This window comes from Gossypium hirsutum, chromosome A10 (assembly GCF_007990345.1).
Source record: "Gossypium hirsutum isolate 1008001.06 chromosome A10, Gossypium_hirsutum_v2.1, whole genome shotgun sequence".
Taxonomy (NCBI): domain Eukaryota; kingdom Viridiplantae; phylum Streptophyta; class Magnoliopsida; order Malvales; family Malvaceae; genus Gossypium; species Gossypium hirsutum.
The window spans coordinates 113779758-113923213 of NC_053433.1; the positions used below are offsets into that span (position 1 = coordinate 113779758).

At 30.5% G+C, this 143456-nt stretch overlaps 14 protein-coding genes, 4 long non-coding RNA genes, 5 other non-coding genes and 1 pseudogene across 36 annotated transcripts in view; 16 read left to right on the forward strand and 8 right to left on the reverse strand.

The window, feature by feature from the left end:
• Positions 1–18206: 18206 nt before the first annotated feature.
• Positions 18207–20833, forward strand: LOC121207767 (uncharacterized). Of its 2 annotated transcripts, XR_005902877.1 has the most exons (3): positions 18207–18633; positions 18807–18941; positions 20540–20833. It is a non-coding gene; the product is annotated as an uncharacterized lncRNA (long non-coding RNA). The 2 variants fall into 2 exon arrangements; XR_005902878.1 differs by lacking the exon at positions 20540–20833 and having other exon boundaries at positions 18807–19552.
• A 662-nt stretch (positions 20834–21495) lies between these two features.
• LOC107896182 (transcription factor bHLH123) lies at positions 21496–26620 on the forward strand. The gene is made up of 7 exons (XM_016821294.2): positions 21496–21643; positions 22013–22101; positions 24291–24479; positions 24603–24683; positions 25584–25649; positions 25773–25832; positions 26374–26620. The coding sequence occupies exons 2-7, from the start codon at positions 22060–22062 to the stop codon at positions 26503–26505; spliced, it is 570 nt and encodes a 189-aa protein (XP_016676783.2). The 5' UTR covers positions 21496–21643; positions 22013–22059; the 3' UTR covers positions 26506–26620.
• Positions 26621–27882: 1262 nt separating this feature from the next.
• Positions 27883–30368, forward strand: LOC107897820 (zinc finger protein GIS2). Of its 6 annotated transcripts, XM_016823398.2 has the most exons (5): positions 28001–28017; positions 28205–28297; positions 28674–28808; positions 29513–29669; positions 29754–30368. In XM_016823398.2, the coding sequence occupies exons 4-5, from the start codon at positions 29611–29613 to the stop codon at positions 30271–30273; spliced, it is 579 nt and encodes a 192-aa protein (XP_016678887.1). In that variant the 5' UTR covers positions 28001–28017; positions 28205–28297; positions 28674–28808; positions 29513–29610; the 3' UTR covers positions 30274–30368. The 6 variants fall into 6 exon arrangements, with proteins under 6 accessions (XP_016678883.1, XP_040934071.1, XP_016678887.1 ...); XM_016823394.2 differs by lacking the exon at positions 28674–28808 and having other exon boundaries at positions 27883–28017; positions 28158–28297; positions 29513–29605; XM_041078137.1 differs by lacking the exon at positions 28674–28808 and having other exon boundaries at positions 27919–28017; positions 28190–28297; positions 29513–29605.
• An 8249-nt stretch (positions 30369–38617) lies between these two features.
• On the forward strand, positions 38618–52689 carry LOC107897821 (uncharacterized). Of its 4 annotated transcripts, XM_041078141.1 has the most exons (20): positions 38654–39090; positions 40404–40483; positions 41056–41106; positions 41596–42120; positions 42307–42355; positions 42464–42564; positions 43358–43423; positions 43832–44011; positions 44601–44652; positions 44736–45020; positions 45137–45247; positions 46574–46765; positions 47194–47469; positions 47796–48419; positions 49255–49760; positions 49857–49917; positions 50073–50141; positions 50668–51110; positions 51193–51293; positions 52165–52689. In XM_041078141.1, the coding sequence occupies exons 1-18, from the start codon at positions 38842–38844 to the stop codon at positions 50740–50742; spliced, it is 3552 nt and encodes a 1183-aa protein (XP_040934075.1). In that variant the 5' UTR covers positions 38654–38841; the 3' UTR covers positions 50743–51110; positions 51193–51293; positions 52165–52689. The 4 variants fall into 4 exon arrangements, with proteins under 4 accessions (XP_040934073.1, XP_016678889.2, XP_040934075.1 ...); XM_041078139.1 differs by having other exon boundaries at positions 38618–39090; positions 42307–42564; XM_041078140.1 differs by lacking the exon at positions 43358–43423 and having other exon boundaries at positions 42307–42564.
• Positions 52690–54241: 1552 nt separating this feature from the next.
• LOC107897823 (elongator complex protein 1) lies at positions 54242–59920 on the forward strand. 4 transcript variants are annotated; one of them, XM_016823403.2, is made up of 6 exons: positions 54244–54554; positions 55093–55426; positions 55611–58680; positions 58814–58912; positions 58997–59315; positions 59644–59920. In XM_016823403.2, the coding sequence occupies exons 1-5, from the start codon at positions 54396–54398 to the stop codon at positions 59310–59312; spliced, it is 3978 nt and encodes a 1325-aa protein (XP_016678892.2). In that variant the 5' UTR covers positions 54244–54395; the 3' UTR covers positions 59313–59315; positions 59644–59920. The 4 variants fall into 4 exon arrangements, with proteins under 4 accessions (XP_040934076.1, XP_016678892.2, XP_040934077.1 ...); XM_041078143.1 differs by having other exon boundaries at positions 54418–54554; positions 55054–55426; XM_041078142.1 differs by lacking the exon at positions 59644–59920 and having other exon boundaries at positions 54242–54554; positions 58997–59316.
• Positions 59921–60408: 488 nt separating this feature from the next.
• TRNAC-GCA (transfer RNA cysteine (anticodon GCA)) lies at positions 60409–60480 on the reverse strand. The gene has a single exon. It is a non-coding gene; the product is annotated as a tRNA-Cys (tRNA).
• A 918-nt stretch (positions 60481–61398) lies between these two features.
• On the forward strand, positions 61399–66334 carry LOC107897824 (methionine--tRNA ligase, chloroplastic/mitochondrial). The gene is made up of 12 exons (XM_016823406.2): positions 61399–61889; positions 62617–62760; positions 62857–63006; positions 63081–63248; positions 63335–63459; positions 63614–63707; positions 63824–63922; positions 64549–64729; positions 64806–64921; positions 65375–65530; positions 65722–65850; positions 65934–66334. The coding sequence occupies exons 1-12, from the start codon at positions 61593–61595 to the stop codon at positions 66105–66107; spliced, it is 1833 nt and encodes a 610-aa protein (XP_016678895.1). The 5' UTR covers positions 61399–61592; the 3' UTR covers positions 66108–66334.
• Positions 66335–67615: 1281 nt separating this feature from the next.
• On the reverse strand, positions 67616–70271 carry LOC107897825 (UDP-glucuronic acid decarboxylase 6). 2 transcript variants are annotated; one of them, XM_016823407.2, is made up of 12 exons: positions 70073–70271; positions 69660–69755; positions 69443–69529; positions 69269–69356; positions 69087–69178; positions 68933–68997; positions 68769–68857; positions 68596–68673; positions 68412–68505; positions 68273–68339; positions 68080–68184; positions 67616–67994 (listed from the first exon to the last, which is right to left on the reverse strand). In XM_016823407.2, the coding sequence occupies exons 2-12, from the start codon at positions 69738–69740 to the stop codon at positions 67809–67811; spliced, it is 1032 nt and encodes a 343-aa protein (XP_016678896.1). In that variant the 5' UTR covers positions 69741–69755; positions 70073–70271; the 3' UTR covers positions 67616–67808. The 2 variants fall into 2 exon arrangements, with proteins under 2 accessions (XP_016678896.1, XP_040934078.1); XM_041078144.1 differs by lacking the exon at positions 70073–70271 and adding an exon at positions 69911–69973.
• Positions 70272–80873: 10602 nt separating this feature from the next.
• TRNAH-GUG (transfer RNA histidin (anticodon GUG)) lies at positions 80874–80945 on the forward strand. Its single transcript has one exon. It is a non-coding gene; the product is annotated as a tRNA-His (tRNA).
• A 249-nt stretch (positions 80946–81194) lies between these two features.
• TRNAH-GUG (transfer RNA histidin (anticodon GUG)) lies at positions 81195–81266 on the forward strand. Its single transcript has one exon. It is a non-coding gene; the product is annotated as a tRNA-His (tRNA).
• On the forward strand, positions 81230–83867 carry LOC107897826 (dolichyl-diphosphooligosaccharide--protein glycosyltransferase subunit 4A). Its single transcript, XM_016823408.2, has 2 exons — positions 81230–81524; positions 83574–83867. The coding sequence occupies exon 2, from the start codon at positions 83574–83576 to the stop codon at positions 83685–83687; it is 114 nt and encodes a 37-aa protein (XP_016678897.1). The 5' UTR covers positions 81230–81524; the 3' UTR covers positions 83688–83867.
• On the forward strand, positions 81928–82000 carry TRNAR-CCG (transfer RNA arginine (anticodon CCG)). Its single transcript has one exon. It is a non-coding gene; the product is annotated as a tRNA-Arg (tRNA).
• Positions 83868–86007: 2140 nt separating the features above from the next.
• Positions 86008–87054, reverse strand: LOC107897827 (CASP-like protein 4C1). The gene is made up of 3 exons (XM_016823409.2): positions 86795–87054; positions 86485–86620; positions 86008–86397 (listed from the first exon to the last, which is right to left on the reverse strand). The coding sequence occupies exons 1-3, from the start codon at positions 87022–87024 to the stop codon at positions 86176–86178; spliced, it is 588 nt and encodes a 195-aa protein (XP_016678898.1). The 5' UTR covers positions 87025–87054; the 3' UTR covers positions 86008–86175.
• On the forward strand, positions 86167–87776 carry LOC121207770 (uncharacterized). The gene is made up of 2 exons (XR_005902882.1): positions 86167–86385; positions 86481–87776. It is a non-coding gene; the product is annotated as an uncharacterized lncRNA (long non-coding RNA).
• Positions 87777–92613: 4837 nt separating this feature from the next.
• TRNAP-AGG (transfer RNA proline (anticodon AGG)) lies at positions 92614–92685 on the reverse strand. Its single transcript has one exon. It is a non-coding gene; the product is annotated as a tRNA-Pro (tRNA).
• Positions 92686–96175: 3490 nt separating this feature from the next.
• LOC107896183 (uncharacterized) lies at positions 96176–97095 on the forward strand. The gene is made up of 3 exons (XM_016821295.2): positions 96176–96409; positions 96493–96551; positions 96860–97095. Exons 1-3 carry the CDS (start codon positions 96232–96234, stop codon positions 96947–96949), a joined length of 327 nt encoding a protein of 108 aa, XP_016676784.1. The 5' UTR covers positions 96176–96231; the 3' UTR covers positions 96950–97095.
• A 1444-nt stretch (positions 97096–98539) lies between these two features.
• On the reverse strand, positions 98540–101969 carry LOC107895864 (8-hydroxygeraniol oxidoreductase-like). The gene is given in 8 exon segments (XM_016821078.2): positions 98540–98819; positions 98925–99083; positions 99166–99402; positions 99831–100233; positions 100929–100966; positions 101056–101121; positions 101123–101199; positions 101899–101969. Coding segments are annotated over 8 exon segments (1128 nt in total). The 5' UTR covers positions 101936–101969; the 3' UTR covers positions 98540–98708.
• A 12121-nt stretch (positions 101970–114090) lies between these two features.
• LOC107896184 (uncharacterized) lies at positions 114091–114900 on the forward strand. Its single transcript, XR_001683635.2, has 2 exons — positions 114091–114347; positions 114597–114900. It is a non-coding gene; the product is annotated as an uncharacterized lncRNA (long non-coding RNA).
• Positions 114901–115959: 1059 nt separating this feature from the next.
• On the reverse strand, positions 115960–116812 carry LOC107896185 (uncharacterized). The gene is made up of 2 exons (XR_001683636.2): positions 116645–116812; positions 115960–116288 (listed from the first exon to the last, which is right to left on the reverse strand). It is a non-coding gene; the product is annotated as an uncharacterized lncRNA (long non-coding RNA).
• A 6722-nt stretch (positions 116813–123534) lies between these two features.
• Positions 123535–126263, forward strand: LOC107897828 (heat shock cognate 70 kDa protein 2). Its single transcript, XM_016823410.2, has 2 exons — positions 123535–123830; positions 124337–126263. Exons 1-2 carry the CDS (start codon positions 123617–123619, stop codon positions 126079–126081), a joined length of 1959 nt encoding a protein of 652 aa, XP_016678899.1. The 5' UTR covers positions 123535–123616; the 3' UTR covers positions 126082–126263.
• A 1179-nt stretch (positions 126264–127442) lies between these two features.
• On the forward strand, positions 127443–128059 carry LOC107896186 (RING-H2 finger protein ATL52). The gene has a single exon (XM_016821296.2). It carries the CDS (start codon positions 127506–127508, stop codon positions 128037–128039), a length of 534 nt encoding a protein of 177 aa, XP_016676785.1. The 5' UTR covers positions 127443–127505; the 3' UTR covers positions 128040–128059.
• A 6079-nt stretch (positions 128060–134138) lies between these two features.
• On the forward strand, positions 134139–135478 carry LOC107897829 (uncharacterized). The gene has a single exon (XM_016823411.2). The coding sequence runs from the start codon at positions 134403–134405 to the stop codon at positions 135192–135194; it is 792 nt and encodes a 263-aa protein (XP_016678900.1). The 5' UTR covers positions 134139–134402; the 3' UTR covers positions 135195–135478.
• Positions 135479–137692: 2214 nt separating this feature from the next.
• LOC107897830 (geranylgeranyl transferase type-1 subunit beta-like) lies at positions 137693–141074 on the reverse strand (annotated as a pseudogene).
• A 725-nt stretch (positions 141075–141799) lies between these two features.
• The window catches only part of LOC107895865 (NAC domain-containing protein 83), a 10092-nt gene continuing 8435 nt past the window's right edge, over positions 141800–143456 (reverse strand). Inside the window, exon 2 of the mRNA XM_016821079.1 lies at positions 141800–141907. Coding sequence (XP_016676568.1) covers positions 141800–141907 — 108 coding nt within the window. The remainder of the gene's footprint in view (positions 141908–143456) is intronic.

Sequence of the window (143456 nt, forward strand, 5' to 3'; positions counted from 1 at the left end):
CTTCATAAAAGTACTGGAGCAAAGACTGTTCCGTTATACCGTGTTGTGGGCAACTTGCACACAACTTCTTAAATCGCTCCCAATAGTCGTATAGAGTCTCTGCGCCTTTTTGTCCTATGCCCACGATTTCTCTTCTTAACTCAACCGCTCGTGATGCAGGGAAAAACCTGTTAAGGAATAAACGAGATAGACCAGCCCAAGTTGTAATGGATCCAGGAGGTAAATAAAATAACCATTCCCTGGCTGAATCTGCTAGGGAAAAAGGGAAAGCGCGCAATTTAATTTGATCCTCAGTTATGTAACGCCCTAATTTTTGAGAATCCTGTGAATGTTGGCATAGGTTTAATTATGTTAGTGGGCCTCTAGAAAGCCCAAACTTAAGATAGAACCCAACAATTTTAGTTAATTTTTGTTCCATAACAAAAATGGGGTGAAATTATGAAATAGGACCTATGTGAAAATGTTTGAAAATGCTATAGGCTAAATTGAAGTGACCAAATAAATAAGAGTGCAAAATAGGAGGATTTGCATGACAAACCTCCCATTTTACATGAAGTGGCCAGCCATCATGTTGTTGTAGACAAATGTACACTTGATATCCATAATTTATGGTACAAATTGATACAAATTGATAATAGGTTAGGTAAATGTTCCATGATAATGGGTTAGGTAAATGTTTCATGATAAGAATTTCATGTCTTTTGTATTAAAGAATTAAATGGATGAAATATGAAGTTTTATTAAAAGAAAAAGGGGTGAAAAGAACAAAGTTTTGTCCATCTTTGTTCATCATAGCTGAAAGTTAGAGAAGAGAAAGGAGAGGAGAAAGCTCTTGAGTGTTCGGTCACTTGGGGAAGAAAATTGAAGGTAAGTTCATGGTAGTTGGCTTCTATCTTGATGTTCATGAGTTCTTCTTGATTCTACCTTAACTCTTGAAGTATATTTTGATTTTTAGTTGTGTTGTGAGCATTTAGTCATGAATTAAAATGAAGGAAATGGTTGTTGTTTCATGTTCTTTTGATGAAAAATGGAAGATAGGTGAAGTTGAGCCAAGCAAATGAGCATGCATGTGCCTTAGATGTTAAAGGGAAAAATCAGCTAACATGTTGTGCTTTAAAATGATGAAATTGAGATTATACTTAAGTAAAATCATAGATATGTGATGATTGATTGGTGATATACATGTTTAAATAACATGCATGCAAGGTATGTGTATGAAATAGTGATTTGGTAATAAATCTGCTTGGGACAGCAGCAGTAACGTGACTTTGGAAAATCACCATAAATTGTGAGAGATGAATTATAAGCTGAATAAATTATGTAATTAAAGCTTAATGAGTCTAGTTTCAAATGGAATAAGCGAGAACATATTTTGAATTCTGTACAATGAGAAATTTGATTCGTAATAAAGAGTGGTCAGATTAGTCAAACAGTGAAACATGGGAAACTTTGAGAAAAATCTGGTATTGATTGGCTAAACCAAAATTCTGAAAATTTTATGGATAGAAGATATATGAGTATATTTTCAGGGAAAATTAACAGAACTTGATTTGGAGTTTCGTAGCTCCAGTTATAAATAATTTAGTGACTGTTGCTCAGGAAGACAGCTTGCAGTGAAATTATGATTATGTGGTAAACATTGACAAAAATTTGTTAATGAGTTGCTTATTGTTTTCTTATAAGCTTACTATGATCTGTAGGTGTGGTTGGCCGAATATTGTAAGGGGTTAATACGTAGTTCGTATTTGAATAGTTAGATTAACGTGTTAGTAATCCAATTGTAGGTGGTTCGTGTGTGGATCTCGTCAGCATATCGTCGCAAACAGGTGTGTAACTAACACCCTCTTTCTTAGTCTGGATCAGCAAAAGTCAAAAAGTCGAAATGCCGAAAATCGGTATTTTGTAGATTTGCGAGTGTGCGAATGCTCGTGAGGTAAATCGATTAATGTTTTTGGTAAGCTGCAAAATTTGGACTGCAAAGTGCATGGTTTCTGTGCCCTCGATATTTTTGGGCTTAATGGGCCAAAATTGGAATGATGGGCCAACGGGCCCAATTCGGTAAGAACCCTCGGTACGTGATTCTGTTAATACGTGAAAAGTAGGAATATACATGAAAAACCCTAAAATAGATAAATTACTGAAATACCTTTAAAAGTGGAAAATTTACAGTTTTACCCCTAGTAGATAAATTACCGAAATACCGCTAAGATTAAATTGACCTAAATGCATGTTTGACTGTTGTTATTTACTGCATGCCATGTTGTTATTATCTGATGCATGGGACTGGGATATTGACGGAGGAAGTACTGAAAGTGGCTTGTCCACGTACTGGAGGCTTTGCCTCAATTTACTGTTAACTGAGCAGCAAGGCTGCAACTGTGGAGTGTTGGGCTGGGTGGGTTGAGCTATTCCCCACATGGAGTGTAGGGCTGGTACGGGTGGAGTGTAGTGGTTGGTGGGTTGAGTAGTCTCCCCAAATGGGCTTGCATATGTTATTGATGTTGCATGTATTTTGAAATGGGCCTATGGGCCATACTGTTATCTGAATAAGGGGCTAAGGCCGAGTTTATTGTAATCTGAAAAGGGCTCTGGCCCAGTACCACTGTTACCTGAATGGGCTTAGGCCCAATAGGCTGGAGCTGACTTGGGCTTTGAATGGGTTTTCCTTACACACTGAGTTTCCCCAAACTCACCCCTTTTATTTTCATCCACGCAGGAAATCCCCAACCATAGTGGGCTTGGAACTGTGAGGGAATTCGGAGTGGCCACCCGTTCTGAAAGTTTGATTTTCTTCTGGTGAACTGGACATCCTTTTATTTACGTTTGAAGTTTTGGGTTTTTAAATGTAATAAGGCCGCTTAATTATTTTTGATGGTTTTAATATGTATTACTAAGATAGGTAATACTTATTTTAACTGTTGAAATTGGATAGCTTTAGGGCGCGTTTTCAAAGACAACAGTTGATTTCAAAATAACACGACAACAAGCAAAGCTTCCGCAATGAAAGTATTTTCCAAAATTAATCACTTTTCCTAAAAATGACTTAATCAAATCGGTTTCCTAGAAATATCCCTGACGTTAAGGTGTGGCAATGGCGGTATGCATGTCTAGGATTGGATCCGAATGGGGCTTGGTACTTAAGTAGTCCGATGGACTCACCACCTCTTTTCCGGTTTCCTATCTGGTGCACAGCTTCCATTCACTTTAACCCTTAATGAATTAATCTTTTGAACATCAAGTACGATTTTCTGGACTTAGAATGGAAATTTTTTTTAACGTTTTTGATGTGGCATGCCGGATCCGTCCATAACTTCTGGGCCGGGTTTGGGGTGCTACAAGTTACCCCTTGAGGTTTCATACTCAAACAAACCATATGGAATTCTTTTAAATGCTTGTGGGGGTTTTCATTTTGTAACCCACGGAAAGTTGGCAGTAGCTGAATCAAGCCTGACTTTAATTCAAAATCAGTATCCATAGTAGGATATGCGATGCATAGTGGCGGTTGTTCTATCGGCGCTTCGGCCAGTTGCCAAATTGTCTGAGCCATAAGTTGAGGTGTTAAATTATGGTTTTCGTCAACCCTAGTGTTCAGCACTTCTTTAGGGGAATCGACTTCTTCTTCTTTACTTTCTAACGTTTGAGTAGGGTTTTCGTTAACCCTAGACTCTACTTCGTCGTCGATTCTAATTTCTGGCGGTGGATTGCTTTGAGTTCCAACCACCACTGACTGCTTTTTCCTTAGGTTTGTTTCCTTTCGATTAGCTTTCGCAGTCTTTTCGATTTCTGAGTCGAATGCAAGAGTACCTGGAGCAGATCTGGTCATAGAAAATAAAGAAAAATAAGATTAGTATGTTGCCGATCCCCGGCAACGGCGCCAAAATTTGATGCGGTCGTTGAGAGCACCAAAAATATCTTATTCCCTGTAAAATAATGAAAAAGAAATAGTAAAGTGGAAGTAGGGTCGAATCCTCAGGGACCAGATTATACGAATGCTTGTCTCTCGAAATCTTGGGCAGAATCGTGCCCAAGAAAACCTGCGTTCCTGGAAAAAAATAAAAAAACAAAATTTAAGAATTGATTTTGGAAGCGAAAATAAAATAAAAATAGAATTTAAAGTTTACTGAAATTATGATTACGAAAATAATAAAAATAATAAAGAGAGTTTTAAGAGAAAAGAAATTCTTATGGGAAAGTTCCAGCCTCTGGTTGTCTCATTCCGCCGTGGGCTCAATCATTGGCTTTTGGATGATCCTTCTCGACTCAAGTAAGCCAGTTATAGTGGAAGAGGACGCCTACGACCACCAGCTCCAAAGATTAGATTTACGATTTTTAGGGAACCTGACTCTAGCTAGTAATCTATGCTAGATCAACGCTTCTCAATGGTGAATCCCACGCCATTTTGTCTCTTTGGCTCGCCAACCTCTGACGCAGTAAGTTAACGAACCGATTATGCAGTCCTTCCAAAACATACAAAGCGACCGCCTTTGCATATGCTGAAAAGCTTACTTCTTAAGGGCCATGGACGGAAGCGTCAGCCCGTAGTGCGGTGAAACGATGAATACTTGGCGAGAAGGCTAAGTACGGATTCTAGGCCTCAAGAACCCTTTTTGGGGAAATATTGACAACTTTTGGCTAGAAGGGTTTTTTAGTGGCTCATGATAATGGAGGGAAAGCAAATAAATAAAAATATGGAAAAAGAAATTTTATTGAAAAGAAACATGAAAGAACAAAAGACTTTTGGGGGAGAGTGTTTACAGAAAAAGATGCCGTTGAATAGAGTCACTTCACCCCCTATTTATAGTGCTAGGGAGTAGTCTAATTGAACTTAAATTCTAAAAAGATAAATACATTTAATTAAAGATAAACAAAGATAATTAAAATAAAATCCTAAATTTGAATAATCCTAATAATTATCTTAATATTAATTATCCTAATAGAATAAAATAAAATAGAGTCTTCCAAAATAAAATCTCTTCTATTTGCTTTTAAGTCCTTGTGCCTTCCATGTTCGCACTTTTGGCACCATATTTGTCCCACGTTGCATATTGCCCATTTAATCTCTAAATTGACGCTTTTTCCCTTGAATTTACTTTTCGCTTCCAATTTAGTCCCTAAAAGATAAAAAGACATAAATAGCTCAAATTAGTAGGCTCAAGCTCAAAATAAACACATGATTAATATATAAAAACACGTCATTTTAGAGTATTATCAGCAGTTAGGGCACGATTCCATGGATTGCCAAATATCAAACATCTCTTTCGTTTTAATGAGTTTTTTTTAAAAAAAAAGAGCCTAAATGAAAATTTATATATAAATATAATACACAGTAAAACTTTAAGATAAAATTTAAAATAAGTGATATGTATATAACGTTCAAAGCAAATAACAATAAAAGAATTTAAAATCGTTAACATATAAAAGATATATACAAAAGTTTAAAAGAAATAACATATGTAAAATGTTTAAAGTTGATAATAATATAAGATATATGTTATGTCTAAAAATAAAAATAATAATAATAATAGTAATAGCAATAATAATGTAAATATATACAAAGAGAAAATATATAATGTGACAAAATCAATACGAAATTAATTAGTTTTGTAATGTGATGATAGCAATAGTAATAATATAATAATAAAGTAAAAAATAATAGTAATACATTAATAAGAATAATAATAGTATATTAATAACAATAATAGAAAATAATGACGAGATAGTAATAATAATAATAAACTAAAGAGTACTAATAGTACTAACAATAATATAAATAATAATGAAAACAACAAGAGAAATAATAACAATAACAGAATAAAAATAATGATAATAATAATAGCAATAATAATAAAATTAATAAATAAATATAATTAATCAATTTTAATAATAAAATGGCAAATTAACTAAAAAGGATTAAACTGGATTGAAAACAAAAATTCGGGGCAAATCCGAAATAAAGATAAAGAGAATAGGACTAAATCGAACACGCGAATAATAAGGAGGGACCAAAAGCACAAAAAGATCCAAACTCCTAAATGTAGCACCTGGGCGCGGGCCAAATTGGGACAGTATTCAAATTCCAGGGTAAATTTACAAGAACATAAAATACGAACTGGGCCAATTTAGAAGCTGGCGCGAAGGAGAGGGACTAAAAGTGAAAATCCCCCATCTAAAGGGACAATGCGCATGGCCCAAGTCGCATGCTGACTTTCCCCTTTCCAATGTTGTTTTATTGTGCTATTTAAAATAAAAAAACTGTTTTAAAATCATTTTTACTTTTGTCACTTTTTTTTAAAGAAAAAAAAAATCCTTAATGCTAACACGATGCAACTCCGGTAAGCCTCTCGTCCTCTCTTATATTTTGTATTTGTGTCGAATGAAAGAAGAAAAATAGAATAAAAAAAATTGTAACAAGTAATCACCTTAAAAATATTTTTTTTTATTTTATCTTCAAAAATCCATACCCGTTTCTCTTGAAAACAAAGGAAAAAAGAAAGCCCCCTATTTACAAACGGTTCTCCCTTAAAATACGATCGATTCTTCCCCAAAATACCATCGATCCCCCCTTACAAATGATAGATTTTGGCTTTTTAAAGCCGATCTATGAAACATTCATCTCCTAGTTTTTGTTTTCGTTCTTTTGTTTATTCTTTCCCCCATCCCTCGCATGCTTTCTCTGGCTGTTGTTTTTGTCCCTGTTGCAGGTGTGTCAGCTGTGGGTGGTGCACGTGATGGCCAAGGGCAGAGGGGGCATGCAGCTGAACTTTGGTGGCTGCATATTGGGGAAGGGTTTACTGCTGAAAAAAAACCTTAAGCAAGTGGGTTATTATTTGGGCTATAGGGTTGATGTAAATTGGGCTGTTTAATATTATAAATGGGCTATTTATTTGGTTATGTTTGAGTTTGGTTTTATTGGGCCCCGAGTAAAATTTGGGTCTTACAATAATATATGATAATAATTATCTTTTAGTAAGCGTAATGTTTAAATCCTCAAAGTGTCTTCCTTTCTAAGTAATCTTTTCTTTTTCTTTTTCTTTTATCCCTTTCTTGCTGTTTTATTTTTGAAAGGTATAAATTCTTCTTTTTTTTCCTTTTTTCTAAGTGAAAATATAAGAATATGGTATTGAATAAATTAAAGAAGAGATTTTCATTAAGTAGTGATTGGAAATTAAGATTTTAAATTTTAAAAATAATGTAAATTGAGTAGTAAATTATTTAGAAATATAATATTTATGATAATTTTTTGAATCCATGGATTTATTAGAGACCTGTTTAATAATGAATTTAAAATCCTTAAAATATGTTTGAATTTCATAAATCCATATGCTTATACGTTATTGATATATATTAAACTGAATCTCAATTATTTTGTCTATAATATATAAATTTTTTTACCGTTTATATAATAAAATAAAATCCAAATCCAAATTTTCCACTAGAGCATGTCTTTTTTATCTAAAGATTTTCTCTCAAATTACATTCTATGAAAATAGAAATTTAGAACTTAAAAAATAAGTATTAGGTGTATAAAATAGGGCCTGTAATTATGATATATTAGAAAGAAAAAAAATTGGATAAAAGACTAGATTAAAATGCACTAAAATATAAACTCTTTCAATTATAATAGATATATTAAAAATTTATGACAAGAGGACGGGTAGATACTAAAAGGGGCAAAGGTCCTAATCCTTTTTCCATCGAGGGAAGGGGTATTTATAGGAGCTCGATTGTCTTATAGTATGATGTGGCAGGCTGTTATAGTGGATGTACTGATACAGTGTAGTCAAGTGCAGACATAGTGAGCCCATGTAGTACAAGTCATCGTTATTCTTTAGTGGAGCCTAATCGTTGTTAAAACATGTTCACACTTAAAGATGCATTTGTACTTAAAAGGCGGGTGCCTAATAAAATAACCTGTTGAGCGAATGGCATTGTTGTGAAAGTGGGTGGACAAGGCCCACTCAAGGAGTAGGAGGCCTGAGTTCTTTGCTGAGAGCAAGGGGAGGGTAAGTGGGTGGACAAGGCCCACTCAAGGAGTAGGAGGCCTGAGTTCTTTGCTGAGAGCAAGGGGAGGGTTAAGTGGAGAGAGAGCGGAAGACTTGGCTTGAGAAGATGTAAACTTAAAAATTTAAAGGAAAAAAAGTAAGGATACCAAGTTAAGAAAAAATCATAAAAAATTGGAAGTATCAAATCGGGAGAAAGTTTCAAATGTCGAATGAATATTTAAGCTTAAATAATTAACATTTTTTAAAAAAATAAGAATTTACATTTATAAATATACATTTAAGAAATTATAAAGTATATAATTAAATAAAACAAATTTAAAGTAACTGTGAATTTTGATATTTGAATTATAATACCTAAAGATGAAAATTTTATTTTTGGCAAAAAAAGAATGATTGTAACATTTTAATTTTGTGAAGTAGGGGTTTATAAACCTATTCATGGGTCAGGTTATCTGCTCAGGTCTAAAGGCTCGTTTGACATTTGAAAGGTTTTAGGTAAAAATATTAAGCTTGAAAAATGAGTTTAGGTAAAAAATTAAGTCCGTTTAAAATATGGTTCAGATTCAGGCTTGAACATTCAAGGCCCGAGCCCTGCCTGACCCATTTTTAGTTTTATAATATATTATGTTATTTTTATATATTTATAACACATTTAAAAAACAAATCTATACTAAATATATAATACTACTTTAATATAAACATTAAAATAATGTTAAGATAACTATATAAAAAATTTCAATCAATAAAAATATATAAAATTATTAAATATTAAATTAAAATAATATAAATAATTTTTAAAAAATTAAAAACAATATAGATGAGTTTAAAATAGATTTGGGTTAATCTTTTGCAAATATGGATAGATTTGGGCAAAACTTTATATTCTTGTTCCGAGCTAGATAGAACTTGAACAAATATAAAAATATTAATATTATACTTAGACCCGACTCATGAGCAACTAAGTGTATATATTATGAGATGAGAATGGTTTATATGATATTTTCTTTGCTATTCTTTCATGCCTTTCGGATGCCTATAACTATAATTATAAATTTTCTTTTTAAAATTTGTCAATAAAAAATATAAAAAGCAATTGTTTTTCAGTATTTAATTTTTCCCTTTTCATGAAATACACATGCAGTAAAAACCACTAAATTATTATGACTGGAAATTATAAATAGTTGTATGATTTTTTTTTATACTTAAATTATTTTGCAATTCTTTTTTTTCTTTTTCTTTTTTTTGCTTAGAAATGAGGTATTGGTGGAAATTAATTTTCAAAATGTTTTTAATCCTTCTTTATTAACCTCTACTTCAAATCCTGCTATAAGTTCATACCTATACTATTAATCTATAAATTAGTTTTTATCTTCACTCTCTCAATATAATAATATATATAATAGATATTATAATGATAAAGTATATAATATAAACAAAATTAATTTATAAGTGCCTAAACTTTTTTTTTTCAATAGTGATTCTTATTGTTATACAATTATAGTAAAAAGAATCCAACTTGGGGTCGACCAACCTAGAATTTGTCCCGAACTCTTTCAGGGAACTCCATTTTGAGGGGTTTGTCCTTATTCTTCTTTGTAATGGTGTAGTGAGCATGGAATGAACCCGTGAAGAAGATTAAGGAACTCATGAACGTTAAAAAGACTAGAAATCACTTTCAGAAAAGAGGGAAAGCAACGATGGAATCATCAAACAGCAACAACAGAATCTACGGAATCTTTTTTGAAATTCTTCCAAGGCTCGTGATTTGCACCATAAATATCGCACACCATCATCACACCAGAAGCTATGGAATCATGGTCAGTGATTGGTTTAAGGTAACTTCTTTGGTGGGAAGAAATCAAAACCCCAAATATTATATACCCACTTGGGGTATTTCTGATATCATTGCATGCAACGATTAGGTGTGTTCTCTTCTTCTTGTTTTTTGCTTCTTTTTCAAATAAACTTCCACCGTTAACAAACTTGGAAGCTGAAATCATTCTCTGTAACTATTGAAACCAAAATTAATATGCAAAAGGAACTGCTTAAAGAATCTGATAATAGATGGATAACTTCACTTGTTTCATTTCTTTTTTAAATATCTGAATTTTATTCTTCAAAAAGATTGCTTCAAGAATCTGGATATCATAGAAGAAAAATGAAATTGAAAATGAAAAATGAAAGAAAACGCCAGTTGACAACACAAAACTGTTGGTAATGCAAAATTGTTGAAGATTTAGTGGGGGTTGTTGAAGATTTTGTGGAGATGTGGTTATGGGTTTTTTACAAAATTGCCAATGCCTTTTTACTATATTGCCTTTTTACTAGTTTCCTCATTTTTACACAATGAACAAAGAAAAGAACAACTCTCTCTGAAAGCATTCCTCTCCTCCACTTTATGTGTGTTTTCTTTATAAACTAGTCGTTTTTTTGTTCCTTAATCACTTTAGAGAAAATTTTTTCTAGGAGTTTGGGTTTTAAACAAGATCGACTGTGACCCTTCCAAATTTTCCTGGGAATTGTTCCTACTGTGACTTCCCAAGAAGAGCAGTAACAATCGAGCTCCATCTTCCATATTCGAGTGAACGAATACCAAAGGTTTGTGTTAACCTTGAGGGACGTTGTCCACTGAACAATTACACTGATCAGAGCGAATTCGTTTCTAAGGCCGTGGATTTACCATGGCACAGTAATTTCTGATTTTATATTTAATTATTTATTTTTTCTAGTCAATGCTAACATATTTGTATTACGATAGATTATATTTCCAGCAAAAATAACAACTTACCTAATCTCGGGAAAAAAAAGAGACATGGTGATCATCCTAGGAGCGGTGTAATTCGGTCAAAGGTACGTCTGCTCTTCCATTTCTTCTAATCATATGCGTACCATTTTTTCATTTATTTCTTTTTGTTTAATTTTTTTCTCAGCTATGATACTTGAGTCTTATTATGTTGAATTAGTTTGTAATGATTAAATTTTTTGAATTAGTTCGTAATGGATGAAGAAATTGCAGCTATAGAAAGGAATGATACATGAGAGTTGACTGAGCTTCCAGAATGGCACAAGACAATTGGTGTCAAATGAGTGTACAAGACAAAATTGAAGGAGAATGGAGAATTTGACAAGTATAAGGCACACTTGGTGGCCAAAGGTTATAAGTACGTAGGAGTCTGGGGTGGATTACAAGTATGATACAATCAGATTAGTGATTTTGCTTGCAGCCCAACACTCTTGGCCTATCTTCCAGTTAGATGTGAAGTCGGCATTTTTACATGGTGAGATCCAAGAACAAGTATTTATTGAACAACTTGCTGATTATGTTAAACATGGGAGTGAAAATAAGGTTTATAAACTAAGAAAAACTTTATATGGGTTGAAACAAGCCCCGCGTGCTTGGTATAGTCGAATTGAATCTTATTTCTTAAAATTTGGTTTTACAAGGTGTCCTTATGAGTCTACTCTTTTTATTAAAACTGATGATGAATGGAAAATGCTTATTGTGAGTTTATATGTTGATGATCTTATATTCACTGGAAACTCCAGTTCCATGTTTAATGAATTCAAAAAGTCTATGAAGGTTGAAATTGAAATGTCAAATCTGATGCATCTAGGTATAGAAGTAGTGCAATTAGCTGATGGAATATTTATTTCTCAAAGGAAATATGTTCAAGATATTTTGAGCAGGTTTGATATGAAGGATTGCAATCAAGCAAGCACCCTCATTGAGTTTGGTTTGAAGTTGAGAAAAGAAGGAAAAAAAAAGTGCACAACACTCTTTATAAGTAGATTGTTGGCAACTTAATGTACTTGATTGGTACAAGACCTGACATAATGTATTCTATGAGTTTGATAAGCAAGTTTATGGAGAATCCTACAGAGATGCTTTTATTGGCTGTCAAGAGAATCCTTGTTACTTGCAAGGAACCAAGGATTTTAAGTTGTTTTACAGAAAATGAGAAATTTCAGATTTATTTGGATTCACTAACAGTGACTTTGCATGAGATCTAGATGATAGAAAAAGCACTCCAAGTTATGTTTTCATGATGGGAATCGGAGTTGTTTCATGGTTATCTAAGAAGCAATCCATTGTTTCTTTGTCAACAATTGAGGCTAGACTTGTTGTTGCAATAGCTTGTACTTGTCAAACTATTTGGCTAAGGAAAGTCTTGGAGGAGAAGTTCAAAAGAATAGGAGCTACAACAATTTTTGTGACAACAACTCAGCTATTAGACTTGAAAAAAATTCAGTATTACATTGTAGAAGCAAGCATATTGATGTGAAGTACTATTTGTTGAGAGATCTAAAAAATGATGGGGTAATTGATCTCAAGTACTGCAAGAGTAAAGATCAACTGGCTGACATATTCACCAAACCTCTCAAATTGTTTTCCTTCCAAAATTTGAGGAGATTAATGGGAGTTTGCACTTTGGAGGATCCTATTTGAAGAATGGCACCAGTAAATTGAAGTTTAAGGAGTTTTCAGTTTAAAGGAGGGATTGTTACTAAAATTTGATTGCTATCCTTGTTTCTAGGCAAGTAGTTGTTGCACATCAAGGATTTAGTGGTTGAAAATCATGGGTTTATTTGGTTTAGATTTTTCTCTAGTTGTTAAGAATCCTATTATGAGTCTTATTTTATTAGTGCCTAATTTCTTGATTTTTCTGTTATTTAATTGCTTATATAAATAGGCTCTTGAGATTATGAATAATTGAACTGAACATCTTATTTTCCCTTTCATTTATTATTTTCATCTATTATTTACATCTTGCTATTATCTCTCTCGGTAAGCTAACAATATTGTGGACTTTCAAATAGAGTTGTGGCTGTTTTTAAAACCTTGAAATTGGCCGAAGCATTTTCAGTAGACACATGGGCCTTATCATTGTTCTTAACCAAGTGTTGGACTCGAATTTTTTTTGAACATTAACCTTCCCTAGATTTGGCAGACGGGCCTCAATAGCTTTATTAATCATGAGTTGGGCGTGGGGCTTTTTACCAATAGCTTTAGACCTATTCCTATCCTTGCTCCCTTCACCTCTGAAGGTCGATGTATTACTTTCCAAGTCAACTGCCTCGACAGGATCAGCAATTGGCGGCAAATCAATAATACTAGTGTGATTCTCTTAAACCCTGATCTGATCAGATTGTCTCCTTGATCAGATTGTCATTACATGTCCCTCTTTTAAATCAAAATCTTCATCACCAAAGAAATCATCCATTTGGTAACGTTCAAAGGCACCTCGACTCTCCCCCAGCGTCCGGTAGATCCTCTCCCCTCCTTCGAACCTTCTTAGTGGTCCTACCAACGTGACTATCAGTCATAGGCCGAGCTTGCTCTGACATGAGTCAAAAAGAATAGGGTCATTGCTTTTATCATGAATGTTCTCATAAGTTTTGGCATAGTTAGAACAACAAATCATTGAGAGAGTTCAAAGAAAACACTAATTATTTCCTTTTTTCCCCCTTAACTTTTATCTTAAATATGTGCTGATGTTCGAATTATTATTTAAAAAAAAGTTCAGATCGACAAACCCACTAAAGCCATGAAAAAACCTGAGGTAGATTCCACAAAGATCAAATCTCCAGTTGAAATTATTTAAAAGAATAAAACCCCAACAAACAAATAAAGTGAAATGAACATCAGCAAAAGTTCTTTACATGTTTATTTTATTTTATTTTTTTAAAAAAGAAGAAGGGTATATTTGCTTTTAAAGTATATGCTGGGAAGATCCCTTCACCACCATCTTTTTCTCTATTAAAAAGCAAGCAACTGATCTCCTATCAAAGCCCTCTCTATGGGAAACCTTCTCTTCCCTTCTTTAACCTTTCTTTCTGCTATTTCAATGGAGTTTGCTGCCGGTTTTCCTCTAGCAATGGTGATGCTACCAAGGAAGCTGATGCAGACTGCAGTGAAGTAATATATTAATCTTCTTCCCGAGTTTATAGAGATGATAGCGGGTCGGATTTCTTCAATTTCTTTTTGTAATGTTCGATTCTGTAGCGATGAAAACGAATCGAATAGCTACAAATATCCAAATCGACACTATTTGTTATCATCTCTATCCAAGCATGTTAAGTGTTCTATATATACCATTAGGGCAACCTTGAACCTTTGGCAACTTTAGTTTTATATGTAGTTTGTACTTTTATTTTTATATGTTGTTGTTTTCCACTTTATGTTTTATTTATGATTTAAGTCTTTATCTTTTATTCTGTTTCCTTTCTTATGTAGTTTCTTTGGTGAGTACATTGGTTTGTTTTCTATTTGGCTTTTGGACTAAATTGCATAGAAATGGAATTAAGATACAAGATAATGCTATCATGTTTAACGTTATTTCAACTTTTCAATCTTTTACGAAACTATTGTTTGAAACAAGAACGTCACGTCATTTGTATCCATTTTTCAATAATTTAATGTCACATCGATATTTTTATCTTAAAAAAATTAAATCCAAATGAAAATCTTGAAATTCAAGATGAATTTACTGTTATGACTTTAAACTATTGGAAAGGGATAATATCTTTGTTTCATACAATCATTTCTCTTCATATAAGTACTAGTCTCTCACGTCCATGTTCAACGTATTTAGACATATTTATAAAATAATATTATTTTTAAAATATATAAAGGGGTTAATATAGCTAAAAGTATGGACTTCTCTATACTAGGAATTAAATTGCATTTTATTGATCTCTGAAATGGACAAATTAGCCCATGTACATCAAGAAATGAGCAAATTGGTCCTACCGTTAAAAATTTCTTCTATTTCCACCGTTAAGTGATTAAGGGGCTGGCGGAACAAGTAGGCAACGACACGTGACATGCCACGTGTACCTCATGCTGATTTGGTATTTTGTCATGCCAACAAATATTTTACTAAATAAATAGTTTTTTGAATAATTATTTGAAAAGTCATGCTAATATCCAAGTTGATTTTACAGTCGGCATTGGAGAAGAAAAAAATCATTCGGGTTTTAGTTCGTAGATTCAATACGTTTAAAGTTATTTCATGAAAAAAAAAACTAAATCATAAAAGAGGAAGGGAAAAGAGCTTTTAGTTGATGTCGGTGGTGTGAATGAAGAAAGCTATATGGCAATGATTTTAATAGCCCAAAAACTTTAAAAAAATTTAATGACCACTTTATAGCTTTTTGACATTAAGTGATCAAAATATAAACTTACTAATAGTTTAATGATCTTGACTATAATTTTTCTTAAAAACTTTAATGAAATAATTAGAGAAGAAAATTAATTGATATTTTATAAATTTAATAAAAAAATTAATGATAAAATCCACTTGGAGGCAAAGAACAACAATATTTAAGTTTAATAAAAATAAAAAGATTTAATATATTTCCTTAAAAATATATTTAATATTTTAATTTAATATAAATATTTTTTTAGAAGTAGTTTTATATAAGAGTATTAAATTATACTGATATTCATTTAATTATAAAAAATTTTTATTTTAAACACTCAAAATAAAAATTTTACAATTTAAACACCTACATTATATAATTTAATCATTTTATTGTTACAATTTGATATTTATAAGTTTAGTAAAAATAAAAATAACTAATGATGAACATAAAATCCACTTAATTGGGAGGCAAAGAAGTTAACATTTAAGCTCAAGAAATTAATAATTAACTTTTTTTTTTTGGTAATAATGAAGAAAATAAAGTAAACATAGATTACAAGAGCTAGCCCGATCCTCCAAGCGGGGATACTTCAATTATTCGCAATTCATGGCTTCCCTTATGTGCCAGCTTGACCATACTATTAATCTCCTGATTGTTTCCTTTAGAAATATGTGAAATACTTCAATGGTCAAATTGTGCCAGTAGCTAAGGAATCTTCTTGATCAAAGCTGAATTAGATCCTTTTGTAGGTCTCTTTTGAATAATCTTAGCGGCCTCAAGGCTATTGATCTGGATTAACACATGATCATAGTCCCGATCAATTAGAATGCCTAATCCATGGGTAAATTACATTCTTAATCACTAAATTACGGGTAAGTTTTTATTTTGATCACTTAATTAAAAAAGTTACAATTTGGTCACACTATTCAAAAGTTTTCATTTAAGTCACTGATTTTAAATGGGTGAAGTTTTCAACGAAAGGATCAATTTACTATTTAATCTAACGTACAAGGGTTAATTTGTTCATATTTTAGTAGAGGGGCCAAAATGCAATCAGACTTCTAGTACAAGGGCCTCCATGTACTTTTACCAATTAATATGCTATTTGGTATATTAATTAACTTCAATGCTCAATTTGGTACTTAAGTTTGACTTCAATTTTCAATTTAGTGTCTAAACCAAATAATATCATGTGACTCAATAAATAATTGACATGTCTACTCTAATAAATAAAAATAATTTTATTACTAAAATAGTAATAATTAAAATTGAACCGAGTCAAATTGAAAATCTTCTTTCATAAATTTGATTCGATTCCCGTTAACTTACTCGACTATTGAACAATTATATTACAAAATATGGACTTTACTTTTTTTTTACATGCAGTCCATAAAATTAGAATAATTTAGATTTAAGTTAATTAACTATTTTAACCCAAAGTTAGGTTTTCATAAATTAATAAAGCCATGTATCTAGGCCTGCAGATCAAATATATGTTTACAATCTAAAATTTTCTAATTTATGAAGGACTGCATGTAAAAAAAAATGCTAGAGAGGTTAGTTAAGGGGATATTAAGAAAATTTAGGTAGTGCTTTGAACTTAAATCAAATATTAACTGATAAATAAAAAATAGTGACATTTAAATTATACCATGCACAACTTTTATTTTATAATATTTTACTATGATTTCTTTTTTATATATATACTAGATTTTATAGGTAGGTGAACGAAATATTTTTCTTTAAAAAATATATCAACAAATGATTATTAATAAAATGTTAAAAGTTTTTTTATATGAATTTATTTGTTTTGGGTTTGATTTTTAAATTGTTTTATTTGAAAATTATATAAAATTATGAAAAGATAAAAATATTTTATAATAATATTAATTACCTTTTAATGTAAAGATATTTTAATAAGACTTAATTGGCATGCACATTGTTGTCAATACAGGAGGACGTAAGTTCAAGTGCACTAAAGCGTGTTATCCTCCTATCTATGAATTGAGAGCAGATATAATCAGAATGTATAACAAGATTCTAACACCTTAATCAGTGATTAATATATGGTAAAAAAGGTGCTCCAAAATGTAGGTAAAAAACAAAGAGAAGCTTGGTAGTTGAATTTAGAGTCTTATTTGGTCAAAATGTTTTATATTGTTTCAATAAGAGAAAATGGAGACATTTTGACTTCTACCATAGGGAAGATAATCAAGAGGAAATATATTTATATTATAAAATGTAGAATATTTAAGTCAATTGTAAATTTTAAATTTATTTGCATCAATGTACTGCACAGTGTAAATGAAAAGACAAAGAGAAACTTACTAATTGCTTAGTTGACTTTCAAGTCTTACTTGGTCTAATGTTTTATGCTCTATTTTATTTATATAAAATTATTAAAATACTTATGCAATTTTAAGGTAATCTCTTTCACCAAACCCCTTTGCATTTTGGTTTATTAATTACTTTTAGCATTTTTTTAAACCATAAGTTTTGGACTCGCAGTTTTTGTTTTAGTCATTTAACTAAAAAAAAGTTATAACTTGGTCGTTGAATTATTCAAATATTTCCATTTCAAGTCATCGGGTTGTTAAAATCGATGTTATATGACTTTCTTTATTAACATTGCATGTACCAATCGAAAGTTTTCTTTTTCATTTTTATTCTAAAATTCAATTTTTTTTATGAAATAACTTTGGACGTTATGAATCTGCAAATCAAAATTCAAACAGTTCTGTTCCTCGATTTCCGGCATTGACTGTTAGATCGTTTTGGACCTAAGATATGTTCTACTACTCCGTCAATGGGTATTGATCCACCATACCAAACGTCGAAATGTCACTTTGAGCTTGATAGCGGAACTTCTAAAAAATAAACTTAACAACCTAGTGACTTAAATAAAAAAATTTAAATAATTTAATGACCAAATTATAATTTTTTTCAATTTAGTGTCTAAAAAAACTTATAGATTAGTGATTACTGGCATGGTTTACTTATAAAATAGTGAAAGTTCAAGAGTTAGGAGAGACAAAAAATTAACAAGGGTTAAAATGATTTTTTGTAAAATTGTATCATCAAATAAGTCATTAGAGAATTTTGAGCAAAATGAACTCAGAGGTTTTGTATTGCCATATCTCTACAACTGAGTTTATACTGAGTTGATTCATCACCAAGTTTAAGTTTTGACAATTTCTTTTTTCAATAATTAATCCATTCCCATTAATAAAACGAAGTCAAATTTTTATTTGAAAGTGACATTAAACTGATCATCAATCTTGCCAGCAATGAAGAGCCACCCTTTATGCTTATATATTCCCATCCTTTGATGACACACCTTAAAGACGTTTCATATTTATTTTCATGCAAAAAATAAACTATGATATCGATCTCACTGTTTACAAATCTTACTCTATAACTTGAATTTACATCCCCTCTTCATCTGCTTCATTTCGTCGTTTGCCGGTGCCGGCTCCGATCTGAGGTGAGGTTATGATTTTTCGTCAGCATTTTTTTTTAAGTTTATTATTATGATTTTCTTACGTTTTTCGAAATCTTTGAATTCGGGGCGTGACAGTTTACGGCTCAGATTGTATGTTAATGTATAATGTTTTGCGAATTTATCAAAAATTTCCCAAATTGTTGTCTCATTTTCAGATTGCAGCTTCTGATCTTCGAGCATGGAAGGTGTTTGATATAATTTCTATATGAAGAAAAACCCGAACCAGTTATTGATCATGAGGAACGCTCTACTTTCGAGTTTGCCACTGCCCTCACAGTTCAACAACATTGGTATGTATGTGTATATATACTTATATATATATCTAAATCTACGAGATTAGTCTAAAAAATAGAGAAAGAAGCTCTGGATTCGAATCGTGGATATCATCCCGTAGTTAATCATTTTTAGGATGTTTTTCTTGCGTTTAGACTCGGAGGTATTCTGTTAGATCAGTGGCGAATCCAAGGTGGTGGCAGCCTCCTCCTAAAATGAAAAATTTTCTATTTAAGTCATTTTATGGTTTATAAAATTCTAAATTAATAATGGTAAAATTGTACTTTAATCTTGAAATGATAAAAATTTAATTTAATCTTTTAAAAATTATAAAGATATAGATCATTAAAATAGAAAAATTATATTTTTACTATTATAAAAATATACAATTTAATTTCAATCTCACAAAAAGAATTTTATGACTTTACCCATGTTAGAAGTTATAATTAGTAAGTGAAAGCATGTGTTTGTGGTGGCTATTTTAGTTTCTTAGTTTCTGATTTATTAGTGTGTGTTAGTAATATGTTAATAGCAGTTATTGGATTGTAAAAAGAGCTATAAATATTGATTCAATGTAATCTTTAAATTGTGAGCCAAAGTTAATAAAGATTTAATAATCATTCTTTCATTTATTTCCGTTCTCGTTAATTTGTTGAGTTAGAGATTTCAACATTGTCTTCTTAGGTTCCTACCAAACTACTGAGTTGTTCTATTGATATTTGTGGTGTACATCCAAAGAGGACAATGCCTTTGAAATATAGGGTAAATTACACTTGAGTTCATTAAATTATTAGTATTTTTACTTTTTGGTTACTCAATTTTAAAAATTTACAAAATGGTCATTGAACTAATCATGGGAGTTAAGTGAGATGGCAAGGGTCTCTCTTACCTTAACTAATGGTTGAGGGTTCGATCTTTACCTTGGGTATAGAGTAACTTTAAAACTCATGCCAATATTTATCCCCATGATGGGTACACAAAATGCGGAGGATTAGTTATTGAGCTCACTCCACTAGATACCTTGAGAAATAAAAAAAATATCATTAAATTATTTAAAAGTTTTTATATAAATCACTGGACTATTAAATTTTTTAACAAAAAAAGTTCAACTGGCGAGCTCCAAGCAATTATTTGATGATCAGTACGGTGGATAAGTATTCATCGGTGAGTAAAAACGCATACCTTATATCCAAGTCAATGAAACAATCAGTGTTGGAGATTAGAGAAGAAATTTGCTTGGATTTCGGTTCATAGATTCATGACACTCGAAACTGATTCATGAAAAAAAAATTGAACTATATAAGAGAAGAAGAGTGAAAGCTTTCGATTTGTTAAATAAAAACTTTTGAACAGTTCAATAACTATTTTATAACTTTTGATATTGAGTGATCAAAATATAAATTTATTAATAATTTAATGACTTTAGATGTAATTTACTCTTATATACCTAAGAAAGACATTATATAGGGTGATGGCGGAAAATGTCTTAGAATCCTATGAAAAAATGATTGCATAAAGTAACAAGGTTAAACCTCGGAATCACAATAGGTTTTCTTTTGACTTTATAAAATATATGATATAGTTCTGTACTTATTTTTGTTGTCTCTCTTTATAGGAAACAATGAAGCTCAGATGTCATATTCGGATGTCCTTATGCGGATGGAAACTATAGGGTATATATTCTACCTTCACTAAAATATAGTTTTATGCAACAATTAATTAAGAACACAAAGTTTTTATATCACATAAATTTATATTAACTAATTGATGTGGGTAAATGCGAAGAAAATGTCATTTTTAAATAATATTAGGGATTTAGGTTAATTTTTTTTGTTATTTAGAGAAATAGGTCGATTTTAGAGAAAGAAATATAAAACGCGTCCTGCAAGAAGTGTTTTCTTCTTACGTGTCTAAAAACACGTTTTGTGTAGAACGTGTTTTCTTTAATAACTTGATATATCAGCTCTTTTGTACTTTTTATTTCATTTTGTTTTAACTTTTTTTTAAATAAAAATGTGAGTAGAAGATGAATCGATCTCAAGACTCAATGACAAAATTACTAATATTTAACCATCTAATCAAAGAAGTTGATGTATTAACAAATGTGAGTAGAGGAGGAATCAAACTTACGACTTAAGGGCAAAACCATTAATATTTAACTATCTAATTAAAGAAGTTGATGTATCAAGTTATTAAAGAAAACGCATTTTGTAAAATGCGTTTTCAAACATGTCAGAAGAAAACTCTTCTTGCAAGACGCGTTTTCTGTTTTTCCTTCCAAAATCGACATATTTCTCTCACTATCTTCCAAAATTAGCATATATTGCTAATTTACCCAAATGATGCGTCAAAATAAAATATAAAAAAAATTGCAAGTATAATAATAAAATGGAATCGTTTGCATAAGTAAGGCTAATCCCTTCAATGGATGGGAAAAATAAGAAAATTAAATCAGAAACTCATAAATTAACTTAAATTCAAAAAAAATATATATGTGTTGGATATAAATATTTAATTTTTCTCGGATTGCTACATTGTTTGTAAAAGAAAATCCAAATTAATTGGCCGCAATATGTTCCTTTTTACACCTTTTTTAGCAGAAATGTTCAGGTGGATGATGCCTTTTCTGCGGAATCTAAAACATTCAACAATGGCGACCAGCTAGGATATGGGGCCTTTGCTGCTCCTTATCAGTCCCACTTTATCTCTGATTTACGAGGTTTGGATAATACCTCCATCACATTTTTGCATTAGAGGGTTGGGTTGGTTTTCAGGGCCTGGCTTGTGCTTAAACCTTTCAATCATTTGGCCAATTTTACTTTTAGAAAATATATAAATGAATTTATTATCATTAAATTTAAATAAAAATATTTTTTTTATTTTTTTAAACCGTAAAATAAGTGAGTCTAAGCTAAAATTAACCCAAAAGTTTTTTAAAATTAAAATTAAAATCGACTCATAAACACCTCTTAAATATGTAAAATATTCTTTCATACCATTTCTATTTAGTTCATGATATTCATACATGAATTTTTACCTGCAAAAGTAATATCATAAAATAGTAAAAATACCCTTTGTTTGGTGTTAGATCATCAATTTGGTAGCTTCAACTTTGGCACCTATTTTCAACCTTCTATGTCACTCAGCAACAAGCTAGCAATTCCACACTTTGAATCGGTATGTAAACTCTAATCCTACTTCTTCTTCTTTTTTATATATATTTGATAAGTCATACGGCAATACTATAACTTTATATATATATATATATATTACAAGATGTTAAGATTCCGGTTGTCTAATTTTATAACACATGGTATACTCATTTTGTTGATATGTGACAATTCTTCATACAGCGGATATTTAATTCCAAATCGATTAGAAAGTACTTTTATAATTCACACTTACCTTTTAAATAAATGTCTTCACAATTTTCATAAGCTCTCTAGAGTTTCTTCCTCTGAAAAAATTTATGAAAAAGACAAAGAAAAGTAATAATTTTTCTATTTAGAGGTAAATCTGATTCCTCTTCAAAAATGAAAAAGTTTCAATTTAGTCATCTTATAAATAGAGAAATTATAAATTAATATATAGTGAAATAGAACTTTGGCTCTTCAAAATGAAAAATTTTCAATTCAAACATCTTATAAATAAAGAAATTATAAATTAATATATAGTAAAATTACACTTTAACCCCTTAAAAAAGAAAAAAATTATGTTTAATATAACTTAAAAAAATATTTTTAATAACTTAGAAGTACCATTTATTTTTTCTAGTCTAAGAGTTTTTTTTTAATTTACAAATAAATTGATAAAATAAAAATGTACATACTTTAGCTTTGATAACATATGCAATAGATTTTTTTTTAATTTACAAATAAATTAATTAGATAAAGAAATATATACTTTAGATATAATCAAGAAATTAAAAAGTTAATTTTAATCTCACTAAAGAATATTCTCATAGCTTACTTCACTATTTTTATTAAAAAGTTAATTTTAGTTCCACGTTGGTTAGAGAATACTCTCATACTCACATTTACTCTATAAATAATTGCCAATTTTTTCACTTTCATTAAAGAGTACTTAATGTTTATCTCACATCAACTAGAGAATCCTCTCATTTCTTACTTTGACAATTTTTTCACTATTTTTATTAAAAAATTAATTTTAAATCTCACATTGACTAAAGAATACTCTCATAGCTCACTTTTTCATTATTTTCATAAAAATTAATTTTAATCTCTTTAAAAGTTAATTTTTAATCCCACATTGGCTAGAATACACTTTTATACTCACACTTACCCTATAAATAAGTGTCAATTTCTTCCGTATTTTTATTAAAAAGTTAATTTTAATCTCATGTTAGTCATTTTAATCTCATGTTGACTAGAGAATACTCTCATAATTTACTTTATCATTATTTTCATGAAAAAGTTAATTTTAATTCCACATCTACCAGATAATACTCTAATAACTCACGTCTTATTTTAATCCCACATTCACTAAAGAATACTTCAATAGCTTACTTCTTTACTATTAATCTCACATCTACTAGATCATACTTTAATAGCTTACATTTTATTTTAATCCCACATTCACTAAAGAATACTTTAATAGCTTACTTCTTTACTATTTTTATTAAAAAATAATTTTAAACCCTTAAAAAGTTAATTTTTGTCCCACAATGGCTAGAAGGCACTCTCATGCTTATATTTATCCTATAAATAAATGCTAATTTCTTCCCTATTTTCATTAAAAAGGTTAGTTTAAATCTAAGATTGACTACTTACCCTATAAATAAGTGTCAATTACTTACCCTAAATGTCAATTTTTTCATTATTTTCATAAGTTTTTTCTAAGTTTCTTCTTTTGTGTAAATTCGAGAGAGAGCTTATAGTTTAAATTTATTTAAATATTATTAACATAAATGGTGGCGATTCTAATACAATACTAACACTAAGGTTTTACAAATGAATGATGATGATTTCAATATAGTGCACTTACTCGCCAAAAGTCAGCAAATAGTTATATGCAAATATTTTATATATAAAAAATACGAATTAATTAAATGTATCTTTTATTTTAAATACAATAAATATGTAGATCTATATAAAAGTATTAATTTACACTATTATTAATTAAAGATTGCGTTGATTATTTTATAATTGTAATCAATATTATCATAAGTATATATTAAATTATTTTAATTTATTTATTAAATGATTTATTATTAAATTCAAAATATGGTAGATTTTTTTTTAAAAAAAAAACTAGGTTTGAATATATTAAATGTAAGATAAAGTTATGTTTTTAATCTTTGAAAACGGGTTGATTTCTTCTTCTTCTTCTTCTTCTTTTCCTCTCAGGACATTCAAAACTTGCAAAATGGACGAAAACGTCCTTCAATTGAGTTTCACCAAGAGCAAACGCCATTAAATCCAACTATTGCTTTGAATGAGTGGAATAAGAACAAGAGACAAAAGGTGTCTTCCTTTCAACAACAACAATCTGCTCAACAAAACATTGAAACAGAACCAGGAATCAGTGATTTCAGGGTATGGAATTTGCAATATATGATGAAAATTAATGAGAAATTGAGAATGTATGTATCTTTTAACATAATTTCAATGAATAAAAAAAATCAAGTTTCAAGTTTTTCCTTTTATGTTCCATTGTAGTTGAATACGCCAGTGAGGAGAAGCCAAAAGCTAAGTGACAAAATCACAGCTCTTCAAAAGTTAGTTTCCCCCTATGGAAAGGTTAGTGTTTTGTTTACATTACTTTTATTTTTTTATATTTTTAGTTATTTGTGTCCTGTCTAAAATATTCGTGTATGACATTCATGTTTTTACGCATATTCGAACATGAGTATAAAAATATAATCTTTAGAATCGTTTAAAAACACATTTAGAGCAATTCGGGATTTATTTAAGAGATTAAAATTAAATTATAAATTTTTGAAGAGTGAAAATATAAATTTATTATTTATTAATTCATAATTTCATTACTTTTAAAGGATTAAAATGATATTTTTCTAATTTTAGGACAAAAGTACAAATTTACAATATATTAATTTATAATTAGATTATTTATGGAGGAGTGAAATGCTATTTTATCGTCTATTTATATATTTATATCTAACACTTACACTCGAGTCTAAATAATATAAACCTTGACATAATCATATTCAATGTAAATGAAGGGTGAATGGGTCCTTGTATTATAAATACTTGATCAAATTAGTTCATCTACTATTAAATAGATCAATTTAGTCTTTATATTATTAAAAATAATCAAATAAGGTCAAACTGAAATAAATTTAATATTTATTATTTAACGAAGTTAATAGTTTTAAAGTTTTGTTTGAAATTGAACTGCAATTAAAAAAATTAATTTTCAATATATTATTTTACAATAAATATTAACTCTGTTACAATTTGGAATTATTTAATTTTTTAACTTTTTAATAATATAAGGACTCAATTGAACTATTTAATAATATAAAGATTAATTTGATTCATAAAGACCAAGTCACCAATATTAAATTAAGCAAACATCTTTATTTCCTTAATTAGATTGTCTATTTTTACATTAAAAATTAATTGTCTTTTGTCTTTTGGCAAATAAAGAAGCAAATTTGGTTGAATTTATTATTGCAGGCTGATATAGCTCCAGTCCTTGAAGAGGCTTCTCTTTATATCAAACTTCTACATCAACATATTCAGGTTTATATTAAATTCCTCAATAAATCATATTTCAAAAACCAAATTAAATGCTTGGCTTTTTACTAGTTTCCTTAGCTTTAAATAATTTATCTAAATTTATTTTTTTCTCCATTTTCACCCCAGAATTTGTTTCAAATGCCGAGGAGATCATACAACAGTCTTGGAGCTATTCACCCCCCACAGGTAAATCATTCTTGAATTCACTCAATCAGAAAATGTTTATGGGTTGAATTGAATCATGATTTGAGTTTTTTCCTCTCTTTTTTTCTTATCAAAATATATCAATTAAAATTGATGATTAGACCTGATTTTATTATTTTATAAACCTTGATTCAAGTCAGGTCAGGTCAGGTCAGGTTAGGCTAAATAAAAAACATACCGTTTATTCTTAACCCGAATATCCTATATGGGTTAATCCAATTCATGCAAAGTTAGGTTGAGCCGATAGTTCAATCTTAAGACAAGTTTAGATTTAGAGGCAGTAACAGAGGACAAAAAAAGGACCTCACCTTTTAGGCCCTTGAAACTTATAAAATTACAGGTAACAGTGATAAAATTTGTGTCTTTTTATCTTTCAAAATTTATAATTCAATTTCGATCCTAATATAAATTTTCTGATTTTGTTGAAGTTTAGATTAATATTTATTTCAGTGGTAATTTTATTTATTTATTGTTTTAGAATTCCTTATAATTTAAAAAATAGGACACTTATTATTGTGAACAGGAAACTGAAAAGAAGGAAGATTTAAGAAGTAGAGGACTTTGCTTGGTTCCAATTTCCTTTGCCCAAAAAGTTACAAAGGAAGAGAAGACTATTGATAGTAATTCTATATCAAGAACAAATAGTCATCCATAGAAAAGTTTTAATACCAATATTATGTATTTAATGTATCCATTTTTAAGAGTTTATATGAGAAATTATTATTGAAGTTTTAAATTTTCATTCAGATATATATACATATATTAGTTTCATTTTTTTCAGAGTTTGAATGGGAGAACTACTAAAAAAATTAATTAACCAAAATGTAAGGCTTTTTTTAAATTGACCCAAATAAAATAAGTAATTACAGAAATGACTCAAAAGCAAAATTATGTACGAGAATAACTTGAAATTTATAGTGTCTACCGGTGTCATAAGACACACCATGAATACATGTATATTTTGAAATATACATACGGATGTCGTCGGACATAGTGGCGGCACTCGAAAAAATTATTTTTTAAAAAAATTAGATGATGATGAGGGGGCGATGTTGTTGATATATCTGGCGACACCAATGGGTATTGTAAATTTTAGGCCTTTCTCGTACATGATTTTGCTCTTGAGTTATTTTCGTAATTATTTATTTTGTCTGGGTTAGGTTAAAAAAAGAAACCAAAATTTAAAGATGAATGATAAATATGAATACTTACAGCTAGTTTAATTAATATTGTATCATTAAATATATTAATTTATTATTATTATTGATATATTTTGATATGTGAATTTGTTAAAAAACATTTAATATATTTTTCAAAACAATATATAATATATGGATATGTAAAATATTTAAAAATATCAAATAAATAAAATTAAAAATTAAACATAAAATACTGATTAAAAAACTTACAAATCCAACATGGGATTCAATAAATTCAATATACACTAAAACAAAAAAATTACCCCATCCATTAAACAATAAAATCATTCATAAATTAATTTGATATTAATTTAATTAATGTATTTTTCTAAAAATATTTATGAAATCAAGATATCTCAAATCCTATTAAATAATACATTTTTTAGCCTTATTCAAATTTGTTAGATTATATATAAGAGGAGGCAGGTGAAGGCCACTATCCCCTAATTTTTAAAAAAAAATTATATAGCACCCCTTTAAAATAAATTTTATTACATTAAACCTCCTAAAAATTTAAATTCTGCCCCCTCAACCTAAAAGAAATATGTAGTCAATAATTCTAATAAAAATTTGCTCCTTAGATCGTGTTTTTAGATCTGCCATTGACTATAGGGGATACTAAACAAAACGAGCCGGTACGAATTATACAAATTGATTACTATGCAACTCTAATAAGTAATATTTTAATTTATTTTTAATATTTTAAACATAAAATATTTAATTTTATATCATAAATTAAATAAAAATAAAACCATCCAAGTCCCATTTTGGATTTCCCAACACCTGAACATAATAACAGTGAGAGGAAGCAATGCTAGAAACGATGCCGTATTGCTGATTCCATCTAACTAAAAAAACACGTGCTCATTCCACCTTGAGCAAACAAAAATCCCAGTTTTGAGATTTTTCTCGGTTGAAACCACAGCACATCAACAAAATCCCAAATCTGAATCACTTCAATTTCGCAGGTGAGTTAAAACTCCTCGTGTATATATATACATGTATATATACGCGTACTAAATACGTTGTAAACTGTAAAGTCTTTCAATACTGTATGTTCTTCTTTTATGATCTGAAATTCGTTAAATTTTGTTTGTTTTTCTTGTAGAATTGATGTTTACTTTTAGATTTTTATTAAAGAATGAGTTTCAACAGAAGCAGGAGTCTGTTACGTGGGAAGATTTTTCGAAGCATTGATCGTGTTCTTTACCGTGATTCACCGTACTGCAGGGACCGTCGGAATAATCGGTATAAACTTTTTTTATATTATTTTGATATTTAACGTTATTAAGAATCTTTGTGTATGATGATGTTTCATTCTTATTTACTTTTTGTTCTCGAAGTTCGATGTTTAAAGAATTAAGATTTAAATAATCTTTTTTTTTTCGTTTTGATCATAAAATAGATGGTTGATGTTATTTTGGCATGGAATAATTATATGAATTTTGAAGTATCCTGTTATAATATTCATTATTGTGAAATTGATAGAAATTTAAGTTAAATTTGTTTCTGACTGTACTGAAGTTTTTTTTTTTTTTGAATTCTTGGAAATGAAATGAAAAACGTTTCATGTTTGAACTTCTTTTGCTGGAAAAATTTTGCTTGAGATCAATGCATTTATTAGGTTTAGACAATGTGAAAAGAAGGTTAAGGAATAGAGACATGGAATGCAAGGATCAAGGGTATTGCACTAGTCGAACTACCGTTTTGATATGCTCTCTGCAACCATTTTGATAGGCTCTCCATTTTGCTGCTGAAGGTAACAACGGCTCGGTCCCCAAGTTCAATACTTCTATGCTGCTAGAATACTGTGGTCGTTAGAAAGCAAACACATCTCGGGCTGATATACGAGAATAATGTTTTATGATGTAGTTCATAGTTGAACACTTGAACTGCGAATTTGCTTGCTTCATTTAGTTATTCACGAGCTCTTGATTTCTAGGCCATGTTCAGTTATCAGTTTCACTTGCCACGCCTTACTTTGGTTATAATCGTGTAGGAGTTGAGGTGGTTTTGCTTGAATTTTTTAGGTACGCCAGTGTTCCCTATTTCTAGTTTAATTTGTTCATGTTCTCTACCATGTAAGATTTAGAATTCCTTGGAATCCGTCTGTGGTGTTAAAGGGTGCCATTAAGGCCTTACGGGTGGGTACGAATATTAAGAATATGTCATTTCGGAAAAAGGACCGGTTCATGGAACCTGCTGGAGGAGACTAGTCTGGTTATACATCATAAAGCTTGAGATCATAAACTATCTTCAACCCCGGCATCCCTTATTTTTGCTGCGGTAGAATTTGTGGTTCCAACTTTTGAGGCTTCGGTTTAGTGCTACAGTAGATTTGAGGCTTGGGCTTATACTAGCTGCTTTTCACATTGTTCATCTTTTCTCCTTTTTGAGAAATATGCTTTTCTTTGTTTTTGTCATTTCGATTTAATTTTAGGAAACCATGTTTTTGTTTCTCAGGCAAGATTATTTGTGTAACAAATGTAAGCGACCCGGACATTTTGCAAGGGAATGTCCGAATGTGACCGTCTGCAACAACTGTGGGCTTCCTGGGTGAGATGAATTCTTCCTCGTTTAAATTTTGTAGAACCTTTCACTTAAGCCAAAAGAAAAAAAGGTATAACCTTCCATTTCATATTTGTTCGTTCTCGGACCGTGAAATTCGTTAACGATCTGTTTTCTTCTCTTCATTTCTTTGTAGTCACATTGCTGCCGAGTGCAACTCAATCACTATGTGTTGGAACTGTAAGGAGCCAGGGCATCTTCCTGGCCAATGCCCCAGTGAGCCGGTTTGCAATATGTGTGGTAAGATGGGTCACTTAGCTCGAGATTGCCTAAATCCCAGACTTCCGGCTCCTGATGCAAGACTCTGCAACAAGTGCTACAAGGCAGGTCACTTTGCCACCGACTGTACGAATGAGAAGGCTTGCAATAACTGTCGTAAAACCGGTCACCTTGCTCGTGACTGCCCTAACGAGCCAGTTTGCAATATCTGCAATATATCAGGTCATGTAGCCAGACAATGTGCCAAGTCGAAACTGTCATCAGACATGGGAGGCCGCTTCTGGGACATTTTTTGCCGCAACTGTGGCCAGCCAGGCCATATTAGTCAGGACGGCGTTTCCATCGTCATATGCAATAACTGTGGTGGAAGGGGTCACCTTCATTACGAGTGCCCTTCAGCAAGGATGTATGACCGCAGTGGCGTACGTAGGTATTAACTACTTAACTAACCAACTTTTATAGGATTCTTTCATTAGAATCCCTTTGTTTGACTCATCTTTATAATTTGATTTTGAATTGATTTATTCTTTAAGTGATACGCCATTGTTCTTTAAGTGATACGCCATTGTTGTTCTGTAATCAAGGCTGCAGTTTCCTCTGCCTTGAAAATTGTCTTATTTTTCTTCAGTGGTGAAAATTGGCATTAAATTTTGGAGGGAATACCTAAAATTTTAGGAAATTTGAGGGGATTTAATGAGAATTTTCAAAAGTTTTGGTAGGCCTAATTAGAACTTTAGCAAATTTTGTAGGCTTAATGAGAGTTTTAAAAATTTTTGAAAACCTTCATGCGATTTTTCAAAGACTTTGAGAGCTTAATTAAAATTTTCAAAACAATTTACAAGTTTAATAAAAATTTTCCAATATTTTGTGGGCTAAGTTCATATTTGTTGGAGAAAAGTTGGTTAACATTAGGGTATGAATCTTGGATATGGTTTATGTGTAATATAAATGCATACAAACTCACTCTAAATATATGAAATTTTTATTTAAAAAATGATCATTTCAAATCATACATGTCATATACATGAAAATACTTCAAAACGATTAGACTATCATATACATACAGAAGATTTTTTTGAGGGTTAGAATCAAATTATATATTTTTTATGATAGTAAAAAGGTTGTAAAGCCCAAAATCTGCCCGGGCCCATACCAGCAAACCTACCCCCACTACAACAGCCCCATACCTCCACTACAACAGTCCCATACCGTCTGACACCCCCACCACCAACACCGGCCATACCCTGCAAACACAAACAACAAAAAAGGCAGCCACAACAGAGGAATAAGAGCATTTTTTATTGTTATTGTAATCGATATAAAACCGAAGGGAGAAATTTTGAAGAGGAGGACGGATTGTATTTTGGAAAAAGGGGGTTTTTTCGTTGTAAAAGACATACATCAAAAATCAAATACAGAACTAAGATTGGAAAAAGGTTGTTCTTTTAAAAAATTTTGTTCTCTTCGTTCTCTTTTTCATAGTTTTTGTTTTTCTGTTCTTTTCTTTTATTTCAAATATATTTAAAAGTAATTAAAAAACAAAAAAAAGGAAAAAAGAAGGTTACCTGAATCGGCCCTTAGGCCCGCCGTCGATGGTGATTCGCCGTCGCCGAATGTGGGTTCAAGGAGGGGCCAAAGTTCTTCTCTTTCCCCTCGTCTCTTCGTTCCATGGCCTCGTCCTATGAGCGCGTTTCAAGGCGCCGATAGGAGCCTTCTTCGCACAGCTCCGATCACCGGACAGCGAAGGCATGGCGGCGGCGGGGTTTCAATCTTGGAACCCTAGCAGAGGAGGGAGTTTCCCTTTATTTTTTCTTTTTTTTCTTCTTGCGTTCTGTAAAGAATGAAGCAGCAGAAAAAATAAAGCAATTTTTTTAGTTTTTATTTTGATTTGTGATACGGCGCCGTTTAAAGGGGAGACCTGCGCACTTTGCCCTAATGGTTTATTTGCGCTTTTGGTCCCTCTAGCTCTGCGACACGTTCCATGTAGCCTTTCAATTCTTTTAATCTTGGCCGCATATTTTTTCGTCTCTCCAATTTAGTCCGCGCATAAATGTGGCGCTTCAGGACTTGGGCATATTTCCCGATCAGTCCTCCGTACTTTGCGCGCGCCTCATTTCAGTCTCCCAGCCTTTAAATATCTCATATTTCAGCCCCAAATCATTTTATTTGTTTGCAATTCGCCCCCAAATTTTAGTTTAGTTTTCAATTTAATCCCTTATTTGTTATTTTAGTTATTTTATCATTAAATTAGTTATTTTAATATTATTATTACTATTATATTACATTACTATTATTATTGTTATCTATTTATTTATATTTATATTTATTTAAATTTTCGGTACATATATATACTTATATTTTTATATATTTTACAACTTATGTACATACCTATATATTTATATACATATTTTCATTTTCATAAATATATACACGTACACATTTTTCTCTAATATATATATGTATATATATATACTCATATACATTTCTTACTATATCTTATAATTTATATATATACACGTATATTTTCTCTATTTATTTTAAATATATTTTTTATATTTCATATTTTCTACATGCATATATATATACTTATCTATTTACATATTTTAACTCATATACCTATACATGTATACATATTTACATATATTTAATAATCTCACAATACGTATACGTACATAGATTTTTCATATTTTTATAGTTTTGTGTACATTCATGTATATACGTTCTTTACATTTATCCGTTATTTATTTATTTATCTTCATTTTCATTATTATTTATATTTAATAATCTTATTTTCGTTGCTATTACTCGTGTTGTTTTTATGCCATCATATTCGTTATTGTTTTGTCATGCATTAACACCAAACATCGAAAGGAAAGTTTTTTCTAAATAAGGCAATATTTTGCGTTTGGAAAATCGAGAAAACGTGCCCTAACGTGCTGGGTTTCGATTTCTCGTTCGACTAAATAGCCAAATATCCTCTTAAATCTTCAAAGTATGGTTTCATTAAACTATAAGATGATCTTGGTTTCGATGGTTTAGAGTATCGTGTCCTAACGTGCTGGATGTGATATTCCTTCGGAACAAGAGAATCTTATATTTCAATTCACGTTATCAGAGTTTCTTTTAAGGATCGTATTTTTTTAAAACTCTTCAAATTTTCAATTTTCGACACTAAGACACTAATCAATCAACTAGGTACCAATTTTGGGCGCATCGAGGGTGCTAATCCTTCCTCGTGCGTAACCGACTCCCGAACCCATTTTTCTGAATTTCGTAGACAAAAATCGTTGTTTTAATAAAATCTAAATCGTTTATTAAAAACAACCGTTTTACGAGGTGACCCGATCACACCTCATCAAAAAAGATTGGTGGCGACTCCCATTTTACGTTTTATTTTCAAAATCTAAGTCGACCCCGTTTTCATCCAAAAAAAATGGTGTCAACAAAGGTAATTTTACTATTTTAATAAATTATATTTATAATTTTTAAAAGATTAAATTAAAATTTTATCATTTTAAAGGGGGATAAAATGTAATTTTACTATTATTAATTTAAAATTTTATTAATTAGAAAAGACCTAAATGGAAAATTTTTCATTTTAGTTGAGTCAGGGCCCTTGCCAGCCCCTCTTGACTTCGGCCTTACTTATGCATATGTTTAAATATTTATTGAATACATTCGTCGAATTTGGATAATTCAAAGAAATTAAAGAATTTGGAATTTTATACTACTACTAAATTTTTATCATAGGTATATACCTATAGAAATCACATATTCAAAACATAAATGTTTGTTTAAAAATAAAATACAATTAATATATACAACTGATAGGAATATAAAGTGCGCATAATAAAATTAAAATATATAAAAGTATTAAAATGAAGCTTTAAAAATATTTAAATGAAGCTTTAGTTGAGTGACAATTTGAATATTTTATTAATGCAATTCGCGTGAGTTCGAATTCCATTATATATATTTTTATTAGTTTTTTTATCATGAAAAGTTTAAAACATCCTCAAATAACATTACTTATTTTAATAAGGAAATATATTCCCATAATTTTTTAACTAATTTAATGTGCGATTAATTCGTAACACCGACTTAATCAAGAATTTTATTGATAGTATAAATATATAAAAGGGACTTCCTTCATTGACATTTGCCTTGCTATTTTTTTTTTTACATTCTTAACAACAATGGTTAATTTTTAATTTTGATCCTCTACTTTTATATAAATCACTATATCCTTTTATATATAGTAGTATAGATTCTCAACAAAATGGTTAATTTTTAATTTCGGTCTCTCAAATTTCTCATTATATAAAATAGCCCAATTTCAATTATGGTTCCTACACTATGTTAAAATTTGAGATTTTATATTTATAATTGAATTTTTTTATATAATTTGGTACTTCAATATTTATAATGTCATTACTTAATCTAAATGCTGATGTAAATTTAAAGAACTGTTAACATTGTTAAATTTGTTGTTAAATTCAAGTATATTATAATGTCATTTTTTTACATTATCATCAAGTGAGTACTTTTTCAAAAAAAAACAAAATATTATGCCTACAAATTTAATAGAAGAATTTTAACGGTGTTAACAATTGGATTTGAATTTTTATATTTGAAAATAGAGAGATTAAATTCTTAAAAAAAATGTGGAGACTAAATTCCAAAGATATAAAGAGTATATAAACTTAAAGCATATTATAACCTTTAAATTTTAATTATTTATTCTAAAAAATAATTAACCCAACATGGGTCGAAAACCATACTATTATAAATAAAAGATGTACAAAAATAGTGGAGTTTAATTTTAGGGTAAGTTACACCTAAGTTCACTAAACTATTAATAAGTTTATATTTTTGTCACTTAACTTAAAAAAGTTACAAAATGGTCATTGCATTATTTGAAAGTGTTTATTTAAGTCGTTGAACTATTCAAAAGTTCTTAATTTAGTCATTGGACTATTAATGTTTTTTTTTATAATTTAGAACATAGATATACATTTAAAAAATGATATTTAATAAACAAAAACATATGGTTTGAAACTAATAATACTAACACAAACACAATAAAATTAGAATTGATATTATATGTTTTTTTATTCCACAAGTAACCCAAAAAAATGTGTTATGTTTCTTTTTTTTAAAATATTTATTTATTTTTAAATATTTCACTATACCTCTACAGGATACTTGTCAATCTCTTAACCTTGTTTGTGGAGTCTAAAAACTTCACTACCAGTGTACCAAATAATTTTTTCCAATGCCATATGTATGAAATTGAAATGAAAATAAAACAATTTAAATTGTAAGTAAAAAAAATATATATAAATACATCATATTAAGAATATTACACACAATTCAGTTGTTTATCATGATATTATCGTTTTCTATACCACATCAAAATGTTGTTATGTTGGTGAAAAGAAACTTCAATATCAACAAAATAATTATAAAAATTTTGGTATTGAGTTGACTTGTGATACAAATTTAATCAATGATATTATCGATACTAGAAAGTTTAGCACATGTGTATGTATATGCGTGTGAAAATCACATATTTAAAATACAGATATGCATTAAAAATAACACACAATAAACTAAAAAAAAAAGAGTATGATTTGAAATTAATAGTAACAACACATATACAATATGTATAGGTGAAAACTTTTGTGTAGTAATATTAAAATGTACAAAAAAAAAAGGAAGAAGAAGAAATCGATTGAATCAGTTGGTTCGATTGGTTTTTTTATTTTAACCAACTTTAACATGATAAAACCAACTCGACCGAATTTAGTTGAGAAAATCAATCAAATTGAACCGATTTTGATTCGGTCAATTTTTTCGGTTAACCGACCTTGGGCTATTCGGTTGGATTTATAGGTTATATATTATAAAAATAAAAATACATTTTAAATATTCTAAAAATAATTAAAATAAGTTAATAATAATAGTATAAATAAATTTAAAATATTTAATAAAAATAAATATATAATGTTAATATATTTTTAAAATAACTTTTCAATCTTTTAATGGTTACTAAAATTATTGGAAAAAAGATTTTTTAGTGAAAAATTAATGGAAGAAGTTAAAAGAAAAGACAATAAGAGATGCCGTATTTTGGGTTTTATTAAAAAAAGGAGAAAACTACTTACTGTTTAGGCGTCAGACAATAAAGATATGTATAAATATTATTATTTTATGTATTTTTTATTAAATAAATCTCCACTTAATTGTCATTATTTGGAAAAAAATAAGTTTTTTCTAGAAAAAGTAAAAACAAAACAAAAAATTTTAAATGCCATAAACAAAAGTCTAGGCTGAATTTTGGATAATGTCTTTTTTCCTAATTGGATTTGAAATTCAATACCATTATTTTTAATTTTAGAAATTTTATTTTTTACTCTTTTTATTTTAATTATTTGTTTAATCAAATTATGTGATATTTCTAAAATTAGAAAATTTATTCTTATTGTCAATATTACATATATTTCCACCTAAGCAAATAAAATAAAAGTGTAAAGTTTGGTATTGATAAGTTTTCAATTTTAAATACGATATTGTAAATTTTTTTAGTATCATTTTTAAATAACAGAGTGAAAGTCGATATTTTTTAAAATTTTACCAATATAAAATAAAATAAAATAATATTTTTTAATTTTTATTATTTTTTTTAATGATGCTATTAATTGTTTTCTAAGTATAATTACGTTAGAGTAAATATTAATATAAATTTTATTAACAATAACCAATTAAAATATGCATATGCTGATATTTGAATTTACGTAAATTGGATTAGTCAATCAAGGCTTCATTTTAATGTATATTTTATACATTATTTATTATATGCTATTTTAAACACACATCTGTGTTTTAAATTCGCAGTTTCTACACGCATACACGTGTGATAGAATTTTTAGTATTAATAATATTGTCAATTGTTCCGGCAAAAAAAAACAATAACAATGTTGTTAATTGAGTTGTTGTCACAAGTTAACTCGGCACTAATTCGAAATCGATGACAGACCCGTGATAAATAATTGTAGTGCATTTAATATTTTTATCTGATGTATTTATGTATTTAAATTTTTTTGCTCATAATTTATTTAATTTTTATTTTAATATCATACATATTTCATGCGTTTCAAATCATACATTTTATTGTTTAATATATGTTATTTTTATATCGTTATTTAAAATCCGTAGGTTATACATGCATACAAATATAATAACATTTCTAATATATTTCAAATTAAAATTACATATAAAAATTATATATTTTGTTAAATATTCTTAGATCGGGTGGGTTTTTCCGAAATCCAATAAGTCTAACTGGATTAATTAAAAAATTAAACGTAATTTAAAATTTAATTTTTTTTGGAAAAAGGGATTTAAAAAGGAAGAAAAAAGACAATACGAGATGATACAGTAATTATTTTGGTTTTTATTATAAAAAGGGAAATTATTTACGGTATAGACGTCAGACAATAAATATATATGTATAAGAATTATCTTTTATGTATTTTCTTTTTTTTTGGGATTAAATTAAATATAAATTTATTTTTATTAGTTGGAATAAAAAAAATTCCTACTAAAAAAAGTAAAAACAAAACAAAAATTCTTTTTTAACTTTAATGTCATAAAAGAGGAAAAGAAATCTTGCTTTTAATTGGACCCAGTCTAGGTTGAATTTTGGATAAAGGTTTTTCCATTTAGAATTGACTTAGCTTTATTGGAGGGTATATTTCTGAAATCAGTTCCTATGTTTTTGAATATTTGAAATTCAGTCCTTTTACTTTTAATTCTAGAAACTTTTAGTCTCTTTACAATTTTGATTTAATAATTGAAGTTTAGTTGATAAAAATTTCATCTTCAATTGAATTACAGTCACATTTTTTGAAGTTGAAATTTTTGATTTTTAATCTAGGGTTATAAAGTTCTTCGATTTTATTCTAAAGATTTTGATTTGGCATTGTAATTATTTCTTTCGTTGAGCGTTTTTCTCTATCTTCTTTAGATGGTAATATTGTATTTTTATATGATATGATTACTATTTGTTGATGTGGTGTTCTAGATAAGTTTCATGTATGCCAACATGTACCCTACTCTAGACTTAACACATGTTTATACGATGTGAGTTCACTTATGTCGTGGTGTGCAAACCCACATCGCATGGTCCCATGTGTAACAACACTTAGCATCATGTGAGCTCGATACGAGAGCTCAATGGTCGATAATAGTAAGTATCATAATATCTTTATTTTAAAAATAACTTAAAATCTAATGTAATGGAAGTTATTCAATAATGATATTAAATAGACTTCAATTATTACTTAAAAAATATAGTGATTAATATTTAAAAAATAATATAATGACTAAATTACTAAAATTAAAAGAAAAAGTATTAAATTGTAAATATAGAAGACTAAAATCGTAATTAAACTTTATTAAAATTATTAACTTAATTGATAATAAAATATGTCATAATTTACAACTAACTTAATTTTTACCAATAATTTTTTTATTCGAGTAAGATCTCGATTTCAAATATTATCAAAGGAGAAAATAAACATTAAATAAATTTATACCTAATTTAAAATTTGACATAACTCGATATCGAAATAAATAATTAGTCTAATATAATTATTAAATACCAAAAGTAATATAAAAAAATTAATAATTAAATAAATTCCTAAAATTAGACCAAACAATAATGTAATAAGAAAAAAGGTAATAATAAAAGAAATCAAAAATAGCGGTTGCCAGCTCATAATAACACACCTCGCAATCGCATAGAACTACGCTTATACTTACAGCTAAGACTCACTTCCTCCGCGAACTTTAACAATTTTTCCTCATTTTTCTCTGTTCAAATGTAGAAATTTAATCCATTCTATAATCAAAATTTTAATTTCTCTAAAATTTTTAATATTTTAAAAAAATAAAGTTTGGAGTCGAATTGACAAACAGTTGTAGGTAGTTTCGGAAATCCGATGACAACGATTTTCAGTCCCGGTCGGAGCCCCGGAAGTTCGAGGCTTCAGTTAGGAACAGCTAGTGGAGTGTCCAGGCTTAGATCTCCGTCGCTTAAGAAGCCGCCGGAGCCGTTGCGCAGGGCGGTGGCGGATTGTCTTTCTTCTTCGTCGTCTTCTTCTTTTTCGCCAGCGGCGGGGGCTGGAGGTCTTAGTTCGTATCACCATGGAAGTCAGTTGGTTTTAAATGAAGCTTCGAGGACACTTCGGGTTCGTTATTCTTTGTTTGGATTTAAATTTTTTTTTGTTTATGTTATTAGATCTTGAAAAGAATATTATTTTGTATTTTTATTTTGTGATTTAATGAATGTTTTTCTGATGTGTATAAATATCGACAAAGAAAGGAAAAAAAATAATAGATTTTCTCTTTAGAATTCATTTAGGTGGCAAGGATTTAGAAGTTGATTTATTGGCAGAAGATAGTGAATTATGGTAAAATAAAAAAAGGATGTAAATTACTGAACTATTGTAAGATTTACTTTGTAGTTCCACATCATTGTTGCGTTATGAAAGTTTATAAATTGGTGAAAGCCAAGAGTGAAAATGGACATCCAATTTGAATAAAAATGAGTATGATTAAATGAAATTAAGTTTTCATTTTGTTATCTGCAAAAGTTAGATTTTAATTTCTTTAGTTCTTTAAAACTTATCTTTTGCTTCGGGCAAGCAAAAACTTAGTAAAAGCTCGACGAAATACAGCTTAAGTGAATTGCTTGCTAATGTTGCGTTGTTGGGTTTTATTTATTTGTTTATAAGGAAGTGTCTAAGCATTTTTCCTCGTTTTAACCGTGGTTTTATTGTTTCTGTGTACCCTAGTAAGATTTCTAGATTTTGCTGTCTTGTATTTAGTTAAAATGTTTTATGGTTTCAAGGTAGGTTTAAATATTAACAACCCTAGCATGCTGACATTAACTACTTATTCAGCTTGAATTTATTATATTGACAGAGAAACCTTTCTTGACATTGTTTGGCTGAGCAGTATTTTTACTTACTGATTACTTAATTAATGAATAATCTCTTATATTTATGTATTCTCAAATCTAATTGCAAGCAGTTTTTCTTAGTCACTTACTACCCATGGATATATAGGAAAGGGAATTCAAAATCTCATAATTCAAACATTGGTGAACTTTTCCTTTCTGATGTCTTTTTTCCCCTGGGGTCCAAGTGTAATGGTGAAAGTGCTTTGTTTTTTCCAACTTGAATCAGCATTGATATTGATAAAGCCTAGACTTTTGGTGTAGCAAATCTTAGTTCCGCATATAACTTTACTTCTTGCACGCATTGTAAATGATGAGAATTTAAAGTTCATTTGATTTTCTATATTAGTATGATATCATCCTTTTGCTTCACCTGTGGAATTTGTTTTTGAATTTTATAATATTATGATTCACATACTCTATATTTTTTTTTTCCTAGAGATTGTGTATGTACATATATATATTAGTATCAGATCTTTTTGTCTCACCTGTGGAATTGTATTTGAACGTTACAATACCAGAACTTACATTTAACAATGACAGGACTATCTGGCAGCACCCTCAACAACTGACCAGTCTTACATTGTTATTTTAGAGCATACAATTGCAGAGAGAGAACGCAGGTAATTTATTTGCATAGTGTACTTATATAACCGACCATAATGTATTTTAGAGAGAGATGGGTTTATGAACTTGTTTGGGTGCTAAATAGATTGGAGTTACAGATTTTAAGTGATTGTGAGGTAATGCCTATTTCTGATAAATGATTGTGTGATGTTAAATTTGTTGCACCAGTTGTTGATGTTTTGAAAGCTTAGAATGCTTCATCCATACGAGTCAGTGTATTGACATCATATTTATGCAATGGAATAGTCTTGTGTTACTTATTCTAGAAACACCCATAATTTGTGTTTTGATGTCTGGAAATTTCATAGAGACGACAGCAGAAGTATATTAAATTATTAGAAACTTGAATGGAATATGATATTGCAAAGAAAAAAAATAGTGCATGGGTTTTATAAATAATAATTGTTATCGGGTGTATAATTATTTTACAGTTAATTACCGATTTGCCTATTGTTGCATGTCATACACTGAATATCTTTTCTTAACTCCTTTTTAATCTAGCCATTACTCTTAGCACAGTGCTTGAACTAATTTCCTTTTCTGCTGCTGTGTATATCATTTGTGCCAGCCCAGCTGTAGTGGGAAGGTGTGTGGCACTCCTGAAGCGATACCTCTTAAGGTATGCTGTTCTTGGTGTGAGCTTGTATTTTCTCTTATTTTCTTTTTATGTAGAATAGGGAAGTGTTCGAATATTCTTTTTGGTATAATTAAGGTCTCCACCATGTCCATTTTACGGTTCATGAAGATTAATCTTTTTGGGGTTTGTGGCTGCCCCTCCCAACAATGTCATCTCTAGGGTTCGAACTTGAGTTCTTTCCTTGAGAATGCAATGTGTCTTATCACTGCACCTAACACGTGTTGGTAGGGAAGTGTTAGAATGTTTGCTAGTTTCAGAATGCAATAATTGAACCAGAATTGACATATATCAAGTGTTCATAAAATTATGTTACCATTATAGTCCATTTGTAAATATGGAACTTGCTCTGGTTGCTATCCAGTTTAGGACTGACTAGGAAATTTATCATGACCAGAGGTTCCAAGATTTATATGGTCTATTTTATATTGTTGTTTTATTTTAGGATTTCATTTTTTGTTCTATTTGGTGCAGGTATAAGCCCAGTGAGGACACGTTGCTGCAAATAGATCGGTTTTGTGTCAGCTTAATTGCGGAATGTGACATAAGTCCAAATCGAAGGTTGTCACCTTGGTCTCGGTCTTTAAATCAACAATCGGGTTCATCAGCAACATCAACATCATCTGCAAGTGCTTCTCCTTTATTGCCTGTATCTAGTTTTGCTTCTATAGCCCTTGTAAAGTCATTGAATTATGTGAGATCCTTAGTGGCTCAACATATTCCAAAGCGTTCATTCCAGCCGGCAGGTTTTGCTGGGGCAACCTTGGCATCGAGGCAGTCACTTCCTTCGTTGACATCTTTGTTGAGTAGATCTTTCAATTCCCAGCGATGCCCTGTGAATGTTGGAGAGTCCTCAGAGAAGAAAGATGCTACAGCTTTATCTGTTTCAAACTTGTCAAACATTGAGGACGCTGATCGAATAGAGAATCCTGAATATATTGCACATGATGTTTTGAAATGGCGCTGGCTTAGGGATCATCAGTCACCCTTTACCGAAAGGTAATTGATTTTGCAATTTGCATATGCTTATTAAGTGTTCAAATAGTTCATATTGGCTTTATTACTGCTTCCCTTATAGGTATTCTAAGTCTCTGGTATGTTCTGGCTATTAATACTGTTCTTCCATGTGTTCCATTGCTTCTAAAACAAATTTAACATTTGAAATGTTCTATATTCAACAAACAGTGACCACTCTGCTTATGTGCAAGACATGAGTGCACATAATTTCTTAGAGGTAGGAGCAGCTGCTTTACTTGTTGGAGATATGGAAGCAAAAATGAATGGCCAGCCCTGGAAATATTTTGGCACTGCTGATATGCCTTATCTTGATCAACTCTTACAGCCTTCACCAGTCACAACAATTGCCAATTCTGCTTCTGCTCGCTCCCATTTGAGAGCAATTACAGCATTGAAACGCAGTAAAGGAGGACCTCATCAAATTTGGTATGTTATTCACTTACTCTCAGATTATTGCTTTGATGACTTTATGTTTAATATCACTTACCATTATATTATTTGCATGGTTCCTAAGGATATGTTGTGCTGTGATAGACTTATATGGTTGTGCTGTCAGACTAATCTTTGCAATTTGATGGGTGGGAAAGGTCATAGACTGTTAGCTTTTAAGGCAATAATTTCAAGCTTCTTTCCCAGTTAAATGTTTGGAGTCTTGTGGCTTGAGGTTCTGTTTTCTACAAACCCTTTTCATTACCTTATTGTATTATGACCGCTTTTATGGAGTTTGCAAATTTGATTAAGTTGGAGGGCCTGGGACATTGAAATAGTAGATGAACTCTGCATGTTTTGGTTTGTTGGTGCCATATTACATACAACCAATCTGATGTTTACTGTATTATGGATTCAAAAGAATTTAACCAATTGTGTTAGAAAGATATGTGTGTGTGTGTAACTTCTGTTTCGTTCTAAAATTCTTTGTTGCTGAATTACATGTTTTGACTTGTTGGTGTTATACCATGTATGACAAATCTGATGTTAGCCATAATCTGGATTTAAGTGAATTTAGCCCACCCCGTTAGAAAGATATATATTTCAGTTTAAGAGAAAATTAGCATGATTATCCGGATACTCTGAAAATTAAGCTTCTTTAAATGGTAGTATAAGTAGCAAGGTAGAGCTGTTTGAGTTTAAGAGAAGATTAACTATGCATAGTTTTAAACCTAAATTTTGAATAAAGTTGTATGGTTAAAGTTTGGGTTATTGGGTATAATTTGTGTAGGGATGATTCTCCTGCAAGCACATTCCGCCCACGTGCCCGACCACTTTTCCAATATCGCCATTACAGGTGTGCAATTTGACATCCTTTAATTGATGATGGTATATTCCATTTGTGATTTGTTAGCTAATGAATTTTGCTTCTATTGCAAGTTTACTAGGTTTTGGAATTAAAAGGGAGCTTCTCTTTTTTTTCCCTATTAGCAAATACTCCATGTTTAACTTGAGGACATTTATGTTATTGAGTTGAACATAAAGCATTTGGTAATATCCATATATGTTAATTGTATAATTGTTCCTTGGGATCATGATCTGTGGCTGGGTCTATCCTGCATTGTTACACACAGCTTCTTGTTCTGGAGTGCATAATTATTGTTTTTATTTTCAAGTGCTATTTCTTTCACAACATTGATAGATCTCAATGTGGTTGAGTTTATGTTTTCTTTTTTCTCTAATAAAATATTTTTGCGTGCATCAGTGAACAACAACCTTTGCGTTTGAACCCTGCTGAGGTATGCGAGGTCATTGCAGCTGTCTGCTCTGAGACATCTTTAACAAATGCTAATACCATGACGGTATCTTCTAGATTAAGTAATAACAGTGCAAAGCCATCAATGGATGTGGCTGTGAGCGTCCTTATTAAGCTGGTTATTGACATGTATGTTTCTGTTTTCTTCTTTTCTTTGGCCTCTTTTGTCCTGTATTGCATGCGATACATTTAACCTTTCTTTCTCTCCCTCTCTGTCCCCAACAACCTTTATTTGGTCATTATAATAATATAATAACAGTATCAATTACTTTATACATATTAGCCTAAGATGCATAAGTTATTTTGGAATCATCCTTATGTAAAGGGTGGTAAGCTTTCTGTTTTTTTATCCTGCAATACTAAGTACATGGTGTTGCAATGCATTTGGAATAGTTTCCTAATTCATTGCTATTTAAAAGTAATTTATCTGAGAAAATGCATATCCATTTGAAGTATCTGAAGTTGACATCCCGTTGATCATGTTGTGGACACACTGTGAAATGCCGCTTGCTTAATTCAGGTTGAAATCTGACCCATTGCAAGAGTCAGTTATTCATAAATAGTAGCAGGGGTTTGATTCTGAATTTCCAACATACTTGTTTGTGCACAGAATCATGTGATTGATTTTGTTTCATTTTTCTTCGCTTCTTTTCTTCTTTTAATTTTCACATCTAATGATGATTACTGGTATGGTGTTGCTGAAAATTCTGTTTTGTAGGTATGTCTTGGATTCTGGAACTGCTGCTCCTCTCACTCTATCTATGCTTGAGGTTTTTGTTTATTGTATTTTCAGTTTCTTATTCAAGTATTATGAAATCATCTTTTAACTCTTACCTTTTTTTTTTCCTTACAGGAGATGCTTAGTTCTCCAAGGACAGCGTGTAGGGTGCGTGCTTTTGATTTAATTCTAAACCTTGCTGTCCATGCTCACTTGTTAGAGCCCCTGATAATTGATGATAATTCTGTAATTGAGGAAGAGTATTCTCAAGAATTACTTTTAAATAGTGAAGATCAGCTTACCACGCAAGGGAGAAGGAAACTAGCTTCTTCCAAGAAGTTGGGAAGCACCTCAGCTATTGATAAATTTGAGTCTTGGATTTTAAACATTTTATATGATATACTTCTTCTTCTTGTTCAGGTATTGGCCGTCTTTTAACCGAAGCTTCTGTACTTTGGCTGCTTTGATTTTAGGATGTTCCATCCATGCTTGTCTCTACTTCCATTTTACTTTTCCCTTGCTATTGCTTGTTGTAGATTGATGAGATGGAAGAAGCTGTCTGGGCTTCTGCCCTAAGCTGTTTACTATATTTTGTGTGCGATAGAGGCAACATTTGGAGAAATCGATTAAAAGGACTTGACATCAGGGTGAGTCGGTTTTGTCTGCCTATCTACCAGTTCCTGGAGCTTTCCCAAAATTACCATGTTGTATTCTTACCTTGATTTAACCCATGAGGGCTTCATGTGTGTCTGTGTGGAGGAAATTATGTCTAGGAGGTGATTTGGAAGTTTCATTTCTTGTGTGTGCACGCCTTCAATTTTTGGAAGTATTGTCGTGTAAAATTGGCAGCATCCATTTCAAATATCTAAATGAAAAAAAAAAAAACATCCCAGTGAACTTATCAGTCTCCAATTGGTAACATAGCACTTATGCATCTACCATGTTAAACTTCTGAGTCACACTTTAGCAGTGTGAAATACCTCTCAATAAAGTTCAACCTCTGCTTTGCAAGAATTTCTACAACCAATCTATACAAAATGTTATCTTAGCATTACTCTCCCTCTGAATGATCCTGGCGCCACTTTATGTTGGGTCATACATGGAGCAACTTTTTCTTTACTATACTCAGAGGAATTGCAAAGCTGAAAGTTGGTTGGATTTGCCAGATATGTGATTCAGTTCTAACCATATAGGTTCTGAGAATATTGTGTGGTATTTGGCATGGCTCGATGAAAAGACGGTCCATTTCTTGTTGGAAAATTTTATATGTTGCAGGAGTTTATTGACCCTAATTTTTACTTTTATTTTACATTATGCACCCTTTGCATTATATGTTGGTAGAATTTGTTTGGTGTGCGATTCAATTCTAGTCTTGAGGTTCTGTTAACGTTGGGATTGGTGTTTTATTTGAACAATTTTAGGTTAAAAAAAAAAAAACTGAACTTTACTACTTTTCCCAGGCAAGTACATATATTTTTACTGTACCCAAGCATGCCCGTAATCCTTAATCTTTAGTGATATTTTTCCAAGATTTTCAATTTTCAGCCACATCACCATACCGCCTCAACTTCCATGTGGAGGAAAAAAATCCAACTAGCATTGACTGTAATAAAAGTCAACTTTTTGTTTGTGATAAGTGTTTATTCAGACACAAAATTGAAGGTTTTGGACTTATTTGGGTCAATAAAAGTATAAGGCTTACCTAGCAAGTGTAAAAACTCTGGTTTTATCTTGTATTTTAAGCATAACTCTAATTTTTGCATGTCTTTTGTGTTATGGACACTCCACTGTTTTTCTCTATCAAAGCCATACCATGCAATCTTGTCAATCAAAGCTGACATAAATTTTGGTCGGATTTCCTTTGAGGAAATTTTAAGACTCCGGATTCTTTGTTTAATGGTATTTGAACTTAGTATTATTATGGCAATAAGTCTCGGTCTCATTTATGGTCTCTTCACTTTTGTTGTCTTCAGGTTGTCAAGTCAATTTTGGTGATTAGCCGGATAAATTCCTGGGCTGAAGTTGTGCATTGCAAGCTTGTTTGTATCCTAACAAACATGTTATATCAAGTACCTGATGAATCTACTAAGGCCATCATGAGTACAGCGAATTTTCTTGTTGACCAGCTTGACCTGATTGGAGGAATTGATTTTATCTTCATTGAGGTATGCTAATTAGTTTGATCTGGGCATCTATAGAAATAAGATTGATTTTATCTTCTTGTTGACCAGCTTGACCTGCTACTCTTGGTCTTCATGTAAAAATTTTAGCAATAATTAAAGGATTAATTTACCCGAATCAAAAAACCTTGGGACCCTAACCAATATTTAATAACACAACAGAAGCAGTGGATTCCAATTGCTTAACAAATTTTTGGAAATGTGTGACAAGTAATGAGGTTTGTTCTAGTAATGGCTTGCAATGTTCATATTTACGAAGTTGTTGGACCTAAGAGGGATTAATGGGTATCTGATGACTCACACATGTTTTAAACACCTCATAAAAATGGATTAATTGAAATATATGCAAAATTTCTTAAATATAGAGAAACCTTTTAACTTGTATGTTTTTTCTTTTCAATTATCAAGTGCAGTATTCATTGTCAACCTCAAGGGAGGAAAGAAAGCATCTTTATTTGGTGCTTTTCGACTATGTTTTGCATCAAATAAATGAAACATGCATATCAACCGGAGCTTCTGAATATAGTGATGATGAGATTCAGCCAATTGCTGCACTGCTCACTTTGGCTGATGCACCGGAAGCCTTTTATATCTCTGTTAAGCTAGGGGTGGAAGGCATTGGGGAGCTTTTGAGAAGATCACTGTCAACTACATTGGGTAGATACCCTAACAGCGAGCGGTTACATACGGTAATTTCTTGTGAATGTTTTTGCAGTTTTGCATGTATGTTTTTAATATTTGGCGGGTGGGGATAATAAACAATCAGGCTATTGATTTGATGTATTGTGTGTGGTCGGTTATATGATTCCACTTGTTTGATTCATTTCATAAATGCAAGTATAGCTTTGAGATTAAAAATGAATCAGGGGAGGGTTTAGCCGTATCATGTTAAATTGTGCCTCTTGCTCACCTCATCTCGACTTATATTTCACGGGAGTTTGCTGAAGTGATAATGAAATGTGTGAATTGCAAGCATATATCTGCTTTTCTGATTATTATTCGTTTTCCTTTGCAGCTTTTGGAAAATATTACGGAGAAATTAGATAGAATAATTAGTTCATTTACTCATTTGGACACAGAGTTCTTTCAGCTGAAACAGATAACAAAATCCAACAAGTTGAAGGGCAATGTTGAGGGTTCATCTACACGAAATAGTGTTGCAATGAAAGCGAAGCTGGCTTGGTCTATTTTACATTCTCTTCTTCATTCGGATAGAATCCTTTACCGCCAAAATGGATTTATCTGGTTAGGAGATCTGCTTATTGCTGAAATAAGTGACTCGAGGAATGGGAGTATATGGTCTAATGTCAGGAGCTTGCAGAATAAAATTGCTTATGCGGGTGTTCATGATTCCTCTGATCCTTCTGATATTCCTTTGTCTATCTGGCTGATGTGTGGTCTTCTAAAGTCGAAGAACAATTCTATCAGGTGGGGCTTCCTAGTTGTTCTAGAGAGGCTTCTCATGCGATGCAAGTTTTTGTTAGATGAGAGTGAAATGCAACAGCCAAGCAACAGTGATGTTAGCCCTGACAATAGGGATACTCGACTGGAGAAAGCAATTACAGTGATAGACATCATGAGCAGTGCTTTGTCCTTGGTGGCTCAAATAAATGAAACAGACCGTATAAATATTTTAAAGGTATTTTGCTTGGAAAGCTTCCAAACCATCATACAAAATGTCAGTGATATTTGAAAGCATCTTTTCTAGTTTATCTTGGACCAAAGATCCTGTTCATTAGCTGGCCTTATGATTAATATATCTCTCTGTTTTCAGTTCCTGAGAAAGAATTCTTTGAGGACTGAGGATGATCTTGTTTAAGCCTTTTTCCTTTTGTTTTAATCTAAAATAGTTTGTGCTCTTTAGATAGTTGCTCATTTTCAAGTTTGTAGTTCTTTAAATTACACCTAAGTGAACTTAGTTAATATTTTATGATTTAGATTATTGTTACTAAAAAATCATTCTAATTTAATAGAAGAGATCAGAAGACAAGAACAAAGCTTGAAGAGTTTACCTTTTCATTTGTTAACTAGAGGTCTCACATTAGTGATGCTGCATCATGTCTTAGGTAGAAGGCTATATGCAAAAAGGTTGCTTTCTCTGTAAACTTTTTGGTGTGTTACGTGTGAAAGTCTGGCACTTTCTTGATATCTTTATTTTTTTCCTATAGCATCTTGGTATGGATATTTTTTAGACCTGCTTAGATACTGTGAGGTTCCTCTGTCAGCCACCTTGCTTGATACATGTCTTATATACACATGTATATTGTGGTTACGCATGATGTTTGTTCCTTTGAGATTATCTACTTGTTCCCAAACAATAGGACATGGACAGCATAAGATAAATTGTATACATCTGAGATTTTGAGGATTTAATCATTAACTTTTGCATTTTGCATATGAAAGAGTTGTGCACCATTTCCTCACTCGCGCTTTATAAATCTTTAAGAGTCACTGTTTCTCTCTTTGTTGAACAGATGTGTGATATTCTATTCTCTCAATTGTGCTTGAAAGTTCCCAATTCAAATTTGATGCCATTTGGAGAAGGAATACAGCGGCCTAAAGTTTTCACTCGCACAGAAGAAATTAGAAAAAGTAGTAATATAGATTTTGTATCTCAACAAGAAAGCTGTCCCTGGGATCAGATAATGGAGGAAACCGATAGCAAATCAGGCTACAGTGTTAGTAGTCATTTTGTATGCGAGACAGCTTCTATGGCTGCGCTGCTACTCCGAGGACAAGCCATTGCGCCAATGCAATTAGTTGCACGTGTTCCAGCTGCTCTTTTCTATTGGCCTTTGATTCAACTTGCGGGTGCAGCAACTGACAACATTGCACTAGGTGTTGCTGTTGGAAGCAAAGGAAGAGGGAACCTTCCTGGTGCTACTTCTGATATTCGGGCTACCCTTCTTTTGCTTCTAGTTGGTAAATGTACTGCTGATCCTACAGCTTTTCAGGAAGTTGGTGGGGAAGAATTTTTCAGGTGATCTCAATTTCTTTGCTTGTGAAGAATGAATTTGACAGAAGCTTACCTTCAGGTGAGTGGAAACATGAAGGTTCTTTTTATCCTTCGTTTCAGGGAACTTTTGGATGATACTGATTCTAGGGTGGCATATTACTCTTCGGCTTTTCTATTGAAGGTTAGAAAACTCTATCTTGCATTTTCCTTTATCTCTCTTCTCTCCCACTTCCCTTCTATTTTTCTTTTTTCTGTTCCCCTTTTATTTCCCTCCTTAGTCCTTCCCCTTGTGGTTATGCTTTGCCACTAAGCCATTCTAGCATGGGAACTTTGCAGAGAATGATGACTGAAAAACCAGAAAAGTACCAACACATGCTGCAAAAGCTTATCTATAAAGCTCAACAGGTAAGTGATCCCTCTATGTTCAATATGAAGTCGCTTTATTGTAATTATGAAGCAGTACATGAGAACAGCTGATGAAAATATTGGCATGAATATGGAAGTTGTCTTTAGTTTGGAACTCCAGATAACAGCATTTCCACAAAAGAAAACTTCAGCCCATTATCCTTATATAATTGATTATACATCTCAAAGTTTAAAAACAATATTTCTGCTCAGTACTGTTCTACTTTAATCAATGTCCTTGACTGTGTCAGCCAATCACTGTACCAGTCATCTATTGGATTGTTTTTGCTCTGCGTTATTCCTTTTAGTTAAAATGATTTGACCGTAACATATGGATGGCCTATTTGCTTCATCTTATCTTTGTGTCCATTTCTTGAAGTGCTGATAGAGAAGTTTAAAATTTTTATAGTATTCATTGTATTTGTATTCTGCATTGAATTTACACGTTTTCTCAATTGTAATTTAGTACTGCTACTTTTAAATTCTTTATTGCTGAAATCTTTGCTTTTGTGCACCTAATCTGCAGAGTAACAATGAAAAATTGCTTGAGAATCCATATCTTCAGATGCGCGGGATATTCCAACTATCAAATGAACTTTGAACTTAGTTGCATTTGACGATTCTTCTCTGCAGAGTTTAAATATACATCCAGCTGGAGGCACTGTAGTATTCATTAACAGGACTTTCCTTGTGAATTTTTAACCCTAGCAATATTCGGCCCGACTCTCTGAGTCTGTTCTTGATGTATGCTTGATTAAGTGAGCCTGCACAAGATAGTTTGGAATCCTAAAGTAGTTCTAAGATGCAAAGTTACTGAATTTTGGCGAAAACTTTGCGATTCCAAGCCTGACTCCCTTTCTTAGGAAAAAAAATGATTAGAATTGTGAGCTTTGAGACTCTGGATGATGGTGTAAATTCTTAGAATGCCGCTATATATGCTTCCAGATCTGCCGTACAAATGGAGTGAAGGTGAGACTTCTAATATCTGCTTCCCTTGTTTCCGTATACTTGTTCAGATATTAATAAATGGACTTGACACCTTAAATTTCAGGAATGCCAGGAGAAAAAATGGAGCGATTGGAGCTGTCAATTCATCTGCCTTACAGTTGTGTTACTGGATTGTGTATATCAAAGGGTTGAACGTATCTTCAGGTATCCCTGTCTTACTTTTATCATCTTAAGTTACCGGTTCATGCAGATTCATTCATTTATGTTCAAATTCAATTGCTCCTTTCTGCCATCATGCTGTTCTTGTTAAAAGCTAAGCTATACAGACTCTTGTTTTAACCCCAAGGTAAAATTGTAGTTTGGTCCCTCCGAAAATCATAAATTTTAAGCTAATATAATGGTAAAATTGAATTTTTGCCCCCTCCCCCCCCCCCCCCAAAAAAAATGCAAAATTGGTTAATCCTAAAATTGGGGGCCAGCCTTTTTTGGTCACATAAGAGCCAAATCATTCAAAATGGGTCATATAAGGGCCAAACCTTTATGACAGTGATCAAATGAAGGCCAAACTTATCAAAATGGTCAAATAAAGGTCAAACATCATGTTTCAAAATATGTTTTTATTTATTTTTTCTTTTCTTTTCAAGTAATATATGATTCTGTTATATGTGTTCTATTCTAAACACGTTAACATTCACTTAATTTCTACTACAAACTAGGCTAAAGTGCATGAAAAGTCCTTATTTGACCAACCCTTAAAAGATTGAGTCCTAATTTGAGCATTTAGCATTTAAAATTTTTGGCTTCTCCCCTGGTGGCTATGGCTCTCTTAACTTATAGAAAAAACTTTACAAATTAGAGAATATCCATGGTCGGTTCATACCTATATTTGACACTCACCTTTGAATCCGGTAATATAGGCTGAAAGATGTGCACATCGGTTATTATGTTCGAAGATCCTTTTTGAAGTTATTCATCTTAACGAAACTTAAAGATAGTTGTTTTACAATTCAAAGAATGTTCCATCATCATTTACTCATGTCACTGCTTGCGCTGATATTTCTTCATTTTGGAACAGATATTCTTTATGCTTAACACAATACAGAAGCATTTCTGGGCAGCTAAAGGAGACTTTTTTTCTTTGTACAGAATTAGATTTTCCATTGGCCTTAACTTTTTTTTTTTTTTTTTTTTGCATTTTGGGTTTAATATCGGCTACTTTTTAAAGGCCATCCTTGGTAATAAAAAAAAGAACCATCCAAGTTTTAACTCATAGCTGTTCGTTGCTGCGATGGCGATATGAACTACAAAATAGGACCTTTTTAACATGCTCGGATTCCGGAAACAGGGAGTTATCTCACCTTGGATGTCTTTGTTTTTAATGGACATCTCCAAAGTGCGTTGCATGACATGACATTGTAAATATGTGAATTTGTCTTTTACATTTTTTTGACTTTGCCTTATTCTATTCTTGTAAAAATGTTTTGCTGATAATTTTTGCATCATATTGCAAGTTTTGATTGTTTGATTTTTGAACCCAAAAAAAAAAAAAAGAGAGAAGAAGAAGAAGAAGAAGAAGAAAAGGCTTTGCATCTGAGATTTATGCTATTATCATGTGTTTTTATTTTATTTCCCCCCTTTTTTGTGCAATAAGGAAACAAGTTTGTTGGTTTCTCAGAATAATTTTTTTGCAAGGCTTTTTTCTTTCTCAAATCTTTGTTATATTTCACTTTACAAAAATGGTTCAATGATATGTTTGTATTCTCATTATTCATTCAACTTCATTTTAATAAATCTGTATTTGATAGGGATATGAAATATGTTTTCAAGATGTCAGTTTTTTTTTTTTAGAGAAATTGAAAATATGTGTTAAGCTATATATCTAATGCAATATTTTCTATTCAAGGAAGGTGAGGATAATCCCATCTCTTGGGGCTTCATCAACATTAAAAAAACATATCAATACAACTTTCTATTGTCAAAGTATTTTCAAATTAGGAATTATTATAATAAGGGTTCTTTTTAAATACTTATTAATTTATACCAAATTAAGCACACATCTAATGTCAAAATTGGACAAAATATTAAAACAAAAAATTTATCTTGTGAATTTAATTGGAAGGGACCAACTTAAAATTTAGTCCATGTTTCAAGATATTTTGTGCAATAAGCTGTTATAAATAATTATTTTCTTTTGAGTTTAAATAAAAGTGTGTTTTATTAGTTAAACAATAAATAAATCAAACCAAAACTATCGGACTGTTATAAAGGATACTTGTTTCAAATTAGATTACGATTTTAAATTGTTTTATTATGTTATTTTTTGATACAGTATCTATAACTACATATAGTTTCTTTTCAACTTATAAATAGGAGCATAATATAAGAACTCACGTCTCTTTGTATTGACAATAGTGTCTATGCCAATCAAGCTAAAATTTAAAAGAATTTTTATTTGATTTTTTGAGAATTGATGTAATTTGACTTTCAAGGACTTTATAAACACTTAGATAATGATACATTTGTGATATGAGTAAAATAAAAGTATACAAAAATAAATTTATTAAAAATTTAAAAATTAAATAAGTTGTTGGTTGAAATGATAAAAATAAAATATACTATTCTAATAATATAATTTATCTTCTAAAAATCATGATTTTTCAAGTTTTAAGTATATAGTATGGATAAAATAAATATTCAGATTCCAGGAATTTAATCATTTCAAATTAAAAAGGATTTAATATGAAATGCTCGATCTATAGTATTTGTGATTTTTTTTAATTTGTTACTTAAGGAATCATTTCTTCAATTAGTTTACCTCAAATTTTCACCTGTCAATTGCAAATTAGTCCATTAATCCATGTCATTTTTCATAACTTCTTGGGGGTAAACTGGTTTGATAGTTTTACAGATACTAAATTGAGAAAAAAAACTATAAATACCAAATTGAAAAATGAGGAATAGTTAAAGTACCAAGTTGCATATTAACCCATAAAAAAATGGGGTAAATAAGTCAAAACCGAAAACCCTCCATTTAGGTTTGGTTATTGTATAGCCTACACTACAGTGCAAACTAGGAATAGTTAAAGTACCAAGTTGCATATTAACCCATAAAAAAATGGGGCAAATAAGTCAAAACTAAAAACCCTTCATTTAGGTTTGGTTATTGTATAGCCTACACTACAGTGCAAGCTATCTCCTCCTTCTTCGTCACCTCAAACCCAAAAACCCCTTTTAATTCCCATATTAATTGGCTTCAATTTTTCGCTAGGGTTTTCCAGACTTTGAAATTTCAAGTAAAAAAGAACAATGAAAAATCTGAAGCTTTATTCAGAGATTACATCGAATCTTCAGTTACAATCAGAAGGCGAAGTATTACTGTTCTCTGCTTATGACATTGAAAGAAATCGCTTCTTCTTTGCTTCTTCGTATAATCTTATTTACACACTCCATCTTTCTTCTCTCCAAGTATGCCCCCCTTTTTTTACTCTCTTTTTCCCTTTTTTTTTTGTGTGTGTTTGGTTACTTAATGTCATATCAATAAATCATGGGTACTTTTTAGTTTTGTAATTTAGAAATATGGTTAACTGAATCAAAATTTTATGACTTCACTCTTTTATCTAGAAAGATTATGCTTTTAGTTATTATTATTATTACATGTTAATTATATTTGATGTATATATATATATTTATTTTGTTTAGCTTTTTAGTAGCATTTACTTGAGGAAGCAAAAAAGCAAGTAGGCAAAGGAAATAACCAAGTTTATAAAGTGAAATGGGAATTTGTTAGGGTTCTAACCTAGCAAGGGTGTTATAATTTGGAATCTTTTTTAATTATTTTTAGCTGAGAAAAAGTTTGCTGAAATGTTTAGGAAGGTGATTCTAAGTATTAACTTTTGATTAAATGAAGTACTTAATTATGCAGCTTTTATGTTTTGTTCGTATTTTTAATGGGGTCTTTTTGTAGCATGTGTGCTCACTGACATGAGGCAATAAAATCTTTCAGAATGAGCGAGCATGGACGAAAGGTCCTTTACAAGCAGAAATTGATCCATTGGATTTGGAGCCTGAGGATGTCATTACCTCCTTTGATTTTCTTATGGAGAAAGAAGCATTGATAGTGGGCACTTCTAATGGGCTGTTACTGCTGCATAACGTGGATGGAAAGGAAACGGAAGTTGTTGGTCGAGTTGAAGGTGGAGTCAAGTGCATTTCGCCTAGTCCTGATGGAGACTTGCTAGGTGTAACTACTGGCTTAGGGCAACTACTGGTGATGACTCATGATTGGGATTTGTTGTACGAGACTGCTTTGGAGGACCAACCCGATGGAGTTGACGTAAGTAAGGACTTCTCTCCATTGTTCTCTGATTTCTTTTTACCTTTTACTTTTATTTTCATTCAATTTCTGTGTCTTGTTCTCTTTATGCTTTTGCCGGATAGCGAAAATATAGATATTTTTTCATCATAAGTCTTGCTTCTTTTATCTATTATATTGGCTTTTTATTGATAGGAAACTGGTTTCAGGTGAACCAAAATTTCCATCTGGAGAAATGTTTGGCAGCCCCATCACATGGAGAGGTGATGGGAAGTACTTTGCCACTCTAAGTGAGGTGTTGAATTCTTCGAGTAAGAGGCTAAAAGTCTGGGAACGGGATGGTGGAGCTGTACATGCTTCCTCTGAACCAAAGGAATTAATGGGGTCTATTCTGGACTGGATGCCTAGTGGAGCAAAGATTGCTGCCGTTTGTGACAGGAAGGCACAGAACGAAGGTCCATCAATAGTTTTCTTTGAAAGAAATGGGTTAGAAAGAAGCTCGTTTCTCATTGGTGAACCAATTGACGCAACTGTAGAACTTCTGAAGTGGAATTGCAGTTCTGATCTTCTTGCAGCTGTTGTTAGATGTGGAAATTATGATTCTGTGAAGATCTGGTTTTTCAGCAACAATCATTGGTATCTAAAGCATGAAATCAAATACTCGAGGAAAGATGGTGTTAGATTCATGTGGGATCCAACAAAGTCACAGCAATTAATTTGTTGGTCTCTTGATGGACAAGTCACAGTTTACAAGTTCTTTTGGGTTACAGCTGTCACGGATGAATCAAACGCTTTAGTTATTGATGGCTCTAAGATACTTGTGACCCCTCTTCCTTTGTTCTTAATGCCACCTCCTATGTATTTATTCAGCCTTAATTTTCCAAGTGCCGTTCGGGAAGTGGCTTTTTATTCCATGAATGGTAAGAATCGCTTGGCTGCATTGTTATCAAATGGTTGTCTGTGTGTTGCAGAGCTTCCAACACCTGACACTTGGGAATCTCTAGAAGGTAAAGAAATTAGTGTGGAACCATGTGCATCTGCAACCCCATTGGGATCCTTTATACATCTTATATGGCTGGATCCACACGTGCTTCTTGCTGTTTCTCATCATGGATTCAATCACAGCAATTGTTATTTCCAACCCTCTTCAAATGAGGATAGGCTTCTTGGTTTCTATTTGCAGGAGATCGAGCTCTCTTGTTCTGAAGATAATGTCCCAGGTCTACTGACATGCTCTGGTTGGCATGCAAAAGTTCCATATCGAAATTTGTTGGAAGGACTTGTAATCGGTGTTGCTCCCAATCCTGCTAAAAGAAGCTCAGCTTTTGTTCAGTTTGATGGTGGAGAAGTTTTTGAGTATACATCTAAGTTGGGAATTAACAAACTCGATTTTAAACATGATGAGTTAAGGTTTTCTTCATCTTGCCCCTGGATGAATGTGGTTCTAGTTGGTGTTACTGAACCATCAAAGCTTTTGCTTTTTGGTCTTGATGATATGGGTAGGCTGCACGTCGGTAGGAAAATATTATGCAGCAATTGCAGCAGTTTCTCATTTTACTCTAATTTAGCTGACAATGTAATCACACATTTGATCCTTGCAACAAAACAAGATTTGCTCTTTATTGTTGACATTGGTGATATATTGCATGGAGAACTTGAATTAACATGTGAAAACTTTATCCATGTTGGTAACAAACGAAGGGAAGAGGAGAATATTAACTTCATAAATATTTGGGAAAGAGGGGCCAAAATTGTTGGTGTTTTGCATGGAGATGAAGCTGCTGTTATATTGCAAACAAATCGTGGAAATCTGGAGTGCATCTATCCAAGAAAATTGGTGCTAGCCTCAATTGTCAATGCTTTGAACCAAAGACGCTTTAGGGATGCACTTCTTATGGTTAGGCGGCACAGGATTGATTTTAATGTGATTGTTGATTATTGTGGGTTGCAAGTGTTTACTCAATTAGCTTCCGAGTTTGTCAAGCAGGTCAAAAATTTGAGTTACATAACTGACTTTGTTTGTGCTATTAAACATGAAAATGTGACGGAGAAACTTTACAAAAAGTTTCTCTCTCCACCTAGCTGCAAGGAGCAAAAGGATCTGTTAACTAATGATTTCAAGGGTTCTGATGCTAGTTTAGATGCAAATAACAAGGTCTCATTGGTGCTTCTGGCCATAAGAAGGGCACTTGATGAACAAGTACCTGAAAGTCCTGCAAGGGAGCTCTGTATTTTGACCACTCTGGCTCGTAGTGATCCCCCTGCTCTTGAAGAGGCTTTGGAGAGGGTAAAAGTAATCCGGGAGATGGAGTTATCAGGTTCTGACGACCCAAGACAAGTAAATTGCCCTTCTGCTGAAGAAGCTCTAAAACATCTACTGTGGTTATCAGATCCAGAGGCTGTCTTTGAAGCTGCTTTAGGTCTTTATGATTTGAACCTTGCAGCTATTGTGGCTCTGAACTCTCAGCGGGACCCTAAGGAATTTCTTCCCTTTCTCCAGGAATTGGAACGTATGCCTGATCTCTTGATGCGCTATAATATTGACCTTAGGCTGCACAGGTTTGAGAAGGCTCTCAAACACATTGTATCCGCAGGTGACAGCCATTTCTTTGATTGCATGAACCTTATGAAGAAAAACCCTCAACTTTTTCCTCTAGGACTTCAGCTGATAACTGATAATACAAAAAGAGGGCAAGTACTTGAGGCTTGGGGAGATTGTCTTAGTGATGAAAAATGCTTTGAAGATGCTGCTGCCACTTACTTGTGTTGCACCAATTTGCAAAAGGCTTTGAAGGCATATCGTGAATGTGGTAATTGGAGTGGCATGCTGACAGTAGCCGGGCTTATGAAGCTAGAAAAGAATGAGGTTTTGCAACTGGCTCATGAGCTTTCTGAAGAACTCCAAGCCCTTGGTAAACCTGGAGAAGCTGCCAAGATTGCTTTGGAGTACTGTGGGGATATTAATGGTGGGATTAATTTGCTCATCAGTGCAAGGGACTGGGAAGAGGCTTTGAGGGTTGCTTTTTTGCATAGTAGAGAGGATTTAGTCTCAGTAGTGAAAAACGCAGCACTTGAATGTGCGAGCAGCCTAATAGATGAATATAAAGAAGGGCTTGAAAAAGTGGGGAAATATTTGGCTCGCTATTTAGCTGTTCGACAGAGAAGGTTGCTGCTTGCAGCAAAGCTGCAATCGGAGGAAAGGTCGATAAATGATCTTGATGATGATACTGCTTCAGAAGCTAGTAGTACATTCAGTGGAATGAGTGTCTACACAAAAGGGTATGTGTTTTGCATATTTTGTGTTTTACGTATAGATATGCATCAACTGCCTATTATGCTTGCTGTTCTTTTCTTTTTTCTTAATGTGTCTCAGTTCATGTCTGAATATGCTGTTTCCTTTTTGCATGAACAGCACAAGAAAAAGCTCTGCTGCTTCAACTGCCTCAACCACAGCTAGCGGGGCAAGAGATACCAGACGTCAGCGAAGTAGAGGAAAAATTCGTCCTGGAAGGTATGTTGTAATTCAATATCAGGATCTCCCTTCTCCCTTGCTATATCTTATATATTTTGCTGAGACCATTTGTTTACATTACAGCCCGGGCGAGGAGATGGCTCTTGTGGAACATTTGAAAGGCATGTCCCTAACAGCTGGAGCAAAGCAGGAACTGAAGTCCTTGCTGGTTTCTCTTGTAATGCTTGGCGAGGAAGAAACTGCACGGAAAGTGCAACATGTGGGAGAGAACTTTCAACTTTCTCACCTGGCTGCAGTCAGACTAGCTGAAGATACATTGTCTGATGATACCATAAATGAGCATGGACATACTTTGGAGCGTTATCTCCAGAAAGTAAAGACGGAACTTAAGGATTCAGATGCTTTTTCATGGCGCTGTCGAGTATTCCTTTCTCCTTGACAGGTGAGCTTATTTCTCACTAATTGTCCCCATGGTTCAAACTTCTTGTTTGTTGAACTATAACTTATATTATTCGATTTTTCCATGGATTACTTTCTGCACCGGTAACTTCTTCATAATCAATGCATGTTTTAACTTTACGATATTTGATGGAACCTTTGGGTTGCACCTGGCTTACCACGTTCTACATCAAAGCATTTGCCATGATTTTCTTGTTCTTCGAAGAACATAGCTTTGGTCTCCATGTAATGAGTTACAGCTGTTGCCTAACCTCTGCCATTTCAATGTCCTTGAAACTTATTGTCGAATATTCGCTAATGTTTATCTACAGGCATAAAGGAACTGTATACACCATAGCTGCTATGCATTTTGAGATTGAGAAGTTCAGGAGATAGTGCAGGCATTGGATTATTTATTCTATGGAAGAAGCCTTTCAAAATCACCACTCCCAATTTCTTTGACATTGATCACTTCATTGGGATTTTGTATTTGTACCAGCTGCTTGCTTGATTATGTTTTTGTTTTGAGTTCTGCTAATAGATGGCTAATTAGGGTTTGTACTTTCAGTTTTTTTTTACTTTAGTTGGAATAAAAAATTGTCTACTATAGCACAGTTTGTCTTTGTGGATAAAGGGTGAAAATGGGTATATAATAAAAAGATAAGAAAGGAAAGTACATGGTAAAAGAAACAGACAAATCTCAAAATTATATATGAATTTTGATTTAATGTTCAATTTGATACATGAATTTTATTTTTGTTCAATTATACACATGGTATTTTTATTGTGTTTTAAATATATAAATAAAATTTAATTTGATTCAATTATACGTATTTGAAGAAATAAATATATTAAATTATTTTTATATTAGATAAATATAATTATTTGTGTATATAATATATAAACTTAAAATGATGTAATATCATAATTTGTGAGAATTGAATTTAATCAAAATTTTATATATAGAATTACATAAAATTAAAAATAAATGAAAAATAAATGTGCTAAAGATGAACCTTAGAAAGTACTTCCATATAACCCTAAAGTGAACGTGTAGAACTATTGATTGAAAAGTGGGAAAAAAATAAAACAAAATGAGGGCCCAACCGGGTTCGAACCGGTGACCTCTTGATCTGCAGTCAAATGCTCTACCACTGAGCTATGGACCCGTTTGCTATGTGCTTCTTAGTTTATCATATAAATTGACAATATCATTACAAACAGAATTCAAAATCTCCACGCGGACAGGGTCATCATTTTCATAAGAAAAAAGGCCCACGCATTTCGTTAGTTTGTGTATTTAAATGTGGTTTGAGAGCGAGAGCCATTTAGTTACGACATCATTGGCACTATTAAAAATAATCCTCCAACCTATTTTACACATTTCAAAATTTCAACCGATTGAATTGAAAATTGAAGATGTAGCTTCTTATAGCATTAGATCGGCATCTTATTTCGATTCAACAAAAATAAAAATAGCAACCTCCTTCATTCATGTCAAATATCGTACTAAACATCCTTAAGCTATGAACTTTATTTTAAATTAGTCTTTAAAGTTTAAAATGTTCTAATTACGTCCGTAAACTATCAATATTATATTAATCAATCATTTTTATTATTAAAAATATTAATTAACCATTAAATAACATGTCAAATATTACATGGCATAATATAAAATAAAAATTTTAAATAAAACTAAAATGTCACCACATAACTTTTAAAATTTAAAACTAAAACTAAAAAAAAAAGAGAGAGAGAGAGTGAACGATAAGATTTTTACATCCATTTTTTAATATTCAATTTTCTTTAAAAGTTTTATTTTAAATTATGCCACATAAGATTTGAAATATCGTTTAATATTTAAATTGGTGATTTTAGTAAAGGATCTAATTGATATAACCTCAATAGTTTATTAATGTAATTGGAATATTTTAAAGTTTAGAAACCAATTTAAATTTAAGGTTATAGTTTAGGGATGTATGATGCAATTAACTCATATTTTAGTTCCATGAATGATGCCTTGAAGAACCCTAATTTTTAGCCAACCCATTAAGCCCAATAAAAAACTTAAATTAGCCCAACCCATTGAATTTTCTTTCTTTTATGTGTTTTCTTCTTCCCCTTATCCTCTTTCTTCTCCAAAACCTCTTCAGCCGAATAAAAAAGTTTCGATTTTTATTTTTGTTTGAAAAATAATGCAACTCAAATCAGTTTATGGTTTAATTTATACATAAAATAAAATATACTAATTTTATTGTTTCTTAACAGTTGAAGAAGAAACATGGCAGTAGCTAGGATGAACATGAACTGTTCGATACAAAGCAGCCTTTCTTGTATATTAAAACCATCCTATTTTTTCAATTTCAAGACTACCCAATTCAAAAATCGTCTTTACTTCCCTCAAAATCACTTGATTTCTTCAAAAAGATCATTGCTTTGTACTTGTTCAGGCAATTTCCAAGCTAGTGAAAAGGCTGAACCTTTTGTTATTACAACTCCTCTTTATTATGTCAATGCCCCTCCTCATATGGGTAGTGCTTACAGTACTATTGCTGCTGATGCCATTGCCAGGTTTCAGGTATTTGTTTAAATGGTGCCTTAGTTTCAATGGGTTTTGAGTTTTTGGTACTTCTATGAATTCCTTTTTATGAAAAGTATAGTTTTTAGCTTAGGAATTTACATATTTTGCTCATAGGTTGGTGTTTCTTTGTGAATATATTTAGTTCTAGTTTAGAATTTTGATAATGTAATTGGTACTTATGCTTTGTAGTTTTTCATGAAGAATGGCTAAACTAGTTTGATTATTGTTTTTGTTAAGCAAAGAGTGGATTTTTGGACTTTAGATATCAAAGAAAAGAGTATTTTTTACAGTGGCGGATCTTGGTCCTAAGTTGGGGGCCTAGTAAAATTTTCAAAAAGTTAAGGAGTTTAATAGAATTTTTTTTGAAAAGAATTTGGGGTCTAATTAAAATTTATAAATTTTTGCGAGATTGATGAGAATTTTCAAAAATTTCAAGAGAGCTTAATTAAAATTTTCTAGAAACTTCAAGGGGAAAATGAAATTTTCCAAAAATTTTTGGGGGTCAAAGCCTTCGTAGGCCACCATAAGGATCCACCTCTAATTTTTTAGTAAAATTTAATGGTTAAAGATGTATAGTTGTTGAGAACCGATGTGGCTACATTACAATCGATATCGTCTTGTTCATAGTTTTTGATTTGCAATCCATAATTTTGCTTCATTCTTACCACTTCTTGTTGAGCTGCAAAGATCCCTTTTGAATTTTTTTTTTCATTATATGTGGCAGAGGCTTTTGGGAAAGAGAGTCATATTAATAACTGGGACGGATGAGCACGGGGAGAAGATAGCTACAGCAGCATCTGCTCGTGGCTCCAGTCCGAGAGAGCATTGTGATGTTATATCACAAGCTTATAAAATGCTGTGGAAAGATGTAATTCTTTTATGTTTCCAATTTAGGAGGTTACGTTTTAGCTGAGTAATTGAGGTGTTGATGCCGTTATGACCATCGGTATTTTCTTGATTGCAGTTAGATATAGCTTACGACAAATTCATTCGTACAACTGATCCGAAACATGAAGCAATCGTTGAGGAATTTTATTCTAGAGTTCTTGCTAAAGATGACATTTACCGAGCCGACTATGAGGGACTGTACTGTGTCAATTGCGAGGAGTATAAGGTTATACACTGGATTTCTATATATGTATAGCAACTAAGGTGGTCCTCAAAAATAATTGGTGTAAAATTGTGCAGGATGAGAAAGAGCTGCTCGAAAATAATTGTTGTCCTACGCACCTAAAGCCATGTGTTCCTCGCAAAGAGGATAATTATTTCTTTGCATTGTCGAAATACCAAAAATCATTAGAAGAAATTTTGGAACAAAATCCAGATTTTGTTCAGCCTTCTTACCGTTTGAATGAGGTGAAACAAAGTGGAATTCTTTTTCTTTACGTGATACGATGATGTTCATTATTTAGACAATTCATCTTAGTGATGAACTTTTCCAGGTCCAAGGTTGGATAAAAAATGGCTTAAGAGATTTTTCGATTTCCCGTGCAGCTGTGGAATGGGGTATTCCGGTTCCCAATGACAATAAGCAAACTATATACGTTTGGTTTGATGCACTTCTCGGGTATGGTTCTTTTCTCATAGAAAAGGAAATTATAGTAGGCTTTTTACATCTTTCTTTGAATGCCACCTGGACTTTTTTGTGTCTCAACATGTTCTTGTTTTCTCATTGTGGAAACTTTTGCTGAATACGGATTTTAAAAACTTGTTTTAAACAGCTATATAACGGCTCTGTTGGAGGATAAGGAGCAAATAAGTTTACAAAGTGCTGTTTCTTCGGGTTGGCCTGCCTCATTGCACTTGATTGGAAAGGTATGAAACTAATCCACATGGCAAAGTAGCCATATGCACCAAAATATTGCTCAAAGTGAATGAGTTATGTTCCCCTTTTTGAATTGTGCCGAGTTTGGCATTTTCTTTTTGTGTAGGATATTTTACGTTTTCATGCTGTTTACTGGCCGGCTATGCTAATGTCTGCTGGATTGAGTCTCCCGAAGATGGTGTTTGGCCATGGTTTCTTGACGAAGGTACTTTAACACTATGAAGCATAGTCAATTGTTTTCCGTTTGAAACTGGTGCATGATATTTGAATAGTAGAACTTCAAATGAGAGCTTCAAGTGATAGAACGTCGGTATAAATATTTAGACAAGTTACTAGCAAATCTCTCGTCACTAACTAAGGTTCATATTGTGCTTAGACTTGCCTGCATTAGGCCTTGTTTTTGAATTCAACATCTGTTACTTTACTTTGCATTATATTTTGCTTAAAAATGACTATAAACCATTAAGATTTCATGATAACGCTATCTTTTTGCTGCTAAAATTCGGAATTTTAGGATGAAATCTGAGTTTAGAAGTGCATGAACTGTTAGGGTTTTCCAGTTTTGTAATCTGTTTGAGTTATGAGCACTATGGTAGTTGAAATAGATGAAACGAATTAACGGAGTGATGAAAAGAAAGAATTTGAACCTCAAATGCTTTTGTATGTGGATTTGAAAGGAAGAAATTGAGGGTCCAAGTGCCATAATCCGTCCAAGGAGGATGTTAACTGATTGAGCATTGCATTTCTGCGGTTTCTTTTAAAATGTATATTTTTCTCTCATATTCGTAATTTTATTTCATGCAGCAATGCTTTTTATTTTGAAAATTATAGGATGGCATGAAGATGGGGAAGTCATTAGGGAATACAATCGAACCAAATGAATTGGTTAATAAATTTGGAGCTGATGCAGTCCGGTACTTCTTCCTAAGGGAGGTAGAATTTGGAAGTGATGGAGATTATTCTGAAGAGCGTTTTGTTAATATTGTCAATGCACATCTTGCCAACACAATAGGTATGTTTCGGTTACTATGAGTAGTTTAAGTCAATTCTACTTTGTTATTCCGTTCTTTATATTTGTTATCCCGCAGGAAATCTTCTCAACCGTACTCTTGGACTTCTTAAGAAGAACTGCCAGTCAACTTTAGTAGTTGATTCATCTATCGCAGCTGAAGGAAAGGATTTTAAGGATACCGTTGAGGAGCTGGTAAGGTTATTACAAATCTAATAAGGTATCTCAAATAATAGGTAGTAGTTGCCTATGTTACTCTAATTCTTTTAGGAGGGACCAATTTGCTCAATATTGATATTGAGAGGGACTAGAGAGGTAATTTTACCAAAAAAAAAGAGCATACCTATGTCGGACATATACCCATATCCAACACCCGAATCCTAGCAGTAGCAAATGTTTAACAGAATTTTGCCCTGAGATACAATTCCGGTAACTTTTTGGTAATGGTGATGCAAAGTAGTGTGCTCTAAGATCAACACCTGCTAAGTTTCTTGATTTTCCCGATCTTCCAAGTATCAGTTGTCCATTTTCCCCGCCCCTCATGATTTGTCGATTTGGTCGTTTTTTTCTTCTTTTTCCCTTTCCCCCCTGCTCAACAGTATATTAGGTCAATTGCTGATGCCTTTCTGTTTTTTATGCTTTATATAGGTTGAAAAAGCTCGTATCAATTATGAAAATCTGTCCCTATCATCTGCTTGTGAAGCCGTGCTAGAGATCGGCAATGCTGGAAACTTGTACATGGATAAGCATCAACCTTGGTCTCTTTTTAAGCAAGGCGGTGCTGCTTCCGAAGCTGCAGCAAAGGTGCTTCCACCTTCTTTATACTTCTTTACATATATTTTGCACCATGTTGCACCGACTTTCCTTTTTTTTGAAGCACTGACACTCCCATCTAAATCCAAGTGACGATTTTGCATGACCCGGCACACCATCTATTCAATGGCCACTATCCTGATTTATTTAAGAGGCTTATATCTTTTCCGATATTGGGGCAGGATCTTGTGGTCATACTCGAAGCAATGAGGATTATAGCAATCGCTCTATCACCGGTCGCACCTAGCTTATGTAGGCAGATATATGCACAGCTTGGCTACTCCGACGACCAGTTCGATAACATAAACTGGGTACAGACACTCCCCCTTTCTCTCTCAATACATATGCATAAATTTATCGTCTTATTAACCACACCGAATGTGTATAACCGCAGAGCAAAACAAAGTGGGGTGGACTAAAAGGTGGTCAAGTGATGGCACAACCTAAGCCAGTGTTTGCAAGAATTGAACAAATAAAGGAAAATGAAAATGGGGCTGAAACAGCGCCTCAAAAGGTTGTGAAAAAGAAAGAGAAAAAGCAAAAAGTTCAAGGGGTGATAGAAGCCTAGGGTTCTAATTTTTGAAAGTATGTAATTTTTTTTTATTTTTGATCCGTGTCGGATATGAATATTTGCTCGACATGGTATATATTTAGAGGGGTTTTTTAGGGTTATACTGTATGTCTGTGTTAGACATGGGTGTTTGATACGGATACTTCAAGAAAAATAAAGGGTCGGAGTTATGTGAAATAATGACCATTTAAAATTAGTTTGCAGTATCTGCAAATTTTTTTTCACTTTGATGATGAAGACTGCCAAGATCTCTTCGTTAGTTGGGGGAAGAATCAACACGAATCAGATTTTTTTACGAACATATCGAGAGAGAATTGAATTTGGTTAGGCAATGTATGGTTGGTAAACAGGGATCGATTTTTTAGCAAGGAATGTATCGTCAAATATCAATATAATTCCATAAGATCTAGTTTCGTTTAAGTAACGGATTCTCACCAATTGAAAAGATCTTCTGATCAATCCAGAGATCTTTTCGATTCCATTAGTAATGAGGATTCGGAATATCACACATTGATCAATTAAAGAAAGATTCAACAACTAAAAATAAGATTGATTCTTTGGGATTCTTCCTTTCTTCAAACGGAACGAATGGAGATAGAATCAGACTGATTCCCTAAGTACCTTTCTAGATATTCCTCAATATTCCGGCTATTCACGAAACGTGAGAAGCGGATGAATAATTATCTGCTTTCGGAAGAAATTGAAGAATTTATTGGGAATCCTACAAAATCTATTCGTTCTTTTTTCTCTGATAGATGGTCAGAACTTCATCTAGGTTCGAACCCTATTGAGAGATCCACTAGAGATCAAAAATTGTTGAATGATTTTTAAGTTAAAGCAATATTTTAAAACAAAAGCAATGACAAACAAGTAATTTTGTAAGTCAATTTAGTTTCTCGTTTTTCAAAGTTATTTTATGTGATAAATTATAAATTTGTTTATTAAAATTAACTATAAAAAATAAATATAATTTATATATTTAAATTAAATTTTACAAATAATTTATATCAATCATTTAAAAAAATAATAAAAAATTGTTATATTTTATATATCACAATATTATTAAGGAGTTACACAAAAATGATACTTCACATTTAAGTAATTATAATTTAAGTTTATATGTTTCTACTAAGTAAATTGAGTTTATATATTTCATATATTACAATATTTATTAATTAATTAATTATTTTTAATATTTTTATTATAATTTAAATTATATATTTAATGTATCATAATATTAGTGCATTTAAATATAATTTAAATACATATTTTTTATTTTACGACATTATATTTAAAATAAATATTCAATTTTAATATTCAATCTTTTAAAAAATCGTTAAGTACTTTTCAACTTGAATGATAAATCATTCTTAAATATTCAAGAGTCACTCGGAAAAACTTTTTACTTTTAATCTCAAACTCGAACTCGAGTAAGATGTGAGTTTTTTCTCAAATTTATTAATATTTGACTTCGGGGTGTTTTCAAGTTTATAAGATAATATGAATTATGAAAGGCAAAAATTGTGTTCCATTTAACTCAAATATCGTTCAAAAAACATTAAAAACAAAATCCAAAATAACTCAATTGCTGCCATTATTATGCATTGAAGATAAGCATATTGGAATTTGATTATAAAAAGGAAAAGAAGCAATAGCACTTTATATTTGTAACTTCTGTTGCTGCAAAATAGCTTTCAATCAGTTCTTCTTTGGAACCCCGAGCCTCAGTCGGAAATCCTCCTCCATAAGTGGAAGTCCGTCACGCAACTTCACCTTTGGTTCCCATCCGAGCACCTCTTTTGCTTTGGTTATGTCCGGCTTCCTTTGTCGGGGATCATCAGGAGTGTTTTCCACCATCGATATCTTCACCTCAGGATTGATAAGCTGCAAAAAACACCACATTACCAACAACTAAATTGATTGTTTTCTGGGATACATTGGTTATACGAGAAATGTACAGAAAACTAACCTCCTTCACGGATTCTGCAAGCTCGAGCATGGTGAATTCACCTGGATTCCCGATATTGATTGGTCCGGTGTTCTCTCCTTCCATAAGTCGGATTAAGCCGTCAACCTTGATTAATTAAAACAAAAAATATGAGTATCAAGTGCCATTAATACGTAAAATAATTCGATTTTGAACAAGAATTTGAACAGCGTACCATGTCGGAAACATAACAGAAACTCCTTGTCTGTGTTCCAGGTAATTGAACAGTCAAAGGCTCATTGCTGCAAAATTTAAAAGTAAGGTATAAGCACTGGGAATCATCTTATATATCTCCATAACATCGTATTACTTACCGGAGTGCTTGAGCTATGAAATTGCTAACAACACGACCATCATCAATGTTCATGCGTGGTCCATAAGTGTTGAAGATCCGAGCAATTCGAATCTCTGTTATCATGAAAAATGAGTGTAAGAATCTTCATACGGGAAAATGAAAGATATGAAAAACGAGCGGCGAGCAAATGCTGCATTGTTTACCTATGCCATGCTGCCTATGGTAATCAAACATCAAAGTTTCAGCCACTCGTTTTCCCTCATCGTAGCAGCTTCGAACACCTGCAGCATATGCGTAACAAGATCGTTAGGATACTTGGACTCAGGTGAGAGGATTGAAAGAGCAAAAAACTCTTTCTCGATATCGAAAAACATACCGATAGGGTTAACATTTCCCCAATAGCTCTCAGTCTGGGGATGTTCCAAGGGATCTCCATAAACCTCTGAAGTTGAGGTAAGTAAAATCCTGTTTTCCAGACAATCAAACCATGAGAATCTTATAAAAAAACCTATACAAAATCGATAAGTAACAGTCTCAAACCTTGCTCCGACACGCTTTGCCAGACCCAACATGTTCAATGTACCGATCACATTCGTCTTTATTGTCTGTTTATTGCCATTAAAGAACACAGTTCTCAGACATAAGAATCCTCACATTACCGATGTCTGATCTAGGAGACAGAACATAAACATACCTTAACAGGATTGTATTTGTAAAAGATTGGCGAAGCCGGGCAAGCAAGATGGTAGATCTGATCAACCTCAATGAGCAACGGCTCAGTGACATCTGATTTGAACACAAACTAAATTTAGAACATGAACATATATACAAACACAAACATACAACATTCTCAGCCTATGTCCCAATGAACAATACCATGACGAATGAGCTCAAATCTCGGATGTCCGATCCATTTCTTGAGATTGTCCTTTGTGCCGGTAAAGTAGTTATCGACGACAATAACCTTAAACAACACAAAAAAAATCATAAGAATTTTCAAAAATGTGATCACAAAATCAATAAGCAATAAAAATTTTCAATTGAATTCACCTCATTCTTTTCATTCTCCATCAATTTATCCACTAAATGGGAGCCAATGAATCCAGCTCCACCAGTAACAAGAATTCTCATGTTGGACTGCATATAATCAAAAACATGTTATGTCGGATACGAATATATGTTCGATTTTTGTCATGTTTTTTTCATTTATTGGGATAATCATACCCTAATTATTAACATGAAATCTTAAATTTTGAATCAATTTTACCTGAAAAAACTTGGAAAATCTCAAAGGAGAAGGACTTGGAGGCTTCTTAGAAGTTGAGTTGTCAGTTCCATTTGACGACATTTTTTTTTTCAGATCCTACAGAGAAAACAAAGCCAAACAACACTCAAAATTTTCCTATTGCTCAAATGGAGAGATTATGGACTAATATATACAAAAATATGACCTAAAAAATAATTATTTAAATACTAAAAAAAGCAAAATTAAAGAAAAATTATTGACCAAACTAGTACCAACTAGAGAGAGGAAGTAATAATGAAAACTTAACAAACAATCAAAAGCTTCTCATTAACAACTCTATAATCCACACCAAACCTTAAATACATATATAAGTTTTTTTTGTCTCAGATCTAAATCTGCATCCAATGGCCTAAAATTACCATAAAAAATTATACCTTTGGAAAGAGAAAGTGAAGATAAAATCTGGGCTTTGCTTAGTTTAATGAAATTTATGAAGAAGTTTGAGAATTCTTTTAAAGGATTTGAAGAATACTAAATTAAAACTATGTAAGGTAGTAGAATTTAGAACAAGCTTGTATACAGTTGAAGTGATGTTTGAAGTGATTTGCAGTTAAAAGGAGATAAATCCGTGAAGTCGCGGTGGTGATGACGTGGTTATGAGTTTAAAATTGGGAAAATTTTTTAATTACAGTTGTCCTGCCTATTATGGAATGCCACGTGGGTTTTCTTTCACCGATTAGCGTGTTCGGTGGGGTGACTCTTTTGGGACACTCTTGTTTGATGCCACACTAGAATACACTTGTCTTTGGTATTTTTTTTCATACGTGTTATTTTAATTTTTTATATAATTTAATATTTTTGTAAAAGACTAATAATTATATAATTTGAAAATTTGTGATAATTTATTTATGTTTATCCAAATGGTATGAGACGAAAATAAAAAAGGTTAAAGTGATCGATGTAGAATTTTTTAAATGGATATTAAATTTTACTGCTAGTTAAAATATCCCGTAAAAATACAAAATAAAACCAAAATAAAAAATTTGTATATATTATTACTTTGAAATTAAAAAAATAAAAAGGTTTAATTCTACTTTTAGTCCCTATATTTTTTTAACATTTGAAATTTGTCCCTCTATCTTTAATTTCAAAAATTAATCGCTTTTACCATTTTGGTTTAATAATTGAAATTCAATTAATTACACTATAACAAAAATTCCTTTTAAATTATATAATGTGACATTTTCTAAATAAAAAGAATGATCATGTGATCAATTACACGGGTGAAAATCGAATAAGCAAATAAAAGTATAAAATGTAAGGCTATAAATAGAGGCATTTATAGATAAAGTAGTCACTTACTTTGAACTAAGCTTAAGTTTATATTTTTCAACCTCGGTCTAACTTGACCCATTTGATTATTTAAAAATAATAAAAATATAAAAAATAGGTTAATATTCATATATTTTTATAATTAAATATTACATATTTGTTTTATTTAACCATTACAATTTCAATTTATAAAATATAGAAATTCTATGATTATATAAAAAAATAATATTGGTAAAAGAAATAAACAACTGCGTCAATGGTGAATGGTGATATTTTACTGAGCGACATACGCGTCAGACTAGGATTGGTTGGAATCATATTTTAATGGTGATCCGCAAATAGATAACTGTCCAAAATTTTAGTGTGTCGGCTTATCCACCACGTCGGATACAGCTAACGTCCGGTTTAAAGGGTAGAAAAGTACAGCTGAAGTGCATGATTGCCAATAGTGCAGCGTCACCCTTCCGCGTCAGATCTAAAACATTCAACTTTGACCTGTTTTCCAAAGCCGTGACAGATTAAAATCTCCCTTGAACTGAAATTCCGAGTATATATTTCTTATATTTCCAAAATAATATTTATTATATATTGGTTACGTAAGATTTTTATTTGTATTATCGTCAGAGTCCGTGTTGCAGTAGTAAAAGACTTGCCTTGAAATAAAAAAAAGTGTTTAATCGATATAGTTACTCATTAAAAAAAATATTTATAAAATTTTTATAGATAATTATTCGTGTAATTCTTCTAATTTTCAGTTTATTATAAAATTTAAATATAATAATTTGGATATTCAAGGAATCATCAAGGAGGAGGTAAAGAGGAGAAGATAGTATAGATTGAGAGGTCGGTTCATATGTGGCAGGTGAAGAGTCGAAGTAATAAGATGAGGGAGAAAGGAGGAAAAGAGAAGGTTAAAGACTTAAGGTGTGTTTGGTTGGGTGAAAAAATGGAGGAATGAGAGAAAAGAGTGAAAAAGTGAAAAGAAAATAAGTCTTGATTATGCTTGGTTAGAAAGAAAGTGAGAGGAAAGGAAATAGAAAGGATAACTATTTTCCATTCGAATTTACAAAAAATACTTCTTCTGAATTGGAATGATGAGAAGAGAGAAAATAAGAGATATATGTATGATAGTTCAAAATTATACATTTTTCAAATGTATTATTTTCTTTCCATTTTTTCATCTCTTCTACCAAGCGCGCTTATAGTTATATTTTCCATCATTCTAGGTTTTCAGCTTTTCAATTTTCTTTTTACTATATCAAGTAATATTTTAAAATGTGTTTGGTTGGGTGAAAAAGTGGAGGGATGGGAGGAGGGGTGGAAAAATGGAAGAAAAATAATTTGAGTGTGCTTGGTTTTGAAAAAAAGTGAGAGAAAAAAAAATAAAACGGATGACCATTTTTCATCCTAATGCATAAAAATCAATCTGTCCAAATTGCAAAGATAGAAGGAGAGAAAATGATAGAGATGCGTATGTTAGTTCAAAATTATGCATTTTTTAAATATTTTACTTTCTTTCCTTCTATTTTTCAACTCTACCAAGTAATAGATGGAAACAAATTCTATTTTTCTATCTCTCCTACTAAGCACATCTCCGGAAAGAAAATTTATGTTTTTCATTATTCTAGTTTTCTACCCCTTCAATTTTCCATCTTTACAATTTTCTTTCTACTCTACCAAGCAAAGCCTTAAAGTTTTCTGAAGAGGAAGAAGGTTACCTAAAGTATTTGGGGGAAGAAGGAGTTGATACTTAGTTTCTCATGTGTTGGTGTATATGGAAGGGCAGAGCTAGAAAATTCAGATTGTGAGGTCAATTTTAAAAAAAATTAAAACATTTATAGAAGTCATATAAACTAATGCAATTTTTTCTTCTTGGTCTTTCTTTACTTCACTAGTTGACTTTCTTTTAAAATATTTTTCCATTCTCGTTAAACATTTAGAACAAATATATCTAAGCCTTAAATATATAAGGTTTTTATGAAGCCAACATGCCACTACTAATTTTGTTTCACAAAAATAAACTTCACTTAACTGTTTTTAGTGTTATGAGAATGCAATATATCAATTCTCGAACACGAGATTCATAATAATCACACTAGCAACAACAATTTCTAAATAAAAAGGTTAAATTTCTAATTAATACTAATTTTTTCAAGGCTTTGTATTAATTAATCCTAATATATTCAAGGATTTGTATTAATCGACCTCTAAAAATTATTACCCAAATTAGGAATCTCATTAAAAAATTATTTAATAAATAAAATAAATAAATATTATATAAAAATCTTAATTTATCATAAGAAAATCATAATCTTAATTTTCTCGAGATTAATCAATAAAGCATTAAAATAAAAAGAAGAGTTATTACTTTATTTTTATATAATTTTTTTTAAAATTTGATGAGTCCTTTTCAAATTTGTATGGGATAAATTCTTTTTGTAAGGCTATTTTTGAATCTTTCTAAATTAATACATGAATTACATAAAAAATTAAAATTTTATAAATACTATTTATTTTTTATTTTTGTGGGGTCAATTGACTCACAATATTCAACTTAGTTTCATTGTATAAGTGCCATGTCATCGATAATATGGATGGTAGGTTGCTTGTGTGGTCGGCTACGTGTCATGTCCATTACATGTTAATTGTTGTCATGAATGATAGTATATGATCCTACTCTGACATTCTCTTTACTAAAGCTGTACGAGATTGTTATGCCTTGGTGGCCCCTTGAAAGCAAAAAATGAGTGGCCTCTCAATTGGCTTAAATGAAAATTTTCAAAGAATAATAGATTTGTTAAGATAAAAATTTTCTAAAAAATAGTTTATGTAATTCTTAAAGTTATTATTAAAAATCAAAACAATTTTATTATAATATTTGATAAAATTCCAATCCACAAAGAGACAAAGGAATAAAGCATCTCATGGTCCTATATTAAACTATAACGTTAGAATATATACCTTCTCATTTAAATAACAATAATAAAACTATTAGCAACAACTAATTTAAGTATCACCACATGAAAATTGTGTATGAATTGATTAATTGAATTAGTTAATTTAAGTTATTTATGATTAGAATTTAATGATTTTTCTCTTATCACTAGGATGAAATATATATAGAGTATTGGTCGATTTCTTTACAAAAAGTCTTTAAAGTATTGTTCGTTAGATACTTAATCGAATTCCCAATAATTGAATGTAAAGGCGTAGCTAAGGTGGCTAGCAGGGGCCTCGATCCCCCTTAAAATGAAAAAAATATTTCATTTAAGCCCTTTAAAATTTGTAAAATTTTAAATTAGTAAAGGTAAAATTGCACTTTGGCCCCCTAAAATGATAAAAATTTGATTTAATCCTTTAAAATTTATAAAGGGCATAATTGTAAAAAAAGCCCTCAACCTTTGGAGGCTTTTGGATATATACCCCTAATCTTTTTTTTTTGAAATCAGCCCTTAACGTAACGGATTTTTCAGACATCAACCCAGTTGAAATGGTAAACGTCAGCTGACCGTTAGTCAATAGCTGATTAAAAAATTTGGTCTACGTGGTGTTGCTGTTGACCGATGACGTAGCTCACATTAAAATATATAAGCTAACGTGGCAAAAAATTAAACAAATTTAATAATAATAAAACCAAAAAAAAAACCTAAATCCCCAAACCCTCAAAATCATTTTCCCAAATTCTAAAATCCCCAAATCGTGAAATTCCCTAAATCGCTAACCTCCGAAATCTTTCATTGAATCCCTAACAATCTTCAAGTCCATAAAATCTTCAAATACCTAAATCGATAGCATTCCGAAATCTTCTTGAAATTCCTAAAATTTTTACGAATCAAATCATTGAATCCCTAAAACTATTAGGAACAAAATCGTGAAATCCTTTAGAACCAAATCGTGAAATCCTTAATCTTTCCAGAAATTTTTATTTTTCTTCCTTGTCGTCTGAAATCATGGATTCACATAGTTTGAATAGTCAGCCTAAAGATTGGGTAACGCATGGTTCGAATGGTTCGAAGAAAAAATCATCATATGCAAATGTTGTTACTTCATTGCGGAAAGAGTATGCCTACGATGGACCAGCAGTAAAATGTCACTGTAATAAGTTAGCTCCAAGAGACACTTCATAGAGCGATTTAAATTCGGGGAGGAGGTTTTATGGTTGTTCAGATTTTTGGGTAAGTAAAGAATTTTTATTTGCAAATTAAGCTTGAGCTCAATTTTGATGATTTCATAAATCTCAGTATTTGTTTTGTTTTCATTTTGGATTATTTCAATTTGGCTGAATTGGGATTTGTTTGTAGGACGGTGGTTGTGATTTCTTCAAGTGGTACGATGGGAAAATGTGTGACCATGCGACTGAGTTACTGCGTCAATTACGTGATAGTGAACAAAATCTTTTGAAGGATAATTTAGCACTTAGAAAGAATGCTATGGATTTGGTTGCATTTGATGGTAAACATAATGGTGGCAATAGTGTTGTTGACATTGAGGTTGAAGGAGGTAGATCAATTTGTGGTGTTGAAGGAGAAGTAGCATTAAGGAAGAAAATGTTGACCATGAAGCAAAAAATTAAAGTTATCAAGAAAGAGAAGTCAATGTATAAGATGTTATTTTCTTGCTCTATGTTATGTATTGTATGCATCACCATAGGTTTCTTTTTTGGCAGTACTGGTAAGAGGCATATGCAACTAGCAGTTGCAAATGTTGATTGAAAAATATTGGTTGTTTTTTATGTAATTTAACATTATGCTTGGAAGTAATGACCAATATTTATTGTTTATGCCTAATTTAATTTAGCTTAATAAATAATGCAGTGACAATAAACATAAGACTAAAAGGATAAATTTGATCATTTAAGCATATGATTTGGATAAATGTACTTTACAATTTCGATAAATGTACTTTATAAAAGCATATGATTAGTCTATACAACATTCACCCTATACACCATCAACGCTATACCAGCCAAAAACCAAAATGTGAGTGAGCTATACATAAACCAAAATGAAAACCAACATATTGGTTTTCAATACAACAAAATAACATTCAACAACGGGAAATTCCAAAACCAAAATATTTTAGGCTCAAAATGTAACTACCATCTTCTGTTCCAAAGCCAAAATGTTGTAGGCAAAATACCTTACACAGTGCTTTTTAGATCACGAGCTGTCACGAGATGGTCCTGTTAAATAGAAAACATATACAACACAAGTTCAAAAGCAAGTTATTATAGTGAATCACAAGACAAACAACAGAAGTCATTCAAAACAAAATAACGATTATTTACTCGTGTTTCCTGCAACTGGTTCTTGTGTTCCCAAGTGGTCGAGAGGAGCCTTTCGCTTGTTATTTCGCGACTTGGGTGTTGAAGAAGTTTGTCCAGTACCATATTGGCATGAAACTGTCGTCATGCTGCTTGTGGTTCTACTAGACTACAAGAGCATTTTATATTAATATTAACATTGTATAAAATAACTCATATCAATAGTAAAAGGAAGAAACTTACTGCAAAAAATAGAAGATTTCCCTTAGATTTATCTAAGGTAGTTGAACTTTTAATGAAAGATTTCCCTTTTTGTTTAGGTGGTTGGGCATCTTGCTGCAAAAAATTAAACATAATCATTGGTTAAACAAAATAAAAAAAAAATTAAAATAAAAAACGTACTTAATATTTATAACTAAAGAACAACACTGTACCTGTTTCGAATTTGTGAAGGCCGCTTGTTATGGCCATGTTGGCCACATTGAGTACATGTCATGAGTAGACCTTTCCTACTCAAATGACCAGGCTTCAATTTTTTGGGTTCATCTTTGGCCATCCTCCTATTCTTTTTAGGCCTCTCAGGCATCTTCCTTTCAATAGGAGGTAGCACAAGCTGAATACCAGTTTTTTCCCAATCATGTGGCCCATTTATGGGCTGCATTGGAAAAAAGTAAGCTTTCTTGTAGGTATCAATGTGATAATATTCATGCAAAAGCTTTCTTGTAGGTATCAATGTAATAATATTCATGCAAATATTCATCTGGTTGAAGCCCTAGGTGATACATGGCAGCACATGCATGGAAACATGGAATCCCACTTATTTGCCAACTTCTACAACTACATATCATTTGACTTAGGTCCACTATATACTGGTAACTTCCTTTCCTCAACTCACATCTATTTTCACCATTCCATATCAGTTGCCACTCTACACAGTCCTTCTTGTTGGCATCAAACTTAGCTTTCACTAATGGACCATAATTTTGCTTCCATCCATTACATAACTTCCTTTTTTGTACTATCCTAGTCATCATCTTGGTCCTAATATCCTCAAGCATTCTGATAATGCTTTTGAACCTAGCTTCGACAATACTTGAATTGAATGCTTCACACAAATTGTTGTCAACTATATCTGATTTACAAGTAGTCCCCAAAAATGCCCTAGTCCACATCTTTGGAGACTTTTTCATCAGATTATCGTAAACATCCTTATCTTTCTTCTCCAGTGCTGAACATAGATTCTTCCACTCCCTCTCAGTCGTGCACTTTACAATCTGCCAGAAATCACACTCATAAGATTTCCCTAACTTCCTCCTTGACAAATTTGCAAACACGTGCCTCGCTCAATTCCTATGCTCCACCCTTAGTAGTATGTCAGAAATTGTAATCTCAAGGCCCTAAGTCATATTAATGAACGAGATAAATTGTTAGAAAATTTTAGTTAAATACAAATAACAGATTAAAAAAAATAATATCAAGCTTAAAATTGCATATTTACTAACCTTTTGTTGGTCACTGATAATTGTGTACCCATACCCATCTTCTAAGCCCAAATCAGTTGATAGGAGACTGAGAAACCAACCCCATGAATCAGTGCACTCCACCTCAACCATAGCCCATGCAATAGGGAACATTTAGTTGTTTGCGTCTCTTCCAACAGCTATGAGAAATTCACTCTTAAATGGGCCTTTTAGGAAGCAACCTTCTAATCCAATGAGTGGCCTACACCCCGCTTTCCAGCCTCTCTTTAGTGCATCAAAGCACACATAATACCTCTTAAAATATGGAAGGGAGTCTGTTGTCACCCTTTGAACAGCCATTTTTATTATGCTTCCTGGCATCTTTAACCTTAACTCATGAACATAGTCCCATAGCAAACCAAATTTATCCTTATAATTCCCAGCCATTTTCTCATTCACTATTTTCTTTGCTCTATAACAACAGTCAATGGTCACATTTACATGCATCTCAGAAGCACATTTTCTTTGAATTTCCCTCAGCTTCATCTTAGGATGATCTTTGATGGTTGCTTCAAAATATTGGGCAATCATAGCAGCAGTCACCATTTTTTTCTTAAAACTAACCGAACAATGGTGCTCATCCTGAAACGTCTTTATTTGCAAGCATTTCGCAACAGGATTGTAGCTAGCCCTAATTCTCCATGGACAGTTAGAGGAAGCAATGTACCTCACAACAACCCTTTTCGGTTCATTCTTAATAAACTTTAGTTGTCTTCTACATTCTTTGGAGTACTTTCGAATTGCACTCTTAAACTGTTTGCCATCCTTAAACAGCATTCCCAGACTAAACTTTAACTTATCATTGTATAAGGGAAACTTGCTCCTCTTTCTCTAACCATCTTCATGTTCTTCATCTTCATCAGACTCAACCAAGCTTCCATGTTCATCTGAGTCCCATACATCAGTCTCATTTCCATCCTCCTCTTTCCCACTACGTGTAGCAGCAACATTATCTAGTCCATCTAATGTTGCAAAGTCACCAGCATATTCATCAGCAACATTATCCACTCTATCTGATGTTACAAAATCACCAACATATTCATCAGCAACATTATCCACTCCATCTGATGTTGTAAAATCACTAGCATATTCATTACCAGCAACTTCACTATCATTATCCTCTCAAATAGTAGACCTTAAACTAATATGTCCACCATTTTCCATACCAATATCTTCATCTACCTCAATACCAGTAGCAGACACACCCTTCCCATCAGCTTGTACCTTTCCTACATCACCCTCCTCACCAGATTCTACCTTTTCTAAATCACCTTCATCATCAGATTCTACCACTTTATCATTACCCTCCCCATCAACTTCCACCCGTTCAACATCACCCTCCCCAGTAGTCAACAAAAAAATTTTATCTACAATTATTGGGTTATCAACCTCATGTTCAACATATAACTCAATCCTTAAACTTGACCCAAAAGTCCAACATAGCTATGTTTGAAGTGTCATCATAAATCACTCTTAGATTATTTTGTAACCCTACTGTACCAGGCTCATGAAAATAGATTAACATGAAAGTGTTAAACCCTAACCCAATTTTGACTATTTACATAATTCAAAATAAGATATTGTGTCTAGGTCTTCTTTAAGCCTAATCACTTCCCCACCTACATATCTAACATATGGATCCTTTACAAAGTGTCCACCCACATGCAAAATAATATAATATTCATCATCTGATGACATCTACAAAAAACAGTAACACATTGTAAGCAAAAAACATTTAAAAAACAAACAAAGCAGTAACAGAAGTCTACTAGTTTAACATCTTTTCTGAGAAAAAGCAATTTGCTTTGAATAAACAAATATTTTTCTGAGCAGAAAACATTAAAAAATAATAAAACAGAACTCACTACCTACATCGGGACCACTTCTTTGAATACAATACAAAATAGTAACACATGTCTACAATTTTAACTTTTTTTGCTTGGGTAACAGAAATTAACATCATCGGGACCATTGTCTTATCACAAATCGACAAAACAAACCCTACATTCTAGCACTGAAATTGCAATAATAAATCACAATTAACCATCTACAATTTTTACAACAGTTTTATCAACAACATTAGGACCACCATCGCATCAAAAATCGACAAAACAAACCCTACATTTTCGCACTCAAATTGCAATAGTAAATCACAAATAACCAACTAATCAAACCAAAAATGGAATTTATTTTCCCAACAAACCAAATAAGAAAGCACCTACCTTTTGATTTTGGGTTGCGGAAACTCTCACAATTGTTGATGTTTTTTCGTTCTCAACGATTTGATTCGTAAAAATTTTAGGGATTTCAAGAAGATTTCGGAATGCTATCGATTTAGGTATTTGAAGATTTAGGGACTTGAAGATTGTTAGGGATTCAATGAAAGATTTTGGAGGTTAGGGATTTAGGGAATTTCACGATTTGGGGATTTTAAAATTTGGGAAAACGATTTTGGGGGTTTGCGGATTTAAGGTTTTTTTTGGTTTTATGATTATTAAATTTGTTTAATTTTTTTGCCACGTCAGCTTATTTATTTTAATGTGAGCCACGTCATCGATCAACAGCAACGCCAAGTAGACCAAATTTTTTGACTGGCTGTTGATTAACGGTCAGCTGACGTTTACTGTTTCAACTGGGTTGATGTCTGAAAAATCCGTTAAGTTAAGTGCTGATTTCAAAAAAAAAAAAGGTTAGGGGCATATATCCAAAAGCCCCCAAAGGTTGAGGGCTTTTTTCCAATTATGCCTTTATAAAGATATAGTTTATTAAAAGGGTGAAATTGCATTTTTACTATTGTAAAAATTACAATTCAATTTCGGTCTCCCATAAAAAAAATTTCTAGTCGCCCCTAATTGAAGGTATTATCCATTGAGAGGGTTTTGTTTCTTGTGCTTTGCTGAGAGCCAATGTACTATGAGCGACTACCCTGAAAGCCTGGCTCACAAAGTTGGGAGTGTCTCAACTATATGTGGGCATACGGTCACCTACCAAAAGGTAACGTGAGTGTCTCATTTACATTCCTACCATTAAATCAGTTGATTAAGTAAATTATCATATTCTCACCTTGAATCTAAGTTATAATTAGTTGAAATAACTATATATTGAAGCTCCTAACATCTTGTGGCTGTAGTTTAGTGGTAAGAATTCCACGTTGTGGCCGTGGAGACCTGGGCTCGAATCCCAGCAGCCACACAAAGAAAAAAAATTTTACCTTCATTTTCGCAACCTCTGTTTTTAGGCTCTGTTCCTTTGGGCCTACTTATAGTTTAAAAAAGAACCCAAAACGCAAGTCGTTTTGTTTCCTAAATCGTTGCTACGAACTACACAAATTCTAAAAAACCATCGACTTGAAAAAAACGTATTCTTGTTTTCCGCTTTTCAGCTTTGTCATTTTTCCCCTTGAGATCTAGTGATTATGGATTTGGCTACGATGAATATCCTGTGGCTGTAGTTTAGTGGTAAGAATTCCACGTTGTGGCCGTGGAGACCTGGGCTCGAATCCCAGCAGCCACACTAATAAATATTTTTTCTTCATTTCCACAACCTCTGTTTCTAGGCTCTGTTCCTTTGGGCCAACTTCTTGTTTAAAAAAGAACCCAAAATGCAAGTCGTTTCGTTTCCTAAAACCGTTGCTACGAACTACACAAATTCTGAAAAACCATTGACTTCAAAAACGTTTTTTTTGTTTTCCGCTTTTCAGTTTTTCGTCATTTTTCCTCCTTGATATCTACTCATTGTTTCGACGCTTTGGCCTCTCATCGATCCACAAAGGTACGTTGTTCCTCATTCAGTTCTTTCCCTTTATTGCCTCTGTTTTTCAGTTTTGGTCACCGTTGCAAAATATCACGAGTTTAAAGTAGATCGCCGATCTCTTTTAGATCCACTGTATCTATGAGCAGATTATACGGGGTGTATATTGCATTTCATTTCTCTTTTTTTTGTTGTTTCTTTTTTTCAATTGAACATTTTAGCAGATCGCCGATTTCTTTTAGATTCTCTCTGCCTATAAACAGATTGGATATGCGTGTGTGTAAATATATATTTGCATTTCTTCCTTTTTTTTGTGTGTGCGTTTATTCATTTGAAACATTTTAGGTTCTGCTTTTGATTGGTAGTTGGTGAGTCATCGCGATTCTCTCATATAAGTAAATTTAAGGCAACTGCTAGAAAAAGTGATCGCATAGCGGAGTGGATATCGCGTTAGACTCCGGATCTAAAGGTCGTGGGTTCGAATCCCACTGCGATCGCTATCTTTTCAAATCTTTTTCTTTTCCGATTTGAAGTTAGTGGAAATTTATATATTTTAGGTTTTTTAGACAATTTTTTTGCTTTAAAAATAAAAATTTGGAACTATGAGGAAGAAATTTGATGAGAAATGCGTGTTAAAGGTCAACGATAAGCCCATTTATGACATTTTAAAATTTTGGGGCAGTTTGTTAGTGTGTTCATATGCCGACAACTTTTCAGGTTTTAATGCGTCTACGGTAGAATATGGATTTGAATTTTATGAAACTTTGGTTGAGAATCTTAGTTTTCATTTGATTTGTACTTTTGCTATTTGCAATTTGTCCTTTGTTTTTTTATTTTTTTACGTATCACTTTTATTGAAAAAAAAATTGAAAGGTAAAAGTACCAACCAAGCTATGATTGCTGTATTATCAGTTAGCGAACTGCATTAATCAGATTATTTACTTCATCTTAATGTAAGTGTTAATACCCGCAAAGATACGGATTCAAGTTCTGTCATCTCTTCCCTGAAAAAAAAAACCCCGATTCTTTCTTTAACACTTTGGTTTTTTTGTTCGAATATACTGAGTACTTTAAACTTACATTTGTATGATGGTTGATTGGATTGTCAAAATTCTGGACAATATTCCACAAACATGTCAGTCCATGTCGGATATGTAAATTGGATCTCTAAAATGAGTGACCTTTGTTAATGTCAAGTTTGAAGAGTAGAAAGCTTAAATTTATTTGAATTAGATTCTTTTATAGGGACATATGCAAATGCCCTCTTGTTTACTGATAATCTGCTACTAGTAATTTGTAAAACCGTGTGTAAATGGTTCTCAAAGCATGAGCTAGTTAATATGAATAGAATTGGATGAAATGAAGTAATTTTAGACCTGAATAAACGAATGACGGCCCTCTTAGTTTACTGATAAACTGCTAATGGTAATGTGTAAATAGTTCTCAAAGCATGAGCTAGTTGATATGAATAGAAATGGATGAAATGAAGTAATTTTGGACCCGAATAAACGAATGACATCCCTTTTAGTTTACTGATAATTTCTGATACTATGTGTAAAACAATGTGTAAATAGTTCTCGAACCATGAGCTAATTAATATGAATAGAGTTGGATGAAATGAAGTAATTTTTAGTGTTGAAATGATGGTGACTGTTTGAAGCAACCCACTATATGGAGAAAATGAAGTAATTTTAGTCTGAAGTTGTATGGAACAACCTTCCGCAAATGGTTTACTTAATGTAGCTGTTAAGACTGTTAACTTGTCATACTCCCAGATGCTATTGAAGCTTTATTATGATTATAGTCGACAAAGTTTATCAACTTTAGTCGGCTGATTGCTTGTGTAAAGATTCGAGCTTATGACCAACGATATTAGGCATTTGTTGTCCTGTATTATGGGCTGAAATTGAGGTAGAATGTGCTTAAATTGATGGGACCAAGTGTCTGGAAACTACTTGATAGTTTTTGAAGCTTCATATTATCGATTTTATTTCCAATATTTGTTAAAACCATAGCACAATTAGTTTGTGATGAGCTATTGATTTTTGGGGATTTTACATGTTCATGCAGATGATTGATGATCAGCAGCTGGGGTTTCTTGCCAATTTTTTAGGGGTTTTTATATTTGGACTGGTAATTGCTTACCATTACGTGATGGCCGATCCCAAATATGAGGGAAACTGAAACCGTTAGACAGTTAAATTATATTACATGTTAGATAAGAACTTAGATTATGTTCGTAAACATGTTAGTTTTCTTTGCATAATTGAACTGCTTGTTTTGGTCAATCTTCTTTTACATACTAAAGATTGATCTATGATCGATTTTCGTTAGATTTGAAGGATATTAACTTTTGTCTTTCAATGCATTTAGTGATGCTTTTGTCAAGATAGCGATTATACATGCATGGGCTTGCATGATATTTGCCTTGGAAGTATTCCTATCGGTAACATCTCTATCCAACATGTTAAGCCAAGTCCTAGTGATAGCACGTTGCTATTTGATGTTCGACATCTTTTCACTATAGTTGTAGAGTTTTGACCCTCCACATCCTTCAAATAACATGTCCGTATATTCAAGTCACATGATAACATCAAATCACTTGTGTTTCCATTCATTTCCTTTTATAGGAAAAACAAAGGCTCCTTCCTTTATAGTCCTTAGAATGCTCGTAGCTTGTGATGTTGAAGCCGATTTTTAGTTCATGATTACCATTCACATGCACCCACATGACACGTTCCTTGCAAGCCTTGCTATTACACTGTTGGATAGAGATATGACTATTAAGTGTTGGTGCAATAATAAGACATGGCATTTTTAAAAAGAGAATTCAAATTTGTATTCATGCACCTTGGATAGAGAGAATATTTTAAATGTACACACAGGTATAAAAATATCCAGTGTCTGAGTTGAAGAGCGTAAGTGGTAGTAGCATCATTTCTGATGTATTACACTGCTTTTTCATTATTTCCTCCCACTGGGAGAAAAAAGGAGAAAAGGCAGCCCTTTGCCTTGTCAATATCTTATTGTTCTTCAGATGTGAAATGTCTGATTAAATAGTACATGATGAGGCATGATTTTATTCTGTTTGTCCATTATTTTTGGAGTGTTCTGGTGTTTCTAAAACTTGACATCACTTTTATAAAGGAAAGAAAAAAACTCTGGGTGCCCACATAATTTGTATCAGCTTTTTCCTTTGTCAAACCCGTCAATCCACATATACGATTTGCATTGCATTAGCACAAGTTATCCTATTTTTGTGTGGTTAGGCGCCCCACTACCGTGGAGTGGGGGCCCTCTTTACTTTTTTTGCTTTCATGATTATGCAACAACTGCAAGTATTCCTAGTGCTTTATTCTTTTAATTATCCATATACCATGGATTTCCTTGGTTTTTTGTATTTTGTTGAGCATAAACTACTTCGGTGGAGAAATTAGCTATCACTAAATGATACTTACATTAGTGTGTGCTTAACTCAACTAAATAAAAAAAATAAAAGTAAAAGCAATATGTTAAATTAAAAAATAAATTCATCCTTTAAATCTTCATCTATTTCTATTGAATTGATGTGGCTCACTGATAGATTTTAAGATTAAGTTTTAGGGGATTTAGTAAAATTTTTAAAAATTGGTGGTCTAATTAAATTTTTAAATTTTTGTGAGATTAATGAGGATTTTTAAATATTTTAAGTGAGTTTAATTAAAAAAATTTTAAAAAAACACAAAAAGTTTAATAAGAATTTTCAAAAATTTGAGGGAGTTTGTTAAATTTTTTTTAAAACTTAAAAGCGAAAAATAAGAATTTCCAAAATCATAATTTCCTAAAATTTAAGGGGCCTAGGACCTTAAAATGGTCTGACTTTTATGACAAATAGAATAAGTAAACAGTTATATACATCCACGTCGACGTACATGAATTAAATATTTTTAAATTAAATTTTTAATAAAACAATCGATTTAATTTTTTAACTTAATGTATAAAGATTAAATTATTTATTTTTAAATAAAAAAATACATTTTAATTTTTATTATAAAATACCGAATAGTCGAATTTTAATATTTAAGTATTCAGAATAAAAATCACATTGTGGACTATTATTAGTCACACCATGAAATGGAACCCTAAATGATAAATTTCACATCAATGGTGGAGTTGTCCTAGGTGTTGAGCTGTCATTGGATTGATGAAAGTCTAATCAGCAGATGTTTTTATAGTTAACATTTCAATTATAAATTCAATCCTATCATTGATTCATTACAATTTTTTTTAATATATAATTCTAAATATTATTTAATTGTGTTTATTATAATTATAACTTTCTTAAAAATATATATAAATGAAATTTACTAAAGAGCGGTCTTAAACACACATTTAGATTAAATTACATTTATTTTTAGTAATATCTTTTGGTTATATAAATCACGTTTAATAAGCTGAAAAATACAATAATAAATAAAATAAATCATACAAATTTCCACGCCATCACTGTAAAAATAAGCACAAATGACAAATCAATTATCAGTTCATCACATAAATTTAAAAAAATAAAAATTACAGTGTACGATACACAGTAAGAAAAACAAAAAACGCATTAAATATTTTCTTCACACATCCAAAAATATTTCTCTCTCTCTCTCTCTCTCTCTCTCTCTCTCTCTCTCTCTTTTTAAACCTAAAGATGGAAACGAGAACCGTTGATTATGAAACAGACGACCCGAAAACCCGACAGCAGCGACGACAACCCGATAAATAAAAACCCGGCGAAACCTAAAGCCACGGAGATATCCGATTGCACGCAAAACGAGTTCGAGTCCGTACACGTGGGCGTACCTCTTAGCGTTTTCGCGAACGCCGTTCCCGCGGAGTCCGCCGACAACAATAAGTACGCAAATACCTAATCCAATATTAAAAAATAATTTAACAAACAAAAAGTTAACTCAAATTTAGGATTTTAATTTCGATTTTTTTTTATAGCAGGAACCTGATCGTGGCCGAAGTCGAACCAAACTTGGAGGATTTCGGGGAAGAGAGTGGAGCCAGTGGAAATCTCCCAAACGGAAACGCCCATTTCGAACAATGAATATAGAGCAACGATTGCGTTCGCGGCGAAAACGAATCTGCGGTGAGATTTCGCGTTTTGAATTTTAAATTTCTTTAAAGCTTTAGTTTTTTGAATTCGAATTTTGGAGGAAAAGAAAAAGAAAATTAAATGCTTTCTTATAAGCTTGTTATGTTTTAAGATTAAATTCGGTATAAAGCAAGTAAAAGAAAAAGGTTAAGAAAAAACTAACCTGAAAGCGTCATAATCGAACCAATGAGGGGAACCGGAGCCGCGAGAGTTAGTGACCATGAAAACGGAGGAAGCGAGGGAGAAAGTGAAAGCGGTGACTCGGAAGACGAGAATCAGTGAGTTGAAGCGTTTGAGTTTACGGAGCGTGACGGTGTTGTGGAAGTGAGGCGTAGGGATTCGGTTATGAGGGGAAGGGGTCTCGCCGTTGCGGAAACCCTGCGGCGACCGCATGATGATGACGAGTGTAGTGATTTAATAATGGGAGGAAGGAAAAGGAAAAGGAAAGGGAAGAAGAGAGAGTCATGGGAGAAAGGGGGAAGGAATTGGGAGAAGAAGAAGGGAAGGGGAGTCACGAGGGAGGGAGGTGGGAGTCATGGGATAAGGGAGGAAATGAGAGGGAAAGTGTTGGAAGGAAAGTAAAGAAAAAGAAGAGGGAAAAAAGTTTAAGAACATAAAAGAAAAAAGGGTTTTTTATTAAATTAAAAAAAGTTTTCACTTCTTAATATTTAATTTTGTTCTAAAATTTAATGTTATAAAATAATACTAAATCATGTGAAAAGAATAATTAAAAATTAAAAAAAATTAAAAATTAACTTATTTAGCCCTTATATTGTAGAGTCGCATCATACACCGTGATGAAGTGATTGAGCAAAAACAATTAACCCTATTTTGCATCTTCTAACTAATGAGTTTCATATTTAAACTATAATAGTAATGTGAATTGGATGATTAGCTAGGAAAAGAAAAGAAAAAGTAAAGCAAAAGTTTTTTCTAAGGTATGGTCACCTCTAAACATGTTATAAAATTCACTTTTTTTATATTTTCTTTTATATTGTATTTATACCTATCTATTTTATGGTCTATTTTCGGGATTTTTGGCTGCTTCTCTCAAGAATGTTATTCGAACCTACATTCTCCTTTTGGGATGTAAAGTACCTTATCATTGTACCCAACCACTTGTTTGTGAAGTATTTATTTCTTTATATTTGTATGATTGAATCAAATTTATAGTTTTATACATACATTTGAACCACAATCAAAGTTTCACGTATATAATTGCACCAAATTAAAGTTCATGTATACAATTACACATTAAACCAAAATTCATATATAATTTTAAGATTTATTCTTATATTATTTAATTTTAATTATTAAAAACTTCATTTGATTGGTAAATTATGTATGCAATAGTCAAATTAAATTTAATGTTTTTAATGATTAACCATGGTGATAATAATTAATCTGTTGTGAGTTGTAATTTCAAAAAAAAAAACACATGATTGAAATGAAAAAAAAAAGTTAAAATTACTTTTTTTTTTAAATTTTATTACCTTAATTTAAAAATAAATTTATTAATTTGAAAATAAAATAAACTTTAGATGTTAATACACTCATTAATTTAATTAGAACTATATGTTTTTAAAATAAATAGACAACAATATAAGAGATAAATAACTAAAGTTTAGGCTTAGGACCATAAATAACTAAAGTTTAGGCTTAGGACCAAAGTTAAGAACTAAAGTAATAAAATAAATAAAAATTAGAGTCTAAATTTATCATTATGTTATAATTATTAACGTGTTAAATTAAATGAATGCAATCTCTTAAAACACAAAATAAAGATATCACCTAAATACTAATACATATCCATTCAAAGTAGTAATTTTTTATATTTTTCAAGTAAAAATTTGATTTTAAGTTTTATGAAAAAAGTTTTACTCTTAATTAAGAGTCCAATTTAACTTATTTTTTTATGTAATTAAAATTTAATATAATGATTGAATAAGGAAAAAATCTCAAAAAAATAAATAAATTATACTAAAGGTCACTAAACTATTAGTAAGTTCACGTTTTGATCACTCAACTTTAAAAAATTATAAAATGATTACAAACTATTCAAAAGTTTTCATTTAAGCCACCTGCTATTAAAATCGCTATTGGCCTTCTTTGCTCGCACCACTTGCATTGATGAAATCTCTCCTTCCCATTCTCCTCTACAGTTTAATTTTTTTCATCAACTAGCTTTGAATGTCATGAATTTGTAAACCAAAATCCAGACAGCTTTCTTCTCCAATATTTGACATTGATCGTTAGATTGACTTACATCTAATGTATGTTATTCTACTCATCAACAAGCAATAATCCATCGTACCGACTATTGAATAGTCACTTGAAACTCGCTAGTCAGATTTAAAAAAGAAAATTTATAATCCAGTGACTTAAATGAAAACTTTTAAATAATTTAATTACTATTTGTAACTCTTAAAAATTAAGTGACAAAAATATAAATTTACTAATAATTTAGTGACATCAAGTGTAATTTACTGAAAAATTTTTGAAAGAAAAGAGACAAGAGAATTAGGGGACAATCACTGTTACGGCAGCCCAACAAGAATAGTGGATTTATAATAACGTTAAAGTAGATTTTATTTTAGTTTGACTGTCGTCTATAACATTTTTAGCTTGTTCTTTTTTTCTCTTCACGCGCGCTGTCCTGTGTGAAAAGCCAACTTGTTGCCAGTCATGTACTGCCCTTTTGGGTTCTGAGTTTCCATTCATTGGCTTCTGTGTCGCACGCGCTCTAAAGTTGAAAAGGGAACAGTTGCTTCATCTTAATTTTGCCTCGTGTGCGTCTCTGATTGGTCAATAATTATTTTGACTTTCAAAAAGATGTGTTTTCACATCTATAGTTCATTTTCAACCGCGTAGGGTTTATTTTCAAAAAGATGGAGTGGGTTTAGGGGTGAAATTGATTTTCGAGTTGTGAATCATGTAGGGTTTATTTTCATTCGAGTTTGAGACTCGAGTTTAGATTATTTCAAGTTATTTGTTTGGTAATTCTGAAGTCAAGTAATTTTAAGTTTGAAATATTAAGTCGAGTCATTTTTTATTTTGATTGAGTTTGAAATTTTTTGTGATTAAATTAAATTGAATTAAATTTATATTCGAGTTAATAGAAATAAAATTTTAATTCATATTAAAATTAGTATGTTTAATGTATGCCAAAAGGATACTTATACCCAATATTTGTATTCGAGTTCAAATAATATAATATTAAAAAATAAACTTTAAAAAAAAATTCGAAACCAATTTGATCTATCCAAAACTAAACGAAGGAAAAGTTATACCTAAAATTAGAGAAAGCAACATGGATCTTTAACTAGGGGTGTAATTGAGTCAAGTTAATCTCGAATGCTGTCAAGTTTGACCTCCAAGTTTAACTTGAAATTTGGAGCTTAATATTCAGCTCAAACTCAAAACGAACATCTATATGTAAGCTTGAACTTGTCTCGAGATATAATTGAACTACTCAAGTTCAAGTTTGATTATTTCAGACAAGAAAAGAAAGTCATAGTATCGTATGTAAATTTATAACAACCAAGATTCAAAAACACCTTAAAACATGTTTATATTGTAGGGCTAAATTCAAATGTAAATGATGTACGACATGAGTGTCGAACGCTGATAGTTGTACTGATCTTTGTCGAATGGGTGAAGAATCAATATGCACACTGATCTGTCGGGAAAACTATAAGTTCATAAACTCTGAGTTTTCAAGCAATTTGATCACCCCAGAAAACACACAAGGGAACTTTAATTTAGAATATAATTTCTGCTCATTATAGCATTGAAGAGCCCCTTCACTATAATTACACATTGTTATTTCATTAATTTCCACGGAAGCAACACAATATAAAACTTAAACTAGTTAATGGTTTTCAATTTGAAGATCTCAAGTTCGAATCTTTTATTTTTCATTGTTGTCGTTAAGAACGAAATCAATAATTTTGACTCGTATTTAAGGCGTAACTACATATATAGGTATGAGATTATAATATTTTAAAAAACTTTTAAATACATTAAAAAGAACTTACAAATTTAGAACATAATGTTACTAGAGTTGTCCATGGACGGGTTCGGACCAAGTTAAAAAAAAATAGGTCCAATCCAAAAATGAGCCTAAAATTTTATCCAAACCCGACTTAGATAAAAATGCTAAAACCTGAGCCCAGGCTGACCCACCCTTATTAATTTTTTTAGATTATTTTTATATAAAAATAAAATTTAAAAATATAATAAATTAAATACACTAAAAATATTCAAATAATATTTCCCAAAAAATGGGAAAAGAATTAAAAAAAACCTTAAATAACACTAATATAAGTGCAACTTAGCAAACAAATACATTTACTATAGTAGTAAAATTAATAATAAAACAAGAGTTATACAATATCTAAAAAATAACAACAAAATAGTAGTACTATAGTAGCGAAACAATTGCAAAACAATGAAAAAACAATAGCTTTTTTTTTTTTGCAAATCCGGCTCAGCTAAAAAAAGCTTACTTGAGGCCTGGCAAGTATTTTTTTTGTCCAAACCCATTTTTCAGACCTATATTTTTACCCAAACCTGAAGGCCGAATTAAGCCAAGTCTAAATGTTACTATATTCTTATATCTTAAGCTTATTTTAAAATCCAAATAAATATGAGAATCTGTTTCAATCACTTTAAAATTAAAACAAAATAAAAAGAAGATCTATTTACGCTAATGTAAAATTAAAATAATTCTGCACACTTTTATAATTTGTTTATAATTAATATTCTAATAGTTTAATTATTAAATTTATTAATGTAATTGTAATTGTAAAATTTCAAATTCATGTAAGATTAAAATAATTAAAGCATAATTCTAAAAACAAAGTTTTAACACATCAACCTCCAAATAAGATTGAACCACAAATAATAAAATAAAATCCAAAACCCACATTCGATTATAACATAAAACAATTAAAACACACATATATATATATATAATTCAACACATTAATTATTAAGAAAAAAGAAAAAAAAAAGGAAAAACATAAGCAAAATAAATTTACATATTAGCAAGTATCTAGGGATTCAATAATTGTAGTACTCCATTCTAAAACTTTGCTTTCATCAACCAAACAATAATAAACCCAAGTACTAAACATGAAAACTTAAAAAGTTAAAACAAATTAACAATAAAATTATCAAAATTTTAGGGCTTAATTCATAAATTGCCCGTCGGCTTTTTCATCTTAATATGTAAATTTTTTATTATAAAAAAATATACCTAAAAATAATTAAATACAACATAATTTAGAGACATTAAACCTGTTTCAATCTTATCAAATATATATATGTGGAGAAAATTTCAAATTAAATATATCAAGAAAATAATCAATCAATTTTGGTTATGGATTTGTCTAATCAATTAAGGGAAGAAATCAAAATTATGATGCAACAAAATCTATAGTACAAATATTCTCTTGTCTCCTCAAACAGTTAAAGATTAAAGAAAGGCTTAATTTTGTATATCAATATGTTGGTTGCCATTCAATGTGCAAAGCTATGACCCTATGAGCTTATGAACTTTGCTAAGATTCTCTTCTACACAATGCAGATTTGATTTAGGTAATTAATCAATTTTGCTATTGTTTAGAGTGAAGGGTCTCCCTTTTTAACATCTTGTTTTGCCCTTTCACATGGGAACAAATAGAATTAAACTCAAGGCTTATAATGATTGAATTTGAAGTTGGAATTTTAATATGGGTATTTTTTATTTTATTTATGAATTTTTGTAAAAAAAATTGGGGATAAATTTATTTAGACTTAGCTTCTTCTTTTTTTTTAAATTTAGTTTTAAGATTAAAAGCTTTATGACAATATATTAAAAACAATGGGCTTTATATTATTTTATCCATTAAAAAAAAGAAAGATATGAAGCTGACCTGCTGTGGGCCTTTGTTGAGGAAAAAAAAAGGGCCACATAAAGAATTAAAAAGATTGAAAAATGGGGCATTCCGAGAATTGAACTCAGGACCTCTCGCACCCTAAGCGAGAATCATACCACTAGACCAAATGCCCTGTTTTGACCTTTTCATATTTTTTGTTCTTTTTGTTAAATAAGGATAAATATCCAAATAGTATTTCGGGTTACCCGAGTATTGTAAAGTAGATTGTATTACCAAGAATAAAAAAATGGATGTTTAAATTTTGAATGTGATATTATTAAGAGGAGTATTACGAATTTTAAATATGAACAGTAAAACGGACATGAAATTTATTAAATAGATATAATATTTTCGGATGATTTGGGTTTTAGAAATTTTAAGTTGTTCTGTTTAGGATCAATTTTGGCTTCAAATTATTTCAGCTTCGAGCTGTTTTAGATTTAAGTCAGTTTCGTTAAAAGTACCGTGGAGGCTTTTATACTAGGAGGTATATTGCATTTTGCTCCCTTTACTCAAAAAATGTAAAAATTAGCCCCTATACATTAGATCAAAAGTAAAATGATTCTATTTGTTAAAAATTTCATCTATTTCCACTGTTTAAAACTAGCGTGGTTGATAGAATAACCATGTCACGTACACCTCATTTTTGATGCATAGAGACCAGTTTTTAACAGTAGAAATGGATAAAATTTTTAATAAAAACACCAGTTTACTCTTTGATCTAATGTACATAAATTAATTTACTCATTTTTTGAGTAAATAAAGTAAAATACAATCTACTTCTTAATACAAAAACTTCTATAATATCTTTAATACCGACCTTGAATCCATATTAATTTAAATTTAAATTATTGGTATTTTATATTCAAGTTGAATTAAATCAAGTTAAACAAAAACTTTCACTCAATATGGGTAACTTAAGAAGATCCAAAAAAAGGTTAAAGAGACAAAGGCACAATCCTAACAGGAAGGGCCAAAATAAAAAAGAATGAAATAAAAGCCAATCTACTTTAAATTGGGGATCCCCTATAGCTATAAATTAGATATGCTAGCAATTTACCTACTGGAACTTACTAAATTCCAGACAGACACAAGAATAAAAAAATATTTTTGCATAGAAATAGGAGTAAAAATGTTATCATTACAAGATTTGTCTCATTACAAAGGTCAATGAGACATAATTACATATCCAGGTTTTAAGTGTTCTTGTCCTTTTTTCCCCTGAAGTGGTTTTCCACTGTTTATCTCTACTTTTCTTTCTTTTTATGGCTATCAATGATAATAGGAAAAGGCTTTTACTATTTAACACTGTTACTTCTCCAGATAGCTGCCGAACATTCTCTTCAATGGTGTTGAATTGATTTTAGGTTGAATGTTTAATATGATGTAAAAAGTTCGAGTTTGTTAAGTGATATAAATTTGTGTTTGAGTTTATATGTGGTGTGGTGTTATTTCATATTGATTAAATTTTTAATTGATTATAAATTTTGTATTATAAATTCGTTAAGAGAAGTTTACAAACTATCTTACGTACGTTAGCTCATTTCAATTTGGTTGATAGTATCTCGAATGAGGAGGTTTTGTCTTCTTATTCTGTCGAGAGGAGATGATGGTAAGTTATAGCGATAACATGTAATACCTTATATGCTATAAGGCATGAGTTCAAATCTCAAGAAGCAGAAATATGAGATTTCCTTGGCGGTTGTGTTGTTCTAGTTATATGAATAGGGGCATACATCAGGGAGGGGGTAGGGGTGGAGGCGGCGGCCTCGGCCCCATCAAAAAAAAGGTAAAATTGCCTTGTAACCCTTCAAAATATTAAAAATTACAAGTTAGTATAATAATAAATGCACTTTATCTCCTCCAAAAACTTATGATTCAACTTTAACCCCTTAAAAATAGTTTTCTAGCTTCACCTAATTGTGGACTTGTCACCATTGTCTCTTCAGATACCTTGTCATTGGTTGACAACATCAACCCGTTAAAGCATCCACCAACTCTCAACATACAATATTTCGTAGAATTCTCCTAACAAAATTACCCTCCTTTCAATAAAATTACAATTTGAATTTAGTAAATTTCCCAACTTAAAACTCTAATATAATTAAGTGTGGGTTTTGGATAGGTAGTGTGGTGCGTTTAGCTTACATTTTGTCTCATGTTACAGTATCAGTATAGTATCTAATCTCATCGCCACCCCTATTTATACACTAACCGTAAGTAAACGCACTACTCATCCAAACTCCCCTAAACATTCAATCTAAAACTAAATAATTGGAGATGAAAGCATGCTAGAAATTTGGTCACGGATTGTATAATGTTGAAGCATGCAAACACATGTTTGATTTTTTGTTTTTTTCACACAGCAAACAAGTAAGGAAATTTGGGTTTTACAACTTTCACGTTGCAAAAAAAAAAAAAAAGCAATAATTTTTGGACGTTTCTTTTATATGATTACAAAAATCAACAATTAACTTTCCCATGTACCAAAAAAAACCCAGCTGTTTTAATCAAACTTTAGGCAAGAAAGACAGAGAAGGGCGTAATTCATGTTACTGGATTCAGATACAATATCTTATATTGATTCCATATATATATATACATATATATGTCGGATATGATAATAACATAAGTCTATATTTATTAAATTTGATTAAAACTCGAAAATCTAATATTGTCAATTCAAACCCAAATTTAATATAATTTAAATTGCTTTTTTATTCTCGCTGAGCTCACCCTTCAGTAGGATTTGTAAGATTCTTAGTACAATCGTATCATATGGTAGTGTTATCACCAATGAGAAAATTTCACTCTAAGAAATTAAAATTGAGATAGATGAACGCTCGATCAATAAATCATAACCTGAATTCTCTTATTAATATATTTTTATAATATTATTATATAGTACAAATAAATAAGTAAAAGCATATAAATTTCAAGGCAACTAATTGGGTATAAATAATTACCTCAAAAATAAAAACAAAAACAAGAATATTATACATATTATTATTTATTAATGAAATTTTAACATTTTAACCTAACATATTTTTAATAATTTTGCAAATATCAAATAGCTACAATCATTTTCTATTCAAATTTCACTGCTATTGCTACGATTGAATTCAAACATATAGAATCATATATCACTATTAATTTTAGGGTGAGTTTAGATAGGCGGTGCGTTTACTTGTGGTTAGTGTGAAAATAGCGATGACGGTAAAATTAGATACTGTAGCGATACTATAGTGTGAGACAAAAAAAATTAAACGCACCACACCACCCATTTAAACCCACCTTTAATCTCACTGCTACCATAAAACTCCAGTAAATAATTTGTTACCACTATTTTTATTCTCGCCAAAACCAATTTCACTTTCCATTAATCTGATTAATAACTTAACTCGAATCAAATAAATTCTATATAAATCACCGAAAATCATACACAACTAAAACTAAAACTCAACAGATAATTATTTTTGAAAATTTGAAGAGGGTGGATAAATAGCACACAATCATATGGTTCCCCTCCATCAACTCAAGTCAACGTGAAACGCCAAGAAAAACCACACATCTCTTCTCTATAGCCTTGCTTTTTATATACATAATCCTAATATGTGATAAAAAGCATTGGATTCCCAGACACATTTAACAATCCTTACCATGTTTTTCAAACTAAGTCATGATTAAGAATCCCAATTTGTTCTCCATAAATACCCCCATGAACCAGCCCCCAAGTTGGAGCCAATTTTACAATATGAAGATCAAAGTTCAAGTCATGTTAGCCTATCTCCTCATTGCATTTCTACTTCTTCCATCCTCACAATCTCATTATTCCTCCATACCCATGCAAATTACAGGCAAGTTGTTCTTTTTCTTTTTCCACTTAAAATCTCTCTTTGGACAATCTTCTAATAACATTGTAATCTACATTAATTTACAGTTAACCATGATATGAAGACCAGACTTCCCAAACCAAACAGGTTCTTGTTAGCTGCTTGGGTAAGCTTCTCTTTTTCCCAACATCTATCTATCTATCTATATATACACAGACCAACTCATTTGGGTCCAGTGCTAAGGTGCTTGATGCTTCTTATGTAATGACTTGGGGTTATAATTCTTGCGGATGGGAAAACTGCATTGATTTAACTCCGAATTTAATCAACCTCCAATATAATTATCGAATACCGGAAAATCTCTTAGACCAATATTTGTGCGTGTGGGGATATAAGGTGGTTTAGAGTTTTGTTTGATTATGATGAAATGGCTGACATGGGATTATTGTTTGAATTTTGTTGTGAAAAATGAAGGAACATGGAACAAATGTGAAGGGTAACATGAAGAAGGTTCCATCAGCTCCAAATCCAAAAGGAAACCGGCATGTACCATCCAAGCCATGAATATATATATATATGAAGTGGATTCAACTGTGTTATTGTTTCTCTCTGCTAAAACCTACTGCACGCATTTACTATTATATATATACACTATATTTTATGGTTCAAGTAGTTTGGGAAATTTGTGTGAAATCTTTTTTTCTTCTTCATTTGAAGCATTTAATATGGGGTTTTAAATATGCTTTATTAATTTTTTGTCAGAGAGCTTCCTCAGATCTTTGTAGTTTTAATACGTGACAATGTTTGTTTGGATTGATTTGCAAAGAATTTGAATCTTGCGATTGGAAAAAATAATGTTGGAAAACTTTGTTTTTCGTTTAAAGATTTATGTCGATTCAACTTTGAATTCAATCAAAATTCGATATAATTATTAAATATAATTAAAATTTCAGACTCAAAATTTCAAATTGAAAATCTAAACAAGGAATAAAATAAATTGGTTATGCAGTTCGAACCGATCTTATTTTTAGTAGACCTTGCAAATGAATAATTCATTATGATGATAAATTTAATTTTTAATATTTAATTATTTTGTTAATTTATTCCTTATTCATTTTTTGAGCTAAGTTTGGCCATTAATATTACAAAACGAGTCAAATAGCTTTCCTTTAACGAAAATAATGAGTAAAATATTAACTTTTTAATGATATTGGCATGACAACTCGCATGACAGTCTGTACATTCTTCATGCTAACATGACCTTACTTTTCTTATATGTTACATCAACAAGTAATTTAAAATTTATAAAAATATTCAAAAAATAAAAAAAAATTCAAAATTCAAAAAATAATTATAAAAAAGTTCAAAAACTAGCATGAATAACACATAAATTGCCATGCAGGTTGCAGTGTTAAAAAAATTAACGTTTTAGTCAGTATTTCTGTTAAAAAAATAAATTAACACTTTTTAAAGGTTGTTGGTCAAATTCGACTCTTTTAAAAATGTTTAGGGTCAAAATTTAAATAAAAAGAGATCAAATTGACAAAAGATATAAACATGAAGGGACAAATTTATTATTATACTTTTAATTTATTATTCATTTAATTATTTTTTAGAAAAAAAGGGTGAATAAATATGAGTAATTTCAGCACATATAATTTCCATTTTTCATTTTAAAATTACGGTTTCTTTATAAAAAAAAGTTACATGTAGAAATACTATTTTCAAAAGATTTTAGCCCATACAAATAATTGGTAAAAGGACCTTTTAGTTTTTCTCAATTTTGATTTTGAGTAAATTAATTCCTCTAAAAAAAACTGGAACAAGTTAATCTTTATCAATTTCGAAAGTAAGCAATTAAAGACAATTAATCACAGCATTTTCCTCAATTCTACATAAATTTAACTTGCAATATTTTTTTGTAAATTTTGAAGCTAAATTTGTTGAATTTTTTAGAATCAAGATCAAATTAATAAAACATATAAACATCAATGGCTAAATTTGTTATTATACCAATCTAAATTATGCACAATTGACAAAACATGTTAACCCCGTGATTAATTATCCTTAATTACTCACTTTCAAAATTGATAGGTTAAATTACTCCAATTTTTTGGAGGAGTTAATTTACTCAATTTTAAAATTAAGAGAGACTGAAGACAAATGACTTTATTAAACTATTAAACTCAAGGTCTTATGCCACAATACAAATACTTTTGCCACCAGGCCAACAAGTTATTAGCAAGTAAACATAGAAAAAGAAAGAAATAGCAATTTAAACATGGCGTTGCTTCACTTATGTGGTAAACATGAGTAAGAGGAGTCAAATGTTGATCAAAACCTTGACGCAATCTGGTTGCTTCAACAACTCAGAGACTTTGTTTGCGTCTTCCAGCTTAATCTCATGACTCTTAAGTTCATCAAGCTGGATTTCCTGTGCAGAACAAAAACAAAAAAGTTTAAAACATTTAAGGAATCCATCCTTCACAACATCAACCATTAGCCAATAAACTGATACGATGCACACAACAGAACTCACCCTGTTTTTACATTTTTCAAATATAATTGGAAGGTCGGTTTTGGGTTTGAGCCCTCCAAAAATTGACCCCTTCAATGTTCTTCCAAATAAAAGCTCTAAGATGTTTATGTTTACATTTGCCTCTTCTGGTACTCCTATTTGTATGATTTTTCCTGTTCCCTAACCATCATATCATAATCCCCGATGTTAGTGTGTCTTTTTTCATGGTTGAAAAATAATATAATGTAGGATAGTGATGTACCAGTTTTGTGGATAGAATGGCTTGATTGATGAGGGGTGGAACCCCTGTGCATTCTAAGCTATAATCAACGCCCATTCCACCTGTTAAATCCTTCACTAATTCGGCAATAGGTTTATCAGATTGCTCGGGATTTATGAAATCCGTCATTCCAAATGCTTGCCCCTTTGCTTCTTTCATTGGGTTCTTGTCTATGCCAATTACTTTAATAGCACCTTGACTTTTGGCTCCCTTGATGGCCTGCACATCAAATGCATGCGTAAGACTATGTATTCTACTAGGGGTCAGATTGTACTTTATCATTTTTATTCAAAACAGTAGGTAAATTAGTTCATGTAAGTTATATCAAATAGTAAATTGGTCTTTATGTTAAGAAGTTAATCCATTTTTGTCGTTAAAACTAGTCCTTATATATCATCATGAGGTACACGTGGCACATTATGTGTCACTGTTTGGTTATTTCGTCAGTCGTGCTAATTTTTACTAGTATGGATGAATTTTTTAATAGAAAAGATCAATTTGTTCTTTGATTTAATTACAGGGACTAATTTGTCCATTTTTCAATAAATGAGACAAAATGTAATCGAGGCTTTCATGATGCTTTTACCTCGATGTATCAAATATTAACCCGAATTAACTAAAATAAAAAAGAAAAGGGTAGGAGCTACCCCCAAGCCAACAGGTCCAAGGCCAAAAACAGCAACAGATGAGGCATTTTGAAGCATGGGTTCCTTCCAAGCAGCCCCATATCCGGTTGAAAACCCACATGAAAGGAAGGTAGCATCGGGAAGTGGAGTTTTTGGGTCAATCTTGAGAAGGAAGTTGAGGTTGATAACCATGTACTGGCACCATGTTGAGCATGAAAATGCATGGTAGGCAGTTTGACCTCCGATGATCATCCTTGAACTGCCATCCAGCATTAATCCATTGTAGCTTATTGGGTATTTTAAGCATAAATTGGTCTTTTCAGACATACAATTCTCACACGTTCTACACTCTGCTACATGGGTCGGAATCACAAGGTCCCCTTCTCTCAGTCCTGTCACTCCCTCTCCAATGCTCTCCACCACCCTGCAACAATTGTTTTTTTAATCATCATCATGGCATGCATCACATCATTTAGTGGACACTTTCATAAACCATAACTAAAAGGAAAATACAAAATAAGAAAAGGTAAATTACATTTAGGGTCACTAATTTATTAATAAGTTTATATTTTTGGTCTAACTTAAAAAAGTTACAAAATGATTATTGAATTATTTAAAAGTTTTCATATAAGTCATTAAACCAGTCGAAAGTTTTTATTTAAGTCACAGGATTGTTTTTTTTTTTCTAAAAGTCTGGCTAGCAAGCTTAAAGCGACAATTTGACGGTCGGTACATTGGATTAGTATCCATCGATGAGTAGAAGAACATGCCTTAAATTCAAGTTAATCTGATGGTCAGTGTCGGAGATTATAGAGGAAAAATGTTTAGGTTTTGGTTCGCAAATTCATGATGTTCAAATTTGTTTCATGAAAAAAATTGAATTATAAAAGAGAATGAGACGGAGAGCTTTCGACTGATGCAGATGGCGCAAACAGAGAAGGCCATACAACGGCAGTTTAGACAACTTAGTGACCTAAATGAAAACTTTAGATATTTTAGTGACCATTTTTAACTTTTTGAAGTTGAATCACTAAAACATAAATTTAATAAGAGTTTTGTGATTTTAAGTGTAGTTCACCCAAAAATAAATATGTATAGCATGTATGTAGAAAAACTTACCCCACACCTTCATGACCCATTACTCGAGGAAAAACAGGCTGAAAGGATTGAAAAAATATTAATTAATATCATGGGTATATCTACCAAGCTAAACAATAAGATTGAGAAGAAGGAGAAGAGTACTAACAATTGGGAATCCATTGGCAAACAATAAATCAGTGTGACAAACACTGGCATATAGCATTTTAACTCGGAACTTCATATGATTTTGGTGGTTCTACTTGTATCTCTTCAACCTTCAATGGCTCCCCTTTTCCCCAACTTACAATGCCTGCCACATTAATAAATATTTTAAACTAATTAATCAAAATTCCAACCAATTTTTGGGTGCATTTGAAAACCCAACACACACATTCACGATGTAGGATAGATATTATTTGTTGATAAGGGTATCTGCAAGGGAAAAGATAGGGAGACGGATATGGTGGTGTACTGGAACATCAGTTCACCTAGCATTAATGGAGAGCTGGTGGAGGTATATGCAAAACAAGAAGGTTGAGGACAATAAGGTGGCTGTGGATGCTTAAGGGTTGGTCTCTTTTTCAATGTGTTGAAGGGTATATATAGTGAAGGTTTCGTGCTTAGAGATACTATCATCATTGCGGTGTGTATGGGAGTATATACGTGATGAGACTTATTATATCATTTTTTTCTGAGTGATAGTGTAGAGTCATTACGTTTCTAAAAGACATGTTAGTAGTAGAAGAGCGCGCGCACTGAAGAACAAGTGGCCTACTCACATAGACGGGTAACAAAACCTTTCTAAAGGGAGTGATTAGTTTGTTTACATGGATGAAAGTTTGGAATCTATTTGGGGAGATCATGAGGTTGGATGGAAGCAGGTTTTCTAATACATTGATCATCTGGTGACTAGCCAAGCGTGAAGAGTGAAAGATTACTTGAAGAAATAATTAAATATGTGTGTTTTATAATTTTATTTGCAAAACAAGTAGAAATAATGGAGAGTTACCTTTGCATGTTATGACATGGGAATTTGTTGAGGACATGATGGGAAGCAAAGACTATGGACGAAAGCAGCTTAACAATGGAGATTAAGTATACCGTATACACAATATATATATATAATATATAAATATATAAAAGTACTAACTCTAAAAATTGCAAATAATGATCCTTGGTAATTTTTAAAATTAACAATTTAAACGGTAATTTCAAAATTCTTTTCCAATTTTCAATTATTAAACATTAACTATTACATAAATAAATTTTAAATTCAACTTTTAATTAAAATTAATTTTTTTTCAATTTTAAGATTATATATTAATTTCAAATAACTTAAAATTTTAATACAAAAAGGTGAAACGAAATGTTGTATTAAATATTTTAGAAAGATTTAAATTAAAATTAATTAATCATTAACCTCACATTTTTTTTGTTTTAATTCTATTTAACGTTTCGCTTTTTTTTTGTTTTCACATTTTAATTAAAATTAACTTCACATTTTCTTTCTATTTCTATTTAGCGTTTCACAGCTTTTTTTTTCCCAAGATTAGATTAAAATTAATATAATCATTAGCCTCAAAATTTTCGTGTTTTCCAATTTCGAAATATTAAATTATTTCAAATTAATATATAATCTTCACTTTTTTTTTGCTTTTATTAATTAAAACTAATATAACATGTTTTTCCGTTTTCATATTTAACAAAAAGGAGGCATAAAGGAATGGTAAATCGGCAAAAAAACTGATTAATCTTGAAACCTCTGTTTAAGATTTAGGGTTTAAGGTTTAGAGTTTATGTACAAATTTGTTTTCAAAATCAATATTTTTGTTAGTGGTGAATCCTGCAACTAAGTTTTAGGTGGCTTAATTAAAATTTAAAAAAATTAAAGATTTAATGAAAAAATTTTAGAACTTTTGGGAGTTTAATAAGAATTTCCAAAATTTTTGAGGACCTAATTAAAAATTTTAAAAATTATGAAGGGATTAATAATAATTTCTCAAAAGTTAGAAGGTATCTATATTGTTGTGTTATCATTTAGATTATATTTATATATGGTTTTCTTTGTAAAAATATTATATAAGTATGATTTATAATAATTATATTTATGATTAATTTAATGGTTTTTGTATGTATATTGTTTATTCTTTGTTATCTATTATTTATTATATCTTTCTATAAGTAAACAAATTTTAGTCATTATTATTTATTGTTAAGTGTTTTAGTTAGTGAATAACTATCAATTAAATTATTATATTTGCATGTATCATTATTATACGTAAGTAGTACTATTTAAATTTATTAATAATTTTAAAAAATTATTTTATATCTTTCTAACCAAATTATACTTTCAAAATATTTAATTTTAAAATATATTTAACTCTATATTTTGATATATATATATTTTCCTATTAGAATTTTAATTTAATTTTTAAATTACTCCCTAAATGTTTTTATTTTTTTTTAAGATGAGTTCAAAGTTCAAAAAGTGATTTTCAAAATTATCCATTTAACTATTTTTAAATTTAAAAATTATAATACTTTGTTTTTTAAATGTTAAAAATTGATTATGCATTTTAAAAACTAATGAAAATGGTAACAATTAATTGATAAATCAATATAAATTAAAAATTAATCAAAATAATGAAAAATAATATTATATAACGAAAAATAAATATTAGATTTAATTTATTGTTTTTAAGATTTTATTTTAATTTGATTTTAAATTTTAATTACTTATACATCTTTTTTTTAAAAAAACTCATTTATTTAATTTTAATTACCATTAAATAAATATTTTTTATTAATATAAATATATATTTAATGAATTTTTTTAATAATTTACTTTTTTACACTTTGTATATTTTTACAACACAGAGAAAAAAAAACTTTTCTATGACATATAAGTTTAGCATTTTAATTCATTTTTCTTTTAAGTATATATTTTTAAAGATAATATGAAACTTAATATAATTTTTAAAACTTTAAATAAATAAAATATTAAATATTTTTTAATTATATTAAATTAAAATTATTTCAAAATCATACCTCTTTCGTATATTTTGATTAAATAATAATTTTATTTCTATTTTCTTTTTATTATTATTAAGTTATATTTTAAATATTTGGTTATACTTAAATTAAGATTTAATAATAGTCATAATGTCTTTTTTTATATTAAAATATGATAATAATAAATTATAAAATAATATTTTTATTTTAATTTAAAATATTTTAATTAACTAAAATTTGAGCATACATATTGAATAAATAAAATTAAACCATGCATGGTATGAGTAACAAGCTAGTTTGTTATAAATGAAGTAGCAATAGGATCTATGTTACTGGAATAAATGATTGTTAGATAGCATCTACCTTTTTCAAATAATTAATTATAAATAAATACTAAAACTTTAAATCCTAACTTCGAGACCTAACTTAAGAACTCAAGATATTAAATTCGAGAGTTATTAATATTTATTTATAATAGTTACAATTAATGTTTAATTATGTTTAAATGAAATTATTAGTATTTATTTATAAGTCCTCCATATATTTTAACTTAATGATAATGTACCATATTATTATTCACTGATAATACATGAAATTTATATATTGACGGTGCATCAAATATTATTCCATAAAAGTATATAAATAAAATAATTTCGTTGTTAACTACTCTACAAGCCGGTTGGATTAGTAATTAAATATTATAATATTTTTAAATGTGAATTCAGTAATACGATAAAAAATTTATATGATAAAAAATTTATATTTCTGTTAGTTTTAAATTTTTTTAAACTCATGTTTTTATAAAAAAAATTAGTTCCCTAAAACAATTTATAACAATAAAAATTTAAAAACGTAAAATCAATAAATAATAAAAATTGATATAATAATAATAAAGGCATTTACTGTATTACATGATTATCAATTAAAATAATTTTCCATCTCTCTCTAGTGTCATTGTTATTTGAATATAATTCGATATTATCTCTTCGAAGGACCATTGTTTTAATGTTCCATTTTTTTGAGATAATTCTAACTTATTAATGATAACAATCTTTATTATTTTTACTGACAATTTTTTTAGATGCAACTTGATTGAATATGATTAACTACGGGATGTTACTTCTAGAACCAAACAAAAATTTTAATTGATATATAACTCTAATAGTTTTATATATTATCCTAAGAATTCTATTCAAATTAAAACTCAATAATTTTGTTTGATATAAAAAATATGTAATGACCCAATTTTTAGTGGTGTTGAAATTTGCGATTTCGAGACCTCATTTTCGTAAATCGAGTCCGTAGATATTAAATAGAGATATTTAAAGAGATATTATATTGATATATTAAATTTTGATTAAGTAATTCAGCCGAAAATGTGGTTAATTAAGGCCTAGCCCTAGGGACTTAATTGTAAAAAATTAATCGCTATATATTTTTAATTAGGAAAATGCTTGGGGACTTAGATAGTAATTATCCAAAGGATAAAAATGATAAATAAATCAAATTAAAATATATAATAGTGGGATTTGATGATGGATCCATTAGATTAAGTTAATTGATGATTAAAGTTTAATTAATTAAGGTTAAGTTAACTAAACAAGTTTAATTACAATTAAACCATACTATATAAACCAAAATTAAGTGTAGAGAAGTGACCCATCTTCTCCACTTCAGTTGTCCACTACTGTTGAACTTTAGAGAAAAGCTTGAAAACCCTTATTCAATCGATCATCATTTACAAGTAAGTCTCTAGTCTTTTTCTTTGATTTTTATAGATTTTTTTTATCACGAGAGATTTTTATAAGTTGCCATTGTTGACAAGTAAGTTTCTAACCATTTTTCTTTGATTCTTCAATTGGTGAAATTTTGATAAGATGTCATAGTTGACAATTGGATGAATTATGTGTGAAATTGATAGAAATTAAGCTTAGATTATGCAAAGGACTAAATTGTAAAGCTTAATTGTTTCCTTTGTACATTAGGGACCAAATTGAGTAAAATAATTTTTTTTTATGAAATTTTGGTATGAATAGAAAGTATAAGGTTCCTAATGAATAAATGTGAAATCAAATTTTAATCCGAAGCTTTAAATTGAAAGTTATGCTTGTCTCGGGTTTAAGAACTAAATTGAATAAATTCAAAAATATACATGAATTGTTATTTGGTTGTGAATTGATAGAGTTATATGTTTTGTGACTTTATGTAGCTAACGTTGATGTGAAACTGTCAAGAGGAAAGGGAAAAGTGAAAGTTATCGACGAGTGACTCGGGAACCCCGATTTGTATTTTTATGATTCGAGATGGACTTAATTTATTGCATATACATGTTAACTGCTTGATTGATCATTGAGGTAAGTATATGGTGATAGTATAAATTGTCTTGATTGAGTTTGATGTGGGATATGGAAATAAAAGACAAATGAAAAATGACATGAAATACTTGAATTATGTTATGTGATATGGTAAATGGATAGAGAAATGTTGTATGACATATAATATATGTGTGTTGATGATGGATTGAAATATAATTTTGAAATTGAATGTGAATATGTATATGATTTGGATTAAATCTCCAATACATTCAAAACATCTAATAATACATGGAGACTCGTAATTAATATATATTCCCAACTTTTTTTGAGGAGTCAATTATCTTTGTGCGTTTTGGTGGATCAATTGGAATATATATGCACATACAAAAGTTCAAAGATGGAAATATTTAGCTCTTGACTAAAAACCAATTGTAACTGGGAGTATTTATAATTTATTGGCTTGATGCGTACAACATGTAAATCAACATAATCTCATGTTGAAATAGGAAGTTTAGTTCTTATAAATAATGGTTTAGACATTAATCAAAGGCATTCAATAAATAATTTCTCTAAACCATTATGCACATAAATAACAAACTTTTACAAAAGTTTTTCAAACTCAATTAATAAAAGACTGAGATGTAAACTCATAGTAATAGCAAGATGAATTTTCTTAATTGCATGATATGAAATTAATTATTTAAACAAGCAATATTGCAAACGACATGTTGCAAGTTGATAACACGTATGTGATTATTTTGTAGATGTATCTACCAAAATCATATAATATCAAAACCATTCACATGGTGGATGAACGGGCTCATATTCATTTCAGAAATGCAAGACATTAAATCTCAACTTTAGCTAGTGAGTTTCTAATAAGCGATTTTCATTGATAACAAACAACAAATGAGAATTCTTTAAATTAAAGAATCTTTTGGTCTTTAATGAAAGTCTATATGAGTTCTTAATTAATTTTCGCATCATATATAATCTAGGATGGTCTAATAGGTCACGCCAAGTAGTAAATGTATTTGTATCAGTAAACTTCTGATTTACTTTAACATGCATGCATTTCAATTTTACTAATAATGCCAATATAATTTTACTGTTATTCCTTTTACTTTGTATCGACGTATAAGTTCTATTGTGACATTTACTACCGGAAATGTCTATAATTTCCAAACAATTATATACAATATTAGCTTCAGTGAATATGCCAAAATCTACAAATATAAAGAATATATATTTATTACAGACATTCACTTCAAGGAATGTGCAAAAAGTAATTTAGATAATAATGTATGGATATATCATATTTCTTACCAATAAGATTATAAATATATCATCTGCTTCTAAGGAATGATAAATTAATATAAATCATTGAAAATTATGTACTAAGAATAAACATTTGGCAATATTTTGAATCGTCCATCTTCTTCTTATCTATTTGCCAATAATGACAATAGGTAATTATTACGTATTGCTACATTCACTTCAGGGAATGGAACAAAACCAGTGCAGTGAATAACTTGTTATTTTGTTTAGCTAAAGGAGATATGAGATCAATTCAAAATACTTTTAAAGCCCTTTTAATAAGAGTTTTGCATAATCAATTAACTACCAAGAATAACTGGCTAGGTCATGTATAGAAACAAGCCTATATTAAATATATCAATAAAAGTCACATCTCAAACATAAAAATATCACATAATGAAAAACTAGCAATTTTTTTTCCGTAACCATCATCATAAACATGCATAAAATTTAATTCAAAATCCAACCATTCATGCTCATAGAACTTTTCATTTACAATTGCTCATGTCATTTCTCTAGATAATTAACATATTGAATAATATAAAACGTATGACTACTACATTTAACAATTCTTTGAACTAAATTAAATCTGAATAACCATAAAATTAATTGGTTTATTAACACAAATTTGCATACTATAACAACATAAATAAATAAGTTAATATTCATTTTCATGAACAAATGAGATGCTTAAAACAATATGTAACTCATGTAATCAAAACTTAAAAAGAAGACAATCTCAAATATTTAAACCATATATCAAGTTGATTTAATATTTAAATATGTACCCTTTTTTTTCTACGTTGAGTCTTGACGATTTTATAAAGAAGCAAGTAAATTAGACTCCAGTAGTAGACTTTGAATCCAATCAAAATCTATTAATACCAAACTTTAAGAGTAGATCTTATTTTCTAGGTGTACAACAGATACATAACCAATGACTTTTCATAAATAAATTTTCTCTATTGCAAATTCTCATCAATAATAATTTTTCATATAATCTTAATTGAGAACTTATTCTAAATGCTGTAGAGTTATACTCACAGTTCTAAAAAAAAAATTGCAACTTCAGGTGCATCTAACCATAATGAGCTTTAGATAGAATTACCATATTCTATTACTCATAAGTAGATATTTCACAGTTAAATATTTTACTTTCAACCCCTTAATGGGGATGGTGACAAAAAAAATATCACAAAGATAATAACAACCAATTCAATTTAATAACAAGAGTAATTAATAACTCAATCCTCCCCTTTTTTCGTTCTTTCAAAATAGATATTTATAGCAATAGTAATTCATATGAAATATAATTTTTTTCTTTGTTCACAATCTCAATATGATATCCATTATAATGGATATCTTTTAAAACTAATGCATTAACCATCATAAATTTTGTGCTTTTTAGATATTAATATATTAACTCTTCTGGAGCTTTCAACTAATTTTGTACTATCAAATATTGGAATAATATTTATTTGTTTCAGTACCAAAAAAGATAAATATTTTTTATTTCTAATGATAGAATTCATTGTTACATTCTCATATCATTCCTCAAAGAATACTAACAAAAATAAAATATTTGAGCATGCCCACATATGTGGCTAATAATCTTTCATATCACATTGATAACATAGGTTATCTTTACCTTTTGAAGAGTTGTCTCGAGATCTCTCATTGTTATCTTATTTATTATTATGTTCCCACTTTTAAAGATCCATGATTATATCTTTTATTTTCTTTATATTTGCATTCATTTCGGGGAATGCAACAAATATAGTAAGACAGACTTCTAAACGCCTCCATTGATTCTTTATTTCATAATCATCATCGCAAAATATGCGTGGATTTCAAATCAAAATCTATTTATCACGATTAGTCTCCAATTATAATAAACATGATATAATAAATAAATCATAGTAAAATATACATGAGATTCTTTAACATCATTGTAATCACCTTGGCTACTATCACGAGCAGTATTACAAGCAGTAAAACAACTTTGTTTTCCTAATAACATTTATAATCTAATAGTAAAAATATATTTAATAAACAAAATCAAAATTTTCTTGTACGATGCTTGAAAGTTATCTGATACACATTGTACTAAATTTCAATAACATATAAATGCTGTAAAATCTTATGATGCTCTAATCAAATATTTATAAGTTCAATTTAAAAAATATAATACAATAATTTCAAGCATATTTAAAACAATAATTTAATCATAAAAATTTTAATCATCCAAATATCATGCATACTATAATTTAATAAAAAGAATCTTAGTTTAAAAGAAACCTTAAAGTAATAATATTTTTTTCATAAAATAATTTTACCAAAAATCAATCAATAAAGGGGAAAAACATACTACGTAAAGATTATATAAATTTCTTTGCATAAAAGGGCATAAAAAATTTAGAGTACCTAATGATTACCTGTAGTGTGCAAGCCTTAATTGAAATAGCAACAACTCTAGGAAGCAATCGAGAACAGTAAATTTTGGAATATTTTTGTGACTTGTGAAAAAATAACAATTAAAAGAGAATCGTACTGATAACGTGTTATAAAATAAAATATGGAGAATAAAGAACAAAGAGAATGGAAGAGCAAAAGAAACGGCGTATTTTATTGATCAATTGAAATCTTTACAAAACTTTTCCAAAATATCTATTTATAGGCATAAGAAGTATAAATGAAGTAGAGATCTACTTCTAATTACTATTAGAATTTAAAGTATATCAAAACTTATCTTAATCTTGATGGACATCCACTTAATAAGATATTCATAATAAAATATATATTATAAAATTTATTTAAATCTTAATTATTTATTTTAAATTAAATTATGATTAAATTTAGATGTGTAATATGATAGAAAAAAGATATTCTCGTTCATTCAAAAGTTTTCCAAACTCATGCTTATATATATTATAGATAATGATAAACGAAATTTAAATAATTTAAAATAATAAATTATAAATTATAAATTATAATATAATATAATTTTTATATATATTTTAAATAGTAAATATAAATAAAATATTTTAATAATTTCACTTCTAAATGCAAAAGCCAAAAACCATAAGCATTTAATTTGCCTTTGGGTGGAAAAATACTGTTTGACTGCACATTTGATTGCAAAAGCCAAGAGTTTTTCATTGCTTCTGTGGTGGAGAATGCACCTTAAAAACAACAATAAGGTGTGTATATTTTGATTCAAACATAACTGTAACAGTGATATGAGAATGAAAAATAATTATTAAAAACACCAAATTAAGATGTATGTACAATAAAATTATAAATAAAGTTATGAAAAATATAATTATATTAAAATTATGCTTAGAAATATTATATTATATTACATAAATACTAAAATAAAATAACATAAAGGGACAAAATGAGAATTACAACTCTTACTAAAACTCCAATTGGTAAATTCAACCGTTATCTCCATTTGAAAAATTAGGGTCCAATTGAAGTGTGGTTGAGTGAGAGCCAAACTTTGGCTTAAAAGTCAAATCCACATCGAGTCAATCAATATGCATAGAGCCAATTGTTGCTCCAAAAATGTCATAGAGTCAAATATGCACACCGAAAGTCGCATCATCTGAATCAATTTTATTTGAACACTTAGATGCCGGTCCATTTTTACATGCATACACAATTTTTTTTATATTATAATATACATTTAATTCATAAAAACTTATCAATTGTTCAAGAATTTGTCCCTTTTATTACCTAAGCATGATGCTAACACTAAAATTTTATTCAAATTCACTTCTATTTATAAATAATTAATTTAAATCTATTTTAGTCCCACACATATTAATATTTTAAAAAAATTAAAATACATATTTATATTATTTTAATTTAAAATTTAATACTTTTATATATTTTTTATTTACTAAAATTTTATATAAAATTATCTTAACATTTTTAGTGATGCTCATAAGAATATTTTAAAAAATAATTACTTAGTATACAAGTAGAGTAAAGTTTTTATTTTCTGAATAAGATTTTAACACATATCTTATTTTTTTGAAATTTTTTAAACACAATTTAATGATATATAAAAAAATTAAAATCTAAAGTTAAAATAATTATCGAAAAATAAAAGATAAATATAAAGATGAATATAATATATTACCCTTTTTCTAGTCCGAAGACTTAATGTAAGGTTAAGATTAAAACCATCTTTTTACCTATCTTCCCATTTTTTTTCCCATGGTTTTACGTTTATTTCGTGTGTTTAAACTAGACATACTCACGACAGACCACGTGATTAGGTCTAAAAATCTGCTTGAAAAATAAGAGGATTTAGGAAAAATACGAAATATAAATTTAGGTAAAATTTAAGATCTGTTTTTTTATATGAATCAGGCCATGGGTTTAGATTTTTTGCTTGAATTCGGCCCAACCTAACTTAAATATATTATGTTATAAAAAATATTATATTAACTATACATGTTAAATAATAATTGTAGCGACGTAAAATTTTGCTTTCGGTCGTTAATTGAGGCGATTTATTGAAAATTTAAAAACCGACTTGCGATTTTAAAAGGGGGAGTCGCCATCAATCTTTTTTATAGGTGTGATCGGACACCTAATAAATTTATTTTTTAAACAGAAAGAAGGCCGAGTTTAGGTCTACGTAAAAAGCCAGAGTAAAGTAGGGTTCGGGAGTCGATTACGAGCGAGGAAGGTATTAGCACCCTCGCGACGTCCAAAATTGATAACTTGTTAAACATGTGTCGTCTTGATTTTCAAAAATACGAGTTCAATGTAGCATTTAATCGTGATCCGATTAAAACACGAGAGATTTTAATTCTTTTGGTTTTTGAGAAGGACATACCGTTTTAACACGAGTCGATTGATGTTCACCCAACATAGCGATGAAATCGATGACTTAATATTAAGCCGGTATGTTACCTTGCTTATTGAAATTGATTTAAAACATGAATAAGAATATTTAAAAAAAACAATAGAAACTTATAACAATATTGTAATAAAATGCGATTCACGAATATATGAAGTAGATGATAAAATAATAATTATAAAGTATTCACGATGCATTTGATATTATGCATGACAATAATAACATTAAACACGAAATAAAACAATGGATTGTATATATATACATATAATATATAATAGTATGTAAGGTGACGGAAAATGTAATATTAAAAATACTAATAATACTATATATACAGATACGTATATATATTAAAGATATGTACATAATAATAGTATTGAAATGTGCATATAATATATAAAAATATAGTGTTTAAAATATATACATAGCATAGCATTCAAAATGTACACATAAGATAGTATAAAAATATATAACTATGATACTAAAGTATATACATAATATATATGAAAACATAATATGGTATTAGAAATACATACACATAATATAAAATATATATATATAGCACATGTTAAAAGAATATACACATAAGTATACATATATATGTACTAAAACATATATGTAATAATATTATTTAAAGAAATACATACTAGAAATGTCTATACGTAATATGGGATTTAAAAATATATACATAAATAATAATAATAAGTAATGAATCAATATAATGAAAATAGTAAATATAAAAGTAGAAAAGGAAGAAAATATAATATGTAAACAAAAACTAAGTATAATAATGATATAAAGAAAATAAAATAATAATATGTTAAAAATAAATAATAAATATAATAATGTAAAATAGTAAAAAGCATGTCTATACGTATATAATAAAATATATAATAATAATAATAATAATAATAAGGATAATATAAAAAATATACATATGAAATAGTACAAAAATGTATAACTAAGGATATTAAAATATATACATAATAATAATATTACAAAGTATATACATAAACAAATATATATGTATGTAAAAAAAACAAATATGTGTAATGTAATATTAATATATGCGTAATATGGAAAATAATGTACATATATTGAAGAAATACATGTGTGACATACAAAGGCATTAATAAAACAATAATATTAAGCTATTACTAATACTTTATAACATATATATGTAAGTATTAAATAAAAATGAGATGTTAATAAATAAAAATATAACAGTAATAAAATATAATGGCATGAATAATATTAAAATATAAAAAAATAAAAGAAGAGAGGGACGAAATTGAATTGAAGATGGAACTTTTGGGACAAATCGAGATGGGCCGAAATTGCAACACGCGAGAAGACACAGGGACCATGTGGGGCAATGTTCCAACACCCAAAGCGACATCGTTCTGATGTCTGACCCTCAAATAGCCTGAGGTCCGAATTGAAGCAAAATTAAAGTCAAAAGGCAGATTTAAGAAATGGACGAAAATTGGATTCAAACACAGCAGAAATGGGAAGGGACCACGCGAGCAATTATCCCAGACAGTAGAAACACGCGGATCCTCATTGGGATGGGTCGGGTCGACCCGCTTTACTCCAAAACGACACTGTTTTATATCAGCAGGCACTAAGCTAAAACGACGCCGTTTTGTAAATGGTATAAAAGTCAAGTTTTTTACAAAAATTCATTTCAGCTATAGTTTTTTTAAAAAAAAGGGAAAGGGTTTTGATGCTCTGGGCATGGACGATTTCCGGCGATCGGACCACCGTCCGTCCGTCATCGACGACCGCCGTATGCGGCGGCCGGAAGCGCAAAATCGACCTCTTTTTAACCCTTTTGTTCGCCTTACCCTAGATCCGTAGTTGAAGTGCCCAAAAACCTCAACAAAGCCGACGAAAATCAAGAGAAACTTCTCGGTTCTACTCTCCAATCGCCCAAGCAAGGTAACATTTGATATCTTTTATTTATTTATCTAAGGATAATAGAAATAAAGAGGAAAAGGAACAAGGAAAATCACCTTTCTATTATTTGATTGCTTCTTAATATTTGTTGTTTTTGTATTGATTTGTTTTTTTTTCAATATTCGAAAAAAACCAACCCCTTTACAATGGTTTCCATTCGGCTTTTATAGCCATTACAACTTGTTTCATTTTTTATATTTACTGTATTTTCCTTCCTTTTGCAAATGCAAGTGGAGCGATGGCAGAGGGCAGGTGACCGGTGCTGGTGGCGGTTGGTGGCCTTGGCAGAGGCAAGTGAGGAGGGTGGTTGCGTCGCCGCTTTAGGGGCTAGGGTTAGGTAAAGAGAGGCTAGGGTTTTTTTGTTAGGGTATTGGGCTAGGTATTGGGCTAAGGTTAGTTTTGGGTTAGTGGGCTGTTGGGTAGGTTTAGTTGGGTTTTGATGTAATTGGGGTTTGGGTAAAGGTTGGCTGATGGATTGTTTAAGGGCCCGGATAATTTGGGCTTCTACAATAGTTATATATATATTTATATTAAATCATTAACTAAATAATAATTAAACCCATTATCCAAAATCTAAAAAAAGACTTACCCAACTGATAACCCAACTCAAAATATAAATTTTAAAAATTATACTTAATACAATAAAATATTTATTATATTTATTAGTGTTTTTAATATAATAAAACATTTTATTATATCTATGGTAGTTTTTTTAATATAAATATTTTTAATGTGTTAGAAAATTTTTATTTTATCGTTTTTAGTGTATTTAGTGTATTATATATATATATGTATATATATATTAAAATATTATTAAATAAAACTAGTCTAAAAAATCAAATATGGGTGGGACAAGTTAAGCCTGAGTTTACCTTTCTTAAATTGGGCGAGACTTGCGCAAAAAAATAAGCCCATTTTTTCGGGTCGGGCCAGGCCTAAGTTTGATATTTTAGTCTAGATACCTCGTATAGGCTTAGCCTAACCCATGAGCACCTTCAGTCGATGAGTACTAATCCACCATACTAATTATCTAATCGTTGGCTTGAGCTTACTAGTTGAACTTTAAAAAAAAATTAACAACCCAATGACTTTAGTAAAACTTTTCGAATAGTTCAGTGACTATTTTGTAACTTTTTGAAGTTGAGTGATCAAAATATAAACTTACGAATAGTTTATTGACCTTGGGCATAGTTTACCCATTATTCATTTATATATTTGTAAATATTTTTCTAATTTTTAATAAGAGGCCATCATGTGTCATCATGTGACTAGCTATTATTACCACATCAATACAAACTAACTGTTTAGTGCGATGGTATCAAAGTGCGAGACAAAATACAAGTTTAAATGCCAACTAGATAAAAAATGGTACCAAATAAGTATTTTTAGACAAGTTTAGAGGGTAAACCATATATTAATCCTAAAAATACAATTATTAAAATTTAGAATATTATCTTTTAAAAGCGGAGATCCAAGCTATCCATGTTATACATACATTAATATTTAAATTTGATCCCTGTGCTTTAAATACACTTCTCATCATACCTGAACAAAATTTAAACATCCAAGTTAAGGATTAAGTTAACAAAATAACTTGATTAACATGATATTGATATTTAAAGATCCAATTAAAACGTTTTAAAGACTTTTAAGACTAATATAAAATTTGAACCATAATTTGGAGACATATGATGAAATTAACCTTGTAAAAACTCATTTTTGCCCAGCCCAATTACAGACAAACCCAACCCAATATCCCTAAAAAACAAACACCAACCCAAACCCAACCTAAACTAAACCTAAGACCCAAATCAAAAAAAAAAAACAAACAAACAACACAGATTTTTCAAACCCTAGTCCCCTAGCATACGGCGCCGCACCTAACCCTCTGCCACCGCCACTGTGCTGAGCCACCTGCTTCATCTGCACACATTAATGGAGAAAAGACAGCAATCCAAATAAGTAGAAATAAGAAAGAAAAATCAAAATCAAAATCAAATGTAATATTTTTTTTCGGCTATATAAAGCCTTCTAAATGCATTGTACAAGGGTTTTTTTTTTGTTTTAAATTCAAAAAAGTGTGGTTCAAACTCTACTAAAATCAGAAGCACAAAAACATACCCTAAAAGAGAAAATCAAAATCGGAAATAAAAAGGTGATTTAAATTTCTTTAGTTTTGAATCTTTTCTTTTTTTTTCTCTTTTCTTTCCTTTGTCTACATATAAACACACACATATATATATATAAATACATATTATTTTAAAAATATAAAAAAAAACCTTATTGAAATTTCCACGGTGGCCGGCGGTGGCGATGCGCGGAGGAGGAATGCGCCGGAACCCCATCGGAAATTGTTAGGTGGAGAGGTTTTTTTAAGGGGCTGAGTTTTTGTAAAAAATGGAAGAAGAATGCTGTTTTTTTTTCAGAAAATTAGTATTTATATAGAAGCCAAAACGACGTAGTTTTGGACTTAAACCTTAGTGCCAAAACGACGCCGTTTTAATGCGTCCGACCCAACCCGACCCAGTTAAGCTAGGATCCACGTGTTTTTGGGAAATGGGAAATTTACGTGCACGATCCCTTCGCTTTTTTTTATCATTTTACAACTAAGTTTGTTATGCTTTTAAATTCGCCCCTTTAATTTTGTTTCATTTACATTTTGGTCCCGATTAAAGCGCAACGTTTGGGGGGAAGGAAAATTTCCCTTTTAGTCCCCCATGTCATTCGCGCACTTCAAATGGGTCCCTCCCCTTATTTTTATTTTTAATTTGGCCCCAGAACTATGTTTTGTTTCGATTTTAGTCCTTTTTGTTCATTTTCACGCCTTCAGCATTAAATTAATTATTTAATATTAATGTAATTATTATATCATTTTTATTAAGCTTATTATTATTATTGTTATTATTATTACTAGTTTGCTAATATTACTATTATGATTATATTTTTTTGTGTATTTATTTATTAATTTTATTATTAATTCGTTAATTTGTTATTATTAACATGTTCTTGTTATTTTTATTAATGTATTATTATTATTGGTTGCTCTATTTTTTTATTATTATTATTACTATATTTATCATTATTATTATTATTATATTTATACTTATATTTATTTTATTCTAATGCCATCTTTATTACTATATCCATTATTATTATTAGATATATACATATCCTTTTACTACTGTTTCTTTTTTATATACATATGTTTTAAATATTATTACAATTATTATTATGACTTAACATATTGTTATTACCTTTATTTTAGTATTATTCCTATTATTACCATCTTATTATTAAACTAATTAATTTGATATAGATATTATATTATATACCTTCTTTTTTCTATTTATTTACTTATTACTTCATTACTAATTAGTTTAACTTATCATTATTATTATTATTATTTATCGTTATTATAAATATATTGTTTTTCTTCTTACTAATGTGTTATTATTATTGTTTTCCACTTTATTATTATTACTAGTGTTGACACCATTTTTTTGGATGAAAACGGGGTCGACTTGGATTTTGAAAATAGAATGAAAACGGAAGTCGCCACCAATCTTTTTTTGATAAGGTGTGATCGGGTCACCTCGAAAAGTGGTTGTTTTTAATAAATGACTTAATTTTTATTAAAACAAAGACTTTGGTCTATGAAATTCAAAAAAAAGAAAAACGGGTTTGGGAATCGGTTACGCACGAGGAAGGATTAGCACCCTCGATACGCCCAAAATTGGTACCTAGTTGATTAATCAGTGTCTTAGTGTCGAAAATTGAAAATTTGAAGAGTTTTAAAAATACAATCCTTAAAAGAAACTCTGATAACGTGAGTTGAAATATAAGATTCTCTTGTTCCGAAGGAATATCACATCCAGCACGTTAGGACACGATACTCTAAACCATCGAAACCAAGATCACCTTATAGTTTAATGAAACCACACTTTGAAGCTTTAAGAGGATATTTGGCTATTTAGTCGAACGAGAAATCGAAACCCAGCACGTTAGGGCACGTTTTCTCGATTTTCCAAACGCGAAATATTGCCTTATTTAGAAAAATTTTCCTTTTGATGCTTGGTGTTAATGCTTGACAAAACAATAACGAATACGACAAGGTAAGCAAAGTAAAGTGAGTAACAACAATACAATAGGCAAAATGAAATGACGAGGCGATTACATAAACAAAGCATAAAAATAAATAAATAGAACTAACATTTTAGAAAAAGCACAAGTGTACGTGGATAAATACACAAACACCAAATAACAATGATGACAATAAATACAATTATGTAAAAATGTATATACATGTATAATTTTAAGCCATAAAATAAGAAACGCATATAAATTATAGAATATGAAAACATAAATAAATATATACATATATAAAAAATCGGTAAGTATTATAAAAATAAAAATGTAAATATGTGTTTATATATATTCAAAAATTGTGATAATATAAAATATATGTATGTGAATTATAAAATATGTGAAGTATACAAAAAGCATTTTTAAGAATATAAAGAATATATATAAGTATGTATATGATGTAAAATAAGCATAAATATATGTAAGTATATAAGAATTATAAAATATGAAAAATATATTTAAGTATGTATAAGTACGTATATATACATATATATGAATTAAGATGTATGTATTTATGCTTATACCTATGTATACACAAAAATATGAGATATAAAAATATAAAAAAGTATATTTATAATAAATGAAAAGTATGTACGTAAATATATTATAAAAATGTATCAACAATTTGAAATTATGAATATTAAAATATTTTAATATAAATAATATATAAGATGATGACATATATATTTAGCGATATTAAAAATCCATATAACATACATAGAACATATATAGTATATGCATACCTTAGAAATGATAAGAATGATAATAAAACTATTTTCTACACTACATAAATACATACACATATATATAAACAACAGTATATACAATATAATATTAGAAAAATATATAATAGTGTAAAATATAACTAATAATATTAAAATATATACAATGATAATATATATAAAAGATATATGTATATATAATTATATAATATAATATTAAAATATAATAATACGACATAAAAAAAACATGACACAAATAAAGTATAGTATTAAGAACACATATATAATACATGAAGAATATACATAATACTAAAATATTTAGGTAATATATGCGTATATTAAAAACTAGTAATAATATTACCGAGGTATATACAAATATGTCAAGTATATATACGTATTATAAATATATAAATATATAACAAAGCATAAACTAATAAAAATAATAATAATAATAATAATGATAACATTGGAATATAAAAGAAACAAACATAAGATTAATAAAATATTAGAATAAAAATGAAATAAAAATATTAAATATGAAAATATATATATGTATACACGTACATAATAAAAATATATACTAATACATAATAATAATACTAATACTAATAATACTAATAATATAAAAATAACAAGGATATTTAATAAAGATATAAAAATAAACAAAAAAAGGACTAAAATTGAATTAAAAACAAAGTTGTGGGGCAAATGTGAAAGGAAATGAAGAGAAATGGGCTTATTTGAGCGCGCACAAAACATAGGGGGATCGAAACAACAATTATTCCATTCCATTAAAACGCAGCACATTAGCGGGGACTAAATCGAAAAGCGCGAGAAATTATGGGGCCAAATTGGAAACAAGAAAAATGACTTAATTGCAAAACCCTGAAAAAGCGGAAGGACTGCGCGCATAAATATCTCATTCAAATGAAAACACGCGGATCCTCTTGCGGGTCGGGTCGGATGGGTCGGGCATGGTCAAAACGACGTCGTTTTGAGGCTTAAGTGTAGCCCCCAAAACGACGTCGTTTTGGAGGGCTATATAAGGCCTAAAATAACCCAAAAAAATCATTTGGGGAGAGGGAAAGAAAAAAAAGAAGAGAGAGGGAAGAGAGAAGGGAGAGAGAAGGGAGGGGGAAAGGGAAATCCGGCCAGGGGGGCCGGTCACCGGACGGCCACCGAAGGCTCGCCGGCGCCGGCACCGGCCACCGCACGCGGTGGCCGGAAAAGGTAAAATATTTTTTTTATTTCTTGTATTTTTTTATTTATATTGATATTTATGTATGGAAAATAGGTTTAGAGAACGAGACTAAAAAAATAAAGAAAAAGATTACCTTATACTTGTAGTTTTTGATTTTTTTTTGACAATTTTGAACTTCTGATTTCAGTGTTAAAATCACGGGTTGTACATGTGTTTCATTCTATCTTGGTTATTGATTTCTTTTGAACATTTGAACGAATGTTCAAACGAAAACAGAAAAGAAACCCCCCCTGTTTACAATGACCATAGGGCTTTTATATAGCCCAAAATCCAAAGAAAGAAAAAAAAATACAAAGAATTTCATTTTTTGGTGTTTTTCTTTGCTGTCCTTTTTTGTCTTCTTTTGCAGGCATAGAGTGGTGGAGGCAAGTGGGTGTGTTGGTGGCAGACAACTGGTAGTGGCGGGCCAAGGTGGGGCGGCGGCTAGGGTTCTTCTCCTCTCTTTTTTTGCTGAAAATTGTTTAGGTTTGGGTTGGGCTTAGGGTTTTAGTCTGTTGGGCTAAATTGGGTTTGGTTAGGGTTGGTTTAAGTTGGGCCAAAATTGGGCCTTTACAACTAGTATTATCATCATGTTATTAGATTAATTAATTTTATATAGTTATTATTATGTTATTATACATATTCTCTCTGTATTTACTTATATTATGACTAATATTATCATTATGATTACTATTGTCATTATTATTTGTTACCTTATTATTACTATTATTACTACTATTATATTATTATTATTATATTTTACCCATTACTCTTTAAATACATTTATTTTATTTTTATTTTTATTCCTCACTCACATTATATATTATTTATTTATTTATATATACACATACATATATACATTTTCATACATCATTCCAAACTTTAAAATGCTTATTACTTGTATTATTACTATTAATATTATTATTATCATTGCTATATTATCATTTTTTTAGTTTTACATAATTATTGTTTACTTGTCACTAGTTCCTTTTAATTTCGAATATTTTTTAGTTTATTTATTATTCCCTTTTCTTATTATTCATTTGATGCATTTATTTTATCTTTGTTTTTATCGTTATCATTCACATTCGTGTTTATGCTTATTTTGTTATGGCTATCAATTTTTATTTGTTATGCATTCTTTATTATCCCATTTTATTACGACTTATGTTATACTAACTTTTACCTGACCTAAAATAATTCTTTCATAAAAGTAAATATTCCGTATTTGGTAATTCGAGATAATCGTGCTCTAACTTATTGGATTTCGACTTTTCTCATTTAACCTAAATAACGGAATACTCTTTTAAATCGCAATACGAGTTTTGAAAAGTACTTATTCTCGGAGATACGAGGTGTTGTGCCCTAACTTATCGGGTATGACATTTTGTTACCTCAGGATAAGATTTTTGCTAACAAAGGCAATATTCGGCATTTGAAAATTTGAGACATCGTGCTCTAACTTACTGGGTTTCGATTTTTCTCGTTTACACTAAATAATCGAATACCTTTTAAAAAAATGTTAAAATACATGAATTTCAAATAAAGGCAAGCTCATTCTCAAAGTTCGAAATGTCGTGTCCTAACTTACTGGGTGTGACATTTTATTACTTCGAGATGAGGGAGTCCTTAATATCCGTTTTAACTTATTCGATCATTTTTAAATTAACATTAATTCAAAGAGGGATTGTGTTTTAAATTCTTTCAAGTTTCAAATCTTCGACACTAAGACACTAGTTAATCAATTAAGTATCAATTTTTTGGCGTATCGAAGGTGCTAATCCTTCCTCGCACGTAACCGACTCCCGAACTCATTTTCTGATTTTCGTAGACAAAAAATTATCGTTTTAGTAAATCTTAACTTTTATTAAAATGATTAATTTGAGGTGACCTTATCACACCTCCTCAAAAAGGATTAGTGGCGACTCCCGTTCTTTCATTTTCGTTTCCATAGTCGATCCTGTTTTTTTCAAACGTTAAAATGGTTTCGACAAACCTATTTGATAAAATAAAAAAGAAGTCATAAAAATAAAATAATTAATAAAAAAATAGGGTAAATTACATAATTAGCCATTCAATTTTCATAAATTTTCAATTTGGTCACTAAAAATAAAAAAATTACAAATCTAACACTGTTGTTAGATAGTTTTTCATTTTAGCCACTTACTGTTAATTTGGCTAATGGCAATATTACTATACACTCATCTTAATCACCTAACTTTAGTAAATTTTCATAATTTTAATTTTTCTAAAAAAGGGAAAACTTGGGTTTTTATACGGGAATTAAGTTTCTCTCAGTTCTCGAGATGAAACTATATATAACTCAATTCCTTATAAAAATCCTGTAAAAACTCAAGTTTCTCTTTGTGAAAACATAAGTGTTTTTCCTATAAAAACTCAGATAATTCTAAAAAAAACCCATGTTTTCCCCTTTTTATGGAAAAATTTAAAATTAATTCTAAAAAGATTTTTTTTTGAGAAAAATGGTTTTTATAGTCAAAATCTATGGTTTTTTTTCCTTTTTTGCTAAAAAAACTTCAAATTAATTCTAAAGAAAGATAAAAAAAATGAAATTAAAAAGATTAAGTGATATTTCCTTGTAAAAACTCTAATTTTTCTTATAAAAATTCAATAATTCCCGGTCAAAACTCATGTTTTCCTTTTATTGAAAAATTAAAATTATTTATTAAAAAGAAAAAAATAAAAGAATTTTAAAAAGTAAATTGAATAACTAAAATGAAAATTTACTAAAGTTGAATGATTAAAATAATTGTCGAGCAATCAAAACAATAAAACTATTTAACGATGAGTTACTAGAAAAACTATCTAATGGCGGTATCATATTTGAAAATGTTTTATTTTCAGTTATTGAAATGAAAAGATGATTAATTATGCAATTTACATAAAAAAAAATGAAACATAAAAGGAAATTTCTAGAACTAAACTGAAACGAGAGATATCAGGTTTGAAACGGTAGAGTGAAATCTAACTGCTATAAATTTGGTGATTCGAACTTTCTAGAACTCTTAGACCAAATCAGACAATCATGTTTATAAATACTCTCTCCCTCCATTCAAAAAATAAAAAAAAAATCGTTAATTCCTCGACCGTCCGATTTTTTTGATTGTTCAAAGTAATCAATATCAATGACTGCAAAAGGAGAAGGACCCGCTATCGGAATTGATCTAGGCACGACCTACTCCTGTGTCGGAGTATGGCAACATGACCGAGTCGAAATCATCGCCAATGACCAAGGTAACAGAACGACGCCGTCTTACGTCGCTTTCACCGATTCCGAGCGTTTAATCGGCGACGCTGCTAAAAATCAAGTCGCCATGAACCCTATCAACACCGTCTTTGGTAATTGCCTAGTTTCTGATTCTAAAATCAATAAATTTTAATTGGTTCAATTTAATAAAAGATCCTTATACTTTACATTTTTTTACAAATTTTATTAATCTGTTTTAATTTGATATTTTTAAATCGATTGATGTGTTGTTTATAATGATAAAGGTAAGTATTGATTAGGCATAGGGTTCCAGTTTCAAATCTTATGATCAAAATTTTAAATTTTATTATGATTATTATTTAAAAAGATAAAAATATCCTCGTAAACATATAATTTAATTTGTTTATAAAAAATATTTTAATAATTTTATAACTGAATTGGTTTAAAAAATTAGATTAAATTATTTGACAAAATTATTGGAAAAAAGTTGCTTTTAGGACTGATTTATGGAAGGATTGAAGAGTAAATATGTTAAAATCGTATAGAGAAGGGACCATTTATGGGATTTGACCATTTTATACAATGATATAAATTTCTTGACTGAAACGTCTGACAGTTGTTACTGATGATTAAACAGATGCTAAGAGGCTAATTGGGCGAAGATTCACTGATTCATCGGTTCAAAGCGATATAAAGCTTTGGCCATACAAGGTGATTGCCGGCTCCGGGGATAAACCGATGATCATCGTTAGTTACAAAGGCGAAGACAAGCAATTCTCCGCCGAGGAAATCTCTTCCATGGTGTTAACCAAAATGCGTGAAATCGCCGAGGCTTACCTCGGGTCCACAATCAAGAACGCAGTCGTCACCGTCCCTGCTTATTTCAACGATTCCCAAAGGCAAGCCACCAAGGATGCCGGTGTAATCGCCGGTCTCAATGTCATGCGTATCATCAACGAACCAACCGCCGCCGCCATTGCTTACGGCCTCGACAAGAAAGCAACCAACGTCGGCGAAAAAAACGTACTGATCTTCGATTTAGGTGGCGGTACCTTCGATGTTTCGTTGCTTACGATCGAAGAAGGGATTTTCGAAGTCAAAGCCACCGCCGGCGATACTCATTTAGGCGGCGAGGATTTTGATAATCGAATGGTGAATCATTTCGTTCAAGAATTTAAAAGGAAGAACAAGAAGGACATTGGTGGAAACCCTAGAGCTTTGAGAAGATTGAGAACTGCTTGTGAAAGAGCTAAAAGGACACTTTCGTCTACAGCTCAAACCACCATTGAAATCGATTCCTTGTTCGAAGGTATCGATTTTTATTCTACGATTACTCGAGCTCGATTCGAAGAACTCAACATGGATTTATTCAGAAAATGTATGGAACCTGTTGAGAAATGTTTGAGAGATGCTAAAATGGATAAAAGTACTGTCCATGATGTTGTTCTTGTTGGTGGTTCAACTAGGATCCCCAAAGTACAATCCTTGTTACAAGATTTCTTCAATGGGAAAGAGCTTTGTAAAAGTATTAACCCCGATGAGGCCGTCGCATATGGCGCAGCGGTTCAAGCAGCTATTTTAAGCGGCGAAGGGAACGAAAAGGTTCAAGACTTATTACTCCTCGATGTCACACCGTTGTCGCTCGGTTTGGAAACCGCGGGCGGGGTTATGACCGTTTTGATCCCACGAAACACGACGATCCCGACGAAGAAAGAACAAGTTTTTTCGACGTATTCGGATAATCAACCGGGCGTGTTGATTCAAGTTTACGAAGGTGAACGAGCAAGGACTCGAGATAACAACTTGTTAGGCAAATTCGAACTTTCGGGTATTCCACCAGCACCGAGGGGAGTCCCGCAAATCACCGTGTGTTTCGATATCGACGCGAATGGCATCTTAAACGTCTCGGCCGAAGACAAAACGACCGGACAAAAGAACAAGATCACGATCACGAACGATAAAGGTCGATTGTCCAAGGAAGAGATCGAAAAAATGGTGCAAGAGGCCGAAAAATATAAATCCGAAGACGAAGAACATAAGAAGAAAGTTGAGGCGAAAAATGCATTAGAGAATTATGCTTATAACATGAGGAACACAATTAAAGATGAAAAGATTGGTTCAAAGCTTTCACCTGATGATAAAAAGAAAATTGAGGGCGCCATTGATGCTGCTATTAATTGGCTTGATGCTAATCAATTGGCTGAAGCTGATGAATTTGAAGATAAAATGAACGAACTTGAGAGTCTTTGTAATCCCATTATTGCTAAGATGTATCAAGGCGGAGCTGGACCTGATATGGGTGGTGCTGGTGGCATGGCTGATGATGTTCCACCGTCTCGTGGCGGCGGTGGTGCTGGTCCCAAAATTGAAGAAGTTGATTAAGCTTTTTGGTTAATTTAGTTTTTTCTTTTTCAGAAATTTTCTTGATTCGGGTTTTATGCTTTTCTTAATTTTCTTTCTGATGAATGCAATTTCCAATTTTTGTGTCTTGCTTGGAAAAATTGCAGTATTAAGTTGTTAGTCATATTAAATTTCTTCACAATAAAATGGTATGCTTTATTTTCCTTTTCTCAAATTTTACCCGGTTTGAACTCAAATCATGATGCTCTAGCATTGCTTTTTAAGGCAGTGTCTACTGATTTCACCATAATAAGTTGTACAAAATCATAATAACCTATTTTTTAATCAATTGTCGAGATTGAAGGTGAAGAGATAATGTCAAATTTGTTAATCAATTGTTTACTATATAATTTATTTTTAAATTTAAAATTTAATCTTATTATTTATAATTTAGTATAGTTTGAATTTTTCTCTTTCAAACATCATGTCAATAAAATAATATAAAGTTCATACGTTATCGAATAAAATAATATTAAAACTAAAAATAATAGTGTTTTTAATTAATTGATTAGAAATGTTCATGGGCAGATTTGAACTAGGCTTAAATATAATATTAATTTTTTTTATATTAACTCAAATTCTGCCTGGCTCGAAATATAGACTTAAAATTTTATCTAAGCTTACAAATATTTGTAAATGATTAACCTAAGTTAATTTTAGGCCCGTCCATATTATTTTTGAAAATTTTAAAAATATTTATATTATTTTTAATAATTTAATATTTTTCATTTATTAAAATTTTATATATAAACATCCTATCATTTTTTTAATATTTACATTATAGTATTATATATTACTATAGATTTAGTTTTTTGTGTTAAAAATTATATAATACATAAAAATAGAAAAGGAGCTGGTTCAGATTGGACTCAAACTTTAAATGTTCGAGCCTAAGCTTGACTAATATTTTAAATGGACCTAATTTTTTTGTTCAAGCTCGTTTTTCGAACCTAATATTCTTTTTCAAGCCTTCCTAAATTTTGGGTAAGCCTTTGAGCTTGGATAGGTATCCTGGCCCATTAACATCTCTACAACTGATGAAAATATGAAAGTGACTAAATTTATGTTAAATTAAAATCTATAGACAATCATAAATTCGAGCATAGTAGAGGGACCAAAATCAAATTTGACATTTTTCTTCTAAATTCTTAGTCTCTAAATTATTGGGCTTGGGGTTTAGCATGTGGCTGCATGGGCCTCAAATAAGTTTTCATATAAAGTCAAAATTGATTAATAATGTACCTTTCACTAATCTTTATAATATACTTCGTAGTACAATGTTAATCTTTACAATCATCGACCAAAGCAATGCCTACCTCAAATAAATTCTTTCTATTCAAATCTCTACAACATTTTTCCACTTCTTCCATGGGAGACGATCTCTACAACATTTTTCCACTTCTTCCATGGGAGACGACGATGCTTTCAATCTCCAAAACACCAGATTATCCATCATTCTAGTCGGTTTTGGATCGGCGGCCTTAGTCATAACAATCTACCATTGCATCGCCACGGGATGGTGCCACCAATTCCGTAATAATCGAGGCCAAACATCGCAACAACCACAACTCGATCATCATCATCGTCTTCACCATCATCAACAACAACAAAGTGTGTACGGACATGAAATGTTGGATATTGTGAGCTTTGAGAATTCAACGGCCGAACTCATCCCTGCCCATAAGTACCAAAAGGGAACAGGTTTGGTCGACGACGATGGGATGTGCTCAGTGTGTTTGTCACAATTTGAAGAAGGCGAAGAGTTGAGGACGTTACCGGAATGTTTGCATTCTTACCATGCACCGTGTATAGATATGTGGCTTTGTTCGCATTCAAGTTGTCCTATGTGCCGTACCGATGCCACGCCGTTGCCGCAAATATCTCACCTTCAGTCGGATTCGGGTTTTGTGCGTTTGGATATAGACAGGTATGTTGCTTAATATTGTACAATCCCGGATATTGTGATCACTTAAAAAGTTGATTGTGTTTATCTAACCATTGCAACACTCAAAGTGCAAATAATGTCTGATATTTCATTATGTTACAGTTTTACCCAAATTATGATTTTGATTTTTTTTTTATTATGTTCAAGTTTAGAATTTTGTTCTCCTAATATAATTTGATCATTTCAAAAATTTTTTAGTTTTCTTTTTCTCGGAAATTATAAAGTTGTAAGCTAATACAACAAAAAGTTACATTTTAGACCTCTAAAATTTTAAAATTTAAATCTAACCTCCCCAATATAAATTTTGTGACTTCACTGTTGTATTCAGGTTAAAATATTGAACTGAATTTTTTTAAATAACATTCCTTCTAACTTATTATGCTAACATGATTTCTTTTATTAGATAGGTGTTTTTAATAAATAAATAAAAATTCACTTTAGCATTTTTAACTAGAATAGTTAATAAAATTTCATGTTAATATTCTTAATTAAAATAGTTAATATTATTAATTATTTTGACTAACTAAAGATATTTAAAAGTAGAATAACTAAATTATACAATTTTTTATGCAAAAAATTATGCCAAATTATAGGGATTAAATCCCTAATTTGATTATAACAGAGTGACTAAATCAGAATTTTACCAAGGGAATTGTGTAAAGGGACGAGTCTTTACAAAATTAAACATCAAATTAAGCATAAGATGGGAAGAAAATAGAGGAAGAGGGGTAAATTGGTAAAAAAGGAGGTAAAAGGATTTCTAAGAAATATATAGTTATGAAAACATCTTATTATCTTTTACTGGTTGAAATTAGTGTTAAAAAATCAATCAAATTTCACAAATTCTTGATTCATATAAAAAAAATTTACGAGATTCGATCAAAACGTCAAGTAACAACTCGATTAAAACCCCACTAAAGAAAGATCCAAAACTTTGGGTCTAGAATTAAAGACTTGTGTCACCACATCACGCTAACAAATACCCTCACCATTTCACTCTGGGACGATCACAAAATTGCTTCTCTCCAGCCACCAATTGAGAGAGTACATGTGAGGTGTCTTTAAAATTTAGAGGGGATGTTACGTACTTACTCTAAAAAAGAGTGAAAAGAAGGACTAATAACTCTGAAAAAGGAATTGAGAGAAGATAAAAGAAAGCCTTGGAACAAGTCGATGAACCTCTCAATGAGACGAAGACGGAAACGTCATTTCAATGGTAAACTAGTACTCCTATCACTAGGTCCACCCTTGGAACCATCGCACCACTAAATTATCATTGCAATAAGAAACTAATACTTAGGGAGAAGGGAAACAAATAAAGAGGAAGCGAGGAAGCGAGGGAGAAGGGAAATAAATTTTATTTATTTTTCGAAAAATATTTTTTTGTACAAATTATGTCTAACATAGTCGTTATTCATAGTAGCTTTCTTTCGCTCACATTATATTTGGAAACTATAAATTTAACTAATAATTATTTTGTTGGAATAGTTTTTTTTTATAAAAATACTTACTGGTAGAAAAAATTTTATGAACTAATTAATAAGAGATCTCTCTATTTTTATTGTTAAAAGGAAATAAAAGAAAATAATAAACAAAGGAGTTTATGAAGCAATTTACCCTATTTAAAATTTGGTGGCGGCACCATTTCTTTAAGCTACCAATCAAAATGAAAAATTTACTAATCAAATCCCTAAATATTTTAGATAATCAATTTTCAATTTAGTGCCGCCAATATTTAGACAACACCGTCAGAACATTATAACAAATACCTATTTTCGTAATTAATCTATTTTTCATACCATTTTTATTATTTTTATATTATTTAGATAAAAAAAATCAAGATTATATAAGTGTGTAAACCTAACTTAGTTCTACACGGTTTTGGCTTTCATTAATTTTTTATCCATTATTATGTAATTATGTTTAATTGCCATTTAAAAGTTGGCTTTCACATTTAATGGCTGTATCATAGACATTTAAATGATAATAAATGTTTTGGATATTAATAGACGAAAAAGTTATGAACTGGATTCTAACTCGTTTTACACTAATATAAGTAAATTCTTCTTTATATATATATGTGGTATGATAGATTTAATCTCTAATATTTACTTTTTTTTTATTTTTGACCCTAATTTTCTTTTATCATTTCAGCCCTCAACTTTTAAAAATAGTCAAATCACTTTTTTTAATCGGAAAAGTTGACTAGCCCAATAATATTTTACCAACACTAACATGACAAGTTACGTGATAGTCCTCATATACTTCATAAAAAATTAAAAATAATAAAAATATTTTTAAAAATTCAACAAATTTCAAATAAATTCATATTTTTTATTAACCTTTTCCCTATATAGTTAAATCTAGAAAAATTAAATAAATAAATAAATTTCCTAAATAATGAAAGCCTAGAAATAAAACATGTTTGATTCATAAAATTTAATAAGAAGGAATCATTTTGACAAGAGCTGTTTCACTTAAATTCTTTGGTGGAATGAATATGATGCTACCTTTTAACTAATCTTTGTCCTTAATTAGGGGAAAAATCTTACCTAAAAAGATTAATTTCTTTTTTTAAATCTTTTTTTATTACTTTATATAAATAATGTTTTGACTATATTTACTTTTTTTTGATATAATGTCGAGAATTACTCATAATATGTTTTAATATACTCGAATCCACGTCTTTCTATACTAATAATAATGTTAATGCTAATCGAACTAAGACTTAATAATATAAAGCATCAAATATTCAAATACAAAAGAAAACAATAAAATCAATAATTAAATCATTTTTATTTATCAATACATATAAATATTAAATGGGAGTTAAACAATTTTTTTTTATATTTTATTTTTTCTTGGATTTCAGAATCATCCCATGTGAAATTTGCGAAAAACCATGAAGGAAGACAGAAATTCCCATATCAACTTTCTACCCCCTTTTTTTTTAAAAAAAAGAAAATTAAAATTTAATTGTTTGTGTATGGGGAAAGTGAGATCAAAATCTGATTTTTCACTTGGCTTCTTTTGAAACTTGTGCTCTTAAAATATAGGCTACACACACATACTTGTTCCATGCTTTTTTTTTTTCTTCAATTTTGATTATTGAATTTATGTATTTTTTTTTGTAAGTTTAGAGTTTGAATTTTAACATTATATATATATTCTTTGGCCTTTTAATATCTAATAATTATATTAGGGTGTTTAAGGGTGAAATTGAATTGAAAAATTACAAAAAATTAAAAAAATTGAGGCAAAAATGTAATTTTTTCATATATTAATTTATAATTTCATCAATTATAATAAGAAGGTACGGGTGTATATATTTGAAAACTTTGAATTCTGGGATAGTTCTTTAAGTTTCAAAATACTTCCTTTCTTAGTTATACCTAAAGTGGGTCTCCTTCCTTAAAATAATTTCTAAGTACGGTTTTCTTATTATTAATAATAATATTTAAAATAATAAATAAATTTAAATATCATGTATTAAATTATAATTAAAATTTAAAACTAAAACCTCAACACAAACCACAAAATAATATAATTACATGCAACAATCATACATATATCATATCATTATTATATAAATGAAAGGTATCGAAACATTGAATTCCAAAATATTTATTTAATTATTAGCCTATAATTATGCTACCTTAATTTAATTACATTATATAAAATTTTAATTTAATTATAATAATATATATCTCATCATTTATCACATCATTTAATAGTTTAATTTACATTATGAAAAAAAACTTGATATCTTTTAAATAAGATTTTGGATATAAATCGCGGGGAAAAAAACATTGGTCTTTATTTTGGGTTTAATCCGTTTGATATCAAATTTAATTCAGATTTAATATAATTATCGAACATTGAAACTAAAATAACATTATTTTTCAAAATAAATTATATTATTTTAAAAATTTTTAATTTTTATATGAAAAAAATACAGGTACATAATAGTATATCAAAGTTTTTATAAATATAATTATTACATAATTTTATTTTTTTCATAATTTAATATATAATAAAATTGAGGAAATAATTAAATTGAATTCCAGGTAACTAGGGAATTTATTAACCTATAATAAATTGAATCCACTTCGTTTTTACGAAATAACCCTTGTAAAATAAATAAATGGAATCCTAAAGAATAAGTTGAGAAAGGGGTAGAAAAGTAAAAAGGAAGAAATGAAAGGCCAATGAAAGGTTACTGTCCTTTTTATTGTGAAGCCATGTGAGGATCCCTCGAAGCCAGCGACCTCTCAACCATATAATTACAAATCAATTTTGCTCATCTCTCTTCTTTTATCTTTTCCCTGTGGCCCATTTTATTTTTTTATTTTTCAGTTTTGTCAAATAATATCGAATTTTCCAATAATTTATTAAATGGGTCGAATTTTTCAACTCTGAAATAAGAGGATAATGTGCTTTAGCGCACTCGAATTACTTCTTCTTGCACTGATAATAATGTTGATGCTATTTGAGTTAAAACTTAATCGATAAATTTATTAAATTTATTCATCTTTATGATTGGGTAATCTAAATTTGATTAGGTCAATTAATATTTTTTTATAATTTTGTTAAAAAAATTTCTTTTATTTAATTTTTAGTAATTTTTATTAATATTTTAGACAAGAAAATTTTAAAATGTTTTTAATGTATGCATTAGAAAATTATATACTAAATCCCTATCTAATATAAATTAATAATATGTTCCATAAAAGAAAGTAAATAATAATATGTAAAAATAAAAGTAATTTATATTATAAAGTTAATGAGTCGTCATAATATGGCTTTATAGAATAAAAATCATTTTCAACATTAATATGTTTTCCTTTACTTGAATATAGTAATAATTTTGAGGGCTACTTCGTTATTAGATGTGTTTATGGACCAGGCCACGTCGAGACTCGAATTTTTAAAAAAAAATTAAGTTTAGACTCGATTTTGGACCAACCCAACTTACCAAAAAAACTCATTTCACTATTCAAAAAATAATAGATTATTAAGAATTATATTTTTAATTGATATTTTATATACTTTTATAATTAAATTTAATTTTTTTTAAATTATTATTTAAATTGAATTCGGGCCAAACCGAGTTGTCCCGAGGTGAAAAAAATCCTTGTTCAAGCTCAACCCTAGTTGGGTTGGACTTATTGAGCTGGGTGGACTATCCGACCCTTAGAGAAAAGTATATGTTAGGAGAAAAGTATTGTAGTACAGTATGTAGAACTTCAATACCCATGGATGTTAGGTTCTAGGTAATGAATTTTAGCTAAGTACTTATTTGTTTATTGATCCAATCAAGTCATTTGATAGGGAGAACTCGACACCACTAAATATTAAGTCACTAAAAAATCCTCCATTATTACCACATTCAAAGCAATATGTAGGATACTATTCAACGTAAATGAGAAATGAGTAAATGAGAATGCCTATTTATTAGATTTAGGGTTAGGCTTTCGTTAATAACATAATCTTGATATTTATGGATGACGAATTTTTATTTCCCTATTCAAATAATGATTCAACGATTGCGATTTACACTTTAAAAATTTAAAAATACCTCGATATCCTATTCAAATATTATTCTAGTTTAAAATTTTCAAAAAAATTTACATAGATCCCAATGAGAGGAGAAAAAATTGGTGGCATAACACACCTAATTAAAGTTTCGACACCCATAAATGTAAAGATAACATTAAAAATATATTCCAAAAATAAAATAATAACACTTATTTTGATAAAAAAATCAGAATATTCAAATAAAAACCCATTAAAATTATAATATATATTTTGGATAACTTGTTTCTTAAAAAATATTGTAGTTATTTCACCAAAAAAAAATATTGTAGTTATCTACAAAAGTACGTACGTGATTCAGAGGTTCATGTGGTTTTTATTTTTTGTTTTTATTTTCTACTTTATTTTTTAAAAATAAAAATACTGTTTTTTCTTTTAAAAAAAAAGCTTTTTTTCATAATCATCTTAATGATTAAAATAGTGTGATTTTCAGTGAAAAGAGATAACCTTTTAGATTAAATTAATTAATTATTTTATTTTAACAAAAGGGTTTTAGAATTTAGAGCAAACACTATTATTTTTGCAGGTAAAAAAGCTGAAGGCTATGTTTCTATTCTAATGCTTTTGATGCCAAAAAAAGAAAAGTTAGAAAATTGAAAGCTTTGATATCATTTAACTCACTTTGTGGGTAGTGATGTTTCATCTTTCTGGTCAAAGTTCATATCTTTAACTTCTTATTGCATTCTGGGTTTTTTTTTCTTTTCTTCATTTGTTGGATTAATGAATAGGTGTTTTTTTTTGGTTTGATTTTGTGATGTGAAAAATGAAATCTTTGAGCAGTGTAGGGCTTGGTTTAAGCATAGTATTTTGTTGCCTTTTTTTAGCTTTGATTATTGAGTTATATTACTTGTTATGGTGGAAGAAGAGATTAACAAGCACAAGGGATATTGAAAATGATTACAACAATCCAGCAAGTGAGCTCTTTTATATGTTTTGTTGGAAGAAGACAGCTTTGAATCCTCAAGAAATTAGATTCCAAGATCAACAACAAGACCAAGATTTGTTCTTCAAGCCCTTTGATGATGGTGTTGATGATGATGATGATGAGGATGGTGATGATGATGTGATAGGTCCAAGAAGGTTATTATTCACAATCATTGAAGAAACAAAAGAAGATTTAGAATCAGAAGAAGGTAAATCCAAGAAAGGGAGGAGTTTAAGTGATGTGTTGTTGAATGTTGAAACACCATATTTAACCCCACTTGCTTCACCACCATTTTTAACACCTCCACTTACACCATTAGAAGCTTCATGTTATAGTCACCATGGATTCAACAACCCTTTGTTTGAATCAACTTCATTTGCAGATTTAAATACTTTAATGAAGCCACCATCATCATCACCTCCCCCAAAGTTCAAGTTCTTACAAGAAGCTGAAGAGAAACTTCGTAGGAAGATGACATTCATGGGACAAGTTCATAACAATGGGGGTGATGATGGTCATCTTTCTCCTACATTGAAGCATCTTAAAGATGAAGAAGATGGGTCATTTATCACTATCATTGTTGATAAGAACAAAGAAAACAGGGTTTTGAAAAATCACAATCAAAGGTAACTTTTCGTCTTCGTTCTTCTTCTTCTTCGTCTTCACCAGCAATGGCTATTTCCATTTCAATTAACAATATTTTTAGAGTTTTTTTTTTGTGACCAACCAAAAGTTAAAACTAAAAATTCCCAATTTTTTTTAGTTGGAGGGGGATTAGTGGGGGTTTTTTTGTTTTTATTTCAATCTCCATTGTCTCCTTAGCTGTTTGGTACTTTGTATTCATTTCTATGAATGAATTCATTGTACTGATGTTCTTTCTTCAGATTTGCATTCTAAATCTCTTTGGATGTTTATTATTGTTAGTTTTATTTTTTTTAAAACAAAATTTGTATTTAAAATTGTCAGTGTGGAGTAATTTAGGGAATTGATTTAATCCGAAAACGTGTAGGAGTTAATTACATTTTATTTTGATTAAAAGAAATGAATAAATTAATTCATGATCTTTACATCAAAAAGTAAATTGATGATTTTATTTTCATTGTGATTAATTAAATAATCAAATAATTACAAGTCAATTACAAGTGGTGTACTATGTCTACTTTATTCTAATGTGCAATAATAAATTTTTAAAAGTAAAAATAGATAATTTTTTTAATAAAAAGACTAATTTAATTTTAATTTAATATATAAAAATACAATCTTACTCTCCATGGCATTTTTGGAAACATTATTGTTAATCTATGATAATATTCTTCAGTTGGATGATTATTTGATTATTGTTTACTCCATTTAGAAAAATGGGTACATGGTGTAATAATGACCATCCGATAAAAAAAAATTAAAAAATGTAAATGAAAGTGGTATATAGATTGAATAAAAAATAGACAAGAATTTAAACTGATATTAGCTTTGATTTATTGGTTTAGTCCCTTCAATCAGGTTAATTAAAATATAAATTAATTTTATATATTATGTAAATATTAAATATAATAATTAATTAACACATATTTGGTCTAATGCATATTTTTTAATATATAAAAAAAGAAAAAGAAAAAATTTCATAATTTTCAAAAATAAAAAAGTAAATTATATATATAAAAAAATCTTTTTTGAAGTTAATGAATTCTCTTTTGGATTGAATTGGACATACCATCAATTCCCAATTGAACTGACTAGTTCCCATTGGGTCAAAATTGGATTTTGATAAATGTGCTATATAAACATATACCTTATAAAATATAATTAATTTTATTCTTACATTTTGAAAAACCATACCATAATCCAAACCAATATCACGTATCAACTGGACTTGTTATAAAGTTCAGCTGACACTAGATCTGAATTACCCTAAGTAAAAGAAGGAAAAAAAAGAAAAAGAAAAAGAAAAAAAGAAATACAAATATCATATATGATTTTTTTTAAAAAAAAAATTAAGGTTGGGCTGTTTCCAAAAGGACAAAGCAATGAAATTGCCCGTGAATGTACCATGTAAGTGGGCAACAGTGACAAAAAAGCAAACCCACCTTCAAATATCATTACCTATTTGACATCCCACCTTTTTTTTTTTTTAACCCCAATTCCTCGTCACAATCATCAATTCATGCTTTTTTTTCTTCTTTTTCCATCAAAGGCCTTCAATATGTTATTAATGACCCGTACAATCTGATACGACCCATACATTTCATCTTAAAACCAATACATGTCAAATTACATTTTACCCCTCTATTCAAAAAATAAATAAATTAATCTATGTACGTTAAATGAAATAGCAAACTGATCTTTTTTCATTAAAAATTTTATCCATTTTTACTGTTAAAAACTAGTGTGACTAATAAAATAACCAGATAATTACACGTCACAAGGACTAGTTTTTAATGGTAAAAATTAATGAAATTTTTAATAGGACCGGTTAACTCTTTCATTGAAGAGGATAATGTGTGATTTACCTATTTTTTGAATAAAGGAAACAACATACAATCAAACAGCTAGTAAAAAGGCCTCCATGATTCTTTTACCCCAATACATACCAACATGATTCTTTTACCCCAATACATACCAACAGAAATCATGTGGTGAGAATGTCTTTTCACCACATCGAGGGTTCGATGTGGCGAGAATGACTTCTCACGGCACTAAAGCCTTTGTCATTGTCTTTTTATGGTAAGAAGGTTGGAAAATTGGACAGATCAAAGATGATCAGTGCAGTGATGCAACACCTTGATCTGTCTAGAAAAGATAATGAAATTGCAGTAATAACTAATGTGAAATATGAATGAAAGCAATAACACCAACAGGTTCAACCTAAGAGATTACAGCCGTGGATGAGAGATGCATATGTGACAATACGGGGATATTATGAAGGATGAGCAATGTGATCAAATATCGAACTAATTAGGGATGACTTATTATACAAAGTTATAATTTTAATATGTGGATCTCGCCATCCTCTGAGCTTTACATATTGAATGTAGTAAAAATAACTACCAAGTTCAAGTTTGCTTAACCGCATATAGCTTCACTCCATGGATACAAACCAATAGGTTTTAGAATCGAAAAACAAGAAAAGATGAACACGAACTACCAAGGCCAATATGTAAACACGGTGTGCACTATCAAAGGTGCAATGGAATTCAAGGTACATGAACTGCAAACACAATGAAGTGAAAAAAAAAAAAAAATGGTGCTAAATTATACATATGGCAGTAAGATCAGTCATCCCAAGTTCAGCACAGAGTGGATTCAAGCCAGGCTCTTCCAAAAGGCTGAACGCAGTATATCCGTAGTAGGCATGATATATATCAGGTAGGTCCCCAGGATACTTGCTGAAACCTCCGAACTGATACAAATAAGATTAGAAAAACGAATATAATTGACAGTCTGATCGATAAAAATCTCGAGAGAGAAGGGTTATTATATCAATAACAATTCAGATTGCCTTAAATCTCAAGCAACCAGTTTCTTGCCTTCCATGGATCATGAGGCTATTCCATTACTTAAAATTTAAATGCAAATGGCATGTTTTGACAAAAGACTAAACAACCCATGAAGCGATATTTAGATGAGGGATCTTTTGAATGCATGCTAAATTTTGATCAAGAGCCAAGATGTAGTATCAGCACCTCAGACTGACAAGTCAGCAAAAATCTGTGTAGAGCAATCTTGTCAATGAATTTGTAGCCCCCTAAGATCCTCAAGACTGCCCCAATCCTTCACAAGAATATCATTTCATCAAAAGAAAGGTAGTTTATACCATGACACAAATAAATGTTTTCCTTATGCTTACCAAAATGCATAGCATGTATCACTAGGTTTTATTGGCTCTGCCTTGAAATCCACCATCAATGGCCTGCCTCTGTTGAGAGAAGAAAGGAAAAGAGAGAAGATGAGTTCATTCTTAGGGCAAAAAGAAGGCAGTACGTTACTTAACAAGCAACTCAAAAATCAAGTTTTGCTATGCTATTAGCACTTTAAGCTCTTAAAACGGCCTTTTCGGGGTCCACTGTCAACTTCTATATATTAAGCTAAAAACTAAATCTTCCTGGCATGGTAAATGATATACTAAATGATAGAAGTAAACCTGCATACACCAATCCAGCAATAATGGCACATTTATGACAGAAGATGTTACAGTTTTTGACAGAAGATCATCTTCAATGTACCCCATTAACCGAAGAGATGCCACAGCACAATATGTACCACCTCCTGCATCAATAAGGTTTTGTTGTTGGTATTATCATTGAACCGAACAGAATCACGAACTAAAGAAATATAGACCGGGTCTGTTTCAAAAGAAACTTTTCCTAGTAAAATATAAACCCACCAGCAAATAATATTCAGCAATATGATAATTTGATAAAAGTAGTTTGAGGAGAAAAATTAACTGGCATCAGTTAAGTATGAAAAGTCATGCTCAGCGGACTTTGTTTAAAAAATCAATGACAACTATGAGCAACAAGAAAGTAGCAACAAAACAGTGATCACACCTGCTCTAGATACACAAAGTTGACAGAACATAAACCAGTAATTAGATGAAATATTATTTAACTCACCATGTGATTCTAAACCAGGCATCAAGCCAAAACCACCGTCATAAGACTGAAAGAACAAAATCATGTCTACTTCAGTATATAAGGCATAACATATGCAGAACATAAAGATAAAATTAAAGCTTTGATAATTGAGCACTTCAATGCAGGCACACCTGGCATTTTAAAATGTATTCCTTGGCTTTCTCCCTATCCATGCCACTCCAATCCTCCAGCATAAAACAGGTAGCAGCTGATACATCAATTAGCTAAACCGAGATTTCATTATGGAGAATTTGAAATGATATATATCAAATTGTAACTGGGTAATGCTTTCAGTTCTTACCAGCACAATATACAAATCGAAGATCTGTCTCGGCACCAACATCCACTGGCATAAAACTGCAAGATTTAAAAAAAAAAAAAAATCAGTTTCATGCATCTGTGTACAAGATCTATCACATGAAAATTCAAAAGGAAGAAGAAACAAAATTGGTTTAAATGACATGTTTTCCTTTCCCTTTCTATTCTTTGGTCATGCACAATAAAATTGTCAAGATATACTGATTGTCTTTGTAAACAATATGCATAGATGGACTTCAACAAAAATAATCAATTAATAGAAATCACTACGAAGCATCAAAAGCAGATTTTTTTCTGTCATAGGATTTGAGAACAATACGTTGAAGCATACCTTCCATCAGGCTGTTGAAGATTCCTCAATGATATCAATATTGATTCTTTGTCTATGGTCAAGAGATTAAAGCCAACTGTCTTTAGTATGGCTAGGGCGCAATACGTGCTTGCCAAGTGACCAGCATTACGAGCTGAAATCTACGTGCAGAAATCAGAATAAAAGATTAAACTAAACAATCAAGACAATAATAACAAAACGGCAATACAGTGATTTTTCTCAAACCCCGTTTCCATCTGGAGGGAACTGTGAAGTTCTAGAACCATGAAATCCATAAAATTGACCTACATGAAAATCAGATTTCCTTTTAGGAAATATCTTCCTTCTATATATCAAAAGCACAATGGAGCATCAAAACAGAACAAAAATAAAACAATATTTTTAAGCAAATGGCCAAACCATTTTTCAATTGGGCTCGACTTCTCGGATGAGCTTGAAATGATAAAACCCAATCGGCAACTCTGTCCTTATCAACCTAAAACATACGCAAACCAGAATCAACAAATATTTCAAAAAGTTCCTTTTTTCCAAGTACATCTAATTAACAATTTATAATCAAATTGTCTTGAGAATGAGGATTCTTTTACTTACTAATTCACTAGAAAAGATGATTAAAATAAGAAAATTAATATAAAAAATTCTAAAACTATTAGTACTTTTGTTGAATGTATAAATGAACCTAATTCGCTATTGCAATCAATCAAAAATCTTCATAAACTAAAAATTAAAATTTTACTAAGTAAAATGAATGATTACTTTGTAATGAACTCAAATTTAGCTATTTTAACTTCAAATCAGAATTTCTACTATGTCCTTAACCTAAAATTTCTAAAACAGCAAATTCTAAATACAGAACAATTAAAAGCTTACGCGATCTAAGGCTCGGAGGAGGTGAAGGCCAGAGATAGTGAAAAACGCAAGAGTGAGGCGATTGATCTCCTGTGATTGATAGTGATGGGGCATCAAATTGTACATCATCTCCAAGAACGCCACGTGGCGATCTCTGTCGAAGTACGGGAGCGGCGGCGATATCGATGACGGCGACGGCGTTCCTTCTTCGTCTTCTTCTTCTCCGATGTCGAAATCCAATGGGTTCCACTCTCTCGTCGCCATTCCCTTTCCGCTTTTGTGATTTTCTTTTTGAAAAGAATTCTGTTTTTTTTTTTTAAGTCTTACTTAATGTACTTTGACTCTTTAATTGAAGATAAATTTTTGTCTCTTTAACCATTTTTTTTCCATTAAAAAAATATTTTCATTTGGCCAAGAGAAAATATTTTTTTCATACTTCTCATAGATTTGAAGAAAAAACAACTGATGATATGATGATTTTAAAAAAAAAAATTCCTTATTAAAAAAAATCCTCTAAATGTCATATTATATATGCAACTTGTTTAGCAATTTAAATAAAAATTATATATGAAAATGACTTAAAATTTACCGTGTTTATAGATGTCATCTTACATATTGACGGTGATCTAATGATGAGACAATCAGTGGCGTATCTAAGGGGCTAGTAGGATTTCTGGTCCCACTAAAATAGAAAATTGTTTATTTAGGATATTTAGAAATTTTAAAATTTTAAATTAGTAAATGTAAAATTACACATTGACTCTCCTTAAAAATGATAAAAAAATTAATTTTATCCTTTAAAAATTATAAAGATATAGCCTATTAAAAATTAAAATTTAATTCCGGCCCCCTAAACAAAATTTTAAGCTTCGCCCCTTGAAACTGTTACAGGCCAATTTTGGCCCAGGTACAAAACAACCCATCAGCTAACCCTTACCCAAACCCCAATTACATCAAAACCGAACTAAACCTACCCAACAACCCACTAGCCCAGAAAGAAACCAAACCCAAATTTAACCTAACTAAACTAACCCTAGCCCAAAAATAAGAGACCCAAGTTCTTGACCCAAATTTTGACTTAGGGTTTCAATTTCTGAAACCCTAACCTACTCAGCGCCGCAACGTCCCATCGCCCATACCAGCCTTTGCTTCACTTGCTCCACCTGCTTCACCGCCTCTGCCACGCCACTGTTGCCACCATTTACAAGTTGCATCTGCAAGAATTAAAAGAAAAGGACAGCAAGCATAAAAAAAGGAGCATTTTAAAAAAAAGGAGGCTATAAAAAGCCGATAGGAACTTTGTAACAGGGATCGATTTTTTTCATGAATAAAACAAGATATTCGGCCATACCAAGCAATGGATTTCAGGTATCAAAAACACCAAAAGCAGTGAATATCAGAATACAAGAATCAGAATCGAAAAAATAGGAGGTGACACTCCGAATTTTGAGTTTTAGATTTCTTTTTTCTTTTTCTTTCATTTTCTTATACATAGGAATATATATATACGTATATCTATAAACACATATTTAATAAATATATATTAAAAATTAATAGTAAAAAAAAGAAAAAAATTACCTTTCACGGTGGCCGGCACCGACGACGGACGGCAGTTCGACGGTCGACCGGCCCATGGCCGGATTTCCTCCCCCTCTCCCTCTTCTCTCCTTTTTTTTTCTTTTCACCGTTCAAGACAAATTTTTTTTAAAAAAATTGTCTTTTATAGGGACCAAAACGATGCGTTTTGGTCCCCCCCATTTAACCTGAAACGGCGCCGTTTTGGCACCCGACCCGCTCCAATTAGGATCCGCGTGTTTTTATAGCGGAAGGGCTAATTGCGCTTTTTGCCCTTCCTCATTTTTGTTATTTTACAATCAAGTTTTCTGTTATTTTAATTTGGCCCAAATTACGTTGTATTTTGCAATTTAGTCCCCTTACATACGCTGCGTTTTGACAAAAGGGGTAATTTCTGTTTTGGTCCTTCTAGGTTAAGCACGTATTGCATTTTGATCCTTCTTCTTTATTTCTTTTTAAAATCGCCCCAAAACTTCATTTTTGTTTCAAATTTAGTCCTTTTTTAGTTTAAGTTTATTTTCATATTATCCTTGCTATTTTATTTTATTTCTAATATATTATTTATATTATTCTCATGATTATAATTTTTATTATTGTTATTTTTATTCCTTTTATTATTTATTATTAATATATTATGACTATAGCTACTATTACTATTTCTAATATATATATTACGTACATATTTTTTATATATTTATATAATATTATTAATAAGTTGTTTTTTTTAACATTATTAGTATTCATGTTATGTATATTACGTAAGCATTCTAACACTATATTATATATATATGTATATATTTTTCATACTATTATGTAAATGCTTTTAATACCATACTTTTATATATTATTATGTACATGCATTAATATTATTAGATATGTATCTTTATACTATTATAGTATATTCCTAAACATCATTATTATTTATATATATATACATATTTACGTAGTGTACGAATAGTTTTTTTTATATATATATACTATTATAATTTCTAGTATAGGTATATATTTTTAATGTATTAGTTATATATTTCTTATACTCTTTCATGTATATATTTTTATATCATCTTATATATGTTCCTAAATACTATGTTATATGTATATATTTTAATACCATATTAGTTATGTTTTTGTACTATCTTATGTGTATGTCTTAAACACTATATTATGTATGTATTTTAAACACCTTAT

Excerpts from the sequence above, each read along its gene's own strand:
- LOC107896182 (XM_016821294.2), top strand. The coding sequence starts at position 22,060 with ATGTCACTCAGCAACAAGCTAGCAATTCCACACTTTGAATCG. Across the intron at positions 25,650-25,772 it reads TTCTACATCAACATATTCAG|AATTTGTTTCAAATGCCGAG; the intron begins GTTTATATTAAA and ends TTTTCACCCCAG. Across the intron at positions 25,833-26,373 it reads GAGCTATTCACCCCCCACAG|GAAACTGAAAAGAAGGAAGA; the intron begins GTAAATCATTCT and ends TATTGTGAACAG.
- LOC107897820 (XM_016823394.2), top strand. The coding sequence starts at position 28,191 with ATGAGTTTCAACAGAAGCAGGAGTCTGTTACGTGGGAAGATTTTTCGA. Across the intron at positions 28,298-29,512 it reads AGGGACCGTCGGAATAATCG|GCAAGATTATTTGTGTAACA; the intron begins GTATAAACTTTT and ends TTTGTTTCTCAG. Across the intron at positions 29,606-29,753 it reads AACAACTGTGGGCTTCCTGG|TCACATTGCTGCCGAGTGCA; the intron begins GTGAGATGAATT and ends ATTTCTTTGTAG.
- LOC107897821 (XM_041078139.1), top strand. The coding sequence starts at position 38,842 with ATGACAACGATTTTCAGTCCCGGTCGGAGCCCCGGAAGTTCGAGGCTT. Across the intron at positions 44,012-44,600 it reads ATTAAGCTGGTTATTGACAT|GTATGTCTTGGATTCTGGAA; the intron begins GTATGTTTCTGT and ends TCTGTTTTGTAG. Across the intron at positions 44,653-44,735 it reads TCACTCTATCTATGCTTGAG|GAGATGCTTAGTTCTCCAAG; the intron begins GTTTTTGTTTAT and ends TTTTCCTTACAG.
- LOC107897823 (XM_041078142.1), top strand. The coding sequence starts at position 54,396 with ATGAAAAATCTGAAGCTTTATTCAGAGATTACATCGAATCTTCAGTTA. Across the intron at positions 55,427-55,610 it reads ACCCGATGGAGTTGACGTAA|GTGAACCAAAATTTCCATCT; the intron begins GTAAGGACTTCT and ends AACTGGTTTCAG. Across the intron at positions 58,913-58,996 it reads GGAAAAATTCGTCCTGGAAG|CCCGGGCGAGGAGATGGCTC; the intron begins GTATGTTGTAAT and ends TTTACATTACAG.
- LOC107897824 (XM_016823406.2), top strand. The coding sequence starts at position 61,593 with ATGGCAGTAGCTAGGATGAACATGAACTGTTCGATACAAAGCAGCCTT. Across the intron at positions 63,923-64,548 it reads GCCATGGTTTCTTGACGAAG|GATGGCATGAAGATGGGGAA; the intron begins GTACTTTAACAC and ends TGAAAATTATAG. Across the intron at positions 65,531-65,721 it reads CTTCCGAAGCTGCAGCAAAG|GATCTTGTGGTCATACTCGA; the intron begins GTGCTTCCACCT and ends ATATTGGGGCAG.
- LOC107897825 (XM_016823407.2), bottom strand. The coding sequence starts at position 69,740 with ATGTCGTCAAATGGAACTGACAACTCAACTTCTAAGAAGCCTCCAAGT. Across the intron at positions 69,357-69,442 it reads TGGAGAATGAAAAGAATGAG|GTTATTGTCGTCGATAACTA; the intron begins GTGAATTCAATT and ends GTGTTGTTTAAG. Across the intron at positions 68,185-68,272 it reads TCTGTTATGTTTCCGACATG|GTTGACGGCTTAATCCGACT; the intron begins GTACGCTGTTCA and ends TAATTAATCAAG.
- LOC107897826 (XM_016823408.2), top strand. The coding sequence starts at position 83,574 with ATGATTGATGATCAGCAGCTGGGGTTTCTTGCCAATTTTTTAGGGGTT.
- LOC107897827 (XM_016823409.2), bottom strand. The coding sequence starts at position 87,024 with ATGCGGTCGCCGCAGGGTTTCCGCAACGGCGAGACCCCTTCCCCTCAT. Across the intron at positions 86,621-86,794 it reads TTCGATTATGACGCTTTCAG|ATTCGTTTTCGCCGCGAACG; the intron begins GTTAGTTTTTTC and ends ATCTCACCGCAG. Across the intron at positions 86,398-86,484 it reads TCGACTTCGGCCACGATCAG|GTATTTGCGTACTTATTGTT; the intron begins GTTCCTGCTATA and ends ATATTGGATTAG.
- LOC107896183 (XM_016821295.2), top strand. The coding sequence starts at position 96,232 with ATGATTAAGAATCCCAATTTGTTCTCCATAAATACCCCCATGAACCAG. Across the intron at positions 96,410-96,492 it reads CATACCCATGCAAATTACAG|TTAACCATGATATGAAGACC; the intron begins GCAAGTTGTTCT and ends ATTAATTTACAG. Across the intron at positions 96,552-96,859 it reads GGTTCTTGTTAGCTGCTTGG|GAACATGGAACAAATGTGAA; the intron begins GTAAGCTTCTCT and ends TGAAAAATGAAG.
- LOC107897828 (XM_016823410.2), top strand. The coding sequence starts at position 123,617 with ATGACTGCAAAAGGAGAAGGACCCGCTATCGGAATTGATCTAGGCACG. Across the intron at positions 123,831-124,336 it reads CCCTATCAACACCGTCTTTG|ATGCTAAGAGGCTAATTGGG; the intron begins GTAATTGCCTAG and ends ATGATTAAACAG.
- LOC107896186 (XM_016821296.2), top strand. The coding sequence starts at position 127,506 with ATGGGAGACGACGATGCTTTCAATCTCCAAAACACCAGATTATCCATC.
- LOC107897829 (XM_016823411.2), top strand. The coding sequence starts at position 134,403 with ATGAAATCTTTGAGCAGTGTAGGGCTTGGTTTAAGCATAGTATTTTGT.